The following is a 144179-nucleotide window of genomic DNA, read 5'->3' as shown; positions in this document are numbered from 1 at the left end:
TTCCTGTCTCTCTATGATTTCTCCTTGCAATCCCCTAGCCTCCCCCACCATACCCAGCACTTCCATTTATTTTCTTTTCTGTCCACTAGACCTTCTCTATCCTTCTCCAAACCCACATTTCAAAAGCCTCCAATCTACGCCTGCTTCAATGATCAAGAAGAATAGGTCAATTCAAATTAACGGATGATCCAATTTCAGTGAATCAGTCATCAAAGGGATTGAAATCATTCCTTCGCCATTTCAGATCGAGTAAGGGATGAGAATAAGAAGGCTAAGTTAAACATTAAATTTAGGGTCTTAAAATAGTGCTCTCATTTATTTGAGAAGTATTTAAAATGAAATAGAGAAGGCATATGAAGGAGAATTAAGAGAATAAAACAAACGAAGATGTGCTAGGCATGACAGGGGAAGAGAAAAGGTTTTTGAAAGAAATCCGAAGAACAAAGGAAAAGTGGCTGCAGAAGATATTGACAGGCAGTTAAATGTTGAAGACTGTGATAGAGAGGTGAGAATGTTGAATAAATGAGTTAAAGACAGGAAAATACATAGCATATAGATATTTTGAAAGGACAAGGAAATAATATAGAGATTAATTTTGCAAAATGTAAATGGCTTTTATGCTTAAAGCACAGGGCACAGTCAATGGACTGTGCCCTGAAGAACCAAGGGATTTTATGGATAGAGTTTCCTGGTTCCATCTAAAATATGCATCTGGCCAGAAGACTACTACTAATCAAAATTCCCTAGGGATTTAGAAAATTTTGTTTAGAAGTAAGTACGGTCCAAATTGTAGACGGAATATTTCTTTGCTACTTTTTAAAATTGGACGAGATTACCCTTCACCCACTCGGCCTTCAAGCAAGAGGCTAAACTAAGGGAGATGTTCGTTAATTATTGATTGAAGGAGGGTTTTGGCTACCATCGGTGCTTAAACGAAATTGTATTTTCCGGTTTGCCTGTGCGCAGTGAGGATTTAAAAACGTCATATTTGGTTCTTCCTGCCGAGAAAGTCATTGGAATAGGTTTCTCATTTGTTGCGCTGCACACTCGTGCCAATGAGACTGCATTTTGGATTAGAATCAAAATATAAATTTTGACTAAACTCATTCCGTTACTTCTTACAGAATTATGGTTGTCTCGTCCGCTTCTACGTGAAATTATTAATTTTTATTGGCTTTTAAGAGCTTGCAGTGCATCATCAGGTGAGTGGGCCATGATATTAGCTGATGATGACATTAGCGGTCCACTCAAAACAAATAATGCATTCACGGAGTTTGCTATTTTACGAATCTGAGACATGCACGATAGGGAAAGATAATCAGATGCGACGTATTAGTGGTACTATTGGTTAATGATGGACATAAAATGGACACAGATTATAATAAGAAGAATTACTTTGAAGCGTCGGTGAAGGGATCATCCTATGGCTGATGAAGAGGAAAACTTATTGGACTCATCCTTAATAACGATAGTCTATCGCAGAGTAAAGATCCGGAATCACCGAGGGGAGGTCATTCATAGAGGAAGGCCAAGGGCGACTTACAAGAAGCAGGTAATGTGAGTCGCCGGCGCGAGGAACTATTGCATGAAGGATCGAAGACACTGATTGACACAGAAGGGGTTATACTATATATTGGTGGAATGCGGCAGACAAAACCGAAAACTAACTTCTCACCGCCATTGATTACAATGCTGACCTTCCGGACGTATGCGGAAGATGCGCAGCCATGTTGATTGCCCGTGTGCCGCCTTCTCTCCCTTTCCCCTCCTGTGGCTTAAAGATTAAGGGTGAAAGCATGTGGCGAAGGAGGTGAGCGGGGAAGGCGGGAAGGGAGTTCACACGGGTAACATTTGTTTTTCAATAATCAAAAATGAAATAAATTACTCTCGTAATTAAGAATGCAATATGATATAAAATTACTGCAGTGGTGGCACTATCGCTTCAAAAAATGTTACTTTTTCATAATAATTGGTGGTATTGGAAAATTGTGACGGGTTGCAGTGGGAATGAAAGTGGGGATGGAAAAAGCCAAAAAGTACATGGACTGCCTCCGGGTAATCGATACGGAAGCTTTCGACAAAATACCTCATCGTAAACTTCTCACAAAGCTAGAGGCATATGGCATAGATAAAAATATCCGGGGTTGGATTAAAGACTTATTGAATGACCTGGTACAAATAATAGTCATGGATGGGGCTAGCTCAAATGTAGTAGAAGTTACTTCAGGTATTCCCCAGGGAAGTGTCATCAGAACTCTTTTATTCCTACTTTACGTTAAGGACATTGACTCCGTAGTCACTAGTAAGATACGCTTATTTGCCGACACTGCAGTGGTTTACAGAGATATCCGTAATCCTACGGAAAAAGCAGCTTTTTAAGATAACCTTAATGCTATACAACGCTGGTGCGACACTTGGCAATCATAATTAAACTTTAAAAAGTGCTTGTGATAACTTTTTGGAAAAAGAGCAATATCCTTCCGAACGCCTACTGCATCGGGAGCACAAGGATGGAATGTGTAGACTCGATTAAATACCTAGGTGTTACCTTCACTCACGATCTCTCCTGGGCGAATCACATACGAGGGATAAGTGGACAAGCTAACAAAAAATTAGGATTAATTAGATGAATACTGGGTAAATGTGATGAAAAGGTTAAAGAGAAATGATATCTCTCGCAGTATAGGCTTCATGTAGAATACGTCGATAGTATACAGGGACCCTCACGAAGCTGTACCTGTATGGGAGCTCACGAAGCTATATACCTGTATGGGATCCTCACGAAGTGGATTAATTGCCGAATTGGATGGCGTGCAGCGTAGAGGAGATATGTAAAACCTTGTTATGATAAACTTGGTAGCGTATTCAAAATATTATAGTAGCTAGGTTGGAAACCACTCACGGAGTGTAGGTTAAATTACAGATCTTGCATAAATTGGAAGGAGGTCTTTTCAGCAGTGATGTTGAAAATGTATTTTTTCCCCATCATACAACGAGAGGAGAGATCATGTCAAGAAAACTAGAGATATTAAGTGCATGACTGATGGATTTAAGATGTCACTTTTTCCACGAACGATAAGGGATCAGAATAACATTTTCTGCCCGCGATAGGCTCCATATTCGGGTGAAAATTAGTCCGGTGTATATTCACCCCCTGCCACACACCCTATCGGTGGCTTTCAGGGTACTACAATTTCTTAAAAATCGATATTGCGGAAAATTAACTGTTGATGTTCGGGGTCTTTGATGCAACTAAACGTATATAAAGATACGGTATGCAACAATGTATATCCACCATGAGGTTAATAATTGTGTTATGCTTCCTCTCTTCATTCCACAGCGAGCTCCGACCCATAGCGTCGCCGATTCGACAGCATGAGTTCAAGCGATTCGCGTTCTACTCCGTGTACGCTTGGAGTGCACCGCTGCTCGTGTTCTCCGCCTGCGTGCTCCTGGAACACTTCACCTTATCAGAAGAAAATCCACATCTGCGCCTGGGGAACCTGTGTTCGGAACCCAGTAAGTATCCACTCCGCGAGTGATTATCGAATCCCAAGACGACCAGGGAACAGTGGGACACCGTCTGCCGCCGGCGGGCAGAGGCGCGATTTCCCCAATAAGCAGATTTATTGCTCTTGACACGAATAAGTAAGAGAGTTTACTGTCCTGAGCAAGTCTTCGCAACATGTGTTCGAGAAAGTGCTCAAGGCACGCGTCTTCATGGGACAAAAACGGTGAAAGGCCTGCTTTTCACGTCCACAGCTTTCCTTTTGCGAGCTTATGCGTGATTAAATTATTAAATACCGATTGCTTTATTAGCATGAAACCGTACATGATTTGCATAAAAACTATAGGGGAAATAGATTTATTCAGAGAGTGCTGCAATGTCTCAAAATTCTTCATAGTACATCCCTTGAGTGTGGAAACTCTTTTGCCAGAGTGGCTTTTCCACGACTCGGAAGTTCCCTGGTAGGCGGATTCCTGAAGGTCCTTAAGAGTACGCATGCAAGCTTCTTCGACAGTACTTAGGGTCCCATGGTAGTGTCCTTTGAGGGAGGATTACGCTTTTGGGAATAGCAAAAAGCCTGCTTTGCCAAGTCGGAATTGTAAGGGGGGTGGGGAATCGTTGCGATGCCGTTGCATAACGTCTTTGCCACCAGACAATCCACTCTACTCTTGGTCGTCCGTCCAAAGAGCCTCGGAGCGAGTTCAGCGCACACTACCTAATTTTCAGTGATAATAATGTGTGAACTGTCGTCCAATGCCAATACCAATACGATCTGCTATAATGCGCGCACTTAACCTACGGTCTGAAATGAAAATTTGACGGTGAGGATTGAACACTCTTTTTTTTTCCCTGAATCCAAAAATTATGACCTCCCTCTTTTTCTCGTTTGCTTCTCCCAGCTCCATGGTCCATTATTAGACACAAGGACTCGTGGAAGTATCCAGATACCAAACATGTTGGGATCAATACTTCCGCTAGTTAGATCCTATTATTAGGAAATAAATTACGAGTCTAATGAATTAAATTTTTCACCCGCAAAATGACACGAGTGTGACTCGCAGGTCCCCACCCCATGGATCCCGTTTGCCAGTATTACCTGTGGGGCCGAGGGTCACCCGCCAATGGGGCACTCAGGTCCGATCGACAACAGTCTCTCCAATCTCCCCCCCCCCAACAAACCACACACCCACAGTGGAATTCGCAACATAAGAATTCTGGATTTTTTTCCACGCACTATCGCCATCTTGGTGCTGGCTTCCAGAAGCGAAAACTATCGACATGGTGTTGTTACTGTTGCGGCATCTCCCGCAGTTTCTTTGGAATATGTCTAGGTATACCTCGACAAATTCCAAAACAGCCTAAGTGTTTAAAAGCTGGCTTTAACCTCGTGGACTGCGGCGCGTTGCACACGACTATATATGCCTGTGACATTGTATGTACGGTATTTCGTCACAACATCTTGTTCGTTTTAAACCCACAAAATTTCGAAGTTAAAGAGGACGCCTCGGTAGCTTAACTGGCTAAAGCACTCGACCGGATATTGAGGGATCTGGATTCGAATCCCAGTCAAGGTGAACGATTTTTCCCCTCTGAAATTGTTGCATTGCATTGCACATTAGCGGATGACTCCGTTAAAAGTTACTGTTGCGGCATCTCCCACAGTTTCTTTGGAAGCAATACACAGCTTGCCAATCACACATTTTCATGCATGGAATACTTACTTACACTGACGGACAAAATGGGGGCATTATCGTGAACAGTGTGGCCGCTCCTTTAAGGTCGCCATCAATATTTCGATCATCATACGAGGGCTGTCCAAAAAGTTACTAACGTTTACTTGTAGCGAACAAAGTAGTGGATGGGGCCGAATGTTTGCTAAATTAACACATACACACACAATAGGGTAGTACGCCTCGAGCTGCAGTGTTTGGAAGGTCGCACCGCATGTCGTTAGTTTGCAGTAGCGATTCAAAATAAACATACAATAGAACATCCCTCCAAATGTAAAATCCGTTCAGCAATAAGGTTTTTACTGGCAATAAACTTCAAAGCTGCTGACATTCATTGGGAAATTTGTGATTTGTACTGACTAAGTGATGAGTGACAACAGTTGTACGTCAGTGGTGTTGTTAGTTTAAGAGTGAACGGACAAATATCCATGATTTCCAAGAACTGGCCATCCGTCAGTTCATATGTCACGAGGCTAGGCCAACCACGACGGTCCTCTCCGTGAATATTGGTGCGACCAATTTAAAACTGAATGCACCTTTGCCTCACTCCTTCACTCATTATTCCGTATCTGTACACTTCACAAAGTTTCCTATGAATTTCCATTGGCTTGTAGTTTTTTGCCAGTTAAAACCTAATCACAGATCGCACTTCACAACTCGCGGGATTTTTCTATTGCGGTGCACATTTTAACAACTCGCAGTGAGCAAAGTAGAAGAACCACAGTCTGTGCATTACCAGAGCAGGATGCATACTGTATATAGGAACGTATAACCATCAAGATGGTGACTCTAACTCTACCAACCGCCACGCTAGGCCGAAACGTAAGTTACTTACTGGTCTGCCCTCGTACACTTGATTCCATGAGGCCTAAGACTAAAGAAAGCTTCAACGAAGGAAGGGTAGCTATTGTCAAAATGATCTTAACATCCGCTTAATAATTTGGCTTACGAAATAATGTATTGGTATTCTGTAAATGAGAAATTTAATAATGAACTTAGGAATGACAACTTTTCAAAGTGAATCATTCCAAAGGTAAGAAAATATCAATAGATTAAGATTTTATTAGGTCTATAGCAATGCCCTTTCGGGAACAAAAATAGCTTTCATCCTTTCATGAAATCGTTTCCTCCGTTTCAGCAATCAACAACTCCTGGCTCTACCACATCGCCCCAATGTCGTTTCTCATGGTGTGCAACGTGATCCTCTTCGTCGTCACCGCAGTTAACCTGTACCGAGCCAAGCGCTCCACTGCCATGCTCGCCGAGAGCGGGAACAGACGCAGCCACGACGAGAACCGCAAGCAGAGGTATGCATGGATCTATCTCCTGAATTTGATGGGTCACAGGAGATGGAGTGCCACAGGCTACTGACTACTGCAGCCAGAAATTTATTGCCGATTTCACTCTTTAAACTAACGGGAAGGCTTTAAATATTTGTAAAATAGCACTACAGAAAGCTCACTGGCTCTCTGTGGAAACATTTCCTACGACCTCCACGATGCATCCCCGAAGGGAAGGCTCCATGGGCTAAGATCCAAGTACTCTCATGCATTGAGCGGGTTGTAATGCCAAGATAAACTTAAGTAGGAGGAGTTTCGAGGAAAATTAATTCAGTTTCTCCAATTGTAGAGCGATAAATTAACATTCACACAAAAATGAATAGGAAAAATAACGGAGCTATTAAATATAAACAGTTTTCTCCGTAGAAGAGTATTACGAATGCGACGAACTAAAAATGGTTGCTGCATGTGTTATAAATAATAAAAATATAAAGTTCAAATAAATATGAATAAATAAATATAAATTTTGATTCGTTGTAGACAGATCGATTTCAGTGAATGTATTGCAGGAAGGTATTCTCGCCTATTCATTCAAATAATTAGGACACGAATACAAAAGTATTTTTAAAAGTACTTTTGGATAGCTACCAAGACGCATGACGACGTACATTTACTTGTAATTTCTACACACATTCCATTCTCCTTACACCGGTCCGGAGCCAGAACAAAATATGAAGGCAAAACTTAAGAATGAAATGGGTCAAAAATCGGCAATATTCTATCGCGTATAAAAACACCCGGAAAAAGTATTTATGGTCCAAGAAACCGTTTATCGACAGACTCAAAAATAACCTTGTCATTCTTAGGTATTCGAGTGCATTTAGAATATACAAAAGCAACATTATTATGTGCCATAAGTTTTTGCATATATTAATTTAATTAATGTTGGTTGCACGAAATTAAAGTATTTAAATAGCATAAAATATGACTTTTTCATATCAAATTCTTCCACAGGGAAACTCCACTTACTGTCAACATTATACATTCACAGGTAACCGTCCGTGATGATTATGAGGAGATAATTAATAAAAGAATAAATAACAGGCGTGATAAATAGCAAACAAAACAGCAGCACCTGAAAATAAATTTCAATTTGAATACAAACGAAGCTAAAAATTATCAAGGGATCAAGTACAATAGTTCGGGACAAAGGGGAGTGAGCTAAAAGAATATTAGGAAAGAGGAGGATCCTTTTGGGATTGGCTCCTGACCTAAATACCTCTCGTTGAGGTTTTGCGTGGTAAGAATAATATAAACATGAGACTCCAAGACAGTTATTACGCTATATTGTTTTAAGTCTTATCATTTAAAAAAAGAATATTTTTAAAATGTAAAAGTCCATAAATAATGTATCACGGTCTAGGGAGCAGGGAGGGGAAATTCGACTTTCATCCGAATCACTACGAAAAGTTTAAGAGTTTATTCCGCTTCAAATAACGGACATCCAAATACGAATTACTCCAATTCAGCTACAGGTAATGATTCAGTGCATAATTCGCTGTGCTGGCCTGCAGCGCCGAACAATCGGGGTCGTAAAGAAAGATCGAAATAATGGCCTGACACTCCAAATGCCTCGGAAGGGTGCGAAGCCTGACGCAGCATTCCCACTTCGCTACGTACGTCCAACGCAATGCGCACTATTTCCCACTAAAAGTTTTCTATACAAGACATGGACTCCCCCATAGAATATTTTAAAGAAATTAAAAAGTAAATCCAAAATAACCAATACAATTGATAATAAACAAACGCTATTAACAAATTCTCTTTTTTCAGGTTCAAGATGTACCTCAAACTTTTGATTGTCATGGGTCTCAACTGGTCGGTGGAACCCGTATATTGGACCGTGCACAGCTGGGTATCTAATGGATTCACTCCTCAACTCTGGAAAGTTCTGCACATAATGGTGATCATCAGCTATCTGCAAGGCTTCTTCATCTTTATGATTTTTGTTTGCAATGACAGGGTCATCAAGCTCATAAAAATAAGAATCCTCAGGTTAAAAAGGTCGAAGAAATTCATGTACTACTGGAATAACATGAACTGTTGTGTAGGGAACGATTCCAGTAATCATAGCAGCCAAAGCAACGTTGTCATGAGATGGTGATCTTCCAATAACGTGTCGAGGTGCTTTTGAAGTGCTCTCCATGAATTAGCACGCCAAGTAACGAGGAACAATGAACATTACCACGTTCAAAAGTGTACATACCGTTGTCTACGTGATGTCCGAGTGAGCAGAGGACGGTTTATAACGTAATCCACGAGATCAGCCGTCATATGTGCCTTGAATAGGGATGTCGATATTAACTATATGTTTAAATAATCCTCGATGGAACTTTTTTGGCTGGAGAGAGAAAAATCATTACCGAAAAATTAAGGAAATCGGGCAACTTTCCCATGGTAAAGTTGTTTAAGAATGATATAATGCTAATTAGAATGGTACTTTTATTTAATTTCAACCACTAATTTTAAATTATATTTTTTTCACCTTAACCTTTCAATACTAATCGCTGTCTATAAATATATGTATATATGCAAATCATTGACCCATCCCCAATAAAAAAATACATCAATGAAACTCGCTGTACATAACATGTTGCGTACCAAGGACTACGTAATCGACAGCAGAGGTGTTGTGGTCCTTGATACGCTCCACTTATTTTTATTGTTATAAGGTAATCTACCGGTTAGGTTAAGTTTTGAATGAACAAAATCTACAATTCGGTACAACGACAATTCCCTTCTCTCTCCCAACAAAACACAACCCAACATCCTACACTGTGGTGAGGGCTCTGTTCTCGCTGTTGTAAGCTTTTGGGGCATGACCAGACAATGCCTGTGATAGGCGACGGACTCTTTGACGTCACGGGAAAGGCCCGGAAGACCTAAAGCGGGAAAGCCTCGGCGAGGTCGTAGGAAGGGTTTCTATAACCCTAGCGGTTTCTTGGGCACCGCCAAAGGGCCTCGGGGGCAATGATCCTTCCTACGCCTCCAGGGAGGGAATCCCAGGTGGGAGGAGGGGCTACCGGGCCAGTGACCAACGTCACGGGGAAGGCCCTAGGGAGGGGTGCCGCCGCGCGCGGACCAGCTTGGGTCGGGAGTGTGGTGCGGGGGCGGAGAAAGAGAGGACCAGGGAGGCGATCCGGACCGACGCGATAGAGGGGCAGTCTACTGATATAACCTGCTGCCGAGACCCTGTGTTCGCCCGTTGGTCGCCGCCGCATCGGAGTATCCGAGGGACTCCCCGCTAGACCACCGACATCGGACTCCCCGCTAGGCCACCGCCATCGACGAAGCCCCGCGTTCATCAGTCGGCTGCCAGCACGTCTGCGGATGATTCCCGCCCGAATACTTCCTTTCCCCTGTAAGTTCCCTGCCTTACCCGTTCCGGTGCTTGATCGAGTCAACATTACCAATCTGACCCCTCTAATAAACGGCTGAGGATCGCAGAGTGTCTTGCTGGCTTCACTCTTACCCAAAGTCGGGTCGTCCTTCCCATGTCTTTACGACATAATTTGGTGTCAGGTGTATAAGAGGAAGAATCCGCTCCCTGTTCCCCTAAACAGATCATTGTGCCGGTATCCATATTTAAGGCTTAGTGCATTTTCATTTGATTTATTTCTTACATTTTGAATGTTACATAATTTATCTACAGTCATGTATTCGTACAATCCTTTCCTATCTTATTCTACCAATCCTTTTATTTCTGTATCTCCCGAAATCCCATATTCCTACTCAGCTGATCCGAGTTCAAATTTCAACCCCTTTGTAAATACATTATCAGCTGATGTGCCGTCCGTTGACCCGAGGATTCCAACTGCTAGTACAACCCTCCCCCAGCCGCCTGCCGCGATAGGTAGTCAGGCGTATCTTGTCCCAAACTTTAATGGAGACGATGATACCTCCATTAGTAAATTCTTAGAATGCTTGGAGATAGTCAGTCATATCAGTGCCTGGACGGAAGTACAAACCCTATGTATTGCACGGTTAAGGCTGAGTGGCTCCGCAGCCGAATATGTTGAGGCGAACCCTCACATCTTAGACAGTTTCCAAAATTTTTCATTAAATCTTAAGCGCAGATTCTCCTTAAGGACTTCACCAATTGCAATTGAACGGATGTTTAACTCGTGTATACAACGCCCCCTCGAGTCTGTTAACGACTTTTCCACCCGGCTACGCACACTCTCGCGACAGTTAAAGGAAACATTTCCTGATCCGAAATCAGACTCCACAAATTCCATTCTTAGTCATAGGCTTTTGGCACAGTTTTTACTGGGACTAAGAGAAGAATTGGGTAGATTTGTTGTCGTACGGAACCCAAAGACCATTTTAGAGGCTGAAGAACTGGCACGGATTGAGGAAGCGCATGTCAGGAATTATGCAGTTAGAGTGGCAGACGTTCCCAGTCATTACTTGCCTCAATCCCGAATTAATTACCTCTCACCCCCACATACCCTTCCAATCCCATTCTCCCCTGCCTGTCGCTCATCAGTTGATCCTCTTTTCGCCCAGCAAGCAGAGAATATCCACTCTATTGTCACAGGCACAAAATATTCTTCCCGTGAGAATCACCGCTCTACGCATTCAAACAGCCGTCCCTTTTCCCCACCACCTCCACGCAAGTGCTACAGGTGCGGCCGCTTAGGACACATTTCCCGGCAATGCCTCGCTAATTCACGAAGTTGCTTTCAGTGCGGTGAAACTACGCACATTTCAAGAGAATGCCCACTACTACTTTGTGGACTGTGTCACAAGTCTGGGCACCGCCCGATTGATTGCCAAAGCATAAAGAATCAGGGAAACTGGCCAACCCCGACCACGAGGTCGGGGACCCATTAATCTTGTCCGTGATACCGGAGGCTGGTATGACAATACAAATAAATATCCTTGGGCGAAGGTATAAATTCCTCGTGGACACCGGTGCAGCAATCACTATTTTTCATAGACGGAATTTAGCCTCAACAAAATTAGAACTTGTTCCGTATTACACTCCCATTAAAAGTGCTTCTGGACATACTTTAACGGTTAGCGGTCAGTGCTTCGTCCCATTTGTGATTGACAGTAAGGCATATCCTCATGATGTCCTGATAATAGATCTAGGAAATACGCCCTATGATGGAATTCTTGGGTTAGATTTCATGGTAACTTACAGCTGCACCATAAATTTAGACCTCTCAATATTAACGGTTAATAGGGAGCACCAAATACCATTGACATCCAGCATCACCAAACGAGTTGACATTGACTTAATTTCATTTGATGATGACCCACCTTCAGGAGATTTCGAGATTGACTCGGAGGTTGGTTCCCCGAAAGGTGCTGGGCCCATCAAAGAAGACAATTTTCAGTGTCCTTTGAGTTCCGACAATCCGTCGCTGACGGCTCAAGAGGATATTTACAAACCGCATTCAGCTTCTTGCTTGGATTTGGGAATTTTAAGGAACATTGAGAGAACCGAGAAGATCGATTTTTCTCCCAAGCACGTGGAGGTGCAAGATAACCCACGCGAGTGGAAGGGAACCCAAACGCATTCAGAAAGGAAAGCCACCATTGCAACGGAAGGTGAAATAGAGAGTGAGGAGACAGGCGATGAATACGCTAGGCCATTTGAGACCCCTAAGTCTGTGTGTTTGGTCTCGGATGCGGCCACTGGGCATATCGCACGGTCATTAATAGAGAGAGATTTTCCGGGCGCTGAAAATGGCTTTGAGGATTTTTGTATTGAGGAAAGCGTTAGAGTACCCCCCAGGTCAGTCGTGTTATTTTGGGCTAGAAACGAAAAGTTGGTCGGAAAAAATGTTCTCCTTGGAGGGAGCAATGAGAATGCTAGCGTGCTATCAGTAGTTGCTAAAGTTTCGAATGAAGGTCTCGCTCCCATATTACTTGTTAATCCCGAAGCTAATGATCTAATCTTCCATAAAGGGGCGAATATTCCAGCAGAACCGTTTGTGGAAGAGGAAATAACATCCACCGTAAACGAACTCTCTTGTGAAGGGAACGAATTTTGGCCTGAAGAACAGTCGGAAGAACCATTTTTAACACTATTTGATTTCAGTCACGTCCCACCGGAAGCCTTAGATTCATTGAGGATACTCATATCGAGTTATTCTGATATTTTTGTTCACAGCAGAAATGCTTTAGGCTGTACAAATATGGTCAAGCACGTGATCGATGTGGGAAATGCAATACCTGTAAAGAAACCACCGTACCGCGTTCCTCATTCACAGCGGACTACTCTGAATAATTGCATTTCAGAGATGCTTGAACAGGGCATAATTTCACCATCAACGAGCCCTTGGTCCTCTCCAATTATTTTGGTAAAGAAAAAATCGCCGCTCGGAGAGCCCATCCAGTACCGTCCTTGCATAGACTATCGTGCGCTAAATAGCGTTACTAAAAAAGAAGTATTCCCGTTGCCTAACCTAGAGGAAATATTTGATCACTTAGGAGGCGCACGCTATTTTTCCACGATGGATTTGTGCAGTGGTTATTGGCAAGTAGAAATGCACGAGCAGAGTAAAGAATATACAGCCTTCAGCACACCTGACGGGCATTTCCAATGTAATCGAATGAGTTTTGGCCTGGCGAACGCTCCCTCCACGTTTTCTCGCCTTATGACGAAGGTACTGGAAGGGCTTCTCCTGAACGGATACATTTGTTATTTAGACGATATTTTGCGATATGATCAGGCGTGGGAAGGTCACATCGCCGGCTTAAGTGCAATATTTAGCAGGCTTCGTAACGCAAATTTAAAACTCAAACCAAAAAAATGCCACTTTTTCCGACAGAAAGTCAAATTCGTTGGACACTTCATTTCGGCAGAAGGAATACAGCCGGACGACGAAAAGATTGAATGTCTACAAACATTTCCGACACCGACGAATGTGAAAACCGTCCAATCTTTTCTTGGACTCGCGGGATATTATAGAAAGTTCATCCCTAATTTTGCCAAAATATCTAGTGCTCTCACGAAGTTAATCCGTAAGGAGGTGCATTTTATTTGGGGAGAGGAGCAACAAAGTGCTTTCGAACATTTAAGGAATTGCCTAGCAACTCATCCTGTTCTAAAATTCCCCGACTTTTCCAAACAGTTTATTCTCACCACGGATGCGTCCAGCTACGCCCTAGGGGGTATATTGTCACAGGAGTTGGAGGATGGAGAACATCCCGTTGCGTACGCCAGCCGCCAATTACACAAAGCCCAAAAATCGTATTCAGCCACCGAATTAGAATGCTTGGCGGTGGTCGAGATGGTAAAAAAATTTCGTGTGTACTTGTTGGGTCGACGCTTTACTCTCTGCACTGACCACAAGCCTCTGAAATGGTTATTGTCACTTAAGGAGCCGAAGCCGCGCCTCGCCAGATGGGTAATGGAATTGAGCGAGTATTCCTTCGACGTTAAGTATCGCCGAGGGAAAGAAATATCTCACAGCGACGCCTTGTCTAGGGTACCGACCAACGTAAATTCTCTCGATGCCCGTGACTGTAATATAAATTGGGACAAAGAAAAAATACTTAGAGAGCAAGCCGATTGTCCATCGCTCGTTGCCCTCCATGTTCTTGCTCGTCGGAACGATTTAAATTATTTCTACGACGAGCGTGGCCTTCTGTATAAGGTGACTGTTGAACTCCTGGGTCCATCTCTAGTTTTATGCGCTCCACAGTCAATGAGGAAACATATTTTAGAGCGGTGCCATGAGTCGCCGCTAGCCGGCCACTGCGGCGTTGACAAAACACTAGACCTCGTACGAAGACACTTCTTCTGGGAGGGTTGTTACTCCGACGTACGCACCTATTAAACAATTGCTTGGAATGTAAAAAGTGTAAGGCTCCGATCCAGCATATTCCATTGCAACCGGTTTCGGAAGCCACTCGCCCTTGGGAAAAAGTAGCGATTGACATAGTGGGCCCACTTCCTAAATCTCATCGAGGAAATAGGTACATTTTAACTTGTCAGGACCATTTCACTCGATACGCCGAAGCAGTTGCGATACCGGATCAATCAGCCAAAACCATAGCCCGCGCGTTTGCGGAAAATATCATTTGTCGCCATGGCGTTCCTCAGTATCTTCTCACGGACAGAGGGGCGAATTTCACATCCAATTTAATGAAAAACGTGTGCCAGGTTTTAAAGATAACCGCTATATTCACTTCCCCCTATAACCCGTCGGCTAATGGGAGACTAGAACGAGCTCATCAGTCATTTTCAAACATAATTTCGCATTACGTGGAGCAAGACCACAGCGACTGGGATGAACACCTAAATTTTGCTTTGTTTGTTTACCGGAACACGAAAAATAGGATGACTGGCTATTCTCCAGCATACTTACTATACGGCCGTGAGTTAATGATGCCCTGGGATGACGTCCTCTCGCCGACGCTAGCACATGCCGAATCGGAGTCCGATTACCCTAGTGAATTAATCCAACGCTTACGCGTGGCGCACGGACAAGCAACTGAGTTTAATAGACAAAATAAGAACAAAGAATATACTCGCCATAATGAAGGCTTGTCCTTGCCAGCAATTTCTGTAGGCCAGTTAGTCCTGTTACGGAATATGGCTCCATCCCCCGGAAAATCTAGGAAGTTGGAATCCAGGTGGATCGGGCCGTACAAAGTCACTAGAGTGAGAAGCCCGGTGACGCTAGACATCGAAAATCTCCAGAGTGGTCGTAGATTCATTGCACATCTGCGCAATATTCTTCCCTTACCCCCAGATCCCGTACCCAGTACTCCACCAAGGTTCCTCGAGGGAACACCTGCGAACGATACCCACATATCACATCATACCCCAGATCTGCAAGAACCTTGTCCCTCATCCCTTTCGCCAAACCCTAACGATCCGAAGACGCCTACGTCGACCGCCCAATTAGAGAAGCATTCCCTTCCCCGACACCGGTACAACCTACGACCGCGCCCGGGGCATCTCAGGGAAGACCCCGCGCAGGACAAGACTGCGGGAACGATGAAGTGACTTCTGTTTTAGCGATCTGTGATGTGAACTTAAAACGTGTGAACGAAAAGGTGACCTCTTCCTTTTTGTGATTGTGAATTGAAATACGGGTGAACGAAGGTGATATTTCTGTATTTAATAAGGGTGTCCATTTTCAAGGCGTGAAATAGTATTTGAGTGTCGGGATGTGAAAAATTCTGTTTACAATAATTAAGACATTTTTAAGGTTGGTCAAATATCTGAAAATGTAAAAATTCTGTTTTAGTGTGTAAGATATTTTTAAGAGTCGACAAGCATCCCTATATGTAAGAAAATGTAAAATTTCCTCTTTTAGTAATTAAGACAATATTTAGAATTGTATATAGATATTGTATATAGACCAGACAATGCCTGTGATAGGCGACGGACTCTTTGACGTCACGGGAAAGGCCCGGAAGACCTAAAGCGGGAAAGCCTCGGCGAGGTCGTAGGAAGGGTTTCTATAACCCTAGCGGTTTCTTGGGCACCGCCAAAGGGCCTCGGGGGCAATGATCCTTCCTACGCCTCCAGGGAGGGAATCCCAGGTGGGAGGAGGGGCTACCGGGCCAGTGACCAACGTCACGGGGAAGGCCCTAGGGAGGGGTGCCGCCGCGCGCGGACCAGCTTGGGTCGGGAGTGTGGTGCGGGGGCGGAGAAAGAGAGGACCAGGGAGGCGATCCGGACCGACGCGATAGAGGGGCAGTCTACTGATATAACCTGCTGCCGAGACCCTGTGTTCGCCCGTTGGTCGCCGCCGCATCGGAGTATCCGAGGGACTCCCCGCTAGACCACCGACATCGGACTCCCCGCTAGGCCACCGCCATCGACGAAGCCCCGCGTTCATCAGTCGGCTGCCAGCACGTCTGCGGATGATTCCCGCCCGAATACTTCCTTTCCCCTGTAAGTTCCCTGCCTTACCCGTTCCGGTGCTTGATCGAGTCAACATTACCAATCTGACCCCTCTAATAAACGGCTGAGGATCGCAGAGTGTCTTGCTGGCTTCACTCTTACCCAAAGTCGGGTCGTCCTTCCCATGTCTTTACGACAACACTATAATATGCCCCTCTTCCACTCCGCATACTTCCTTCCCCCCTTCATGCCGTCCAACATCCCTACCTAACTCCTGCCCCGTCCTCGTCTGCCTTACATTCTCCCCTTTGTCACACTCTTTAACATCCCATCACCAATCGGAATGTCCTGCATCCATATTTCCCGCCACCTTTATATTGCTCCCAGTATTCCCCTCTCCTTCCCCACCACGCCTAGCACTTCCTCGTTGGTTTTCCTTTCTGTCTCTCCACTTCACGTTCTCCATCCCTCTCCTCGCCCACATTTTATGAACCTCCAATCTACGCCTATCAAATTGCTTCAATGGCCATGTTTCCGCGCCATACATAAATACGCTCTATATCAAAGATGTGACGAGCTTTTTCTTAATATCCTTATTCAGCTTCCCGGCCATCCATTCCCCCTGCGAGTGAAAGCTTCTTTGCCGTACGCAATTCTTCTCCTTACATTCCTATTACTTTCACCATTTTGATCCAACTCTTCCGAGGCACGTAAACTGTTCCTCCTGCTCTAGTTGTTGCCCCCGTATTTTAATGTTTAACTGAGAAACCATGGCCGGCGTTAATTTTGGAATTGCTACGTGACTATTTTCTATATAATGGAGAAATTCCACCGAGTAACGGCGAAAACATGGCCATAATTTTTACTTAACCTTTCTGTTTCTGGAAAACTACATACAATTTGTATCATTTTCATTTATTCCAATCCTATATAAACCGCACTGAATTTCCAATGTCTCAGTAATGCTTGCATACCCCCGACTGACCGACAAACTAGAGTTTGATCATCAGCAAACTTGATTTTATGAAGCGTCCGCCGATTTTCATCTCCAGTTCTCCTCATGCCCATTTCGTCCACGTTTACCATGAGCATCAGGAGCAATAAAGGACACCCCTGTATCATTCCTCTTCTTATCACTACCCATCCGGACTCTCCATCCGTAACTCGCACCTACACAGTCTGTGACGTGTACTGGTTGCAGATAAGTCGGATAAGCGGTATACGAACACATTCAATCTATTTTCTTTACCATACGGTTTTTCCATATCGTCCTTCCGACTCTCAAGGATTTCTTCTGATTCATCTAATATTTTTCCCGAATTATCTCAAATTCTAAACGCAGATTTCCTTGCTTATTTCAGGATGGTGTAATTTTAAACTTCTTGAAAAGTGCACCAATTTCACCCATCCTCTGTAAAATTTCCATATCCTTGCACTTCGTCTTCTGCCACTCTTCTTTTGCTATATTTATTACCCGTATATATTTGTTACTTAACTCATTATTCTTCTTTTACCCACCTCTGTATTTAAATTCTTCTATTTCCTTCTATCATTTATCTTTCTAATATTCTCATCATTAATCCGTGGTTTCCTTGTCCTTTTTCTAAAAACAGTTCCTATGGTTTCCTTGGCGCTTCTGGATATATTGTTTTTTTATACTGGTAAATTATGATTTTTCATCAATAGTACCTATCTCCGTTTCCTCACTCATGATTTTTCCCACAGCCTACTGGTATTCCTTCTTTATCAATCCAGTTAATACTTCTATATTCCGTTTCTTAAACCACAGTCCCTGCTTTATCTTTTTGAATCGGATGCCAAGTATTATAAGGACTAAATTTTAATCCGCTCCCAAGAAATTGTGCGAATTGATCAAGCTGTTCTAAAACTGTGCCATAATATAATCAAACTGATACCTTTCTAAGTAACCTGGAATTTCCCATGCACAAGGTGTGATAAAAAACGACAGGACTGATTTTATAACTTGTTTATTTTGAAGGATACAACTTAATCGAACTTGTCACAGTACATGCCTTGGCTGACGACACACCTTTGCCTACGTTTCTTCTAGCTGTCGACGGCCTGGTAGACCGCCTTAGTGAGCCGCCTCTTCAGGTCCGCCGTACAATTAGTTTTAATGTCCACAATAGAGTCTAATCGGCGCCCTTTTAAGGTTAATTTCAACTTCGGAAACAAAAAAAGTCTGATGGAGCCACGTCTGGAGAGTAGGGTGGCTGCGGGAACATGGAAGTTCCGGTTCTGGCGAAAAACTCAGTCACGATCGGCGCCATGTGCCAGCACCACGGGATAAAATTTGGTTCGACGCGCGTCAAGCCCAAAATGTATGTCAAAATTGTCCGACAGGTTCCAAAACTAATGTTCACTTCCTCAGCTATCTCCCTAACAGTTAAATAGCGATTTTCCCGCACCAATTCGTTCGCCAATTTGATATGGTTGGGGTCTGTCAAAGGAAGGAGGAGGACGGCCGCCCCGTTCGCGAATCTTCATCTGTCGAGGTTCTACCCGATTTAAAACGACTATACCGCTCAAAACACTGGCTTCGACTCATAGCTTCATTAGCAAAGGCTTGATGAATCATTCCAAATGTCTCCGTAGGACTTTTGCTAAGTTTGAAACAAAATTTCACGCACACACGCTGTTCCTCCAGCTCCTTCATTGCTGCCGTTGCACGCGGCAACGAACAGGTTAAGACACGTACTGCTGCTGCTGCGTAACGACTCCACGTAAACAAACGCAAAACCTCTCGTTTTAGTCGTCAGATCTGTCCCTAGATGGCGCACTGTGTCTCGCTTCGAACCGCTGAACGGTTTGAGCAGAATAAAATCAGTCCGGTCTTTTTTTTGATCACACCTTGTACATCTCCTGTATACCTACGGCTTTTGTGCTATCTTAAACAATTGTTTGTAATGATATGACCCCTGTCTCCTTCAGAATTCAATTGCTTTCTCCCGGCGGTCCTAAACCGTAGTCCAACGCCTCATCAACATCTCTTCCTTCGCTTACTGTCGCGTTCAAATTCTTTATCACTATCAAATATTTCCCAGCAGGAACACACGCGATTATTTCCTCTATACCATATTGACTTCTTCCTCTCTATGATTTGCTGGTAGCACGCATACACGTACAATTACCTAGTTCGTCAGTTCTGTTTGACCTCTAGTAGTAATATTCTATCTGTTACTGGCTCTATATTAACTACACTTATTCCTACCTTTTTATTTAATATTATTGCCACCCCTCGTAGGCTCTCATCCTCATCTGCAGGAAAAGGCCTGTTAAAAAATATGAGACTGGTCTTTCTCTACGTGAACTGCTGGATGGATCACAATCAGATAGATGTCGCCTTATAGCGGCATCTATGACAAGTAAAACACCGCCTTGTCCGTGGCCCAATCTCGAATTGTCTTCGCGCTACAATGATTCTTCTCTGGCTTGCTGTACGAATTTTTGAGTCGGTGAGAATGAAAGTGCTGCGTGTGCGCATTGTGTCCTGTGATCCCCCTGCCAACCTATTCTCCGGATCCTTCTCTGGGGGACTTTTTCCCATTTCCTAAGTTAAAAATCCATCTTGAAAAGGCGCTGACGGACCACAGAATCCTAGCCTCTCCTGCTGCCGGACACGACACTGGGCTGAGTCCCGTAGTTTCCAGGATTCATTTTCTCTGAAGTGCTCATCATATAAAACTTGGGAATAATAATTGAGGTGATATCCCATTGCCTTCCTCAATAGTGTTTCTAACGTGACACTATCACCCAATGGCCGCCCCCCTGGGGTCAGACGCCTTGCAGCCGCCTCACTGTGGAACAGTTGCCTTTCGTCTGGACCCTATCATTCAACCTATCCGGCTGGCATGGGTTTTGGAGCAAATATCATTGCTCTCGCCAGTAAATCTCAAGGGATCATTGGAATGCACAAGTCCTTTCACCACATCATGGCAAAACGTCCATTCAGGGCCACTTTTAATGCCTAATAAAATTTAATCAAAATAATTTTTTCGATCAAATTCTCAATGGTCTTATAAAAACAACTAACACTTTTCATAGCATACCTATTCATCATGTAATTCTTCAATTGCATTTTACTGCCATGGTCGCACGTGAACCCATAAAATGTTGGACTTTATCGTGGATTCTGTATTCCAACATGGATTGAAGTCCTTCTTCTTTAACTATCATCCAAAACTGGCTGTGCGTATAGCTTCTATAAGAGAAATTCAAAAATTTCAATGGTTACCTTCCTGAAATAAATGATCATGTTGATGTGTCAAATGAAATGTAAGTCGATTGAGCAAAACCTTTGGAATCCAAACGAATGCAAAATTGTCAACTCTTGAGCATAATAACTAATGAAAGCTTCCGAGGGAACGACTTGACTATTTACCCGATGGGCTTTACGAGTCTCTCACTGATCAACTAGAATTTCTGAATTAAGAGAAAACCCCAAAATGGAATCCCGAACTAGTGTATCCAATGTGTATATATATGGGGAAATTATCGTCTTGAGAGAAAAACCTCAATCTATTCCAATCGGGTCATCAGTGCACTCACGTGACACAATATCAAAACACGATCTTGAAATAAGTAAACCAGCGCAGGCTGTCTACGACCTACTATCAATCTGACAAGCTGATATTACAATTTTTCAACATGATGCTCAGCGAAAGGTAAAAAAATGACATTGAAGAATGGTTGTCCACCAACTAACTGTACTCTTATCAATTAGTATTTCGAGTTGTAATTTGAAACAATTGCATTTTAAATGCACTGTTATATTTTACTTGCTCACCATCTTGTTAAATCATTGTCCTGTTTGACGACATCCACATGGATATCTTCATTATATGGATGAATAGATTTTATAATTACGAAAATATGCAACTACATGGACAGTGGCAGTTTTCCCCAAACTGTTTCGATTTTATCATTCGCAATCGTACACTATTATGTAATAACAGCTATCATTTTCGAACAATGAGGCGCATTTACTTCAAAAATATGGCATTTTTAGTTGTTAATCGCCGCGAGCACATCAATGACATGACCATGGCTTGTAGAATGCCTGGGTTTTGTGTGACGACGATATGGTTAATTTTTGTTTATCGAAATACCAAGACTTTCAGTTGAGTGAAGTCGTTTTCCTAACTTCCCTCTTCACGAACATATTTAATTCAACTTCAGCAATTGCGATATTATAATTTCGGTCCAATGAGGACGCGTAATTATAGTTACGGCTCTGAAGAGAATTTGCGATTCCGTGATTAATTAGAATTATACTGCGATATAAATCAAAATAAACTTAAAGGTTTGTGCGTGCATTCCGAATGACAAGCTGTGAGTTAAGAACCTGGTCGTGTTATAAGACGATTGGAATAATTACGGAAAATTATTTTTTTCTAATTTAAAACATTTCAAAACGGGAGCATTACAAGGCGTTTATTACATATTTCAAATGCCATGCTGCCTATGTGTACAAGAAACATCCAATTTAAACGATTAATTCGTCTGCACTATGAAAAAATATTCATGAAAACAAATGACCGCATGCGATAAACGGTCTTGATTAATAGAATTTGATGCAAAATTTGGGTTGACAAATTTATCAGTAGGTAAATACGAGCGATATAATAATCGACACTTTAGGGCGACAATGGTCGACAGAAGACACTTGGGCATAGCACGCAGGGACGCTTCGAAAGTGACAATTACCTCTTGGCGACCTAAATCATTTGCCATGCCCCATGATCGTGTTTTAAATAAAGGAAAACAAAAAGCGTGGAAAGAACTACACATATTAATCAGGGCCACCGCAAGTAAGGCCACGACATGAACTCTGCAACTAAAATCATGCTACGAAAACACAAAAGTTGGCCAATAAGAAATCCGGCCGATAATAATGTTAGTGCATGTACAGAGAAAGTTTTTAAATCGCAATAAGTTTCCGCCTAATACAGGATACGTCTATATCAGAATAATTTATGACGATGCCTCGACAGTCATATGGGCCCTGTGTACACACGATCGGGAAAGGTCCTAAGGCAATGAAGTTTTACCATCATTCAGTAACACTATTTGGAATGAATAAAGATGAATTTCTTCCTTTGAAGAGACCCAAAAGATCAATACTAAATTAAATACTAATGTAACGATAACTGTTCAAAGCCATGTTTAATTCTTGACGAATCCATTTTGCCTTCAGTAAGATAATGCAATGAACACAACACTCGGAGAGGGATGCACATGGTTTGTATTGAAAGTATCGGGGAAGGTTTCGCAAAATAGATTTATTTCGGATACTGGTAAAATGCCTTAAAATTCTTCGAAGTACATTCCTTGAGCGTCGTCACACTTTTGCCAACAGCTTTTCCACGACCACGGAAAGTTCTTAAGGGTACGCGTGCAAGCTTCTTTGACGGTACTTAGGGTCCTATGGCGGTGGCCTTTGAGGAAGTATTTCACTTTTGGGAATAGGAAAAAACCTGCTGTACCAAGTCGGGGTGGTAAGGGGGTTGGGGATGCGTCGAGATGCCGTTGCAGGTCTTTGCAAGCAGACACTCGACTCTGCTCTTGGTCGTCCGCCCTAAGACTCTCGGGACGAGTTCAGCGCAGATCTTTCGCAACGCCAAATTTTCAGTGATAATGGCGAGCACTGTCAATGCCAATACGAGATGCGATCATGCGCACACCATCGTAGATATAACATCGACCAACACCGGTGATAATGGACTCCCCTGTCTTACTGCTCTTCACAATATTGCCCATCCACCACTCAGACCAGAGCAGTTCAAGACATGTTCATGATCCATACGTTAAGTATTGGGACTGGTTCGCTGTAGCCTCAACGGGGAGCGGTGAATGGGGGTCCGACCGGTCGGCTCAGTAGAGGTGTCCCCAACCACTCAGGCGCACTAAAGCTCAGTCGCCTCCGGGTATGCGTTGAGACAGGAGGTGGATTTCTGTGACGTGTGATTGTTTGTGGTGTCGTCGCGCCAGCATGGAGCGCATCGTCGAGCAACGCTGCGCTGAGAAGTTTCGAGTTTAAATCAGGAAATCCACGTCGGAGACCCTTGAACTCATAAAACAGGCTTATGGGGATGATGTCTTAAGTCGCACAAGAGTTTTGGAGTGGCACAAAATGTTTAAGGAAGGCCAGGAACTCGTCGAAGACAAGCACCGCGTCGGACGCCCAACGACCGCTCGAACCGATGCTCAGGTGGCCAAAGTGAAAAAGGTTTTGGACTCTGACAGGCGTTTAACAATCGCCCTTATCAGTGAGGAGACCGGCCTTTTAGTCGGAACCGTCGATATCATTGTAATAAAGGATCTTGCGATGAGGAAAGTGTGCGCGAAGCTGGTGCCAAAAGTCTTGAGTGAGGAACAAAAACTGTCGCGGGTGGAATGTCATAAGAAATTTTGGACTGCGTCCAGGAAGATGAAGATTTTCTTGACAACGTTATTACCTCAAAGGAAAGCTCAAAAGGAGCTCAATATCGGATATCGGTTCGACTCCATCGAGGCTGTTCAAGCGGCGACGATAAAGGCTCTCAATAGTATTCCGGAAACCGACTACCAGCGGGCTTTTGACGAGTGGCAGACGCGCCGAACTACAGGTGTATCGATGCAAGAGGAATGTATTTTGAAGATTATTAAGTAATTGTACTAATAACTGCAATAAATTTGGATTTTTGGAACTAGTCTCGATACTTATTGTACGGACCCTGTAGAGGTTGTGGGTAAGTCTCCTATCGCATCAGTGCTCTCCTATTTTCTGCAATATAATTATTAATTTTACCCAATTCACTCTATCAAATGATTACCGAAATCTATGAGCACACACATCCTGATTGTATTATGTTCCTCTACATTAGTGGCATTCCTGCAATGGCATCATGAATGCCTCTCCCCTTCCTAAACCCTAACTGATCATCCCATACATAATTATTTGCCTTGATCTCCATCCTCTTTTCATCCCCATCCCCTCCCATCATCAGTACGGACGGCGTACTCACTCAAAGTGCTCTCCACAAAGCACCTAAAGCAGGGATCGAGATACCTCTGAAAATATTCAACACCGCCGGGATTCGAACCTGGGCCCTCTGGGTGGGAAGCCAGTATGATAGCCACCACACTAATCCTGATCCCCCACGAATTAGTCCATAAAAACTTTCTCCCACCTTTTCCTAAACCATTTAAGTAATTCTGCAGGAATGTCATCTACTCCCACAGCAATATTTGATTTCAACTCCCTTAGTGTCTTTTTTTCTCATAACCAAGCATGCCTGGACCTAAGTTATCTTCATCTACCTCATACATGTTCTCTATGTCTAAGCTTGCTGGCTTCATATCTTTACCATATAGTTCCTCTATATATTCCTTCCATCTCTCTTGAATTTTCCCTGGTTCCATTAATAATTTTCCTGGCTTAGCTTTAATTGATTGCATGGAGTTTCCCCTCTTACTTCCTGATAACCTTCCTGTGTAGAACTCTAGTTTCATCATTCCTTTATAAACACTCCATATCTTTGCATTGCATCTTCATCCTTGCTTGTTTCATTCTATTTTCTTCCCGACTCAGTTGATTTTTTGACTCCTTATACTTCCCACTAATTTCCTCTGTTTACATTCTTTCATTTTCTCTTGTGCATATTTTTAATCATCTTGTCCAAAATCCAAGGTTTCCTAGTCCTTTCCCTAGTTACTGTTCCTATTGTTTCATTTGTACCTTTAAATATGTCTTTGTTGATATGCCCACATCTTTTCTTTATGGTACCTAGCTCCCTCCTCGACTGCTGATTTCCTCCAAAGCCTACCATTACTTCCTGTTGTACAGTAAATCAGCAATTTCACATAAAAGCCTAATGGTGGTGGGAGTCACAATTCATAACACATTACCAAACTCATTGAAACAAATGATAAAATTAATTAAATGAAGTAGTTTCAAATTTAAACCTGAGAACTTCCTTCTAATGACATTTTATTATTAACTGAAATAATTTTTGAATGACAGGCAGTTTTTGTGCATTTTGTTTTATTACATACTTTAATGCATATTTTATTTTTTAAGAAGGGTCATTGTGCTGAAATGTCTGCACAGGTGAAATGTTTTTATTTTATTTTGATGATTCCTATTCCCACATGATATGTATGGTTAGTGCCACTTGTTAATGCTTCAATATTCCATTTCCAAAACCATCCACCAATTTATTTTTTCAATCAGACACTACACGTAATTATGATCTGAGTTCTCTTTTCATAGCCAATGAAATAATTGTACTGTATTAGTATTGAAATTAAATTTAAAATGCTTCGCCTTTCCACACAAAAAACTTTTATTTACAACCTAGGTTTTGTTATGGTATAACTTTCAAAATAGGCTTTTGCAGAATTATTAGCAATTAAATTTTATTTATAGGGTAGAGAAACAATATTAACATTATTGTAAAAATATTCTGCAGTCTAAACCGCACTTGGCATGGCTTATTAAAGTTCCCATCCACCATTGAAGAAAGTAAATTTATGAGCTAGTAAGATAAAGAATTTAACTTCACCATAATGTGAAAATGTTGGGACATTCTTTCATCTCCATAAGATCTTAAACCATTCATTTCCTTTAAACTCAATTTTATCAGCTTAAAACAAAATTTTATTGTGTATCATTGCTCCATGGAAAGTGGCATCATGAATTCATGACATCACCCTTGAACAGAGATCCCGTCTAATAAGGACCTGCCCCCTGTAATGGCCTGCAGGCAACTAATGCGGGTCATGTTGCTTCCACAGGACCTCCTACCACAAATCACCCTACTCCAGCCATCTGCGTCGATGGGAAGAAACCATTTTACTTAAGTTTGGCCCAGAATCTACATGTTTTAAAATCCCAAATGCAAATTTTAATAATGCACCACATTTTAATAAGTTTCACCAATCATAAACGCAGAATGAAATTACTATTTCACTCATTAAATTAAGTCAACATGAAGCAGGGATAAAACAGGCTCCCAGGCACTAAAAATACAATCACACATTTTTGTAATGGAGATCTCATTGTTAACATGAAAACTTTGGAAAAACATAACATTTAAGAAAAGCATGAACAGCAGATATTACTCCTTCAAGATAAATCCTGTTGCTGGATTCATAAAAATGATACTGACTTTATCACACACAAAAACAGGTTGAAAGGAGGATGACCCTTCCAAGTGCATAAGTAAATAAAATTGATAAATGATAAGAAATTCTTTAAAATATTCATTAAATATAAATCAATAAAAAATGTTTAAGAACCAGCAAAGTAAATTGAACTACTCATGTAATTTACTAAGGGGATAGCCCAAATACAGGCACACCACCATTAAGATAGCAATTGATTTTTAACTAGTGGTAGATATTATTTTAATTCTGTAGCTCAGTAGGAATGCTTAAAACTACCCTTGAAGTAAAAATCGATAAAACCTTAGGCTGAAGTATATACAAGCAGCCATTCAATCCAATGAAATAATACAAGTACATTTTCTTACCAATTCCAAAATTACTCATCCAAATTCCATCATTGATTATTGAAACTCTTAGGAATGGCTAATATTCAATTGAACTTTATGGATGAAGTACCCACTTGTAATGCAGATTCAACAACTGATTCACAACAATATGCACAAATCTTGAACTCCATAGCTCTTTCATAGCCTGTATGCATGCATCTACATAAAAGATCATACTTACATTTAATTACAGTTAAAAAATAATAAAATATTAACCAAAACCACTCTTTTCAATATTTTCGTGGTCCCAGACATCTTCACCAGGATGAAACAAGTTTTGTATCTAGATACAGAACTTTGCATCAGATGCAAAACTTCCTTCTGCAACAACACCGCAAATATCTCCCATCCCTCCCGACCTCTTCCTGCACCTCTACAAATATCAATTACCTCCTTCAATATATTTCCGCCCAGCTTTCTATATTGGCCAATGCACCATTCCCCACAATATTAGGATCAACAACCACAGAGCATCCTGTAAACCATCCTCTTCCCTCCCAGTTCCCAGATGCGATAACCACAATGAATATTTTAGACTAATGCTGCAAAGGATCCATTATTTCCTCTCTCCTGTCAACAGCCATACCAGTACAATTAAGGACTCAAGATTTAGCTTATATACATTTTTTTAAATCCTAAACCCACCAAAATTTAAACCCAAGCAGACTAAATGGTTCCCATTAGCTGACAATTCCTCTCAACAACTAAGCACCAATTATGTATGCCATCTATTTAGCCCTCCCCCCAGTACTCTCTCGCTTCCTTACTTTCTCATCAGTGACTCCTTGTACCCTGATGAAGGTGGCTGGGGCCACCAAAATATTGAAGAGAAGTGTACTTGTGTTTATACACAGACACACACATACAGGGTTTGAATTAAGGACATATTGAATCTTAACGGATAGGAATAGCACGTTTCATGGCTTGCATAGCCACAAGAAGGAATTGGGCCACATTGGTCAAATACACATTAAAAAAAACCCACCAAATGGCAAACACACATTCTACCATATGGATAAAGATAAAAGGAAAAGGGACAGGAACCCACATAAAAGACAAACACGGGAATGGTGGGAAAGGCATTATGGCATTGCAGGATTGCTTTCCCTACTACCCTTTCCTCTTGTATTCTCATCCATTTCTCCTTTAGTGTGTGAAACAGCTCCAAAATGCCATCTCCTAGCCAACGAGTCAGGACAGTTTGTTGCACAAAACCCTCACAGATTTCAGTGTAATCTACATTTCCTCGTGGTTACTAGCATTGGCAAGTCAAAAGATCCATGGCTCAAGTTCCGGTCAAGGAAACTTTTTACCCTTGTGAACTGCTCCATTCAACCCCACCATTCCTGTGTTCATATCCTTTTTCCTTAAATCTATATCCATGTGAATATATATATATATATATATATATATATATATATATATATATATATATATATATATATATATATATATATATATATATATATATATATATATATATATATATATATATATATATATATATATATATATATATATATATATATATATATATATATATATACATATACATACATACATATATACATATACATATAAATACTAATAAATGCTTTCCAGGAAACTGCATTTGAACAGTAACTCACTACCATCTCATTATTTATCACAGTAAAACACAATTTTCTATGCCTAATCAGCAGTTTCAGCATATCACAGTCTGCCTTTGCTTATCTTGATAATTATTAGTGCACATCCTAATGACGAACTTCTTTTTACAATTAAAAACATGAATACCAAATTCAACAACCAATACTTAAACTATAAACAGTGTCGTACTTCACATAAGCAGCATAACAATATAAAGTAACAATACACAATGAACACAATAACCATTGCCAAGAAGGAAGCATAGGGCACAATCTTAAATGTCAACACCGTATTTCCTGGCCCATAAGATGCACCAACGCATAAGATGAGAAATGATTTTTTAGGTAAGAATTAATGAAAAATACTTGGATAAGAGATGAAATATTTGCAATATTTTGATGTTAACACTAAATATGAAGAAAATTGATTAGTTTTAAAGAAAAATTAGCAGCTATCAACATTTATTCATCATTGAATCCCACCATTTCATCATCAATGGGCCAAAATGTCTTTCAGCTGCCTTGTTTCCATGTTCTGAAACATAATTAATGACTTCAACTTTTAATGCAACACTGTTTTAAGACAATCTTCTCTCTTAGATCCCACAAAGTTACCATTTTAATTTTTTATGTGATGCTTAGTTTCTGACATTATTTCGATATTATTAAAATTTGAAATAAAAGCAACTATTTTCTATTCCTTTAAGACACTTTCTTGCTACATAAGGATGAATGCCTGTAGACTCTTTGAGTTGACCGTGAAAGATACATACAATGCTTGAGCAGAGGGTGACATCTCCATTAACACAGCGCATAAATTTTCCGGCAGCGCCACAAGTGAGATTATGTGAGATTAAACCTAACGTGCTTTGATGTATATATATATTTATGATTTATAAGGGAATTTTTTTTAGGAGGTATTGCCAAGGAAGCATTAGAGCTTTATTGCTTACCACTGACACAAATCTGTGATATTAACGAAATTTGCTATCAAGGCAACCATTTGCTATGCCTGATGCCAGAAAAAATACTTAACAGTAAGAATTTTCTTAGCAAATTGGCTTGGGCTTATAGGTTTGAGTTATACCCATTTACCACCAGCCCAAGCTGCAGGCTGATTTTAGAGCAAATTTTGAAGTAAAAAAAATGTGTTTTATGGGCTAGGAAATACGGTAACTCAAAAACAGAAAAATTCATCCGAATTTTAATTAAATTTTATCCAACACAGCATGTTTAAAATGACTGGGAAACTGGAGCAATATAATGATTTTTTACCCAAATTTCTCTAATCATTGAGCAAGAAGTACACTGTATTGTTTCCATTTGTTTCAATATTGCACAATTTTAGAAATCAACCTTTTGCTTCACCATAAATACACATTTACAGGAGACCCAAAACTATTACAGGGCTCTAAAAATGGTTCAACAATCATGGAATGTTTAAATCAGTATCCAACCATGAGATTGTAAAAAAGTTTAAATTTCTCCAAAAAACTATTTGCCTTAAAGTAGAAAAAATAGATTTCCTGAGTTATTTCAACATCTGGAGAACAATGATAACATTCACTGGCAGTACATACTACCAATATATAAAACACTTGGTAAAAAACTGTAATTAAAATATTTTTTTAAATTCATTAAGTTGACATACCAGGAAGTTTATTAACAATAGGTATTCTGAGAATTGGTCCAATATTATTGTCTTTATGCAATTAGAAAGATTTAAAGTTTAATTTAAATGCTTCTTCCAGTGAACTTTTGATTTATCATTTTTATATTGTCATTAACCGAGATTTTACACCTCCATATTGTCAGATTCAATTGTCCTCCTTTCTGAGGAGCTTTCCATCTTGCTGACTTCAGGATTTTCTACATGGCTAATTCTGGTGAACACTTTAGAACACTGAGGACAATCCTGGATCGCCTCCCTTAAATGAGGTAAATAAGATCACAAAGTTAGGTTAAAGAAACACAAATCTCTTTATTCTAAAAAAATACATGCACAATGTGTTAGCCTCTAGGGATGACCCTCCTACTAGAATGATAAAAAATACATCTATCCAAGCTCAACTCTCAACTGGATATTCTATTTATCTCATTGCATTCATAAACATTTTGAATAAATATGTTTTATTTCCCACCATACACACTACCTTGTTGATTTTCCTATCCTTCAATTGAATCTTTTACATCCTTCTTCGCACCCAAATTTCAAAAGCTTCAAATCTATACCTATCACCTTGCTTCAACAACCATATCACCATGCTGAACTAAATCATGTTCCATATAAAAGTTTTCAATAATCATTTCTTAACATCCTTACTCAATGCCCATGTCACCATTTCCTCAACATGCAGCTGGAAAATCATAGGTAATAATGGTAGCCCCTATCATACTCCTCTTCCTAACACTATCCAACCGGACACTCCATCCACCACATGCATCTGAGCAGGTTATGGATATGCCTCCTATCTCCTCTAATATATTCATTAATTATATTCAATTCTCTCCATCAAATACTCTCAGATATCTACGAAACAGACAAATAAATCCTGATTGTATACAATGGTGTTACATTGTGGAATCCCTTGATGATGCATAGGAAAGAAAATCTGCAATTCCACACAATTATAAATTTATTATGACTGATTTCGATACATGGCCAGATGATCATACACCATATCAAAACCAGTCTTAAATGAATAAAATTAAAAATATATAAATTTATAATTGTGTGAAATAGCAGGGTGTTTTTCTTTCCTACACATCACATCCTTCTTGTATTCTATGCTCCTCTCTATTAAAAATCTCATTGCTGCTATCACCTTTCGCAAGCCTGCAACCTAACTGCATTATTGTCTTAATCTGGAAGTATTCCAAATAAATGCTATAAACTTCACTCGACCCAGTCAATTACAATGCCTAAGGGGACATGATTCCTGCTGTGCCATGTCTTTGAAGAGGAAGAAGAGCATTAGCAAGACTTGGGAATGTTAATAATTAATAATTACCTATAACCTACTTTTATTTTCTGGGCTAATTAAAATAAGAAATTATGTGCAGCTGACTTTTCATTACCAAATAACTACACAATTCTTGGATTTTTTAAGTGGAGTTTTCAATTTCCCCTGGTGTCACATGAAATTCCAAATGAATTTCCAGTTCTCCTTGATGAGTGTCTTCCATGCTTCCACAAATCCCTTACATATTGACATCCAGGCAAAATTGAACTTGGGGGTACAAAATGAAGGTTTCCTCTTCAGGTAAGCAAACATAAAATATATTGCCATTAAATGATACTATAATCCAGCAAAAAACAATTAACTTACTGGATGATGGAGAACAGATGCTCCTTATGCCTTGACTCAACAGAGATCTCTTCTTTCAGCCTGTCAATGTCCGATTCCTTTTCCTTTAGCTGATGTTTTAGCTGAAATATTGTGTCTTCCATGGCATCTAGCATGGCCTTAATTGAAAAAATGTTGTAAGATATTTAAAATTATAAGAAACAAATTACAACATCTATATTTACTACAACTGATTAGTGCTATGAGCAAAATGACAAAGAGCAGAGAACTAATAGGCTGATGCAAATAAAAAGGAAATAAGTTTAACATCACAAGTAGGTAAACAATGAGTTTCCCAACAGTATGGAATTTTATCACCTCAACCTTCTGTTTGAAAACATTTATTTTTCCTCTTTCTTAATTATTTGTTTTTTTCGAAGACAATATTAAAGGTATGCTTTCTTCTCAACATCCACATTCATCAAATTCATCTTTCAGTCATTGACTAAGGTCAAACTTAGATAATTATCCACTTCTGTGGAGATTTCTCTCAAACTCAAAATGTTATTGAATTGAATGGGTCATTTCTGATTCATATATACATTTCAAAAACATGTAAATATAAATTTTTTTTCATCAAAAGTTCCATCACTTCCCTAAGTTACATATACTCAAAATAAATTTTACTGCTCCATTAGAAACTCTTGGAGGCAATGAGGTACATGTTTTGTACCTCAAGTTGCAAATAGTTTAATTATGAATTGTGAAAAAATAAAACTTTCGTCAGTTACACTGATTTACACTTAATATGACCATTACAGTGAACAGTTAAAATCATAATCATCATGTGACTTGATAACACTACTTGATGATGTTGAAAGTTCAACGAGACCAGTTGTTTTAGCCCTTGTGCTCATACACAAAATTTTCTACATTGTCTGGCAACTGGGAATCCACTCACCATTTTTTTTCTTTTTCTGACAATTTACCTGACCCTAATCTTGCCAATGGTAATTGTTTTAATGAATGAACATCAAAATAATGTAGCACATGTATTTATTTTAATATTATATAAAATGGTACAGCTATGAGTCAAAAATGAGGATGTGGCTTTTTCAAGGCCAGTGCAGGCACCTCGTGACTACTTTTGACCTCATAATGCTTGTGATTGAAGTTCAGAAGTATTATCTATTTCAAACACTTATGAGAAAATATTTACAATAGATCATCATATGACACACATATGTGAAGCCCAAGGAAATCTATGCAGAATACAATGCAACAAATTCAAATGGTCAACAGTGTTGGAACATTCAAGAAATGTACGGGTTGGTTGGTATTTTGATCTATGCTGGTGTTGATAACTTGAACACCGATCATGTTAGTGACATGGGAGTAAAAATTCGTATTCACTTTATTGATCAACAATGGGAATCTACAGGTTATAGAGCATCATATTTTTTATAAGATTTGACTACGCCGATATATGTGAGCAAAGTATAAATGAAGATAAAGCTGCTCAGAAATGTAATCTCTGGACAACGATAAATGCTAATGTAGCACAGATGTACAAACCATTGAAGAATTTAACGATCGATTAGCAGTTTTATACATATTGAAGTGGTACAAGATTTAAGCAGTATATGCCATTAAAACCAGCCAAATATGGTAAACAAATTTGGTGGATTTGAGATGCCAAAATGCATACCCTTTGCGAGACGATATTTTTACCAGAAAAGAAACTTATGTTCAAGAAATAGATCTAGTAGAAATGGGTATTTAGAGAACCTGCAGTTTCATTCCATGGAACTGACAGAAATATATGCTTGGATAATTTTTTTATAACCCTACCACTTTCTAACTTCTTGCTATCGTGGAAGCTAACGATTGTTGGTACTTTGCGGAAAAATAAAAGTGTCTTTCAACAGTTATTTTGCCACACCAGTCAATAAAGGCATACAGTATTCTACACTATTTGGAATTCATGGAAAAGTAACACTCTGCTAATATGCGCCGAAGAACAGCAAAGCAGTAATTCTATTATCAAAAATGCATGCAGATGTTCACAATGATGCCAAAAAGTAGCGAAATACAATAAATAACATATCACTATAAATATATTGATGGTGTTGATACTATGAACCAGATGATTGCCAGGACACACAACATAATGTCGCTCATTGACATGGCCACTCGTCATATTTTTCAATATGCTCATTATGAGCTGTCTGGCTTCAAGCATTCTTGTATTATGAAAATAATAAAATATTGCCGATAAAAACCTACCAGCCACGTAAATGTATTCAACAGCTGAGCAAAAAGCTAGCAAGATCGGCCATTGGGAACAGATTTCAAAATGTGCAAGTGACATGCCATTACAATACTAAAATTGCAATAGAAAGTGTGATCAGGCAAGAGATCTAGCAGGTTCAAGTAATCCAAATCCTAGGGATGTATCTGGTAGGATCAAAGTTATTGATATTACTTTTACATTTTGTTGAGCCAAATACCATCAAATTCAGTTTTATCATTATTTCCTGGTTCTAGATTGTAAGAAATGTCTCCAATTCCTTGTTGTACAATTCAGCAGTAAACTCAGTATAATAGAAAACATAACTTTTTTCAAGCAGAAATTGTTTTGAAAATATAGAAAAAGTAAGCCCTTCTACACAATGCACATACTTTCACATAATTCAAGGGCAAATGTACAAAATTTGAATATGCTAGTTCATGAACATTTATCCTTACAGCTGTGAAATTTCTTACATTTATATGCTATTTTGAAGACACATCTGCTCATGTATTTGATTACACATTCAAATGCATCATATAAACTTTCCTTCATAATAAAGTGAATTTATACATACTCAAATCCAAATACACATTGTATTAATAGAATTACGGTATGGCCCTATATAGGCAGGCATTTTCAAAACCTGCAATAAGTAATATGCCCTACTGTTACTGGCAATGCCCTTTTCCTTTAGTCTACCGTCTTTGAAATCCTTCACTGATTATGAATTTGAATGATTTATATCATCATCATTAGTATTTCAATCCTATGATTAGTTTGCTGCAGCCCTCCATTCTTAAATATTTGGTAACTTCTTAATTTGTCCTATGCAATTATCCCTTAGTCTTCCACAAGCTAAGCTATCTTCCCTTCAACTTTTGTTCTTGCATTGTTTCAAACAAATCCATTGTGCCTCAAGATTTGCCATATAGTTTCTTCTTTGCCATTGAGTTATCCATAATGTCCTTCTCTTCTGCTCTTCTCTATACTACTTCCACATCCTTAACTTGTTGGTCCATTTAACTTTCAACATTCTCCTCCATCGCCGTGTTTTTCAAAGGCTTCTACGAGGGGGGACCCAAAGTAACAGAAATTGGGCTGTGGTGGGGAGCGAAAGTGAGGGAAGCCTTTGTTTGGCCAGTTGTACATCAGGCTCATGCCTCCTGCATCAGTATGCACAGCACCGTTGCTGTGACTGGATTGGTTCATCCGTGAGAGCTGTTTCAGTGAAACAACTTTTTTCTTTTTGGCAAAAAACGTGATGGCAGATTATCAAGAGCACCACGCTGCAGTGAAATTTTGTTTCCTGTTGGGGAAATCGGCCGCGGAAAGTATTGTAATGCTCAAGACTGCTTATGTGGAAGCTGCCCTAAGCAAGACCAGAGTCTATGAGTGGTTTACATGTTTTAAAATGGTGAAATGTCAATTGAAGACCAACCCCGTTCAGGCCGCCCTTCAACATCAAGAGCTGACGAAAACGTCAACAAAATCGATGCCCTCATTCGTGAAGACTGTTGCAGAACCATTGATCAACTCTGTGAGATGTCTGGAGTGTCATGGAGTTCAATTCAGAGGATTCTAGAGCAGATCTTTGGGGCACAGGTGACTGGTTCATCCATCATGACAACGTGACGGCTCACACTGCCCTCTCCATGATGCAGTTTTTGACAAAAAACAGCATGGCATCGATTTTCCATCCCCCCTACTCACCGGATTTAGCTCTCTGTGACTTATTTCTGTTCCCCAGGCTCAAAAGGGACATGAAAGGAAAGCGTTTTGACACTGTGGAGGAGGTAAAACAAAAATCACTAGAAGGCCTAAAGGAAATCCCGATAAAATGAATTTCAGAAATGTTTTGAACAATGAAAGCATCGCTTGGAGAAGTGCATTGCGGTCAATGGGAAATACTTTGAAGGTGGACAAAATTTAATGTACATATATTGAGAACTAAAGAACCTATGACAAAATTCCTGTTATTTTTGGGTTCCCCTTGTATTCTTTACTAGTTCACTTTTACAATGTTTAATGTCTCTGAACCATAGTGTGCCATGCTCCATATGAATGTTCTGGTGAACTGTTTCCCTCATTGCGACCTCACATTGTTTGAACACAGCAGTTGCCTCTTCTTCATAAATGCCTTCTTGGCTTAAGCTATTCTTCACTTGATATCAGTCAAACTTCTTCCATTCCAAGTTATACAGCTGCCCTGGTAGATGAAGGATCTCTTGTGCTTCTTTTATTGCCTCACCTTCAATAGTGCTGGTGAGAGTTGTACCCTTGTCCAACTCCTTTGCTTACTTTAGCTTTAATTATCCTCCTGGTTTTAATTAAAAAGATTGTTACTTGATTCTTTAGAGGTGATGGATCATTCTCCTGTTATTGCAATCCATTCCAAGGGCTTTTAATATCTTGAACATATCAAAGGCCTTCTACAAGTCAACAAAAGTCACATATAATGCCTTTATTATGGATATCATTTTTTTCAGCCAGTACTCTCAAGTTGAGCAATGCTTCTATTGCTCCTCGGTTTTTCTGAATTCAAATTGATTATTCATAGTTCTTTAACTATCTTCCCTTCTTTTCTTCAGCTAGTTATCTGGGAAGTATTTTTAATAGGTGAGACATCATGGTCAATGTTCTGTAGTCTCCGCATTTATTTGTTCTTTCTGATAAATTTTCCACTTTTGTAGCTATCTTTAAATTGCATAAATTCCTCTCGGGTCCTCCACCGGGTTATATCGTCCATATTGGCCGACGTTTCGATGTCCAACTTGGTCATCGTCTTCAGGGCTTCTGAATGCCGTTTGCCTCTTTTTTCCTGTATATATATGGTTTTCCCCCCAATCAAATGGCACCTGATTGGGGGGAAAACCATATATATATGGGAAAAAAAAGGCAAGCGGCATTCAGAAGCCCTGAAGATGATGACCGAGTTGGACATCAAAACGTCGGCCAATATGGACGATATAACCCGGTGGAGGACCCGAGAGGAATTTACGCAGCTGATACACTGGGAAAACACCAAATCTTTTATCTTTAAATTATTCCAAAGAATTCATCAGGTCATTTGCGCATTAGGGATGGACAGGAAAGAATGTAGGGTGGAGAGAAACCCAGCATTGGCATTAGCCTACTCTTAAAAAAAGGAAACAAGGGGTCCGCAGCTTAATGTCCCATCCAACGGATGGCGTACTCACTCAAAGCACCCTCCTCAAAGTACCTCAAGGAGGGGTCAGGATACCACTGAAAAATATCTGCCGCCTCTGGGATTCAAATCTGGACCCTCTTGGTAGGAAGTCAGTACATTAGCCACCATACAATCCTGATCTCCCTTTTTATAAGGGGCTTCCTTAATTATATTTCCTGAATTTTTGTATTTTCTTCTTGCCTCAAAGAGTTTTGTCATTTGTAGTGTTATCTATGGCTACTTAAGATTTTGCTGCCTTACTTATTAGTTAATTATCTTATACTTAGATTAACATATTATTTATTTCCATTGATCATTGCATTCTATCAATATGTATAAACAAACCAATTTATAATGAGAGAAAATAGCTATTAACATATGAACTGAAACTACTTTCATTGCTATTTTTATTAGTGGTTGTTAGAAGATGTTAGCCCAGAACCGAGGATTATAAGATACATCATAAATTTACTGGTCATCCAAAGAGTTGATGGGATAAAAATCTGCACAGATTATGAAGCTCAGATGATAAAAAGGCATAAATTCATGGACTTCCAAAACAGAAGGGATCATACGGGTTCCAAGTACTGATGGTGATATTAATTACATTTTATTTCATGTAAGACTGTTGTCAAGTAAATTCAATCAAATTGCAGAAATTTAGCAGATTTTTAAAATCTCTCCTTTCTCCCAATATTTACGTAATATTTTTGTTTTTATTTCAGGATATAAATTGGTAACTTCTTCTGGTATAAATGCCACCACGCAATCATAGGGTGGAAGAAGTTGATATGGTACAGGTACCTGCATCCTATCAGGTACCTGTACGAGGTCTGTTCAAAAAGTATTGCGAATTTTGAATTTTCATGGTTACATATATTTGCTTTTCGATTTTTTTGTGGTGCTATGTTGGTATTTATGTCTCTCACTTATGCCGAAAAGTTCCGCCATTTTGGGTGTTTAGTTAATTGTTGACAGCTGCTTTGCTTGGATGAGTTTTGGCTTGTCTTTGATTTTTGCCTGTTCTAAAAAATGGATCAAAGAATCTGTATCAAGTTCAGTGTAAAAAACGAGATTCAGTGCACGGAAGCATTCTGAATGTTGACTGTGGCATATGGAGAAGCTACCTTGGACTGAAGCAACTTCTATCAGTGGTACAAAATGTTCTCAGGGGGCCAAGAAGAAGTCAATGACAAAGAGTGCGCCCGATGCCTGAGCACGTCAATAACAGACGAAAACACTAATGGAGTGAAGAAAATAGCATTGGCCAATCCTTGAATCACCATTATAGAAGTTGCTGAGGACCTAAACAAATCGATTGGTTCATGCCATTCGATTTTTACCAATGATTTGGTCATGACACAGGTCGCCATGAAATTCGTACCAAAATTGCTCAATTTTGACCGAAAACAGCAAAGCATTAACATTGCTAATGAGGTGTTGGACTCTGTTCCCGATGACCGAAATTTGCTCCAGAGGGCCATAACTGGTGAGGAATCATTCGGTCAAATATCAAGGTTTTGCTTACACTTTTCTTCGAATGTAGGGGCATGGTGCATCATGAGTTCTAGACACAGGGTAGAATAAGGAATATTACCTGCAAGTTAAATGCAATTTGTGCAAAGCAATCAGCCACAAATTCCCGGATTTGTGGAAGAACACAAATTGGCTTTTGAACCATGACAACGCCCCTGCTCACACATCACTACTCGTGCATGAATTTTTGGCCAAAAACAACACATGAATGATGCCGCAGCCACCATATTCCCCAGATCTGGCCCCCAGTGACTTTTTCTTGTTCCCGAAACTGAGGAGGCCCATGAAAGGACATCACTAGGCTACCATTAATGAGTTAAAGACAGCATCGAAGGAAGAGCTGAACAAGATCACAAAAAATGATTTTTTGAAGTGCTTCGAGGATTGGAAAAAAGGTTGGCATAAGTGTAGAATATCTAGTGGGGATTACTTTGAAGGGGACAAAATAGATATTCATGAATAAATAAATAATTTTTGAAAAACACATAAGTCGTGATATTTTATGAACAGACCTCGTATATTGGTGGAATGCGGCGGGCCAATCTGAAAACAAATGACTCATTGCCATTGAAAAAACATAAAAGTCACAATACTTTTTGAACAGACCTCATTTATGATCAGTTAGAGGACATAACCTTAGGTATTCCTGGAGGGGAACATTTGATAATGATTGGGGAATGGAATACAACAATATGCAAAGGAAGAGATGGTGACGAGGTCATGAAATATGGTTTAGATACGAGGAGTGACTGTGAGAAGAAATTGAGTTTTGCAGGAGACAAAGGTTAGTCTTCATCAACCCTTGGTTTAGACACCACATAAGGCATAGGCACTCATGGAAAATGCCAAGAAGTTCAGAAAATTATTAGCAAGACTATATTATGGTCATGATTCACACAAATTTAGGAACAGCATAATCAACTCGCACTGCTTCCCAGCAGTGGATATGGACTCAGTTAACAATTTAGTAAGTATGAGGTGTAGCATCCATTTCACAAACATTAAGCAGGGACGGATGTTTCAGAAATAGAACATGGAAGCATTAACTGGATTGAAAAAGGACAAATTATCAGCAAGCTGCATAAAAAATCATGAGTGAGGAAAGGGAGCTGGGTGCTACTGAAGAAAAATGGGAACATATCCAAAGGTAGATTGAAAGCCTCAAAAGCAACTATAGTTATAGTAATACGAAAATGACAAGTAAACAATGTCAAAAAAACTCCACAAGCACATGTTTATCTAATGCTCCAGAATTAGCATAGTAAAGACATCACTAACATAAAAACACATTAATTCTTCCTATGTACTAACTATGGCCTCAAAATCACCCTTCTTCAAGAGCAGCTAAGAAATGGCAAAAGGTTGGAAGTGGTAAAGTTTATAGCTAAGTGTTTTTTCCATTGCAAACAAATTTTATCATAGATACTAATCTGCCACTTTCATCAATTTCCTTTTATTTTGTCCAACTTACTTGCTACGTGCAAGCGCTCATCCACTTCCATTCTGATAGTTTTTGAAAGATATGGGATCATAGATTTTTGTGGCGTTCAGATGAAAGACTCTCCATTCTCGGGATGTCACCGCGTAGGTTGTTTTTCTGACAACAGTTTTGCCCGTGTTTCAACGAGCGTCTTCAGGTCGAAGTGCCAGGATGTTGTTTTGGCCGCGTTTATATATGTTTCGCCTCTTCCTCCCTGCTCTGTGATTGGTTGGGGGTTTCCCGCCAAATCCTTTTCCAGGCTCCTGATAGTGAGAAGATATCTCGGGTACTGAGAAAGCACAACATTGCCACGAAATACAACTGTCTCACCTAGGTATCCCATCTACTTCCACGGCCAAAAAATGGAATTCCCTAAGAATTGCATGAGGGAGTCTATCAGGTACCGTGCTCATGCGGAAGTTTGTACATAGGCGAGACATGCCGAGCAGTGAAAACCCGCCTAAAAGAGCACGAAAGGGCTACTAGGAACCAGCAGTTCAGTTTATCAGCCATTGCTGAACACGCTTGGAGCGGACCTGGCCATAAAATCAAATTTGACGAGACCAGGATAATATCCAAAGAGAGAAGATATCCCGGGCTAATAAGAGAATTGATTGAGATACTCAAAGAAAAAGATAACTTTAACAGAGAAGATGGCTACCGCCTATCAGGAGCCTGGAAAAGGATTTGGCGGTAAACCCCCGACCAATCACAGAGCAGGGAGGGAGAGGCGAAACATATATAAACACGGCCAAAACAACATCCTGGCACTTGGACCTGAAGACGCTCATTGAAACACGGGCGAAACTGTTGTCAGGAAAACAACCTACGTGGTGACATCCCGAGAATGGAGAGTCTTTCCGTTTATGAAAGACCTCAAATTAATACACACTCAAAGGTATGTCGTAATGCTATTAAAAAGGCAGATACCCTTAGGTTTTTCATACTTTGAGAGAAGTCATCCTGACAGGATTTTTTCCCATCCATTTGCTCACAATTAATTACAGTGGAGGGGAGCAAGCCATCAACCATTAGATAACATAAGAACTTAGTGATGACATCTCATCATATGATATGTTCGATAAAAATGTTCCTTATTTGCAGCAAATGAAATGTGAAATTCAAACAAATTTGAAAGTCTCAAAAAATTAATCAGTACAAACATATTCCAAAATAATAACAACTTCTAACAACTAACTTAAATGCAAATATTGCCATGTAATGCATTCAAACTGTATCATCTGCTGAGGCCTTGTATGGCAAAAATTTGTTTATTTGCTCATTTGCTCCAAGCCCTGAAAGAAGAAAAACAACACTTATGTGAGTAGGCAAATTTATAAAACATAAAATTTTGCATACCCTGGTTTCTTCAATATTATCGGCATAGGATGGAGGGTCATCCAAACAAAAGAAATCTCTAGCACACTCTGCTTTCAGTAATTCCTCCTGGCTGAGTAAAGAATCAATAAAATTTTGTAGGCCCACAACTCTCTCGTCTAAAAATGTTGGATCAAAATTATCACCAAACCATCTTTTCCTTGGAAGTGAGAGTTTTACTGCAGGGTAAAGACCTCTCAGCTGTAAAATACATACAAGAAACCACCATTAGAGATTATGGATACGATTTTTAAATGAATATTTATCATATATTTTATTATACTTTATTATTACATATGTATTATAGTAACTTGCATACCTTAGAATAGAGCCGAAAAAAATCTGTGTATCTTCTATAAACAAACCACATATCACCAGTGCCCAAATTTTCTATCCTAAGTTTAAATACCTAGAATCAGGGAGAAATATATTATTAGAATGCATACGTCTTCAAATTAATTCAAGAGAATAAATGCACAGGTTAAGTTCTGATTCAGAGATGTTTTCCAATGCTCTGTTATGATTTCCTCATTAATTTAGAACTATTTTGAAAAATATACTTGGGAAAGTAATTTCTATTAACAAGAAAGGTGACAAAGCATTAAGGGAGTTTTTCATTTCTCTGGACTAACAATCACACACAAGTTAACAGCTAAGATGCCAATCAATTTCAATACGCAGTATCAGACTCAATCTTGTGACATCATATCTTGGGGAATCAGAAAAACTTAGTAGATTTCACCAAACTTCATTATGGTACAACCAGCTTCATCACATCTGTAACATATTCAAGTAAAAATGAACCAACATAGCTGAAGATGTTGCATATGTCATGAAATTGGTTTCACCACGAAGTTGGCAGATTCTACCAAGTTTCTTCAATTCCTCACCAATCAAGTTTCTCAATACTTTAATGGTCCATGACCCTTCAATTTGATACTGTTATACACACAATGCTATTAAGTGGCCCAAAAATCACCATATGGAAACAGCTTTAAACATGGTGACAGGGGATCATGGATCAAATTACTGCTCATGCACAGACAAGGGCCAATCGTCACACCAAACATTGTAATATATCTACAAATCCTATGACTAGTCAAAAATGTACACCTATTATTTCATGAAAAACCATTTACTTAGCTAAATTCATTATAAAATATGCAGCTATATCAGGATATTAGCTATGACATTGAAACAGCAGTTATAACCCAAATTATCAGTTAGGGTAGTTTTATCAATTATGGCTTCTTGGAGTTCTTTGGGGATCGAGATGGTGTGGGGGCTAACGTACTGGCTTCCCACCCTGAGGGAGCAGGTTCAAATCCCGGCAGTGTTGAATATTTTTCCGAGTTATCTCGATCCCTACTTGAGGTGCTTTGTGGAGGGCACTTTGAGTGAGTACGGCGTCCGTCGGATGGGACGTTAAGCTGCGGACCCCTTGGCGCCTTTCGTAAAGAGTAGGCTAATGCCGACGCCGGGTTTCTCTCCACCCTTCATCCTTTCCTGTCCATCCCCTATGGCGCAAATGACCTTAGCTGTCGGTCACCTCCCCTAAAAACTACTACTACTTGAGTTCTTTTTTCAGAAAACTCTGCTGCAATTAAAATAACCATTTATTCTAAATGATCTCATAGGACTTTATAAATATACTTGCACAAAAATTACAATATTTCCTTCTATTTGGGGGAGAGTGCGGGTGGGCTTTTAGAATTAATAAATTCAAACTTTAAAATACTGGCAGTATTTGAAAGAAATTTAAGAGTATTACTGTCACAGGAACCCATTAATTACCCTCAAACCCCAAATAAACGGAAACATTTTCATTCTTGTTTTCCCTCCTAAAATATAATCAACCACAGTAATAAACCCTAACATTGGTTTGATGGAAAAGGGTAGAGCTCACATCACATTAAGTCTATAGTATGTGAATTGACACACTAGGGTATGGGGGTTAGTTCCTTTCCCTCTGTATTATGGTTTCCAAGGTACCCAAAAAATCACACATCCTGGGTGAACAACTGCAAAAATATCCTCCACCTTTTTTTAAAAAAATACTACTACATAATGTTTCAAATTACAACTTGATCATAGCCATCTTCATTTCTAATTTTTTACTCTGTTTCAAATACATTAGAATGATCTCCACAATGGATATTATCCTCCTCCGCAATATTCTCTCACACTTGCTCGGTTTTTTCTGCCCACCCGATTTAATCTATTAACTCCTCTTTAATTTGAATAACTGGCTACTGCCATGTATTATATATCAGGTGAATTTACACAATTTTTGCCTCACAAGAGGGGTGTTGGTTTAGGTCTACCTTAACAGGGATTCAACTTACATGATAAATTAATTGTACTTCAAAACCAAAATTCACCAAAGTTATTTATTTGCATTTAAATTAATATTGAAACTCTTTCCACAAGGGAGGGAAAAGGCAGGGACTATTCTCAAGATTACCACAATCAACTGTTAATTCCCACTATTCTATGTCAAAGACAATGGCACTGGATAATTTTCTCCCGAGAACATTTCGATATCAGTTTAAACAACAAAATATTGGGGTACTGTAAAAATTAATGGTACTAGCCACTTTGTCAGACTGATTGATGATGAAAAGGTGGATGACCAGAGTGATGAAAACAGGTGGGCAATGTTGAATAGGAATGTCCTATTTTGTAACATACTATTAATTGCGGTTCGAGAGGTTCGCCAATTAAAGCAAATATTTCCTTTGGTGCAATCCACATGGTCTATTTTATCACATACAATCATTTTGAAACTTTAGGTGGCGTTACGTAAATGGAAATGAGAATTAAAATTTGTTTCCAATTTGATACTGCCACTAATAAGCACAGAACTTCATTGTATACCGAAGTTTCACTCTGCTTTCATTGGTATTTTACCCAAAAGCTTGAATGAAACCATAATTTGAACCGCATCATAAATAGGCTTCCAGCACCATGAGAATACAATCATAAAACGTTAAAGGGATGGTTTTCTTGCCTAAGGTCTTTCAGTCGACATGAGAAACTCTATTATCTAATAAGGAAGGATATGTAAAATTTTGTCATACGCTTCATGTGTTCTGATGTACTCAGTAAGTCAGTAACTTTTATCTTATTCGGATCTACACAATCCCCGCACGTTCCTTATTTTACCAGACACATGAACTGACAATGAATCCACAATTTTTATTTGTATTAGTTATGTTCACCCCAAACAACACGTATTTTATGGCTGTCATTGCTAGGCCTTGATTCTTTCAAAAGAATACATGGCATTCGGCAACACGATGAGTCGTTCAATAATTTGGTGGTGTATATCGTTCTTCGATGATAACCTTCGTTTATTAATTTATTCGGTGATTTGATATTCGGAAAGAGGGCCAAAAGGCTACTTTGAGACCTTTCCATAATCGATCGGACATAATTCTGCAGAATGTCATACATAAGCTGGACAATGTTTACTATTTCAGGTAGGTACACTTAATTATCCTTACCGTGAATCGAGCTCTTTCTTCCATAACTTCATAGCCAACAATTGGTATTAATAATTGAGGTTGAGAACTTTCATTATCTAATGATCCTAAGTCAACACTTTCAGTGCCATTAGCTGATTTCAGGCGACTGCTTTGAAAGTAAAAAATGCATTAGAAATATGAATGACATAAGCAAAACAATGCACTCTTTGAACTTCTGGTAAATGCCCAACCTTAGATCGGGAAGTTCATTCGGAAGTTCTGCCATCATTGCAGTTTCTCACGTATCTGGGCTATATTAAGGTCACCAGTCAGACTGAAGAGTGGATACCACTGACACAATGAATCATAGCAAACAGTCGTACTAAGATTTGGTAATCAGTAGTTTTTAGGCGACTTACAAGTCATTGAAAATTATTTCTTGCCAATAATTATCCAAAAACATGTGCAAAATGCTCAGCGGCTTTTGAATATTTGAGCAAAGCTTAAAAATATCATTGAACTCCAAACCGAGCTAGATACATTAACTCGTAGGTAAATGATGCAACAACAATGGAACAAGTCTTGATCCGGAATACTCATTCCTTTTTAGACAAAATTAAATTCTTTGCATTTACCAGTAAATTCAAAACAAAACTGGACACAGTTTAACGCTAATAGCAGCAACTTCAACCCAATAAACTAATTCACTTCCGGATTGCGACTACGTTAGTTGAAGGTTATTTAACACAACTCAGGTATGAAAGTACTATAGATTTATTGGCTGCATCAATAATATATTTGAAAGAAAATATATACTTCAATAAAGTGAGCATCCGTATAGCAAAATATAATATTTTTTTCCAAAACGTTTACATTCACCTTCATCTGTTCATTGTTATTAAAACCATTGTGCCATCTATCCACCACTGTGGAACATAATACGGCTGTTACGCTCGTGGGAACACAGCACTGTGTATGTTTGGGATTGTTGACAACTATGGTGTAAACATTGTGGATATTCAGTGTTTTGTTTAAGTGGAATACGATTTTTAAGTAAATTTTGTTGTGGACTATCAATATTCATCATGAAATGCACTGAAGACCAACAAGTTGTATAATCAGAGTCGGTTTTCCCTCTTCTTGACCCCGGATTTTTAGTCATAAGCAATGGTGTACATACATTTTCCAACAAATCTCACTGAGGAGGAGTTAATGCTTCAGACAAAATATCAGAAGCTCAAGAAAAAGGCAATAAATTTTTTTGACAAAAGTTCTGACATTGTTTACATTGAATTATCGTTCAGTTATTTAATTAATGTACGCATTTCGTTGTAGAAAAAGGCGCTGCAAGCACTTAAGAGCCCTCAACCAGTGCCAGAAAGAGCACCTCCTCCAAAACGCCCAGCAGAGGCTAGAGATGCTCGTGAAGTAGCAAAAAAATTATTGAAATCTGGTGCAATATCAGCTATAACAAAGACCCCAAGTAAAACAGATCAGGTGGGCTTCAAGCGACCACGAGGGATGAAACGCAAGCTGTCAGGAAGCAAAAGAACTGTTAGTGGTTATCAGCCTTTCTCTGCTACTCATCCCGAAGACAATGAACCGGACACACGGCCAAAGATGAAGGTGTGTGCATTTTACCGATATCATCCGAATGTGAATAATAAAGAATTTCTTAGTTGCCTAATTCGTCCTTTTCAGAACCTGTACGAAAGTTTTGTATCTGCCCGGGATAGGGAGGAAAGAGGTTTGACTGACAATCGTGATGGCCGCAGTGACAAGCCCAGACAAGGAAATACAATTTTTGTCTCTGGGTACAAGATAACCGAAGACTTTTTAAAAAAAGCATTCAGCTCCTTTGGTAATATTGTCAACATCTCAATGGAGATAGAGAAAAAGTGAGTGCTTGAAATAGTACAACCTCATGTTATTCATTTACGTAGGGGATCGAGATGGTGCGGGGGTTAACATACTGGCTTCCCAACCAGATGGCCCTGGTTCAAATTCCGGCGGTGTTGAATATTTTTCAGAGGTATCTCGATCCCTACTTGAGGCACTTTGAGTGAGTACGGCGTCCGTCGGATGGGACGTTAAGCTGCGGACCCCTTGGTGCCTTTTGTAAAGAGTAGGCTAATGCCGACGCCGGGCTTCTCGCCACCCTTCATCATTTCATGTCCATCCCCTATTGCGCAAATGACCGTACAGCTGTCGGTCGCCTCCCCCAAATACTACTTCCTTTACGTTATTTCGTAATTCTCTCCACATGCGTGTTAAAAAGAACAGGTGATAATGGACATCCCTGTATTACTACTCCCTTGCCTAGCACTGACTATCCATTAACTATCTGCAGATATGAGGTCTGAAAATGTGCAGTTTCTGGATGTTTCTCAAGGCTATTTCTGTCTTCTGCAAAATGTTTATAAGTTGCACCCAGTTCGCTCTTTCGAACAACTCCGAATACACAAAGCAAACAAATACATCCTGATTGTATTCCTCTCAATTAGTGATATCATTACTGCTATGGCATCTCACGTGCCCCTCCCGTACCAAAAATCAAGCTGTTCATCCCCAAAGTAAACATAAATTCTTTCCATTCTTTTGTTGATGTGTGTGAAATCACTTTTTCTCTAGTTCATGTATATGGCTGCACTTCCTCTTTTTGGGGGGATCTAACACAAATCCAGTGAAATCATCCGCCTGCAGCACACATAAATTCTACAAATTACCCCATATAAACTCTTCCTTCCTCTTTTTACTAAATCCTTGAGTTGTTCTGCAGTCAAGCTATCTGTGCCCACAGCTTTAAGCCGTTTCAGTTTCCTTAATGCCATTCTTGTTCACAATCAAGTATACCTGGACTTAGGCTAAATATAATCCATCCATGTATAATATTATATTTCTGTGTCTAAACTTGTTAGCCATATAGCTTTATCATAAAGATATCATGTATTTTTTCCATCTCTTGTGGTTCAGTTTCTTTTTAGATTTTCCTGCCGTATCTCGAATATTGTGGATGGTTTTCCCCTTATTACTTCTAAGGAGGTCAGTCCCCTTTCTATATAGTGCACCCAATTCACTCTTTCTTTGTAAACTCTCCATTTCCTTGTACTGAATCCTGTTTATTTTTCATCACATTGTACTTCCTTCTACCTAATTCTGTTTACCATTTTCTTCTCTTTTCTACGTTTCTTATCATTTCATACATAAACATTGTTTCCGTATTCTATTCCTACTTACTGTTCCTATAGTCCCATTTTGGCTTCTAATATTTTCCTTCTTTCATATGTTCTCATTATTCTTCTATTGTACCTTTCTACTAGTTACATGAAACAGATTCAGGCGAGATGTAGTGGAAGTTTGTCACTATGAGAAAAACTTCTCTTCTCTACTTCCTCAAGGTACTTCTTTTTGTCCTGGTTAATGCTTCCGAATTGGATTTCATTACCTTTCTTCCCTGTTTTCCCCTCCTGAAGTTGACATCATCCTTAATTAGCATTAAGGGATCAAGATGGTGTGGTGGCTAACACACTGACTTCCTACAAAGAGAGTCCAGGTTCGAATCCTGGAGGCGGCAGATATTTTTCAGTGGTATCCTGATCTCTACTTGAGGTGCTTCGAGGAGGGCACTTTGAGTGAGTATGCTGTCAGATGGGGCATTAAGCTGCAAACTCCTTGTGACCTTTCGTCAAGAGTAGGCTGAGGCCGATGCTGGGTTTCTCTCCACCCTTCATTCTTTCTTGTCCATCCCCAACCGCGCAAATGGCCTCAGCTGTTGATTGCCTCCCATAAAAACTACTACTTGATAAGCCTTAAGTGATGATCTCTGATTCTGCATTTCCCCCCGGACACTGAAAATTAATCACTCTGTTCCCAAAGGTATGCCAAACTATAAAATAATCTAACTGATATTAACTAACTAGTTGAGATTATGTTCGACATCTTGTGATTTTTATAAAGGATTATATAATGTTAATGTTTTTTGATAATTTGTCTAAAATGTTTACCAAATTCATGGCTGCCACTTAATTACTTTTTCAAAGACCCTGTCTATCATAGTACCCTAATGTTTCTCAAGATACTGCAGGAATACAGTGATTTTTCATGGTCAAATTAATTATTAATATTTCAGGAAAATTTTAAGAATTTTTCAAAAAATCCTCCAATATTTTTATTCACAAATGACTGATTCAAATGTTTCCCTTTACAGCCGTGGATTTATTACTTTCGATAAAATGGAGGCTTCTGAGAAGGCTATCAGTGAGGTAAGTAATGGTCATGGATGCCCTTCCTATTTCTTATAAGCCCTCTGGCAGTAGATCCTTCTTTCCCTAGAAGAAAGGGGTTTGGCCACTGAAAATTTTGAATGCCTGTGAGTTTCATTTTTATGTGATTCTCTGCATTTTTGTTGACTGGTGATATCACGCTCCTTCGTGCAATTAACTCATTGGTCAGCCGACAACAAATCAGACCAACATCTTGGATGATAGGAGAAACAATAAACATCTCCCAAGCATTGAATTTGCATATCTTGAATGAAGATTTAAACAAGAGGAAGCTGTGTGCAAGGATTATCCCACATACTCTGACATAGGAGCACTTGGACGATCGAGTTGAGTCTTTTCCAGAGGTGTTACTATCTATATTGGACCACTAAGAGAACTTTGTAGGCAATAATATTACTATTGATGCAACTTGATGTTTTACCTATGATTTTGGAGCAAAACATCAAGAGTTCTTAAAGTTTTGGCTTGTCTTCCTCACTCTGAAAAAAACTTCTCTTACCAAAATCAAAGGGTCAAATCAATGTTGATCAAGTTTTTCTATAGCAGTAGCATCATTTACAAAAATTTCATGTCCGCAGATATATCAGTAAATAAGGAATTCTGTCAGGAAGTTTTAAAATGCGGGAATCTCTCATGGTCTCTTTTTTTCCTGCTGCCCGGTGATGTGGTACAAATTTGTTGGATGTCTTCAATAGTTTCAAATCAACATCCTTTCAAAGCGGATTTCGACTTAGGAAATAGAAAAAAAAGTTCACTGGAGCAAGATGCGGAGAAGAGGGTGGCTGGGGATCACCAGTGTGCTGTTTTTTGCCGAAAACTATAAAAATCAATGATGTGTGCACCGGTGGGTTGTTGTGATGACAGAACCAAAGCTTGTTTTCCCATATTTGTGGGCTCTTCCGTAACAAGCCATGTCTTAATATTCTCATAACCTCTATATAATGCTGTCCATCTACTATTTGTCCTTGGGGGACATAGTCATAATGAATAATCCCTTCCCAATCGAAGAAAGCAATCAACATCACTTTCATGCTCAATCTCGACATCCAAGACTTTTTGGGTCATGGGGATGATGGCCCTTTCCACTTTGAAGGCTGGGCTTGGGTTTCTATATCACATCCATAAACCCAGGTTTTGTCACCTGTGAGGATTGTTTTTCAAAAGTTTAGGTGGTCATTTGAATGATCATTCCTGGCTTATATCAAGATGTTTTTGCCCCTGTTCATCTGTTAATTCTGGTGGTACAAATTTGGAGGCGATGCATGTTAAATGCCCAAAATTTCTGTCAAAATGGTGAAACATGATCCATCACTAATGTCAACTTCATTGGCAATCTCCCAGACAGTTAACCTCTGGTTTGCATGCGCTATATCATTCACACTGTTGACGCAGACATTTGTTGATGTTGATGGCCGTTCACTTATCGGTTCTTCATCGGTTGAGGTTTGTCTAGACTGGAAGCAGTTGTAGTAACAAAACACTATGTCCGACTCATAGCTGAATGCCCCTTGAATCATTGTGTAAGTTTCAATTGCACTTTTCCAAAGGTTAAAACAAAATTAAATGCACGCATGCTCCTTCTCTAATGCCTTCATTCTCACTGGTACAAGAATTTGTACAGCAAGCATGTGCAAGATCAGACTAGAATGACTGTGGTACGGGTACAAGTTGAGATGGGGCCACGAACAAAGTGGGTGTTTCACTTGTCACAAATGCGGTTATAAGGTGACACCTCGGTCGTCATGATCAGTCAAGCAGTTTGTGCGTAGAAAGACCATTCTCGTCTTTTTTTGTAAAGACCTTGTAGTGAATCAAATGGATTCTATTTTGGGCAAATAGACAGAGGAAACTCATTTGTCTTTGATTTAGAATTTGCCCTTGCAGTGGAACTTAGGGAACAGAGAGCATTGTGTACGCCGTATGTTGAATGCATGGATGCAGTCTTTTGTTAAATATAGCTTTAGCTGAAAATATATCCAATCAGTATCGGTATTATGTTTGGTATTTTTTGCATTTTAATCAGAACTTTTTCCTTCAGATGGATGGCACTCTTGGCTCTGGGATACAACTGAAAGTGTCATTGGCGAGGAGGCAACCCGTAATTGAGCCCATAAATGATGCAACATCTTCAGCTATGTGGTCGACCATTGGTAATTTAGATCTCAATTTGTTGTAACTTATGAATTTATTCAAGGCTATGTGAGAGACATGTGAATGGTTTTACCATGTTATTTCATAAACTTAGGCAGGAATGAGCTATGCATATCAGTTTTAAGCCCTTCGCGTTACTTAAAGTTACATCCCTGAAAAATTCTTACATAAGGCAATAGGACTGTCAATGATTGTGAAATGAACAACTAATGGATATATATCTATTGTATAAATATATATTCACGTGTCCATTGGTATTTAGGATGTTAATACATGATCCCACTCAACTTAGGATCCTAAATATTTGCTTTGACATCCGAATATGTATATATTTTTTCATATTAATAAAACCTTCATTGTTCAGTGTTCTCATTCATCACAGTATCATCTTCACTCTTGCTAAATATATTAATGTAATAGTTTCTATAGATAAACTTCATAAGTCCTGATGTAAAATAATAGTATGCAACATGTCGAAAGAAAAAGTTTGAACTACATTCAAACCCCATATTTGCATCATCAGAATTCATGGTTCCCCACAATTTACAGCATATTTATCAAGTCCCATGTAATTTTCTACTTTATGTGTGAACCCCCCACGATTTCATGTTCAGTTTTCACACTATCGCTAAAGTAATTTTCAAAAAAAATTTCATCTTTTAATACAGGTAATCATGTTCATCAGGCTTTGTAAAGATACTTTTTTGACTTTGTTTTGCAAATATACGTGCATTTGTAAAAGATGGGAGAGAGTAGCAAGTTGAATGGTTTTAGGGAAAAATTTTAAATACGGCAAGACAGTAGAGTGCCACTAGTGATGAATATTTGAACTATATAAGTTTTTTATCTCAGTCTGCCTGGAAAAATTCATGAAATGAATTATTACTTAGGATGACTATGAGTTAACTACTTAATTTGTACAATGCAAGAACACCAGAGGGAGGCTATTCATTTTGCACACAAGTTCTATGAAGACTGAAAATGACTTTGACTCAAACATGTAGAAGTGTGAGAAACGTAAGACCTGGCGACTGACAACTGTGATCATTTGCAATGCCTCTATATAACAGTTATTATAAGTACAGACAAGGATGAATTGAAAATTCTCTCCTCCCCACTATGTGCATTTTCCCATATTTTACACTTTTTTTCTTGGGTCCCTGGAAGTGTTTTTGTATATATGTGTGAAGATTTTTTTTCACATTGTCGCTTTTCTTCAGTCTTTTTAATACAAGTTCTTTATTTTCAGCTGCAAGTCATTCTCAGAAAGGAGGCCACAAGGACAAAAGGGATTTAATTGAATATGATGATATGTTTAGCTAAAATTAATTATTTTATGATAGACACAAGGCTGACAATGTGATGCTCTCAAGGAGAGATATGATATTTGAAATGTATCAGTTTGTTACTGAACTTATGATGCTTTGAATTAGATGTACTGGAATGGCAGTTAATTAGCCCTAATGTAGGTTATTATTATTTGTTATTTTTCATCCATCATAAGGTAGATTTTTATAATTGTACAGCTTTGGTAATGTAAAAAATTGTTTTGTTTGCGGCGAATAAATACTTTCAAAATATACAAAGAGGTGAATCTTTTGGTTGATACAAATAGTATGATTTTCGACATTCACTCAGTTTTCCCTTGTGATATTCTAGTCTTCAGACTTCCAAGAGAATTGTCTTTAACTGCCTTTCTGATTTCCTTGAAAAATTGAAGATAATGGTGCAAGTTGTGCCTGAAAAAATAAAATGACTACAGAATTTGTGGGCAAAAAATGATGCTGAAGAAACAAAATGCATACATCCATAAGACTCAAATCAGCCAATAACCGTACAGGTATTCAAGGAACTAACAATGAAAAAGAATTAATCTAGAAATGAATGTTTAATGACATTACTGGTGGATGCTCAAAAGCAGAACATATTTCATGATTAATGATGAATAATTCTAGTCACACATTTAGAAGTTCTATGGAATAATTATCCTTGAATCTGTTTTTGGTGAAATGTCTTACTATAAATAATACTTACATCATTAATAAAACTCTAGCAAGTAATTCTTTGTTGGTGATAAGGTGATGGACGTATGCTCTGGTATGCTCCTTGCAACAGCAGCAAGAGCAGTTTTTTAAAATGGGTCCAAAATCATCTGCAAATCTGTAATTATATTTAAAGTGTGAATTATCTTTAAGTTCAGAAGACTGCCTAATAAAACATGTTTATAGCACTCACTTTTTATCTTCAATATTTATTTCATATTTATTTTCCTTTGTTGAGGCATTAGGATTTGATGTATTATCCAATGATGTTATTACACCATTGGGAGCTTGGCTTGCGTCACAACCTTCCTTTCTGAAAAACATGAAGACAAGTAAGTAGTGAGACTAAAACACCATAATTTGTGGATGTGGCTACTGTAAGAGATTCAAATATGTGGTCCATCGAGTGATTATACAAAGTGAACCAAAAGCAGTTCTCCTTATATTAGAAATCCACTGATTGATGATAATAAGATCATTAGATTAGAGTGCAGTGGCTTCTGTATCACAAAATGATACTTTCCAGGCCCTTCAAGTTCATTCAGGTGTGAACCTCTTTGTGGTCAAAACCTTCCAAGTGATATCCAGATTTAGAAGATGCAGATGTAACTAATGCTATCATTCAAGCTGTTTAGCTTGAATGATAGCATTAGTTACATCTGCTGTCATCTTTTATTTGTTATCATCTGTTAGTCAAAAAGCAGGTCCTTATGAAGTATTCATTTTTCATTTTCTTCAACAAATGATGTAAATTGTATGCTCCTATTATAATAATTTTCTTTCAATAACATTTGTTAAATGCTTATGGGACTCCCTACATTATATATTGTGGATTTATAAAATACAAAATTGCTAACCAGCTGAAAATGAAAATTCATTTGCACTGCCTTATTTCTTGCAACTGAACTTTCAATAGTTCAACAGCTCAGTAGTAGTAGTATTTTAGGGGAGGCGACCAACAGCTGAGGTCATTTGCGCCATAGGGGATGGACAGGAAATGATGAAGGGTGGAGAGAAACCCAGTGTCGGCATTAGCCTACTCTTTACGAAAGGCGCTAAGGGGTCCGCAGCTTAATGTCCCATTCGACGGATGGCGTACTCACTCAAAAGTGCCCTCCACAATGTACCTCAAGTAGGGATCGAGATACCTCTGAAAAATAATCAACACCGCCGGGATTTGAATCCGTACGTCTGTATATTACAGACAATATTAAAAGATATGCAGGCTTGTCTGCAATATCAATTTATTATTAATGAAAATCAATTCATTGGTGGCTCAACCTTGTGGAATCCCATGAGTGCTTAATCACATAATCGACATCTACAGGTACCTCATTGTGTCACATACTCGATGAAATTGGTCATATTGTAATAAATTTTGGTGAAATCTACAAAGATTTTTCTATTTACTCATTGATGCACGCCTTTCTTTTCATGTGGTTGGGAGTAATTGTACAAGTAAAATCTTTCTTCCGGCATTCATCGCCAACAAATATATATTTCTCCGGCTAGTGTGTCCAAAAAACAAGGTATACATGCACATACTAATGATCTCCTCCTTCCTTATTGACTTATTCTAGAAATCAGGGCAATTAGGATGTCAACCCTTACTTCCAGATTTGTAGTTTCTTAAGTGCTTTCAAAATTAAATATGAAAGAAAGCAATACTAACCCAGGCTTGTAAAGGAAGGTCAATGCTGCACCCCTTTCTGTAACTATAAAGGGAAATGAAGAATCAAAGGCATCAATTCCTTCCTCTACCAATTGTATGACAGCTTCAGGACTCCAGCATCCATGGGCAACACGGAATTTACTTTCAGGTAATTCTTTCTGTGAAAAACAAGATAAATTAAATTGAATGATTTTAACAATCATAGCACCAAATATAGTACAATATATTGTTCTACTCACAACTATTTCTCTGATTACAGGTATTGCTTTCTCAACTTCCATAAACTCAACCTCTGGCCCATTTGAATGTAATCCATCGATAACATATCCATCCACATCACTTTCTGCAATTTCCTTCACATAGCTCTTCCTTGAACTGATGTCATACCCTCCCTCCAGTAATGCAAGAAAGCCACTTTTCTTGAGAACCTACAAAATGAAAATGCAATCAATGATGACATTTACCACTGAAAACATATTCCCCAAAAGGAAATGTAGTCTTTACCTAAAATAAAATTGGAGCATAAGTGTTTAAGAATGAGTCATATGTACACAGTAAATGAACCATGGATAATGATGCTGATTCACAATAACAGAGTATTATCAATGCAGAACATAAATTCTGGGTAATATAAAGCTGTTGTTATGTAAACTCGGGATACATTTTCAGTTATTATTGATGAGTCTTGGTCTTCATATGCCTTCCTTAAAGACTAATCTGTGCTTATCAACCAATTTTCCAAGCCTTACAAAACTCCGCTCCATATCAAAGTTTTCACTAGTTTTTTATTTTAATCTTTACCTAAGGTCCCTGCATCAACTTCCTCCCCACGCAGAAGCTTCTTTCTTTTGATCTTCTCTCTACTTTGCCCATTTCCTTCAAAAACACTTCATTAATAGGTTTCCCTTCCCTAGTGCATGTCCTCCAAACCTAAATTTTACCTTAGCCTTCCTGATTCTAAAGAATCTCATCACCTTCCTCTTCTTCAGATTACCTAATTTGCATTCCATATCTATCCATCATATAAATCTATCTGGTCATTTGCAAATTTTACTAATTTGATGAGTTCCCCACATACTCACATTCCAGCCTCCAGGGCTTCTCAAGCCTCCCTTAACATTTCCTCGGCATATATATTGTAAAGAACATGTGATGATGGGTACTTCCCGCACTTGTAAGGAAGATCTCAAGGAGTTTACAGGAAAATTCAATTCTGAGAGGGAGAAAAATTTGATTTTTCTGAACAAAAATGTAAAATAAACCAAGTGACACCCAGAAAAAACAAATATTATGAATAACACGCTTGCCAAAGTTTAATTTTCATATTTAATATGATTGTATCCTAAAAAAATTATTTTATCTTGAATAAAATAAGGAATACATCCATTTTGGACTCCCATACATGAGATAGCCCATATATTCAGTGAAAATATTACATTCCCAGTGACAGAGTTTCTGAAAGATGAATAAGGGGGAGTTGATGGGATTATGATAAGCATGGGAAATGTAAAATGAAAGTAGAAAAAGTTCCAAATTGAGGAATCAACTTGGAAAACAGGGCAAGGTCATATGACTCCTGGCTACTGAATTATTCCTCTGAATAACGGGGTTTCCCAAATGGAACACAATTTTCACTCCCACTCACCTATCCTGCAGAAAGGTGAACAGCCTCTTTGGCCAAAGAGAAGAATATTTTCTATATGAATGAATAGTAGAATTCTTTCTGTTGCATGAGTGAATTGAATATCTGTTGGCTAATTATTCTTTCATAAGTTACCCTTGGTAAAGGTCAGTTTGTTATTAATTATCATAACTAATACATTTCTCAGATTCTCCAGAGGCTATGTGGGCATCACATCACATGACAGTGGTGAGTCTAAATTGGTATTATTTCAAGTGTGATCCTTGCCCCAGACCCTAGAAGAGAAAATATTTTTCCTATCATTTTGCGGCTTGCAATCATCTAAAAATGACTGAATGCCCTTTTTAAAATGGATAAACCACTCGTAACAACTTGTGCAGCCCAAAAAAATGCTCATTAATAGCCTCTTAGAGCAGTTGATAATTTATAGCGAATGTATTAACTAATCTCATGCCAAGCAAAACATTGAATCAATGCTCTCAGAAATCACTCCCATCCAAAAGTGACAAACAAAATGTTTCATAAAAATAACTGCTGCATGGCAACTGACTTAAAAACCGACTAAGAAATTGAGAGATCACCCATTATGTTCTCCACTAAGCATTGTGACCAACTCTGGCTCACAATTTCCATGCATTAAAAAAGTCCTGGAACCTTCAGAACAGATGGCAAGAAAATAAGATTAATGGTACTGAAAAGGTTCTTCCTGTGCCATCAGTCTCACCACAAATATTTATTACCCAGAAAGTTACATAGCAGATGTGAAGCATGGTGGGCCCAGAGACTTTTGCCAAATTTGAAACTGGACTCTCTAGTTAGCATCTGAACACTCTGGCCGACAGGCTGCTTGAAACTCATTATGGGTGAGTCTTAAGAAATAAGTACCACATACCTCTGACTGTCTGTGCCTTTCCAGACACTTATGGAACATCTCAAGAGACCTTTTGATACTTTTCTGTATTCGTTTATTGGTGCTGCTCACATTTGTTTCCCCATCTCCCAAACACTGATACATATCAGGGCGAAATGCTTCCATTACATCCATATATCTAAAAGAAGAAAGTGTTTATATAAAATAGATAGTACAGTTACTAAAACTTTAGCAAAGAGCTTAACTATGCACCTTAAAATATCCTTCATTACTTTTCCAGGATTTGGCTTAGCAATTATGCATTTGGCTTTATATGGAATGATTGGCCCAAGTGAAAGGAAATCAAAGTCTCATACTAATATAGGTACATCATCAAAAATAGTCATAAATCCTAAGAATGGATTGAGGAGAACTCCACTAATTTCTCCTACCCAATAAACTTCTTGTTGGCATTATGTCTCCCCTTTGGCATCATTCATTATTAGTTCATTCACCTCACCTGGCATTCCTCTGCAAGCCATTCTGTTCACTTTCCCTTTGAAAACTACTTTCATTGAGCCATCGTTTCATAATTTGTCCAATAATGTCATCCCCTCTTTCATGCAGATTTAAATTAGACATATCTTCCTCCTCTTCATATTGTATCTTTGTTGTATATTCAATCCATTCAATCTACTTATTTCTGCTGCTGTAACACTGCCTCTCATTAATGCTGAGCAATATCATCTGGATGTGTTTTCTACTGTATTGCTTCCAGACTTCCTGGTTTGACCTGTTGGATGTTAGTAGACCAGACAACGTAGAATGTCTCCTGGCCAATGGCCTAGGCCAATGTTCCACACCACTTAACATTAGGATTAATAACCACCGTGCCTCGTGCAATCCCTCCGTGGGTCTCCCCATCCCTAAACATACTTCCCATCATAATACCCCTTTCAACCAGTGTTATAGTGTTTCCGTCCTAGCATCCCTTCCGACATCCGATAACCCTATAGAATTAAAAACTCTTGAAATGGCATTCATTTACATCTGTATGGCCTATAAGCATCCGGGCCTCAATGTCGTTCACTGATGGGAGTGGCCTAAAATTGTTACTTTGTGGAAGCGGTACATATCGGAGGGTGGACACTTTGTTTTTCAGCATGAGTTTTGGTGTACGTGGCCTTTGTTTCGACTTCCGAAGTCTTGATCAATACTATGTAGGTTGAAAACTGGGTCTCGTATGTTGCAATAGTTGCGGTGACCATGTTGTTCTATTTTCCGATTTTGTGTCAATTCCACCTCCTCCCTCTCCCTCCTTGCCTATCTCCCCTCTAGCCTCTCCTCTCCCTTTTCTCTCCCCAACCATTCCTCTCACCCCTCCTTCGCCTCCCGTTCTCCCCTTCCCTTTCTCTCGCACCCCTCACCCCTACAATTCCAGCAGTCATTACTTCTATATCTTCAGATGAAGACGGATTGTTTCCGTCGAAATATCAAGAAAAAATGTGTGAGTGTTCTTCTTTTTTTGTTTCTATATTGTGTGTAACTGTGTATTGTACTATTCGGCACTTCCGTGTTACGTCAACGAAAGCATATATATATTTATATAAATATATATATAAATATAAATATATAAATATAAATATATATATATATATATATATGTGTGTGTGTGTATATATATATATATATATATATATATATATATATATATATATATATATATATATATATATATATATATATATATATATATATATATATATATATATTATGCTTTATATATAACCATAAATACAGTAATCAACCTGAAGGTCGGTTAAGTAGGTGAATGTAGAGTTCACCCAGTACTAAGCCCAATGGCATGTGAAATTCACACATCAGGGTAGGGGGGCCAGCTCCTTTCCCTGTGCCGGTTATGGTTTCCCAGGAAGACCTGGTACCCAAAAAATCACTTTAGCTTGGGTGGAGCTGCAGGTGCCCAGAGTGCCTCGCCCGGGAATCGAACCCGGGACCCACCGGTCAGCAGTCCAACACTCTACCCCCTGAACTACCACAACCCCCATATACATATGTATATATACGTATACATATATGTATATACATATATATATGTATATACATATATATATATATATATATATATATATATATATATATATATATATATATATATATATATATATATACATATATATATGTATTATAACACTTTTTGAAAGACTCACGGACGTGAATAATAATGTATAACACTTAGCACTAGTGGACACAGACAAAAACACAGAAACACACAAAAAAAGAGACTCACTATTTTTCGAATTTTCGGTGGTCGTTGCCACCTTTATCAAGGAGGAGAGGGACAGAACTGAAGGGAATACGAGGGCTGGAGCGATGGATGGAAGGGGAAGGTGGGGAGGGAATTCCGAAGGGACGGGTTTGGAGGGGCAGCGTTAGAAGGGTGGGGAAAATGTAGAAGGTGATGGGGGTGGAAGGGGGATGAAAATATAATTAGAACAGGGTAATTAGGGCCTAATATTGATTCCTGGCCAGTTCCAGGACTCCAAAAGCCAGATGAAGGATTGCTCTAGTGTTTTCAGTTTCAGAGGAGGATCAGAGGGTGGGAGGGATGCTATGATTGATACACTATAGCATTTATCAAAGGGAGTGTTGTGTTCGGAGGCGTGTTTGGGGATAGGGAGCATGTCAATGAAGGAAGAGTTTTTGCATGAGGCTCGGTGGTTGTTGATTCTGATATTGAGGGGTGTGGTGGTTTGCCCAATATAATAGGCAGGGCACAGTTGGCACTTCAGAAGGTACACTACATTGCTAGAAGTGCAAGTAGAGGAGGGAATTGGTGGGAGAGAGTTAAAAAGCGGGTGGGAGAGGGATGGGATTTTGGTTTTGAAAATAGGGCATGTTTTACATCTGGGTTTATTGCAAGGCGTTGGAGTGGTTTTAGGACGGGTTGGGGATTTAAGGAGTGGATTTGTTGATTTGAGGAGATCGGATAGGTTGGCGGGGCGTTTGAAAGTAACTGAGGGGCATTTGGGAAAAAGGTTGGCGGTGGCATTATGATTTTTTAGGATAGGGTAGAGGTCTTTCAGGATTGATCGTATAGATTCTAAGCCCGGGAAGTATGTAGTGCAAATTGAGAGAGGGTGGGGTTCTGCGGTGGAGGAAGGTTTGGGAGTGTACGCATGTTTTCGGATTCTTTTGTCCAGGAGGGATTCGGGATAACCTCTTTTTAGGAGGGAACAGTGTAGACTTGAAAGGAAATAATCAAGGGAATCAGGGTCACTACAAATTCTGTGTCCCCTTGTGGATAGGGAGTAAGGAATGGAGCGTTTTGTGTGATATGGGTGGCAACTATTGTAGTGTAAGTATTGCTGTTTGTTTGTGGGTTTAATATGTACAGAGGTGTGAAATGTTTGGTTTCTTAATGTAACATTTACATCTAGGAAGGTGATTTGGGAGGAGGATACTGTAGAACTGAAGGAAATAGAGGACGAAGCATTGAGGTCGGAAATGAAAGCTTTCAGGGAATCGGTACCATGTTGCCAGAGGAGGAAGATATCATCGATGTACCTGAGCCACAATAGAGGTTTCAGTGGTTGTTTTGACAGGAATTTCTTCTCTGCGAGACCAAGAAAGAGGTTTGCATAGGAAGGGCTGAACCTGCTACCCATGGCACAGCCCTTGATTTGTAAGAAGAATTTGTCGTTAAAGGAAAAGGAGTTGCGGGTGAGGATGAACTCGGAAAGACTAAGGAGAAAATCTGTGCTGGGTATGTGTGGCTCAGGGCGTTGGGAGAGGTAATGTTTGAGAGCGGAGAGACCTTCTGAGTGGGGAATCGATGTGTATAGGGATGTTGCATCTATGGTGGCCATAATGATCTCAGTATCTGGAGGGAGGGAGGTTGATTTTAGCCTTTCCAGGAAATGGTAAGAGTCTTTGGTGTGTGACGGTAGGGAATGGACCATCGGTTGGAGATAGTGGTCTACAAATGCAGAGATTCTTTCAGTTGGGGAGTGACGGGAGGATAAATCCCTTCAGTTCTGTCCCTCTCCTCCTTGATAAAGGTGGCAACGACCACCGAAAATTCGAAAAATAGTGAGTCTCTTTTTTTGTGTGTTTCTGTGTTTTTGTCTGTGTCCACTAGTGCTAAGTGTTATACATTATATACATATATATATATACACATATATATATATACATATATATATATATATATATATGTATGTATATACACATATATATATATATATATATATATATATATATATATATATATATACATATATATAATTAATATGTAATGCAAGGCCTATGTACACATTCAAGATAACTATTAAATGAAGAAAACAATGTATCTTTCCACTGTCCTTTATTCATGTACAACTAGTTTCAACCCTCAAGCGTCATCATCAGGTACAAATTAATCAAGTCGCAGTCCATTTATATACCATTCATGAGGGAGAGGAGGGGTGGGTGAGAGATAAATGGACTGCGACTTGATTAATTTGTACCTGATGATGACGCTTGAGCATTGAAACTAGTTGCCTGCGAATAAAGGACAGTTCAAAGATACACTGTATTCTTCATTTAATAATCATGAATTTCCATAAAGTTGAGCCGGGAACAATTGAATATTTCAACTTAACTATGAAACCCTGGGCGCGCGGTACCTATACAAATTCATGAGAACTACAAAGTTCTAGGTGCGCGTTATCGATGGGAAAATACAGTGCTATTGTGGGGTTATGAATTCTTATCTCAGAACCCGTTTTTGCCAATTTTTTAGCCAAATACGAGAGCACTGTGCTACCTCACGCACCCTAATCACCAGACCTGGCCCCATGCAACTATTTCCTGTTCCCCAAACTAAAAACCCCGCTCAAGGGAAAAATTTTTGCCACCATTCCACAGATATAGAAAAATTTGACAGAGCTTATGAGCCTTCCAGGACTGTTTCAAAAAGTGGAAATACTGCTGGGATAAGTGTACACAGGGTCGCACCCAAAAGTGGTAGGAATGATTTTTTTACAAGAATTTTATTAACGATATACTTACATCGACTTAATAATCTTCAAAGTATGCTCCTTGAGCTGCTACACACTTAGTGTAACGTTGCTCCCATTCCCCGTACTCCCGTTGGAAATTTTCTTTGGGGATGTCGTTGATGACCCTCGTCAAAGCCTCTTGAACGGCCTATATCGAGTCAAAACGTCATCCCTTGAGCTGTCTTTTCATCAGGGGGAAGAAGAAGAAGTCCGGTGGTGCCAGATCGGGAGAATAGGGCGGGTGCGGCAATGTGGCAACGCGTTGCCTGTTGGTCGACACTCAGAATTTTCAGCACCATCTGCGTGCACACCTTGCGCATGGCCTAATCCTGTGAAATAATGCGTTGGACGTTGGATGCAGACAGAACCAACTGGTCTGCAATTTCTTCACTGGTTAAGTGTCGGTCTGTGTTCAGCAGTGTCCTCACTCTGTCCACATTCGTGTCGGATCTTGCCGTCGATGGCCGTCCGAAGCGATGGTCGTCTTCAACGAGCTCCCTACCCTCTTTAAATAACTTGTGCCACTCAAATACTATGGAACGGCTTAAGGCAGTGTCCCCATAAGCCTGCTTGATCATATCGAGGGTCTCAGTTGCCGTCTTCCCGAGTTTCGCACAAAACTTCACGGAATAACGTTGCTCTAAATTCAGATTAATTTTGTTTTTCGACGCGGACAAAAAACTTGCTTCACTAAAAACGGTGTCCTCACTCAACAACAGCCCGCAGGCGACTGAGGTTGGTGTCGGTCTGTTGCTAAGACCCCCATCCACCGCTCTGTTTGCGCCAGAGAAAATCAGTCCTACCACTTTTGGGTGCGACCCTGTACGTTGGGGAGAAGACTACTTTGAAGGAGACCCTGACCAGAAATTTGTTTGTGATGTATTATTTTGTAATAAAAAAGTGGGAGAACTTTTTGAACAGACCTTGTACACCCATTTATTTGGGTCCACATTTATAGCTTTAATTCTTACACAATTGTAATCTGTGCATCACATATACCTTTTGCGTTATGACATAAACATTTCTGTTAGCAAAAGTACCTTGATCAAGACCTCAGTCGTCAAGGCACATAAAGATTACATAAAAAGTTCCAAATTAGCATGCTTTTCTAGCTCACTAAAATGATTTTTACCTTTCTGCATCCACATGTTCCTTTCCACTTCTTGACCAAATGGATACCTTGTCCATCATGTTGTAACCAAGGGGTGTAGAAATAGCAGGATCCTGGACAGTGCAGTACATAAGACTATTCTGCAAGAGACATAATGAATTAACAGTTTAAGCATGTTAGTACATCTTAAAAATGTCACTATTAATTGTTTGCAGATAATGAACATTGAAAATTTTACAAGAAGCCTACATTCTTAAACATAGAGTTTATTTTCTTTTTTCATGCTAAGACATGACTTTTTACTCCTTTCAAAGATGGAAGATATAGAGGAGATAGTCCTTTCTAAAATGGATAAATTCACTGATCATTATCTCGGTAAGTTTTCTGCCAAAAAAGGCACCACCAAAAAAGTCCCGTAAGAAATATTCAGTTCTGTTATGTTCTGTATATCGTTGTATACATTCTGTATGCAATTTTCTAGGTTAGTGTAAATGAATGCATGACATTTGGCATAAGCAAACATAAGGTTGTAACTCCAGAGAGAATTTGAAAGAATGGAAATATTGCTAGGAGAATATTAGTGAAATATGTACAAGAGTAGGTAGGGTACTTTTTACTCATGAGTGAATTGTTTAATATAGGTTTCCAAAAACGGTGTAACTGATAAATAGAAGATTTCAATAATATTGACTCTTTATGAAGGAGAGAGGAAAGAAACAAAATAGGTGTTTTTTGCAAAATAGGAGTGAATTGTTTAATATAGGTTTCCAAAATGGTGTAACTGATAAATAGAAGATTTCAATAATATTGACTCTTTATGAAGGAGAGAGGAAAGAAACAAAATAGGAGTTTTTGCAAGAGTGAAGTTAGATGGGAAGGTGAAGGGGAATTAGTGACAGAGTGTCACATGAGTAAAAAACAGTGTACAAAGAGTAGGCAAGCAAGAACAGCAGAGTAGTCACCTATATTGATTTAGGATTGAGGGAAAAGAGCAAAGAGACTATGAGACCACCAAGAAAATTAAATGAGAACGGTGTTGGTTGTAAAATGGGATGCAACCATGGAAGCTGATGAAATGAAGATTATATGGAAGGAATATGCAGAATTACCATACTGTTCAAATGGCAGACATTGAAAGAATAGATTAGAAAAATGAAGATGAATGTTAGGATTCAAAGCATCCAAGAATATTGAGGGGTGGGCTGGAGAGGGTGACAACTGCACTAAAGGACAGAAAATCAGTAGGGTGTGCTAGAATAAGAGCATTATATTAATTTAAGGCCTGGGAAGATTGCTCAATAAGTAGGTATTTTAAGAAATATAATATAGAAATAACCCAATGGTTTTTTAAAGACAATGATACTGCACCTACCTAAGAAATGTAATGCTCTAATCTTCAAGAATTTCCAGATATTCAATTTTACTGTGTATTTGAGAAAAGATAGTCATCAGAATAACACCAAAGAGTATTGAAAGAAAAACAGAGAAGACCTTGGCAGAGGACAAAATTGAATTTAAAACACAAAGAGCCATGAGAATGCAACAGGGTGTGCGGGAATTCTAATTAAAAGGTTGTTATACAGGGACATGTACACTGATTTAATGACTATGGAAAGTTATTTGATAGGTTGCAATGAAATATCCAACTGAGAGAACATAAAAGAAATCAAAGAGGACTGTAAAGATAGAAGGTCGATCAAGCAGGTGTATTACACACAAAGAGTGGAGGTGATGATACAGGAAGATGAGACTACTATGATAAAGGGTGGAGGAAAAGGATACTGAGTGTCCTTAATTTTATTCAGCAAACCTAGATATAGTGTGATTGAGGAATCTATGGAAATTCAGTGATTAGGGGGCTGCTGAAGACTATTAAATGGATATATGACCAAGGGGTGATAGAAGATGAGTTGTAGATAAGATTAGGAGAAAAGGAATGAATATTATTATTGTTTTGGAGTCTATCATTCAATTTATGTTTTGGATGGACACACACAGGATATCGCCACAAATCTTAGTTTTGCTGAACGAGAAAAATCTGACACAAGGTATTTTGAAATACCCTGGGACCGCTCTGAAATATCACCTATGCAAATGCAAATGAAATGGCAAGGAGACTAATAATTCAAGTTAAATATACCAACCTTCATTCCAATAAAGTTTGATATTCCATTCTTATATTCCTTCATGGATTTGTAGCATGACATAGTAGTGGAGAGCGGGAGCTGAATAGCCAAAGGCTCTTTTGTAACAGATTCTAAAACATCTAGAGTTAGATGAGGAACACACCCACCCTAAAAAAATCAATGCAAAATTCAACACAAATTACGAAGAGTTAGTTTAACTTTGGACGGTAGAGCAAGAGTAATCGTCAGGTGCTAAAATCCCAAGGTCTAGATGTACCTTAGAATATAAAAACAGCATTGGAGTCTCTAAACCCATATCTGGTAAACTATTTAAATATTTCAACGTGCCCGTCCGCGCACGCGATGTGTTTGAAACTGTACATATAGCAAACTTCATTTTATAATAACAAAGATAAAATTTGTTAATAAAATAACACCATAACCTTCCTAACTGTAAAACGATAGTATATTCCAAAGAACCGGCTCGCAGTCGATCGAATTGTGTCGAACGACCTTGCCGTATCGAATTGGAAACCTATCGAGTTTTCAATATTATATCGATATAAAGAATGTATCGATGTATGAATTGATACATGTTTTAATGGTTTTCAAGTTTACACATTTAAAACTTCCCCTTTTATTATGGAATCACGAATAATTGCAGTTTGAATTGCAAAAAATCAACCAAAATAAAATTTCACCATTTTCGTTGATCTTCTGATTTTAATTTGAGTCAAAGAAGATTATTATATTTAATGTTTCACGTACATTATATATTTTCGTAAAAAAATCACATATGAAATGTAGTTTGTAGCGGACAATAACTAATATGACAAACATATAAACTGTGTACTGGACACGCTAGGTAGTTCATTAAAGTTCATATTCGATTTAAGACTCCGAAGCACAATATAATCAGGCCTATGAACTACAGCTCCTCACCGTGCTTAATCTAATATGTTACTCTGTGTAATGTTTATCCTTATAAATAACTTATTTTCACTCGTTTTAATTCACTTCAGTGTCTCTACCAGCGTGAATACGGCAACTTATCTAAATATTAACGAAAATGAAGCGTGTTCGAATTTACTGCCTATATCAGTTGTAGAGATCGTGCTCTAGCGCAATTAATGTACTCTTTGTTAAAAGTTTCATCGGCAAATAATTGTAAAAATAAAAAAAATTTAGTCGAGATTACCTCATTCGCAATTTCAAAATTCTGCCAAACTGATGTTGCCAAGTTTCATTCATAATTAATGACTACTAATGAAGATTTGATTTATATAACCGCTCAAAACACATCCATAAATTGGAAAAAAAATTAATTAGACCATATAAAAGAGTTTTCAATTACCTAATATTTTGGTGCAATAGAATTGGCAACGCTGAGCAACCTTATGTCACTACTTCCGTCTACTTTGGAGAAATGGTCATCATGGCAGGAATGGATGAGCACGAAAGGAAAATTGTAATAGAATTTTGTCATTTGTTGGAAAAATCGAAACAACTATTCAATGGATTAAGGTAATTAACCTTTATAACCGCTATTAATTTTTCCCTCGAGCGCATTCTCTCTATTCACGGATTTTTAGCATGTCAACGAAGATTTCGATAGCGGCTTCTTTACGATGATCATTTTAATTCTTGTTGGGAAAGCAATAGTTTAGATTGTTTAGCCGATATATGATCCTATCATAGGCATCATCAATTTTTAGGGTGTTATTCTTTCAAGTTGAGCTTTAATAACGTATTTTTCGTTCATGTATCTGTTAGTTTTGTGTTAACGTACGAGTAATAGTTTTGTGTGTTGGTTTTGTAAACGTTACATTCATTTAGCTGGTAGAGTACATATGTAGTGCACACAATAAATACCGTAAGTTATTTCCATCATAAACTATGGCCATTGGGTTTACTTTAAAGCTATTTTAGTTGTAGGCGAAGGAAGAAGATGGTCAAAAACATTGTTTACTGTGTACAGTACTAATAGACCATGGCTTGAATTTCAGAGACCTGCCCCAGTATGGCCATAAACAATGGCAAGCGTACTTCGGAAGGACTTTTGATGTATACACCAAACTATGGAAATTTCAACAGCAACATAGGTAAATAATCATGCATTCAACTTTGACATCGTTCTCACATATGAAATCATAATATAAACGGTTGTGTATGATAGGATGTATTGTTACAAAATGATTATCTTCAAGATTGAAAAGTACGCCTTCATTGCATGTTATGTATATTCCTGATATAGGCATTTTTGTCTGTGATACTTATTATTTCCTCGTAACTTTTCGTGTATATTGTGAAGCTTTCGTCTGATATTTGCGGCGATTTTTTATCCCTTATCTCATGTTACCTTAAACCGTCTTGCTTTTCCTTAAATAGCGAAGGTACTACTTTTGTCATACTGGGATGTTAGTTTCATTTGTCTACTAAATCTTGTACTTTTATTTAACTTCCAAATATAGCCCTCAATGTGACAAGTGTGAGCACAATATCTGTAACATTATTATCGTTGTTGTATACAAATGATATTCCAGATAGTGACCCATATTTTTAATTTAACATTAGTGATTGTATTTTCAGTGATTATTAACTATCAAACAACTTTATACGTTCAATAATATTTGCGGGTGTTTAATTAACATCTTTGTGTCATTTGTGTGAATTAAAGTAGTTCCCGTAGTACTTGACATCATTTTGAAGTTATTCCAGTTTTCTTTGAGTCTTGATATACATTGTAATTGGCCTAATGTATTATTTGTCCATCTGATTCGAAAGATACATATAATTAGGTGTTTTGCTGAAAAACCTATGTTTTTTCTGATACCAGGTGTTCTTTTAATCACCAACGTCGTTTTTATCTAGGAAAAATTACTCAAAATTGAAAAATGTGTTATCTCGATAGTTATTTAAAAATCAACTTTTTCCTTTTTATAACCATAGTAATAATATATTTATTTGTCCAGCAGACACAGTGTGCAGGGTTGAGAATGTATAACAAGTGTATAGTACATGTCTATGGGATATATGTCACAATATTCCCAATAGATGTACAAATACAGTTATGATAGGAAACTAATATGCGCTTAAGTTTTGCATAGATATTCATTGACGCTATAATAATACTAATCAACCAGGTATACAAATAGATTCTTCTTGGAATAGTAGAAATCTTGTCTCTTTTTTCAACGACTTGGCAGATTGTCAAACAATCTTTACACATTACTGTTGGTCCTTAGCTTCCATAGACAGGTTTGTTTTCACATCTTTTGGCATTGTGACAGCGATAACTCTTATTCATTGTGAGTTCACTTTTGTTTTTCATAGCATACGTCACTGCATGATATGTACATACAAATATACTCTAGGCACACTTACTATTTCCAAATATTTAAAAAGAGGTTGGCAATGTGCACGATGAGGTTGGTTGCATATGAGTTTTACCATTTTTGCCTCCACTAAAAATACTTTATTTAATGAGGATAATGCTCCCCAGATTACAATTCCATATAATTCCAGTAAAACAAGCCATAATATAACATTGTCGCAAATCTAAACTTAGTGTGTTTTAAAACTGGTATCTGGTAGTAAACTGAATTAATTTTCTTACATACCTGGGAGATATGTTCCTACCACTTGTGATTTACAGATTATATGACTCAACGGGAAAACAAACTAGTCAATAGTAATATTTGTTAGGGGTTATATGGACAGTGAAGTGCCATCTAAAAAGGGAATCGGCACAAAAAGTGTATTTGAAAGTTAATTCCAATATTTAGCAAATATCCATTTTACTGAGAATATTGATAGTTGTTTATTTTTATATGAATAGTGATACTCGATCAAATGTAATCATATATCAGTTAGTCATACAATAAAAATTATAGAATTGCCCTAGCAGAAAAAAATATTTTTATACGTGTAGGGAATTCAAAATCTGCATTGACTGAACATGCACAATTTGACTCTGAATGATGGTAGACATTTGGTAACTTTCATTTTTTTAATTGAATGTAAGCAGATAATTTAAGAGACCTTTCTCTTATTGCAGTGTAATGTGTTGTTTTTTGTAGCAACTGTAGTTCCTTTTGAAAAACGCATGTTTTTGAAAGTAAATGGATTTATTATATCTTCAGAGTAATCTAGAAAAGTCCTGGGGTAAAGCATTGTACTACTGACTTGAGGAACCAGGTTCAATTCCTGGACATACTCCTTGAGCACCCTCAGCTCCACCCTAGTGGTGTGATTTTTCAGCTAACAGATCTTACTGGGAAACCATAGCCAGCACAGGAAAAGGCTCTGGCCCCCCACTCTGATGTGTGAATTTTACGCTGTTGGACTTAGTACAGGGTGAAATTTACCATCACCTCCCAAACTGAATTTTGGGTTTACTACTGAGGTTATGGCTTAATATGAATGTGGGTTTAACATTTTTAGACTTGAGGCATAAACTGCTACCTTTTTAATCATTTGCATTGTTAATTTTGTTATATACCTAAACATTTACTCTTAGAATTAGTTATGGTACATAAGAAGTTGTAGTTAAGCTTATTGAACTGTAACTATATGAGGGCAGACTAGCTCTGCAGATTCTACTAGAATTTTTATTTTGCCCAAACATGGTTTCATCAGATGATCATGCTCAAGCAAAATAAATATTCTAGTGGAATCTGCAGGGCTATTCTTCCCTTATTAATGCCTAGTATGTACCAAGGTACGCTGAAATGCATGATGTGTACCTGTGTGTTCTCTGCCCCATGTATAGTATGGAGGTGAAATTTGAAAATGTTAGAATAAACATAAAAGTAAACTGTAGATATATTCTGCCAAAATATATTACCAGATATTTGCCTCAAATGGATGTGCCCATCCTAGCAACTACACCCTTTGAGTGTAAAAGTTGCATTTATCTCACATCATCAAAGAATTCTCATTTATCTGCTAGAGATACTAAACATAACTAAATGAGATGCCAAAATGATGGATTTTCATAAATACTTAATTAATGGGTAATTGACATAACTTTTGAATTTGATAGGAATATATCCCTGCAGCTCATGGGTTAAATTTATTAAGTGTGCTGGTTATGTTAAGCTCTGGTGGAACTTTTGTTCCCTTTTCATTTAAACTGTATAATTTAATCCTATTAAATATACTTTTCCAACCCTCTTTTTTTCTCTGGTTCATTTCTAGACAATTCCATGTCAGTTTAACCAAGCCATAACATCATTACCTCAGATTTTGATGAAATATGGTAAATTTTATCCTCCTGCTGATTTTAGTAGCCATGCTAATTTTTATTTATCTGGTTCTAATAGTATTAATTGTAGACACTTAAACACGAGGTGAATGCTCAATGTTGTCTGTTACATAGACATGCTTAGCAAGGTGCTTTTTGTTAAAATAGAAAAAATATGTACATATATGAACCCATAAATAGTTTGATTTAGTCCTAAAATTCTTTTCTGATGTCTTAGCAAGATTATTTTTGAGAAAAACATGGTTAACTATTGATGTAATTGTCAATGAATGGGATTGAAATAATTTTAAGTTTCATCTTTTCAATTCATCCCAAATCTATCCATTCTTTTATACAAAATAAAAATGCCATTTTTATTCCTCCTTCCAAATTTGAAAATTGTTGTGCGCTTTCCTCGAAACAGCTGCTGGATCACTATTTTTTCAACATTATTAAAAAATATGATTCTTATAAAAAATTATTGTGAAACATTTGTATAATTTTAATTATTATTAGTCTAATTTTTCATAGAAAATTCACTGGTTTAGTTTTCAATAGTTCTCTATCTGTAGAAAATGTGACACTTTTCCTTCCCATTTATTTATTTAAATAATTACATTGCTATAATATAAGATATATAACACAAAAACAAAGTACAAATGCACACGTACATGCATATACCAGAGAAATGGCTTTAAGTAAAGTCAACACTGGTTATGCCTTGATGAAAAATATTAATTTAGATCACAAAAATAATACTCTATTAAAAAAGATTTAAACATTGAAAGGAGTAGGTATCTTTTATGCCTGCAGGTTAATGATAATATATTTTAATGCCAGCATAAAGAGGTCCTTAGTGAAATAAAGAAGTGAAAGTCCAGAATTAAAGGAGTATTTTCCTCAGACTTTAAAAAAAACATGCATTAAAGTTTGTGGAAAATTACAAACTCATTTAATATAGACATCAAACAATTCCATGGAGAGAAGCCTGAAAGTGTTAAGCATATTAAAGAAGTGAAATGCTCCATTATGTGCACCTCATTTCTTTGTCTGTGCATTTTTTCTTGAACCTACGTACACACCCATGATATATATATATATATATATATATATATATATATATATATATACAAGCGTGTTACTGGTAAGACTTCAAGATATACCAAATGAGGTGTACATAATTCTCTTTTAAGAATTTTGGCCATGTATCTTATTGCTCTTTTTTGCATGATGTATACTTGGTCAACAAAATAAGTTCATAGCACGCTAGAAATTGTAAATTACAAAGTATGCTGTTTTTAAAACTACTTGTTCTATAACCATTGCTAGTTTCGTTAGGACATAGGAAATTCTGGAAAGTTTACTGGATGAATGCCAAATATTTTGATTCCAATTTAAGCTGTCATCAATTATTAAATCTAAAAAGTTGGTGCTGCCAACTTTCTTTTGAAGTATATCTTTGCTCTAAGGATCAATTTCAGGGGCTTCTAGCTTTTGCTAAAATTGTTTATAGTAAATTTATTTCAATCTAATTTTTTTGTGAACCTATCTCCTAAGAGTGCTTAGGAATGAATGACATTATACTCTAGCGGGAAGAACTTAGTATTGAATTCATATCATCTGTGTGATGAATTATTTAATCACTCTTTTTTATAGATTGTTACATTGATATAAGTTAAGAACAGTAGGGCGCCTTATATACTTTGTTGTGGCACATCAAATATTGTTTCTATTGTGGATAAGTAACTGCTTCATGTATGCATTGTTGGAGGTGGATGCCGTTAACTTCCACTACCTTTGTTTGTTGAATGAAATTTGTTGTATTAGAGTCCAGAAAAAATTAGACAATTATAAGTGTATTAATTTTACAATGTATCTTATTTTATGAGATAATTATGAATATTGTTAGCTTTAAATAATTTCACAAATATTGTTCATGACAAATTATTTGTTCATGAAGTCAATGGAAAAGTTTGAATATTGTAATCCACAAATTTAGTTTTTCAACCAGTGCACAGATTTGATGTGAGTTTTTTTTCTTCCATTAATATTGTACATTCAGTTGGTATGATATTTCACGTGTAGTCTGAGGGAGGGGAAAAACAGTGAGTATATGAGGAATGGGTGTTAGACAGCAAATTCCATGTGTTAGCCTGTAAAATGAGGGCAATGGTCCATGAGGATATAGAAACTTAATAATGATGCCTCCCTCATCCTTATATTCTTAAGGCGATATTCAAAATTATAAGTTGTTAAGCTTTTCAATTGTTACTTCAATTTGTTAAACTAATTCCCTCTCTTAAGGTAAGCCAATGTCCTTGGTTTCAATGTAATTTTTATCACTTTCACCTCTTTGTTAATTGTAAATAAGAAACTTTACATGAAAATTACAGTTTTTAACATTTTTAGCATATAGTCTTTCATTAGCAAGTTTGTATTGTTGCTCAATCATCTCATAATGATTAATTTAACTGGTAGGATCACATCATGGATTTTGAAGAAATTAAAACTTTTTCGTATGTACATTTTTGTGATGCAGACATTGTTTCCAGGTAATAGCTTGTGCTCAGAATTTTAAAAGATTTTTATTATTATTTGATAAATCTGCTATATTTTAAAAAGCTTTCTTTGAAACATAGCTAAAATTGAGATACTCAGTCAAAGTTAACTTTCTAACATTATATTGAGAATTTTCCATATTTCCTGCAATTTAAAATAACATAATTAGTAAAAAAATGAACTAGTTACTACTTTCACGTAAAAAATAAATGGAAAAAATACTGTCACATCTATTCCATCAATTTTTTAAATTGTGAAGAATATGCAAATCATGGACTGTCAATATATAATTTTAATACAGGTGTATTATCAGCCCTCAAAATGATTAAGTGATCTTTTATCTATAAAGTGAGCTTGGTCAAAAACATCAGTTACACCTAAGGAGGAGGGAGCAATACTGTTATTATTAATGATAGCCTGCTGATTAAGGTCAGCTCTTAATTGAAACAAGAATAGCCACTGCTTCTGCTTTTAGGTTCCAACTTGAACCATACTAATCACCCCTTGAAATTGTAAATGGTGGGTATGAGAAAAATGAAATTATGTATCATGTATTGAGTGGCTTAAAAACTTTCTATAATAAATTACTCCAGTTTAAATCCAATAGAAAAAGCATTCTCCTACTTTGCATATTTTCTCTCTCGCCTTGTTCTTTCCTATCGGCTTTTTCTTTCTCTCCATCTTGTTTCACCAGTATTCTCCTCTCTGTCAGTCTTCAGCATTCCATTTACCCTAGAAATGATTGCATCAATTTTTCCTGCTTTCTTTGAAGCACTCCCTGAAACCTTATCTCCTCCCCTACCATTCTCAGCACAAGAATGAGGCCAGGGTGGGGAGGCTTAAGCCTCCTCCTTAACCTTGGTGAACATTTTTGACTTAAATAAAGCAACTCAAAATAAATATCACTTATGTGCTCAAAACTAAGTTTGAATACCTGCTGTACCCTGAGTGTAAAACTATCTATCTTAGGATGTGTTTTTAATCCAAAGTTTGTGTGATTTAGTTTCCTTTAGCATTATTTTTATTTTATCTGTCGAAAAAGATAATAAAATAATTATTATTGTTTCCCAAAACATCCCCCCTCCCTTTGAATTTTTTTTCTTGACACCCTACTGACTTTGTATTTGTTAATTTGTTTTTATTACTGTCTGTTTCTCATTTTCTGTTCTTTTCTACATCTACATCATCAAAGTCTCTAATCTATTCTTGTTCTGTAGCTCATTGACCAAGTTGAGGAACCATGCAAAAGCTTGTTCTATATTTCTTCCCCTTGCCCCTTCCTTACATCTTCATCTTCAATCAAGTTCCCTTTCATCAAACACCTCTTTGTATAAACTTTTATGCCAAATTAAATTCTTCATTTACCGAGTATTATTATCACCCTGCCAAACATAATCTAAATTGGTGAACTGCTCCCTTCCTGAATGGACAAAATGCTCCACTTTTTCTCATTTAAGACCTCTAACATTGTCGTTTATCTGAGCCTTCCTAATTCTTAAAAATCTATTTAACTTTGTTTTTTATAATTGATTTTCATCCCAAACCTATCATGCGCTTTCTGTGGTGTACTCATAAAAAATTACAATCCCTTAGCAGACTTACTAAGGCTTAATCATCTGCAAATGTAAAGTGATCCATTCCCTACCTACTTTATTACTTCTTCCACACTTCCATGCTTTTCTTACCATTTCCTCTGTGAATATGTTGAAAAGCATGGATTCTACCACTTACTGCTCTGCCTAACACTGGCCATGTTAACTGTCCATTCACTACCTGCACCTGTGGAGTCAGAGGCATGTACAGGTTGAGGATAAGTTACCTATCCCACCAGTCTACTCTTACGTTCTGCAGCTAATATTCATTAGTTTTACAAAACTTATTTGTGTCAGTCTCATTGCTTTTAATACAAATTCTGCCTATTGCCTTGCCAAAATCCATCGAGCTTAAATATACATTCTGGTTTTATTCCTGGGTTTACAGAGGGACCTTATACAACGAGCGTAATTCATTCCGTGATCTTTCCGGTAAAGCAAACACTTGTTTAGTGAAACAACTTGTTGCATATAAATGCGTTCCATGCCAAAAAAATAAAGTATGTTCAAGGTTTATTCAAATAAAATTATGCATACTTTGGACAGTGTTCACCTTTTCTTCTATCGTGGAATGAAGTAACTGGGAATGCAGACTTGATTTTTAAATGAAAAAGAATCAAAATAAATAGTCTGTTATTTATGATACATACCTAATTCCTGTTTACTAGATGGCTATTTAGAGACACTTTTTTTGCCGACACTTCAAAATTTGGTGAAAATACAACTCCAAATGATCATTAAATAAAGGCTATAAGATGGTAATGCCCACCTAACTGGGGTCAGATGCCATTACAGCCTCTTAACTGAGGAACAAGCACTCTACAGATTAGTTCGCCTTTTGCCCAGTTCTCACCTTTCAACATATGATGGGTATTAACATTGCCTCTGCCAGCACAGCCACAGGAACCTCCAGCAGAACACACAAGCCATCACATCTAGTCTATAGTCCATGGAGAAGCAGAAAATAGCTTTGACAAAGTTTTTGAATTGCTTCATAGTAGTAGTATTTATGGAAGGTAACTGACAGCTAAGGTCATTAATGATAGGCAGGAAAGGATTAAGGGTGGAGAGAAACCCAGTGTCGGCATTAGCCTGCCCTTAACGAAAGGCGCCAAGGGGTGCGCAGCTTAGCATCCCAGTCGACAGATGGTATAGTCACTCAAAGTGCCCTCCACAAAGCACTTCAAGTAGGGATCGCAATACCTCTGAAAGATATCTGCTTCTGCTGGGATTTAAACCTGGGCCCTCTGGAGGGGAAGCCAGTACGATAGCCACCACACCCAATCGATTCCCCTGAAATGCTTCATTAGCAATAAAACAATGTTGATTCATTTTATATGACTTGAGGATGACTTGGATAAGTAAGCACCCTCATTGTTCACACTGTTCTAGGTACTCTAACATAGTCCATGTGGTTACTTATTAAAATATATTAAATTAACTCTTGCAAATTCAAATAATTTCACCAAATATTCTCATTGAAATGTGCATTAAGTTTTATATGAAGCCATAAGACTCTGTAAGATGTAGGTTAGTGGCCAATTGATTTCTAATGAGGGTTTTCATCTATTTCTTAGCTTATTTCCTGATTTTTTGTGAAAATAGTGAATATATTTATTCACTCCCCTGGTTCCTTAACCCAGACTCAGTGTGATAATTACTACAAGTCTGTGGTTAGTTAATATGAAAAAATTTTGTCAGAATAACTCACTGAAGTGCAAATATTCTTCCAATTTTTTCAGGCAAATTTTAGATTCCAAATATGGTCTTAAAAGATGGCAAATTGGAGAAATTGCATCCAAAATTGGTCAACTGTATTACCATTATTAGTAAGTTAACCCTTTGGGAAGGTAGTGAAATTATTGATTTAGTTTGTAATTTTTACATAATTAAACATTTTTATTTTCTTACTAATATAAGTGAACACTTTCATCGTTTTTACCCACTGAAAAAACAACAACATACATAAGCTTAATGTTTGAATATTATAAAATGGATTAAATAGTATGCATTCTTCAGTGATGATTCCTTAGAATTGCTCAAAAACATTAATTTTTGTGTTAATATGTTTCGTATTTATTTTACAGTTTACGCACTAGTGAAACTAATTATCTCAATGAGGCATATTCATTCTATGCTGCCATCAGAGGAAGAGCATACTATTCAAGAGCTTCCAAGGAGGATAGGTAACTAATATTATCAATATTATTATTATGTTGTTTACATATTATTGCATCTCGAACTAAGTTGTTGTTTTTTTCTCTCTTAGATCTGATTTAATGGTAAAGAAGTTGCGCTACTATGCCAGATTCATTGTTGTTTGCTTGCTTTTAAAGAAGATGAAGGTTGTTCGAGAATTGGTCATGGTGAGTTACTTCATAGGTTGCTTTATATTTTGTCACTTATTGTGGAGTTATTTTGATGGAAATTTTTGACAAAAAAACTTCAAGGCTCATGATTCACAAGTTTTTTTTTTAGAATGTTGTTATTTTCTATCGAATGATGTATTTATTTTGCAAGTTTTCCAGTATGATTCATTTTATTTTTTTTCCAGTTTGTTGGAGAATTTTCTGCCAAAGTTTTTCATAAATGTCATTTCTTTTTAGGAGTTGGATAAGCAGATTGTTGATTATACAAGTACATATGAACCAGATGATCAGCTGGAATGGTCTTTGGTGCTGGAGGAAATTAAATCATTCATTAAGGCTGATGGTGTAGTTAGTGTTCTTCATGCAGATTCAAATGCTATCATTTTATCTCACAGGTATGCTGCGTTGATTTTGTAATTTTCAATTGATGTCCTGGTCTAAGTTCAAATGAAATTGTTTATCTTCTTTTGTCTTTCATCCCAGATTAAGTCCTTTGACGACACCTCCTGTAGAGAAGTCACCTGTAATGAACTTAACCCTGCAAGAAATTCTTATAGTTGGAAATTGTAATGATCAGGTAGGAGGATATTCTCCTAAGTGTGACCATCTACTACTAATGAGTAAATTTATTGTATTTTAGTGGAATACTTTATTCTTGAATGTATATTTACCCTGTCCAGTTACCTTGGCAGTTAAATTCAAATTGTATTATGCTTATCTTCTATTTTCAATATACGTTTTTTTGCTGTTATCGAAGGAGCACCTTAACTAGGAATCTTTGTAAAGATATGCACTTTCCCTACAGGTGAAGTTCAGTGAACTGACCATGGATATGTTTAGAATTATCCAAACTCTAGAGAGAGAGCCACAGGAAGACTTCAATCATATTTATGATGCATCCCCTGCACCAGGGAGACTACCTTTTGTAAGTTTTCATAGGTTAATTTTCTTTGGTTTCCTAAATTTTCTGGAATAAAACTGAGTAAGTGGAGTTATAATGTCACCCCGAAATGAATTATCAGTATCCCTCTTGCATAATTACAGGAAAAAGGTTACTGTGGATCAAGCAAGGGGTCATATCCAATGGTGTCATGCCATGAAAATGGTGAGCGGCCAATGAAAAGAGAGAACCCTCACAAATATTTGCTCTACAAGCCAACTTTTAGTCAAGTGATGGTATTTTTAGCCTCGGGTGAGTAGCTCAACATGGATTACCAGAGAGATGGAAATGTCAAAGTGCCAAGGGTCAATTTTTTACAGAGGATCCATGAAATATTTGTCAATAAGTTTTGATCAATGTCAAATAAGACGATGTTTAGAGTTCACTGGTAGAAATATACAAGCAAAAGCTTCCCTATGTAATCAGGGAATAAGTTTACACCTGCCCAATTAATTTATAATCTTATTGGTACTACTTAGAAGCTACAGTCTTACCCATTTCAACCTTGCGTCTCACCCATTTCAACCTTAGAAATAAGGCTATCACCTGGAGAATGTCTCCGTTATTATAAGTGCAGTCCCAAAACTCGTTTCATGATAGAACCAAATGAATGCACAATGTCCCTTGGGTCCTGGTTAATAGCATGTGTGTTACCTAGCAATGGGGATTGAGTGGAAAGTCCGAGAATTTTGCCAAGGGCTAATGCAGAATTGTTTTTGAAATACATCAAAAAGAATATTTTTCCATGTAAAGTAATGGAAATTTGAAATGACAATTTTAATGTGAAAATTCAGACACTATATGCTAGTATTCTGAGATCCTGTAACTTAAATTCTATATTTTTTGTCCTTTTGATGGGATATGAAAGAAAATATCAAGTCATACGAGGGCAGTTCAATAAGTACCAGTGTTAGAAATGAAGAAACCATTTTTTCAAAAACATTTTTCTTATTTTTCAACATAGTCCCATTTTAGAAGGATACACTTCTCCCAACATTCCATTACCCATTTTTTCAACCCCTCCAAAAAATAGGATTTGTCGAACTCTCCAAAATATGCCTGTCTCGGCGATAACCTCCTCGTTTGAGGTAAATTTTTTTCCTGCGAGCCATTTCTTCATGTTAGGGAATAAGAAAAAGTTGCAGGGAGCCAGATCGGGTGAATACGGGGGGTGCGGCAGCAATTCATAATGTAGTTCATGCAGTTCATGAAGTTGACAGCCAGATCAGCTTGTTGTCCACCGTGAGCAATTGGAGCACCCATCGGGCCTACCATTTTTTCATCACCAACTTATCATGTAAGATAATATTAATTGCCATTCTTTTCGACACACCCATGGCCTCTACTACTTCGCGCACTTTCGTTCGTCAATCAGCGAGAATCATGGCGTGGACTTTTTGAATGATTTCCTCGGTAACCACGTCAGCCAGGCGTCCTGGTCGCTCCTCATCAAAAACAGATGTTTGCCCACGTTTAAATTCGTTGAACCAATATCTAACTCTGGTCATAGATGGCGAAGTGTCCCCATAAACAGCATCCAACTTTGCGTTTATCTCCTCACATTTCTTTCCATCCAAAAACAAAAAGCAAATTACCAAACAATGCTGCTCTTTTTCCATCTTAGCAAAAATCGCAAAACACGTCTTACTCGAATGGCTTCCAAATCCAAACTAACTTTTAAATCAGTCTGAAATTTGTTTCACTGTCGTTTGATAGATGGCAGCTATCAAACGACGGTGAAACAAATTTCTGATCTGGAGCTACCTCCCTTCTCTTGTGCTCTCGACCGACTGACCAATTCAGGCCTCGTCCCACCTATATATCCACCCGGTCCCGGAATCCGAGACCGAGCGGGCATAGGGAGGTAGGACGGTCGGCCAGATTTTACTTCCGAAGGGATGTACCTCCAGGTCACATTGCGTGACTGTTCTTTTAATAGTAACATATACAAATCTACAATGTCTTGACATGAAAATATTACACCCTTATCCTGCATAAGCGAGGCGATTACAGATTGATTATCAACATAAACAACAATTTCAGTATGGGGTCCTGCGACACTGACGGCTTGGTGTGCCGCCAGGGCCTCTATCTGCATGATGGGTCGTTCCTCCTCCATGTCCCAAATCTCAGTTGTGTTGATGAGTGGAATAACCCAGGCTACCTGGAACGGGGTTGCGTCACAGTATGCTTCCATCGTATATCTAAAATTGGAGACACAGCACACGATGATAACATAAACTTCTCTCAGGAACGCCATTTTTTGTCAAACATGGGTACTTATTGAACCGCCCTCGTACCTTTTTAGCCACACTAGTTGTTCAGGAATAATTCTAATTAAAAGGTCTGATTTTGGTAATTTTGCCATTGACCAACTTCTAAAGAGATGTCAGATAAATGAAATGGAAGTATTACTCTCTAAGTATCATTTATCCCCAGTAAAATCTTAGTATTATTTTGGAAAATCTTTGTTGTTCCATTATTTATATTTTAGTTTAAATGGTGGATTTAGGCAAATTATAATTGGCAAGTGTTTAAATGTTGTGTATTAAATGCCCTCATTACATATTACCTATCTGATGAAACCAATCACATACATATCAGTCATATGCATGCCACTCTGTATTTGGGCAAATACTAGTGTTTGTCATCCTTCTAAAAGACTTCAGTGTTCAACATATTTTGAGTGGAAGGAAAAGCATTTTCCAGTGTTCAATCACTTAAATACTGTTTCTAAAGTGAAATTATTGGCAATGGTGTATTATTTATAATACATGCCAGGTGTATACTAGGGCAAATTCTATTTAAAAAAAAGTTTTTGCTGGAATTGATACATTCACTCAAAATTCTTTGAAGTAGCACCATTGTGCATATACTCACTGCTGCAAGTGGGTTTTCCATGCCTTATGGAAGGCAGTGCCTGGAATGCTGCCAAACTCCCTTGTCATGGCCTGTTGTAATACTTCCACCGAGCCATGTTTACGTCCTGTCTGCATTGCTTTGAGGTGGGGGAATAGGAAGAAGTTTGATGTGACAATGTCAGGGCTGTAGGGTGGCTGTGGCATGTTTGAGAAGCTTTTGGCAGATCTGCTTGCGAGTTTCCTTTTGTTCATCCGAGAGCGCTCGTGGCACCAAATTTGCACACACTTTTCTCATGCCCATGTTTTTAGTCACTAGGCAATGCATATCACTTTTAGGGATGCTGAATTCATCAGAAACCATGCAAATACTTAATCTGCTATCCCTTTCCAACAAAATCTTCATTCTTCAATCTTCACGCAAACAGTTTGAAATGCCTACTATGTCTGCTAGCTCACGCACTTTCACTCAACGATCATCCAGTTTCACTTGGTGGATTTTCTTCACCATTTCTGGAGTTGTCACCTCATTTGGTCGATCAATGCAATGCTCGTCTTAACAACTCATACAGCCTTGTTAAAACTCAGCTACCCAATATTTTACTGTTGCAAATGAAGGAGCAGACTCACCCAGAGTAGAATCCAGTTCAGCTTTTATAATGGTTGGGCTGAGGCCTTTCAAAAAAAAGTATTGTATCAGATAACGATGGCCAATTTTCTCCATTTTCACGAATCCACTGAAAACGTTCACTATTGATGGCTGCCAAACAAATACTGAACAACATAGCATCTTCAAACATGAAAAATATGCTTTATATATTGCATACTTTCTAATACAGTGATATATTTCAAACAACTACAGCCATCTCTAGGTCAGGCCGGGTACTTCTGGGACCTTCCACGTAGATAATTGTATTCCTCCACAAAAGTGTTTTGTAGTCCACTTTGTTTGTGATTAATTATTTATAATAACCTTATAGTATTGATTGTTAACATCAGGCAATGCTACTTTTACTACTAAAGGTACATACAAATGTTATTAATCCCACCAGATAAGTGAAATCCAGTTTTAATACGAGGGTCATCCGGAAAGTAGTACCCGTTCGTGAAATAAAGACACAAAAGTAAATATTAACAAACATAAAAAAATTTATTTGAAAGAGGATACTTTAAACTACTTCTCAACATAATCTCCAAGCAAATTAAGGCATTTGTCATAACGTGTGACAAGTTTCTGTATTCCTGCTGCATAGTCCTTCGCCGCCAGCTCATTGAGATACGCGAGGGACCCATCTTGCACAAATTTTTGCATAATGCAGATGGTGTTTAACAATTTCATGAACAATTGTTCGAGAAACATTGGGAAAATGCTCACAGATGTCATCAATTGTGACGCGCCGATCGTTCCTCACGAATTCGTCAACTGAGCTCACCAGTTGGTCTGTGATGACAGACGGTCTCTCCGAACGCTCATCGTCGTGTGTGTTCCCCCTCCCCATGTTGAAGTTGCGACACCACCGCCGAACAGACGACTCGTCCATTACATTGTCTCCATACACCTTTAATTGGCGATGAATATCACATGGGCGAACGTTTCTTGCATTGAGGAATTTAATCACTGCCCTCACTTCACAACTGGCGGCGTTCTCAATTTTTTTAAACATTGTAAACAATCACAGAAACAACACAGGCAATGCTAGCGTCACGCAACTTGGCTCAGAGAAGGCAGACAAGCCACTGAAGCTATCTGACCTCGTCCAGCGGCTACTCGCGTCGTCAGCACTTCATGCGGCACGAACGGGTACTACTTTCCGGATGACCCTCGTATTATGTTTATGCATAATGAAAAATTAATTGCAAGAAAGTATTATTTTTTATTGCATTACTTTGGTGGTTTATTTGTTTCACTTGTTACTTGCTACATAAAATGAATATTATTGTTCTAGAAATCTTCCCAGAATTTTAATCTTACATAGATGGTATTTTATGTTTGATGTTCAAAAAAATGTTTGTGTAATTACTCTGAAGATGTAATTCTGCACTCTTGAGTCTTAATTGCATCAATTCTTTGTGCGACAGCAGTTTCACTCGCACTCCTGGATGCCCTCAGATATTGGATAATTTTTTTACTACCCTATCACTTTCTAAGTTCTTTTTATCGTGGAAGCTAATGATTGTTGGTACTTTGTGGAAAAATTAGCCGTGTCTTTCAACAGTAATGATGCCACACCAGTCAAGAAAGGCATAATCTACTCTCTTTAGAATTCATGGAAAAGTAACACTCTGCTAATGTGTACTGAAGAAAAGCAAAGCAGTAATTCTATAATGCATGCAGATGTGATGGCTGTTCAGAACAATCCCAAAAAGCAGCTACATACAATGACTAAAATAGTTAAATAAATATAAAGCTGGTGCTGATGCTATGGAGCAGATGATTACCGGGCACATACCACAATGTCACTCATTGGCATGGCACTAGTGGTATTTTTCAATATGCTAATTATTAGCTGTCTAGCTTTACATTATTTATTATGAAAATAATAAAGTATTGCCAATGAAAAGCAACCAGCAATGTAAATGTTCTTAACAGCTGAGTAAAGGGCTTGCTAGACCAGGTATTGGGAACACATTTCAAAATGTGTAACTGACATTCCATAACAACATTAAAATTGCAGTCAAAAGTGTGATCAGGCGAGAGATCTAGCTGGTTAAAGTTATCCGTATCCTAGGGACGCATCAGGTTGAGAAGAGATTTACCTGTGATTGTATCGTGTTCCATAACTAATAATAACAAACTATCCCTTGCATTCAGAAGTAGGCCTCTTTCATCAATTGTTAGTTTCCTTTGACACGTAGATCATTTATTTCATATTAGTCTCATCTCTAGAAAGGTAACGATTATTAGATTTCACAGGTAGATTGTGATGTAGATTATATTTGCCTGGTGTACAAATTTGGCATAAAAAATAGATGAAATATGAATACAGTACTAAAGAAATAGTTACTAATTGGTACTCTTTCATTAATCAATCTTACATAGTGAACTAAAATGTTTTCTAAGTAAATAGGATGCTTATTCATAAACAGGATATTGGGGACAGTCATCATAAACGTAATAGTTATTTAAATGACCACATTGAAATTGAAAGAAACAACTTGAGTTTTCCATATTTTTTTTATGACCTAGGTTTCATTATGGTATAACATTGTCAGGTTCTATACCATAACAAAAAGTAGGTTGTAAATAAAAAATTTTCTATTTGGAAAAGCCAAGTTGTTTATTTTCAATTTCGATATGAAGATTTTCCTCCAAGTGATGCCAGAAATTGTTATATTTAAATGAGTATCCTTAATTCATTGAATAAAGACAGCAAATAAAGTCTTGAATTGAATAATAATACCCAATAAATAGCCAATTAAGAATTTATTGCAATAGAAAAATATGAGCTGATTAGGGTGACTGTTAAATTGTTAATAATCAAGAAGCATTTACCTTTAATTAATGATTTAGTATTATTGGAAAAAATATGAATTCCCTGACCCCTGTTGATCTCTCAATTGTTAAGTTACTTCCTGTATGTTGCTCCATTATTTTCCTCTTGCGATTTGTTTTCTGGCCCCCTGAATGTTTCTTATCATCAGCAGTGTGATAAGGAGTTTGATTGTCCTAAGGAGCAGGTACTCGGGTACTCTCCTGCTCAATTCCGTGCTTCGTGGCCATCCACTGTCAAACGGACTATTCAGAGCTTCATTCTGAGTGCCAGTCATGCCTCAAACCAAGTTTGCACGTACACTGTATTTAATTTTTATGATTATGGTGTTATTTATTTAAGACTCCTGATGGATTATATCTCAGCCCTCGTACCATCCAATGATCAGTTAGGGTTAAGGAAAGGGAATCTTTTCTTTCTCTTGCATCACTTGCTTAGCATTCTCTTTTCAATCCTAATCTTCAAAATTCCTTTCCCTCACATTGTCTACTAACTTCAATTTTCTCCCGGCAACCTTCTCTCTTCTTTGAACATGCCTGGCAATTATATGTTATACATTTAAAATAATTTATGTACATTTATATAAATTTTGATAGTAAGCATGAATATAGTAACATTAAATGATTTCTGTTTATATTTTCAGGTTTTAAGGAATTGCCGCCAAACGGTGCTCTTTTACTTTACCTTTCTGCTGATGGTTGCTTCTCCTCAACAAAACATCCTGAAGATGGTAAGTCATTGGTTCCTACTTCTAGTGAAACTTCAGTGATTGTAGGATCCCAACTTGATGGAATTAATTGCATTCTGTGATCTGTCTGTTTGTTGACAGTGGGTTATGATTTGGGTGGTGTTGTAACAAGCAGCAAGAGGGAATTGGATCATTCAAATAAAAAAAATTGTCAGCTGAAAGAAATGAATTGGTGAGCCTATTTTGTTAGTTTTGAAAGTCCATAGGGCATGCATAGTTGTGTATGTTTTGTAGCCATGCTACTGTTTTCAGTTGCATTGATTTCATGATTTTGTCTTTAACGTGTACATAGTGTTTTTTTTATTATTCATTGATGTATTATTTTCCTGCACGTACCTCATAATATCATGCTTTCATTGAATGGTGTGTATCACACTCCTACTTGTTCATTGAGTTATGGTTCACAAGCGTTTTAGATCACTTTAGTTTTTTTTGAACACTTTCTATGTTAAACAGTTTAGCAGTAATGTAATATCTTTTGAATGTATATTTTCAAACTGGAAGTTAGTAGTGCCATAGACTATGTTGAATTGAACAGATTGATGTGGTCAATTAACTTCTAAGTCAATGTATTTGTTTGACTTATCCCTCGATAGTGAATTTTGTATCTGTTCGCTAATGAATGACACATACTGTGCTTAAGCATGTTTATCCTTGCTGCTAAATTTGTGTAAATATGCAGATTTTTGGTGGCATTATTTTCTGAGATACACCGAACAAACCTAGACAAACAAATTTCTAGACAAACCAAAATTTGCAATTTTTTATGAATAATGTCTCACGACAAGTTAAAAATGATTTAGGTTCAGTTAAATTGTTGATTTTTTTCCTTGTGCTTCCTGAGTTTCTATTTTCTATATTACCTTTATTTTTTGAGTAAGTTTTAACATATGCAGTACACATTTCAATTTTAATGAGTAATAAACTAATGGAAACTCACAGTAATTTAATGGAAATGGGGGATAATTCATTTGCTGATTTGGAACAAGTATAATTTTAAATTTCTTTAAGTCTGACTTGAGAGAAAAATCCAAAATCCAGAAAACAAAACAATGTTGCAGCTTTAAATTGAACGCTATACATCATAAAACATAGCATCAAAAAAATATTCTTCCATATTCAGCAGGTAGTATGTTGCTTCATTTTCTGAAAATGTAGGAAAAAATGATTAAATAGTGGACTTTTGAAAATAAAATTCAATTTTCTGATACCACTTCAGGGTAAATCCGTGCAAATATGTACCCTGAAAGGGTATGCTGATATGTTTAACTCGTTTATTGAAAATAATAATAATGCCTCATAAAAGCCAATAATTTTTCTGGTTAATTCTCTTTTGATGAAGTTTTTAAGACCATTCTCAAAGCTTGAGTATAAGAAAACTAGTAACAGCTACTGTAGAGCCTGTAACTGAAACTCACCTGAAGAATGACAGACAATATCATCATTGGATTAAGGTCCAGTACTTTAGATGACAGAATATGTAAAATTAATGTAATTAGTTTATATTCTTCATCTCCATACAACACTTCAGTGATTACTGAAAGAAAAAAATGCAATATCATGTTGATGGTTCTTGAAAAATTGAAAATTAACTGTTTCTAGAGAATACTGGGGCCACTGTTTCGTGAATTCTAATAAGTGAATTCACTCCCTGCTTCAGTGATGCCTTAGTCAATAGCAGAAAGCAGAGATGGTTCTTCCGAAGGAATGGCTGGTTTTTGTTTCTCATCATCTAAAAGGAAATATATAAAAGAGAATCATTAGAAGGGGCTGCTCTACATATATATTGGCCTCAAGGATGAACCTTGAGAAATAACTGCACAAAATGAATTCCCACGTAAATTACAGACTGCATTTTATTGTTACTTAAAATCAAGTACAGTTGAACCTCCTTCAAGGGAAATGATTCATTTTGTGGTCTTTCTTGTAAAGCAAAACATTTGTTTAGAGAAACAATTTTTGGAAATAGATTAATTTAAAATATGATGATTAATTCCATACTGAAAAAAAAAGATTGTCTTCAAGGTTTATTCAATAAAAATTATATTTACAGTGGCACCTCGCTGATTGAGCACCTCACACAAGTAATTCGCATAACGAGCAAAAATATTTTTTCTGAAAACAAATGGTTTAATGAGTGATTTTCTGCATAACGAGTGACTAGGAGGGGGAAATTCCTGGATTCATTGTTTGCTTACTATTGTGGTTTATCTCTAGAACTCGTTCCTCTATCATCTTAGTGTTGCTAGTGATTGCACATTTTTCCAAATTTGTGTTAAAACATATTATCAATGATATTTTGTGCAAAGTTAAATAATATTTTGTGAATAGTTTTATAATTGGCCCTGGAGAAAAATCCTCAAGAAGATCACCATAATAGAATAAAAATAGCAGTAGAAATGAAAAGTAAAATCATTAAAAATCCGGACCAAGGTGTGAGCGTGGCTGATTTAGTTACATATGTTAACAATCTGATGACATCAACAATTGGCCTTTTCTTCAAAAACACAGACAACACTTAAGGATTTATACGCTTCAAATAGAGTGACAAAAGTATCTACTCGAGAGTTACATATTCTCAATGATGTTGAAAGGTTGCTTCTGATATGGACGAAAGCAACCAAAAGCAATTGCAATTTGACACCATTAGCAAGAATATAATTTGTGAGAAGGGAAAGTGATTTTCGTTGATTTCGTTAATTTGATGTCAGGATCGGGAACTGTGCGTGGCGTGAGAAGTTGACAAGAAGAACCATCATCCACGGCATTGTGAGGCATGGTGAAGCAGCAAGCTCTCAGTCAAAGGCAGTAGAAAACTTTATTGGTGACCTCAGAAAGCTTGTAGATTCTGAAGGTTACCTGCCACAGCATGTTTTTAACTGTGACAAGACTGTTCTCTTCGGGAAGAAAATGCAGAAGCGAGCCTGTATTGTTACACAGAACAGTAGAAGAGAATATTCAACATTGACTTGAGGCCGCAAACATTGTGTGGCCTCAAGTCAATGAAATGGTATTTTGCCCAAATGCAAGTGGCAATTTGAAAATCAAACCCTTCCTTGCTTACCATTCAAAAACTCCATGAGCTTTCAAGAAGTGTTAAGTCCAAAACAGTGGGCTAAATGGTATGTGGAGGTCATGGGAAACTTAAGTATTGCACTATGAAAATGAGGCATCACCCCTACTAAGGTAGTGGCGATGCACGCTATATAAATTTAACAATCCTTCTTAGTCGCATTTTACCAAATTTTGAAGCGTTGGCAAAAGAAATGGCTCTAGACAGCTTTCTCATAAAAAGGAATTGGTTACGTATCATAAATAATTAACAATTTATTTAGATTCTTTTTTGCTTTTACAAATCAAGTTTGCATTCCCAGTTGCTTCATTCTCTTGACAGAAGATAAGTTAGACATGATCCATGATCTTAAACAATGTCTGCATAATTTTCTTTGAATATTCCTTGTACATAATTTTTTTTTTGGCATGGATCGCATTATCCAATTTTACATTAATATATATGCCAAAAGTTGTTTTAACAGACCGTTGTTTCACTTTACGAGAAAGATTGTGGAATGGATTATGCTCATTTTGAGGTCCCACTGTATGAGGTATGCAATTTAAATAGTGAACCCATGAATATGTAAATAAAACTTGATTGTTATTCAGTGAACTTAAATAACCCACGCTTGCTGTTTTTCAATTACAGAGAACTATCATTTCAATATAATTCAAAGCATAATTTTTCTTTTGTCAACCTTCCATCGACTTGGATGCTCATGCTAGTTAGGCATTAATTTCACTCTTCCATAATTCTCCAATGACATGATAAATGGAATCGGTGATATCCGATGCTATTTGCTGATGCTAGTGGCTTTTACGGAATGACTACTGATGCCATTTGAAGAATAGTATTGGACACTTATGATTTACAGAATAACTCCCCAGGTGTTGAGTCAGTCAGGTTTTTATGAGGATGGTGATAAACAGTGGACTGAATGTCTACATAGTGGGAACACATTTTTCCTCAAAGTCCTTTTGGGAGGAGTGACCACCATTGGGTGTTTAATTGACATTATCTGTAGCATACTATTGCCGCAAACATTGAAAACGTGTTCTGTAATGTGTAAAGACAAATGTAGTAATTTGATATGGTTTAGTATTTTACTTTTTAATTTTACCCCGAGGTTTGCACTCATGGCAAATTTTACTTATACCTCCTCTAAATTTACCATCTATTTTCTCGACATTCTCAGCCAAATAATTATTAGACATATTCAAAAATTAAGGGCTGTTTTCTTAGATGTAAAGTTAAATTTAGACCAAAGTTGTGTGCATGTAGCTTACTCTTTGAATGTGCCTCATATATTGCAGAAGTTATGGGCTGGAGACTTAACTCTCCAAGTCTCACACTTTATTTTTATTGCCATTGTAAAGGACACATCCATTTTCTCTTTATCGTGAAATGATGCCACGTATAGACACTTGAATGCAGATGTGTTCCAATTGTAGCCACAATTTGTATAAAAAGTATCGGGAAAGTTTTCGTAAAAATAGATTAATTTCAGATATTGCTACAATGCCAAAAAATTCTTCAAACTTTATCCCTCGACCGTCGACATACTTTTGCCAGCGGCTTTTCCAAAACTTGGAGACTCCTTGACTGTTGGATTCCAGAAGGTCCCTAAGGGTACGCGGGCAAACTTCTTTGATGGCCCTTAGGGTGGTGTCCTTAGAGGGAATAGGAAATAGTCTACTGGTGCCAAGTCAGGACTGAAAGGGAGGTCACGTAATAGTTGCTGTGCCTTTGCAGGTCTTTGCAAACAGACCCTGGACTCTGCTCTTTGTCGTCCGTTCAAAGACCTTTGGGGCAAGTTTAGTGCAGATCTTTCACATTACCAAATTTTCAGCGATAATGGTGTACACTGGCCTTTAATCAATGCCAATACAATCTGCGATCATATGCATCATCCATCGGTGGTCTGAATTCAGCACTTTACGCAAACGTCTGGAAAAATTGTTACTGATACTTTTTATACAAATGTTGTATTCATTTGTTTCCAGCTGCTGCAATCTGTGCAGGCTGACTGGAAATCAGCTGTAATCTGTGTATGGTATTTTGCCAGAGTGAAAGGCTGAAGGTGGAAGTGCAATGCGGTCTATTGAAGCAGTTCTATCTCACTGGCATCATGCAGGGTACCTCTCAGTATTCCCAGTTCCCCATTACATGCAAGAAATCCCTGTTAACATACCTCTTATTTTTGTTGTGGCTATTTTTTTTAGTATTTCTTGATTCCTCAGAAGTATCCAGTAATTAACTAGATGAACTTCTGTTTAGAAATTAATGAATACCTTGATGATTTTCCTCAGCTTTACCTCATTTTATAGTGTTATTGATGGCACTATTTCAGCAAGTACGGTGTAGTGCATTATGTATGTGGGCGCAAGGGAGTGTAATGTGGGGAAAGGATGGTATTGGAAGGAAGAAGAGAAAGGCAGAGTTATGAATTTCAGGGAAACTTAAGTAATATGGTGTGTGCTGAAAATACATGCATATTGATTAAAATATAATTAAAATACATTGGTGAATTGAAATATAATAACAGCCAGTACATAAAAAATAAGTAGTCTTCAATGGGGCAAAATCGAAATTGGCAATGTCTCTCCTTGCCACAAATTATACAGAGGACTAAAGAGGAGGCTCTGGTGCCCTCCTATATGTGAATAATGTTGAGACAATATAAAAATTAAAATACCAGTCAATTATATGATGTTTGTGACAAGATGTGACCTTGCCAGTTTCTTATTTGCTCGATTGAAGAATACTCATATTTGATGTTCTTGTTGTTCTTACTATTATTGCTGTGTTTGACGTACAAAATACTTGACTTATATGCCCATTTACCTTTCAGCCTCCCTCACACATATTCTCTCCTATTTCAGTCCCCTCCCTCTTGCAGGGGACCTAACATGTAGATCTGCTCTATACTTGAGCTAAAACTGTATTTAATGCTGAATTATATGCATATGTAAACTTGAGTGTATATTAAAAAAAGATCCAGTATTCTCTGGAATTCTCTCTCTCATAATCTGTCTGCCAGGAAAAAATTGGTGATAAGACTTGAAGTTAGCCTCTTAATTTAGACAATCTAAGAACACCTGAGGGAGAGTATTCATCGTGCATATAAGTTGAAACTATGAGGAATGAAAATAACTTTGTCCTAAGCATGTTGAAGCGTGGAAAATGGAAGAACTGGTGACCGACTCCTGGGATCATTTGCAATGCCAAGCTGCAACAGTTTTTTTGGTGATATGTTCCTGAGTAATAAAAAGTCTTAAAACTTGCTTAATTAGGTCAAAGTTACACTGAATCAAATATAATATTATTTTCTTCACAAAATTTTGAAGTTGGATAACTGGTTGCTTAAGTCAAATGGCAAGGTAGCTCAGATTCTCATGTGTTAACATTTCCTCATTTACTTGGGAGCATATATTATATCTTGCTTGAAAATGGAAAGACAATGGGTAAAAATAACATTTTCAATTAAAAATAAAAATAAATTTTTTCAATATCTGATTCTCGAATTTGTTTCGATCTAATCTGAAATTCCTAGCCTCTACACTGAGTACGATGTGGAAAAATCTTAATTTGATTTTGAAACATGCTAACATGTTCGAACATTATTTAAAAAGAGAAAATATGTCTAGAATTCCTACTATGAAGAATTACTGGAGGAGTGGTTTTTGATTGATAGGTCGTTAAATATCCCTGTGAATGGTGTTGTCTTAAAGGAAATCTATGGCACATTCCCTCATAATTGGGAATCAAAGATTTCATAGCGTCCAATGGTTGGCGAGATAGGTTTGAAAATAGGCACAATCTAGTTTATGAGGCTGTGTGTGGTGAAAGTAGAAGTATTGGAGACTGTGCAGCTCTGTGGAAGGTATAAGCATTGAATAAACTTGAAGGCTAAAGTCCAAGATGTGCTTTCAATGCAAACAAGACCAGGTCTTTTATTGTCTTATTAATCATAAATGCTGATGGAAGTGAGAAGCTTCAGCCACTAGTGGTTGGTGAATGATAGAGCCCCAGGTGCTTCGAACATGTAAAAATGTTGCCAATGAGGTAGACAAAAAATTCCAAATCCTGGATCACCTCAGAAATATTTGAGGATGAGCTTCATGCTCTGGATGCTAAAATGAGGTCTTGGAACAGGAAAATTCTGCTGCTTATCAGTTCCCTGCTAATTCAGCATATGCACACTTGAGAAACGTGCAATTACAATTTTTTCCTGCAAATTTCACTAGTGAGTTCCAACTATGGATTTGGGTATTATTGAAGAATGTTTGTACAGAAATTGATATCTCTGCATGATTGTGGTAGGAATATAATGGTAATCAAATTGGATTCCCTGGGTGTCTTACAATACATGTAGCTTGAAAACAAGTTAAGGAATCTATGATATAGTATAACTGCTCTGGAAAGGTGGGGTGTTATGTCGATTGTGATGAAGACATTGCAGTTGACGTTATTCGTGATGATGGAGATGATTCTATACTCAGATAATGAGTTAATTAATAGTGTAATGAGCTTGTAATAGTGAAAAATTGTCCTTTTCCCATTATTTGCATTTTCCCGCATTTTATATTTTTTTTCTGGGATCCCTTAAAATGTGTAAATAAGGGTTTTTACTATATTTTTGAATACACAAAGTTTTTTTATGCTAGGCTTTGTGGTGCTGCTGTTTTGCATACTTTAATTGAAAGATTTTCAGCATTGCATTTCATTTTTACTTTCATTCTACCAATAATTTGTAATTAATTTTTTTGTTTTTATTTTCATTTTACATTTGTTCTCTGCAAGATTGGAAAGTATTCATTTTGCATAAATATTTGCAGCATGATTAAATATAAACCTAACTAGCTCAGTAGGTCGCATGTAAAGCATATGTACCAGTGCACTTTTTGAGAAAACGATTGAGTGTATTTATTGTCTTAACTTGACTAAGGAATTGCATTTGAAATCTGTTTTGATGTTTCAGTTTGTATCCAGGAGATCTCTATGCATTCACAAGGAAGCCATTCTTCTTCATTGTGGACTCAGACAATAGCTTTGTGTTCCAGCACATTCCACGTTATTTTGGACAGCCTCTTATCATTCTCATGTCCCCTCAAGATACGCCGCCTGCATTTCAAGGTATTTCTGACACTTTTTTTAAAAGTAGTGGAAGGTTTCTACATCCTGAAGTGGGAAGAAGATTCATGGAAATCAATCTGATCGCATCAAAACTGTTTGATATTAAAGTTATTTTGTTAAATTTTGATGAGATCGACTTGACTGTGCTTATTTTGTCAACGTTTAGAATTTAATTTAGAGGCAGGGAACCCAAATTTTATAGGGAGAAATGATCACAAATTTAAGGTAAAATGCCGGGCAGAGAGAACAAATAAAAAAAATTTTCTTTTCTAAATAGAACAATTGTTGATTGGAACACATTACCTGCAAGAATATTCGAGCCCTTTCCTAACAGAGTGTATACTTTTAAGAATAGATGTATGGAATATATGTAATAATTTGATTGATGTGTGGTATATTGTATTATATGTAATAGCTTAATTTTTTTAATTTATCTTTTTTCTTGCTGATTAATGGATGTAATGGGATAGGGATTTGCTTGTTTTGTTAAAGAGATTTGTGTTTTGAAGTCTGATTTTATCTATTATCTTTTGGGATTATTTGGGACGTGTGCAACCTGACACTGTCTTATCAGCACATGTGTATTTTTAATAATAATAATTTCAATGCATCGGAGACTGGAATCAAACCTGCATATATGTATAAATCTTTTTCTTCCATAAAGCTCTATAATCCTGCTCTCAAGTCTATTAACCCCAGAAATATAATCTGAAAATTTTTCAAAAGTCTCTCCAAATATGGCACCTCCCATTTGGAAGTTTTTTATTTCTGCTTCTTCCATAATAGTTTTCCATAGTTCTTCCTAAATGTTTAACTAGGGCTCATGTGGACAATGTGGTCGTTATTAGAAAACTTTTAAAATATGAAGAAATGTCATGATTAAAAAAATGATATTGAACAGACAGATGCAATACTTGTTCATATCTTAAGGTAGAAAAAATTAAATGTGATTTCATTTTACCTTGAGAAATTTTTGTTCTTCAAATTCCAGGAATCTTGAATTTCTTGTTGTTAAGGGTGGAAATGACACCTTGACTTCAATACATTTGGCATATGTTGATGCCCTCCTCAGTTTCAAATGATATGTTGATAATTATCTGCCAAAGAACCAAGCTGTATTTTTTGTAGGGTACATTTTAGGATAGCTTATGGTATATGCATGCCCTGCTAAATGATCAAATTTGATCCCACAATGATAACACATGGCTAAGTCAGTTCTTCTTGATAGTGTATTCATTTAACAAATATTCTTATTACTGAGGTAAAAATAACAATTTATCTTTCCACTCAATTTTATTCAGTACTCGAAATTTGAGTGGAAAGATAGATTGTTATTTTTACTTCAGTGCTAATGGATATCCACAAAGTTAAGCCTGAAAACTTGGAAAAAATTCTTATGATTTAATGAATAATAGGTTCCTCGAAATTGGAACACTGATATGGATTTTTGTTCCTGTATCATGGTCTCTCAAAGCAGCATTTTCCCATTTACTGGAAAATCTTTTATTTATTCCAAGCAGATATGTATTTATATGCATACATGCATCTATATGCATACATGTTTGTGTATGCATGTGTATATGTACATTCAAACACGAAATCCTACCATTTGGCGAACAAATATTTATTCACATGGAAATAGGTGTAAGGAAAAGGGATAGGAACACAGAAAGGACGAGTACAGGAGAGAGTACAGGAAGGCGGAATCGGACTGATCGCAAGCCCAAAAATATATCCTTGACTGGGACTTGAACACTGGATCTTTCCACTTGCCAGGCGGATGCTCTAACCACTTGAGCTATCGAGGAAACGTAATTTACACTGAGATCTGGTCTTATATGTCACCAAGTGCCCCAATTCTTTGGCCAAGAGATGGCGTCAGGGGGCTGTTTCACCCACCCACATAAATATTTGTACTATGCTTTCCTTTTTATATATATGGTGTAGCTAATCAGTTAGATCTATGAAAAAATGAGATAATGTTAAATTTAGCTGTTTTAATTACATTGGCTTTTATTATTTATTTTCCATTATGCCATGATAATTAGTATATTATTTTCGTTGTGATAAATATGAAAAAATGATTTTTCGTTGGAACGGTATTTACCGTTACCAAATTATTGGCATTGTATGGAACCACTGCTTAAGAATTTTTCACTCTTTCAATGGTTGACTCTAAGGTATCAGTAATGAATTTTTAATAAGCTATAGTTTTAGAGCTGGCAGTCAAAAATGGGATTCTTGTGTTCTGTTGGTTGCATAGCATCAGATTCATTACCCACCACAACTGTGTCAACCTGGCTGCACTGCTGCGTTGAGTGACAATAGCTTTCCATCAACATGATAAGATGACATAAACAACATGACAGAAATATGGATGTGTAGCCAGTGTGTGTAAATTACCAAGTATATGAAACATGAATGTCATTCTAATGAATGGAAATTTATTTCGTGGCATTAAATTCTGGAAAAATGGCAATCACATCACATAAGATGTGGAATATTGAAGGGCAAGTTAAAGTATCATGTTAACTTTCCATTGTAAAGCTAGCCACAAGCTTCTTTTCAGAGTGCATTTGAAAATTAATTTTTCATAGTGTGAAGCTATTCTCAAGTGAGAGACCAGTGTGTTAAGAAATAAGTGGGATCTAAGTAATTTGGTTTTGCTGAATTTGAAAGTAATAGGGAGCGCAATTTTTTAGTTTGTGAGGTGTTTTGCTTATGTATATTTTATATATTTGTCTTATTTCAGATCACCAGCATAATGGAAGCCTTTTCACATTATTCCTCCATAGTCCTTTGACAGCTTTCTGTTTTATCTGCAACATAATGAATGTACCTATTCATCACTGGGAAAGGTGTCAGTCTTTCATTGATCGTTTTGTGACAGAGGCCAGCCGACTCTTCACGAGATGCCGAATTGGTGAGTGTGCCATTGGTAAAATGTTACAGGCTCATATGAGGATGTCACTAGTTCTATCGATTGAATGTTTCATATCAATTTTTTATGATGTGCCATGTTTTGTCAAGAAGGTAGTATCCTGTCAGTACTTTTTAACTTACCTAAATTATGATTCATCATGCTGAAGGTAAAGTGAGTGCTCAAAGTGTGTTTTGTTAAGTCCTAGTAATATGCCATGTTATTGTATAATACAAGCATTGGCAAAACATGTGTTTTTCGAATGTCTATTTCTAAACAGGCAAACGATTGACAAGGTGTTATAGGGATCACAAGAAATCAAATGTTACTTGCATGATTGCTGAACAAAAATGCTTCTGTAGTTTTGAAGCACCTTTGAAGTTTCATCCTTATGATACCCAAAACTCAACTGTCTCTTGCTTAACTTTGCCACTGGCCATACTTCTGAGGTCCTCTATTGAGTAAAAATAGTAAAAGATGTGTAAAAGATGAGGCATTATGAAAAATACCTACATTAAGATACATCAGTTCCATTTGTGAGTGATGCCGTTTGTTCTTTTGGTGTGAGTGATTCTTTTATTCTAAACATTATGGTGTATATGTTAATGCTTAGGAATGACTTATAAGGGTTTAGAAAGATGTGATATGGTCATGTGAGTGCAGATGATGCTGAATGCTCTGGATGCCCTGTTGAGGTCTCTGCCCCAGAAACCATTGATAAAATCCGTGACATGGTAATGGGTGATAGAAGAGTTCAGATGATTGAGGTTGCTGATGCTCTAGACATTTTGAGTAAATGGTTACATTTTTTTTGTATCAACCTTAGGATGTGAGAAAGCTATTCCCAAGATAGTTCATACAATTACTGACAGTTGACCAAAAATGAAATCATATGACTTGTTGAAAGGCTATTTTTCGCTGTTTCAGTTAAATCCACATAACTTTAGGTTGAATTTGTCAATGTGGACGAGATTTGCTGCTGGCCTGAAACAAATAAATAGTCCAAGCTATAGGTTGCCACTAGCGAGTATGCACCAAATGAGGTGAAGACCATTCCTTCAGCTGGGAAGGGTTTGGTGACGGTTTTTTGGGATCTACAAATCTATACTAATATTCCTTGACTCTTTGAAAAGGGTCAAACTGTCTCAGATACATATTATGCATCTTTATTAGATCATTTGAAAACTGATCTGTAAAAAAACATCAGCGATTGGCCCACAAAAAAGTCCTTTACCATCTTTATATAACTCCAGCTCAACTGCAGTTTTGGCGCAAAAATGTTGGAATTATAATTCCAACTTGTTCCCCATCCGCAATATTCTGCAGATTTGAAATGGCTGGGTGGAAGGAGATTTAATTCAAAAAGGATGTGATTGCATAAAAAAAATTCCTATTTTGCAGAGTTGATACAATTACATATTTGGAAGATGTCAACGAACTTGAGCAGAGTTGGGTAAAATGTATAGCCGCAAAAGGAAACTATTTTGAAAAATGAAAATGATTTTATCTCAAAAAAAAGTAATTTTCATGTTTGAATGGACTTTTCAAACCACACTTATAAGACCTTTGCCTTGGCATGGTGATTAGAATTATCTCTTTCCCAAGCATGACAAAATTTAACTACAGATAAAAAAAAATGGCTAATGATTTGTGACACATGCAAAAAGATTAATAATGTGAGCATGAAGAGGTTAGCAGAGAGTAGAATTGGGTGTCGAGGAATGCCCATCTAATGCTAGGTTTGATATGGTATGTCCATAAGGTTTGTATAAAGAGTATTGGTGACAATTTTTTCCTGGCATGTGAGTGAAGTGCTGAATTCAGACCATCAGTCAATAGTGCGCAGGGTCACATCATATTGGCATTGATAAGTTGACAGTGCACAGCATTATCACTGAAAATTTGGGGATGTGAAAATGTGCACTAAACTTGTCCCAAAGTTCTTTCGACAAACAACCAAAAGCAGAGGCAAGTGTCTGCTTTCGAAGACCCTCTGCAAAGGCTCAGCAACTATTCCACGGCCCATCTTACAGTCCTGACTTGGCACCAGTAGACTATTTCTATTCCCAAAAGTGAAATCCTCCCTCAAAGGACACCATCATAGGACCCTAAGTACCGTCAAAGAAGCTTGCACACATACCCTTTAGGACTTTCAGGAATCCGCATACCAGGGAGCCTTCAAGTCGTGAAAAAGCCACTGGCAAAAGGGTGTCGATGCTTAAGGGATGTACTTAGAAGAATATTGAGGCATTGTAGCTATATCTGAAATAAATCTATTTTTCCAAAAAATTTTCTGATACTTTTTATATAGGCCATGTATTCTGTTTGATCAACCTTATACAAGGATTGTGTTATGATGCAATGCAAATTTTGAATTTCAAATTTTGTGTTAATAATTGTTGGTATAAATTAAGGAGGTGTTGAAATAACCTTCTCTGCTTATGCACTACAACTTTGCTTAATGAGGACCTTGCTTGACGAGTAATTTGCATAACAAGCAAAAATATTGGTCCCAAGAATGAATGGCTGTAATGAGCGGCTTTTCACATTATGAGTGATGAAGGAAAGGGAATTTCCAGAATGGTTGCGTGCCTGCTACTTAAGTTTGTGTTTAGCACTCGTTCCACTAGAATCTTAGTGTCGCTAGTATTTGCACATTTTTCCAAACGTGTGTTCAGTCTAGATTAGTAATTTTTTTGTTTGCTGTTCAATAATGTTTTGTGCATATCTTTAAAAATGACCTATAAGAAACATACATTAGAAGAAAGTCATAAGAGAATAAACATTATATTATAAATGAAAAGTAAGACCATTATTAATTGGGAACAAGGCGTGAGGGTGGCTGATCTAGTAAGCCCATCAACAAATGGTTGACATCAACAATTTGAATTCTCTTCAAGCGCAAGGACAATATTAAGGAGATGGTTGCTTCAAATAGAGTGACAAGAGTCTACTCAATAGTTATGTATTCTCAATGATGTTCAAAGGTTGCTTCTCAAATGGATGAATGAAAAGCAATTACAATAACCACTATGTATGAGAATATCATTTGTGAGAAGGGGAAAATGATTTTCGCTGACCTCGTTAGAAGATGTCTGGATCATCTATGGTTGAAGAAGTATTTAAGAGGAGTGTTGTATGTTTCAAGAAGTTAATGAGAGAAACCGGCATCCAAGGCATTGTCAGGCATGGTGAAACAGTAAGCTCTGAGTAGCAGAGGCAGCAGAGTAGCTCTGATAGCAGAGAACTTCATCTGTGACTTCAAGGAGCTCATAGATTCTAAGATTCACCTGCCATAACAGATGTTTAATGCTGAGGAAGCAGGTGCCTTCTGGAAGAAGATACCAAAGCAAACCTATATTTGTGCAGATAACAGGAGAAGAGAATGCATTGCTGGCCCACAAGCCAATGAAAGGCCATCTCACGCTGCTATTTTGCACAAATGCAAGGGGCGATTTGAAAATTAAACCCCTGTTTGTTCACCATTCAGATAGTCCATGAGCCTTCTGGAAGTGGTAAGTCCAAAGCAGCAGGTTAATTGTGATGTGGAGGTCATGGGAAACGATTGAATCGTACCATGCATATAATGCATCACCCTAATAAGGCAGTGGCGTTGAGTGCCAGAAATTTATTTATTGATAATTCTTAGTTGTATTTTTACAAAATTTTGAAGCATTTGCATAATTAAACCTCTCCAGACATTTCCATTAAAAAGGAATTAGGAACATATGATAAATAATAAACTTTCGATTCTTGGTTGCTTTAATAAATCAAACTTGCATTCCCGCTTGCTTCATTCCATGATAGAGGAAAACATTGACATGATCCATAATCTTAAATAATGTATGTATAATTTTGCTTGAATAAACCTTGTACATAATTAATTTTTTTGGTATGTTATGCATAATCCTATTTTGCATTAATTTATGTGAGAAAAGTTGTTTCACTAAATGTGTGTTTCACTTTATGAGAAAGATCGCAGAACGAATTATGCTCGTTGTACAAGGTTCCACTGTAGATGTGTTTTTATTAGGCATGTTGAAGTAGAGTGAATGCACTAATTTTAATTATTGTTTTTGCTTGATCTTTACAGAGCCAGGATTCTTGCAGTTCTTCGGTGATGATTTCTTGCGTCTGTTAATTTTACGCTATGTTTTCTGTGATGTGGTCCTTCATCTTCATCGGTCATTTAAGGTAAAGGAATTGATAAAATTAGCCTGCATTGATAGAGTTTTTATTTGTTTCTTAGAATGAAAGATGTGGGAATCATGTGTTAAAGCCTCAAACCAAAGTTAAAAGATATTGATTTAGGCTTATAGGATTTGCATGATCAATTATTACTTATGCATAGCATTACTGTAAACCACAAAAATATCAATAAATATATTTAGTATAAAATCTAGCAAGTTCATGATAAATCACACCATTAAGTGACATAATATAGCTGTACAAAAAATTTCAAAATCATGCTAGAGATGGTTGATTTTGACCGGGGTGAGTTTTTCGAGTACTTTTTGCTGTGCATTCTAGCTTGTGCGCTTATAATTTTTTATATTCTTTTTTAATTACTGTAAACTCTCAATTATCCATGTGTAGATCATCTGTTTAGCATATTATCCATGCTATTCTCTTACTAGCATCTCAAATTTTAATAAAATTATGACTGTAAATGTAATTCAATGCTTTCAAACTTCAATACACTTTTTTAAGATACAAGTATGAAATATCTGGGTCTTATGAAAAGTTTGTAGTTTTCCAATATCCTTTCCCATAAGCATTCATTAGTAGTAGCCCTGAGAACTCCACATTCTCCATCAAGTGAAGCAAATACTCAATGCAGCAATTAAGTCCTCAATTATCTTTTCTGTATTATTTTGTTAACTGATGAATATCAATCCATATCAGCAATTCTTTGTCAATATTCATCTTCCGCCAGTGATATGTTTTTTCCAGAATACGTGATTATTTAAGCTTTCCTAGGGAAATACATAGTGTTCTTTTCCCTTGATATCGGATAGATATGTGTGCTTTCCAACTCTGTTTCCACCCTTCTCTAAAAATGGTTGAAAAAGGGAAAAAATGCACCTTTCGTTGCTAAGCAATGCAAACATATCTCACAAGGAATGAAAAAGTGGAGTCTCTGAGTACATACCCATTAAATATATCATATTTTCCACGTAAATTTTAATTACTCGTACTTTCATGCATCCTTTTAACACAAGGATGATATTAAGAGTTTACAGTGTATATAACCAATGTAGTCATTTATATTTAATGCATTAACAAAATTTGACATTATATTTGGGAAAGAAAATAAGATTTTAGTGTATGGCATTTTATAGTGTTAGTATTTCAGTCCAACTAATCCAAAATTAAAGCCCTACTTAACATTTTAACAAGTCATATTTTTTTCCACCTTATCATCTTCTTATTTTTGTCAATAACCATTGAATAAAAGGATGCCTGTTATATCTCACTTCTCTGTACAGATATGTTTTGTTGCATAAGTATTTTTCCGATAAAGCTTAAGGTTTAATTGTTCTGATTTTAAATTCAAAGGGTCGCCAATATTGGCCGAGATGTCAGCCACCTTTGCCAGATTTGGATTTGCTGGAGCATCCAGCATTGCAGCATCTGGTTCTCGACCTGGCGCTCCATCTAGAGGTAAGGGGGCACTTTTCATCTCCTGACCATCCTGGAGACGTACTGGACTGATTGCTGGCTCCTGGAGGAGGTTCAGGGGATGCTAGAACACCAGACCTCATCCCAATAGAACTTCCAGCTGCTTCCATCTCACCAATGGGCAAAGCTCACTCCTGTAGATCTGCCGTGGCAGCTGATGTACATTCAATGCCTCATTGGTCTTCGGATTTTAAACAGTGGATGATGCGTGCAGATGTTGGGAAAGCGGCATCATCTTGGAAAGTTGTGGCCGAAATGCTTGGTCAAGGTGCACAATGCTTGCATCAGGTCTTGGATGCATCTTGTGGAGCAAGGCCATGTTTCCTTGAGATGTCTTGTGCATTGCTCTTGTGGCTCAGTTGGTGCTGTAAGTGTATGTTGGGAGGTTTGCAGGAGAGGGTTTTGTGGGAGAGATTGTGGCCAAGTGGGTGTCATTTGTGTACGTGTGTGTTAATCATTTCAAAGTGGGTGAAAGTGTATGTCTTTGTTGTTGGATTTGGCAGGTAAATTTGAGTAGAAATTACTAGGGGTTTGGCATAGCCTCCATTCTCTGTTAAATTTGCCTGAGCTTGTACAACATTAGAAATTTCTGGATTAATATTTCTTTTGTGGGAACAGCTGTATTTGTATACATTTCCCAAACCTCAAAAAAGAATATATTACCAGTGTTTGATAGAAGTTATGGAGCATAAATTTACCCATGGGCAAATTACAATATAAATGACTAATGCCTCTTGGGACAGGTCAAAATGCTGTCTGGGCTTTGCTTCTAATTGTATTGTCATAATGAAATGGGTCAATCAGTCAACCTGGTGTAGTGTTGTAAGCAAAAATAAACTATTCCATGAAGTCTACATTTTGGCATGGAGGGTCTTTTGCCTTATGAGGGCAGTTGGCTGTCCACTGGTGCTATGTGTGGCTGCTCGTTTATGATCTCAAAACAGTGTAGTTGCAGAATTGGCCAGTTCTGCCCAGGTGGAGCAGGATGAAGGTGTAATGAAACCAGGCTTGTATGCTGATGACCCATTGCTGTGCATGGGAGAAAAGAAGGCATTTTAATATCTTTTAAGTGACTGAGTATGACACAAAGGGCTTTATGATACTGAGTGTTCAGTTTTTGGGAACAATACAATGTTCTATGTGAATTTTGTGATACTCATCTTCCATGACAGACTATGTTTCCTTTATTCTTTTTTTTTAGGTGAGACCTATGTGCCCAAATTACATGTTGTAATTGTGATGTACTCACATTGCTTTGGAACATGTTTCTCTGTTATGAAACTTCAGGGAATTATCGTTATTGTAAATAGAGTATCAACTGTTTGAAAAACTAATGAGATATTAACTTGGTGGGTGTGACAGCATTCCAGTTCATTTTAGTGAACAAACTGTGTTAGTTGTTAATATTTTTAATATTGAATTTGTTTGATTATTTCCCTTTATGGATTGTTATATTTTACAATTTTAGATTTTATTTAGCAGTTCATACTTTTTTTTCATTTTTTACAAGTTTTTCTTTTATGTTATTATTTCATTGTATTCCAGAATGGAACACTGAATTAAAAGCAGTAGTAATTTTATAAGTTTTAAATAAATGGCTGTTGAAAAGACTATTTTTTGCGTACCTATGTAAAAGAGTAATTTATAAGAGACTCAAGATTTTCTAAATACCATATGGTTCTTTTATTGGAAGGAATTCTAATAAATATCATTACTTCTTTGAATCATAACTGTTGCTTGCAAATATCAATAAAAATATTCACACAATTTTATAATATAACATTGTTATCAAAAGCAACTAATAATTAGTTCATTATTTGGAATGTGAGCATACATTTTCCACTAGTCATTCAAAAATAATGCTAATTATATAGAGTTTTGGTTAGCATATTTTTGTTGTTACGCTGCAGGTAGTATATAAATAGGTGTTTATTTTGTTTCTCATTTTATTTCATTGTTTCCAGTTCCTTTGATGTGTTTCCAAGGAGCACACAGACCTATTGTGCATTAGCCTTTTTGGCTAGAATATATACGAATGCCAGTAATAGGAAGTCAAGTTTAGCCATTTAAATCTTAATGTAAGTAAGTTTTGATATTATGTGAATAACAAGTATAGAATGAATTGATATCTTTTTGGTGATGATGTGTTTATTCAAACATGGTGATTATTTTAGAATTGGGAGCAGTGAAGACTTATCTTTCACATTAGTCAACAGTCTTAACTGCTGTTATTTCATTGACACTTTTCTAAAAATGAAGTTTTAATCTATAAGAAACTGATGGTGGTGATTGTGTCATTAGCCAAGGCAATAGTTTGGTCTAGTTTTTCCAAATCAAATGAGACTTTGGTTTCATCAGTAATTATCATTATTGAAGAATCACTTTGATATTAATCATGATTCATCCTGAAATGTTGGAGGTTTTTAAGAAAAATGGTGATGGCTTATAAATGAGAAGTTTTCTCAAGCCATTAACTTTGAGAATGTCTAGTACAATTATTTCTCAACTCTTGGTTAGGCAGATGTTTTTGGATATTCTTTTACTGTTACTAAAGGAAGTATACTGAGGGAAAGGTACTAATTCAGATTAAATTTTAACATAAGCCCTTATAATACCTTTTCTAGATCCATGTTGATGTTATCAAATGGATTTTAGAAGCCACAGTGTTATCTATTTGGGTATTTGTAACCAAACATAAGTTATACTTCAGAAATATAATCCTCCAAGCTTTTTGGCAAAATGACGAGGAATTATTGTTTTAAAAACATCCATTGTTATAGTGAGAATTTTCAAGTTCTATTCTGTTGACTATCCTGAGAATGTATGGTTTGTATACTTCTCGAATGCAGTCATCAGTGTGGACTGGTAAAAAAAAAAGTCTTAACCCTAACTTTTGATCCATTCAGCATGTGGATAAGAATTCACTTTTAACTCTAATAGAAAACTTGCTGCAGCTGCATTATCTAAAATAATGGTGTGTTGTGTGTACTTCATTAGGTATAAATCTATAACAAAGGAGTGAATATTTGTGTCAATTGGTTAAGATATCCATATTTATGTTAGTATCATAGTGTATTATTGAATTGTGACTCATTGTAAATATTTGAAATTAAGTGTTTCAGTGTTATGCACATAATTGTACTATTACTTTAAATTGTAATGGTTCAAGTGTAATGGTGCTCATACTATCAATATTGCTTGACAATGATTTGAGAATAGAAGTTTTATAAATATTATATCTTTTATTTTGGGGAAAACCATTGTGGTACTTAGGATTCATCCTCATAATTGTTTCTCGTGACTGCAGCGTTTGAGTATGATCTTGTGGAGTGACCTTAATGGCATAATGTTTTAATAGTGGATAGCCAATGATATATATTCCTCCTTTAGTATGGCATTCTTTCTAAAAAGTACACCAGCATAATTTTTACAGATTCTAACTTAAGCAGTTAATTTTCTATCATTTTGGAAAGAAATGAACTGCTGCTAATCCTGACAACAACAAAAAAAGTAATTTGGCTGTAATGTGGTTACGGGCCAGATGAGTACCTTTTAAAGTAATAAGCTGTTATAATATGCAGATGGCCATCATATTGTAGTTTATTATGCGTTATTTGAACGCATATCTCATGATTTCTGCTTGATAACCCTTGATTAATCATGTCATATTTGTGAAATTCATATATCACTTAATTGTCTCAACTGAATTCGGTTTTTTGCATATTGTTGAATTCAATGCATGTGTAATATGTAATCATTCCTTCTTTGAATTTTTAACGCATAATCTTTTATGATTTAATATTGGGTAAAACCTTTTGCTGTTACACTAATTTTGTGTACTTATCCTTGCACCTGTGAAATAGTTTCCTTGTGTGATAGGTTTTGTGGTAAAGACTTTGCCATTGTAAAAGCAATAAACATTCTTGGGAATATATTAGACTTAGGAAGATATGAAACGGATGCCCTCGTTTTAGATGACATTTTAACAAATTGAAGAGTAGATTTGTCTTTGTTCTTGAAAATTGTTTTTTATTTTTGCTCTAAACCTGAGATGAGTACTTTTTTTAGTGCCAGTTGAACAACTATCTGGAATCCATTGACTTCCATGACCTCAGAAGTGGGATATTGATGCTAGTATTCCATTCTTTTTGTGGAAAATGATTGCATCTCATGAAGGGTAGAAAATGCTCCATATGAAAATTCTGTGAAATGTAGGTTATTGCTCCAGGTTGAATGTCTTTCCCTGTTTTGTTTTTAATATGATTGCTGTGTCCATTATTGTGGAAGTTTATGATGGGAGTATTTTGAAAATCCTTGCATAGGAATGGGATAGACATAGGGGGTTTAATTGACTGCTAAGAGTTTATGGTCCTCGCGACGTTTTTCTCAATGCCACATGGAGAGAGTAACTATCACATATAAATATATAAATAAATATATATATATATACAATACATACATATATTCTATAATGTGTTATTTTCAAAAAGTATGTGCATGTACCCAAAACTGTTAGTGATCTTATGCTATTCATATGATAAAAATTTAATTTCACCAGGTTTCCATATCTCTAATGTCCAACTGAATGACTAGTATTGCATTGAATTATCTTTGGGCAGTTTTAAATGAGGGTTTATTGACCCATGTTCTACATGTTGCAATAGATTTTCGTGTTTTTATTTTTCTTGAAATATTTGAAAAGGTTTTGAATAAAATGGTTCATCTTTCCAGAAATAATTCAGATTGATTTTTCACTTTGCATAATTTAAAGGGGACCATTTAAACAAGTTGAGGGGAAGCAAGTAAATTGACTTATTTAATTTAAAGGAGTAGAATGATGTAATGGTTATATGGAGAGCATGTTGTTCGATTTTTTCACAGTTGCATAGATAATTGGTTAATGAATTATACTTTCTGTGTATTATTATTTTTTGGTAGATGTGTGCCGAATAGTGATGGCTGTAAGAAAAGATTAATTTTTTATGTTGGTGCTTGAAATGGTAATTATGAAGAATTATTGAACAAAGTGGGGTATAAAGGATGTAAAATTGCTATGATGATGAAAGATTATCACCAAATATATCAAGTGTATTTCCCAGTGCTCGTGACTTGTGACATTCATAATGTAAGTTTTTTTGTTTGCATAATGTATGGGACATCAAGCTGTAAATGTAAATATATTGATGCACTCTTTTAAGTTCAATCCCTGAGGGTTGTTTTCATTTCCTTATTGATTCAGGTGCAACTTGGATTATAAAATGACAATTTTGTTTAACAGTGGCATGCAGGCTTTATTTCAGCTCCTTTGCAGACTTTTTCAGAAGACAATGTTTTACATATCGAATTATTTCTGACATTTGTTTCTCTGAAAACATTCAATTCTTTTCTGCAGGTGAGATTTATAATCTTGTTATATAGATTGATCTCAAAAAATTTGCTGAATTTCTGCATGCCCCTGTGTACCACTAATAGCGTGTGTGGTGCATGCCTTCGACGTAAATGATTCATCATTGCATTAATGGAATGACATTCCTCTCTCACTTGTCTCACTGCCAAATGCATATTCTTTGGATTTTTGGATCATGAATCATTGCTTGAAACTAATTTTGTTTTGTGTACAAAAATTCTCCTTCTACCGTATAAACATTTTAACCTTATTAATATGGCTCAAAATTATAGTAGTTTGTGTTTTTATGGGTAATATCACTAAAATTGCAGGCTCTATGAGTTATTTATGCTTGTTTGATATATGCTCATGTATGAATTAAAACATCCAACAATTTATGTATGCATGATCAAACTTATGAACAACATATTTTCGGTGATAGTTGCCTATCAACTAATGTTTTGTTATGATACAATATGAAGTGCTTAGTGTTGTATGTATAATAAAAATTCATTCTTTTGATGCATTTTATCATGTGTTTGTTATTTTTTTGTAGAATGTATTTGAAAATATTATACCTTTTCAAACATTTAAACCTACTATTTATTGACCACAAAGCAGAATTTTCTATTCCAGAAGAATTGAATGTTCATAAACACGTGGCCCACCTGATATCAGCCTCCATGTGTGTTACCCTCCCTTGTGAGAATGAGAGTGAAGCAATATTCGGATGCATGAAAATAATTAGACTGCCGAATCATTAATGATCTATTTTATCAAATAATCTTTTCCATAGTTAAACAACATCTTTCGGCGAATGAGCCGTAAAACTTTGCATAAATAATTAATTAAGGGTATTTTATGTGTGATGTAACATTCAAATATATGTGGTATTCTACCATTTGAGGAAGGCTATTATAGGTACAGACTGAATACTCTACATTTCTTAGCCTCATCTGGTAAGTCACAAACTGACACCTTGTGTTGCAGGAAACTTTAATTCTGCACGCATTTTATCTCCTTTCCATCCAACATACATATCCAAACCATACCCCTTTCTCACCTAGTGTCCTCCCCTCTTATCATGGTCTTTAAGCCTTTCTTAACCAATCAAAATGCTCTGCATCCATCTTTCCTGCCTTCTTTGGATATCCTCCCAACAAAGCTCTCTCCTCCCCCACCATACCTAATACTTCCTTGTTATCCTCTCTGTCCATTTCATCTTTACCATCCTTTTCCGCTCCCACATTCAAAAGCTTCTAACTACACCTTTCATATTGCTTCAGGGAGCAAGTTTCCAAACCATACAAAACCATACTCCCAAAGATTTTACTGTCTTTCCTTAACCTCCTTATTGTCCCTGTCATCAAATCATTCCTTCTTGTGAAGGCTTCATCGCCTAATACAATTCTTCCTCTTATATCCCTATTACTTGGTCCAAGGCACTGACAAGATAGGTAAAATGTTCCACCTGCTCTAGTTTTTGCCCTCAAATTTTGACATTAAACTTAGCTTTCCTCTTCCTCAAAAACCTCGTAAGCTTTGTTTTACTTAGATTGATTCTCATGCCATACCTATCATACTCATTTTCTGATGAGCTCAGTGATTACTGTAACCCCTTTGCTGACTGGCTAATGAAAAGCTTGATCAGCTGCCAATCTAACTGTTCTTATGAGCTCCACACCAACTTTTAATCCTTAATTTTAGCTCCCATGCCATTTTAACATTTCCAATATGACATATATAGATAAACAGTTAAATTGCTTTATTTGGGTGTATGCATTAAAAGAATTGATACTGTTAGAGATATCACCCATTCAGATCAAATCTCATGCTGTTTTTGTGGACTTGGTAAGAATGAGTTTCACAGCTTAGTTTTAGGGTAGTGTAAATAAGTTTAGTTTTAAGTGATATCAGTTCCATGGCAATTTTGGTGAAAGGATGAGGATTTAGCCCTTTGAATCAGTTGAGAATGAAAGTAATTAATTTATTTTCTTTTGTAAGTGCACCATGTAAGTTTCCATCTACAACACCATACTGAGGAGTGACTTTTGTGTTGGGTTTGTAAATGCAAAGATTGCTTTGGACTTGGAGAAGGATGAGTAGATGCAACACCTACTTCATTTTTCAATGGTGGAAATGTCACCTCCAGGAATGGATAAGAAAATTGCCTCAGGCCTAACTTAATGGAATTTACGCAGCATATTGAAATGAAAGATATAACTTGATAGGTAAAGTCTCTTCTGCAGGAACAAATTGATGATGACGTCCAATGTTGAAACCTTGGTCATGTTTTAAATAGAGAGTGTGTGGAATGACAAAGTTACTTCTTTCATTTAAATATTGATAGGAAACTTCTTTTAAAATGAGCTTTTGAAAGTTATATTGAATGGAATACAAGAGGAAAAATATGATGGAGAATAGAAGGATTAACACTCGAACACTTGGGTAATCCTCACAACTTTTTTTATGTTGTTCAAAAATCAGATTTTGGCATGAGATATCATCTTCAGGTTCAAGTAGATATGTACTACGGATGGGGGTGATGAAACCAGTAAAGAAAGGGGGAGTGAGGGAACCAGTGAGGAGTGGGGGCAAGACAGTGGGAGTTGCCGCATTCATGCATTCTCACGCTGCTAATGAACAGGAGTAGAATACCTAGGGGAGAAGAGTACATAAGCTTGTTAATTTCAAAGTTGCAACAGACACTTATCAAAATTTGACTGCTCAAGAGCTTCAGAAATCACTTTTCCTTATTTGAGTAATGCAGTATCCGTAGGTCGCTATTGTAGTGATTGTCAATTAGGTTTTTGCTGAAAAGATCTTATTTATGTTTTTAAAACATCTGGTGTTTTTTTATCTGCTCTTTTGAATTTTGTGTGTTTTCTCAATGTGCCAAGCATCACAATTTATGGACTCCACTTTTCTAGTTTGGGAATTTAGCATGCTAGTAAATTTTTAAGTACATTTAGGGAGGAATGACCAAGTTTTTGTGCGCTAATTCAAAAAGAATAGACTCAAAAGGGTTACACTTGAAACTAAGGGTATTTGAATACAAGAAATATAATTAAGTAGTTCCAATTCTTGTAATAGTAGTAGTGTTACTTCTATTTATGCATGGCAACAATTAACTAGTGGAAATCACTGTTATCAATAAGTATCGGCTTAAATCCCTCAATCTTGCATTATTTTCCCTCAGTTTTACCATTGGCATATGTATGTTAGTATTTATAATGAATTTGGAAAGCCCTGATATTTCAATGCCAAGTTAATACACCCTGGCTTAATGATGTTGAAGCCTTCTCAAACGTATGATTTAATAACACGTATTTTTGAAGTACATGTTCATTAATAATAAAATCGTTTTTACTGAATTTGAGTGTTCTTTTATGGCTTAGATTCAATATTAGATGCCCATAGTAAAATTTAAATTTACAAAACACCATGGACTTGAAGTTGGAAACCCCATAGTAAGTAAAAAAAATCTATGAACACAGTAATCAACTCGAAGGTGGATTGGTAGGTGATGATTGAATTCACCCAATTCTAAGCCATATGACATGTGAAATTCACATATCAGGGTAGTGGGGACAGTTTACTTCCCTGTAACCAGTTACGGTTTCCCAGGAAGATCTGGTACCCAAAAAATCACACAGCCTGGGTATAGCTGAGGGTGCATGGAGAGGCTTGCCTGGGAATTGAACCCAGACCCTCCAGTCAGTAGTCAAATCCAGCTTGGAATAAATTCCTATGTGTTTTTTGCTTGTCCTCTATCCTGGTCATTTACAATCAGCATAGAAGAAATAACCCATTGTCATGTTCTGGTTCTTAAATCATAGTTATTGTATTTATATACATTTTGAGTTTTTTGTTTAGTATTTCTGGCAGAATTATCATTACTTTTTGAGAGTTAATTTGCTGGCCCTGACCCATATGTCTTATACTTTCACAATATCTACATTTTTTCTTATTTAACTTTTTGCCTTGTTTCCAGATCACTCCTATCTATTATTGTGATTATATAATAAGAACCATTTCCAATGAAATATTATGTTTGTTTTAGTTTACATATTAGCTTCTTTTAGAAAGTGATTACTATAAGCATTCTACTAGTTTACGTAGGTTTTGGATGAACACTGCATAAACAATTGTACAACGATGCCTTTCTTCCCTCACCTAACTTAAACTGAAATAAGGCACTACAGTAAGTCCCTGTTCAATTCCATGTACTCCCTCCCTTCATCTCGTCCAACATCCCTATCCTACTTCTGCCCCTTCCTCATTTGCCTAAAATTTCCCTCTTCTATCACAATCTTCAACATCCCATTGCCAATCAATATACTCTGAATCCATTTTTCCTACCTACTTTGGATTTCTCCCAATATCCCCTCTTTTCCTCCACCATATCCATTTCTTCCTATTTATTCAGCTCACTTCACCTTCTCCATCCATTTCTGCACCCACATTTCAAATGCCTCTAATCTATGTCTATTATCCTTCTTCAATGACCATTTTTCTGCACCGCAATAAACCTGGGAATGTTTTTTTCTTCTCTGTCCATTTCACCTTCTCCATTCTTTTCCACACCCACATTTCAAAAGCCACCAGTCTATGTATATCCTCCTGCTTCAGTGATCACGTTTCCGTGCTGTTCATAGCTACGCTCCATATCAAAGATTTACGAGTCTTTTCTTAACATCCTTACTCAATGTCCCGGTCATCAACTCCCTCCTCCTTGTGAAAGCTTCTTTGTCTCACGTAATTCTTCTCCTTATGTTCCTGCTACTTTGACTATTTTGGTCCAAAACACTTCCGAGAGACATAAACTGTTTAACGTGCTCAAGTTTTTGGCCTCCTATTTTAATGTGACTGATGGTTGAGGCCGAGACTTTGTGGAAATCCATTGCGAACAGGAGTTTCAGAAATAACTTTGCAGCTTCCACATAAAATAACTTATTTATTTTCTACTAGTTTCGCTACACTGTAGCATCTTCAGGAACGTACAAAAATTTTTGTACGTTCCTGAAGATGCTACAGTGTAGCGAAACTAGTAGAAAATAAATAAGTTATTTTATGTGGAAGCTGCAAAGTTATTTCTGAAACTCCTGTTCCTATTTTAATGTTTAACTATACCTTTCTCTTTGTGATAAACTACATAGCTTTTGTTTTAAAATTTATTCTCATCCCATACCTATCGCACTGACTTTCCAATGCTCTTCACCAAGTTTTTGTTTTATTTATATTGATTCTTAGGAATGACGGCAATTCTCTGGATTATTGATTCATGAAAATCTCCAAACATAAATTGACCTAATTACATTTCCGATTACTTCCAGTCATACCTCTAGCACTTTACATGTCTCCTTAACCATTATTTGGAGTATAAAATCACTTTGTAGTCATTTTATCTAACCAGGAAGCCACTGAAAATGGCATGGGATTTTAGATTAACAGTTACTGCAGGTAAACCATAAACCTACCCCGCTCCTATGTATCTATCATTGCCCATCTCAATTTTCCATCCATTGTGGATTAAATTTTAATATATATTTGATTCATGTACATGTTAAGAACACATTGAATTGAGGAAATTTACTTAAAATTTGGAGACTTATTGAATTTTCATTTTCAATTATAAAAGCAACACAAAAAATGTGAATGAATTTCATGTTGAATGTTCTGTGCACATATCTATTTAAGGAAAACTAATGGAAATAATGGAACAGCTGTTATATTCCTTGAACATAATAAATTTATTCTTCTACTACTCTCTTTACCAACTTTATTTGGAGGATAACTACTGCATTCACCCCTAAAATGGGGAAGAAATTGGTTTTCTTGGGATGCTCTTGGTCTTATGCTAAATCTATATCATATTTTGTGAGCCAATTTGTGAAGATAATTGTTAAGTCTTGTTAGGTGAAAATTAGCTTTGCTGAAATATTCGCAGCAAAAAGCATGTATATTATTAAAATAAGCAGTGGATGCTACAGCAATGGGATTTTAGCTTTAGGTCACTGTGATCACAAATTGTGCAACAGGAGAGAAATACTTGGCTTTTTGTGAGATATTTGTCCTATTTTATTCAGGTAATGAGATATACATAAGCAGTGATTTCCTTGTTTGAAATCTGTCGGAAATATAAGAAATTCTTGTAAACGAGAACCTGAAATGCCATTATGACATTCATGAATTCTGCTCCTCACTTTATCTCAGTAAAAATTGGCATGGGATCATGGTAATGCATGTCTCATTTTTATGGGCCAAAATGAGAACATTTATTAACATTTTTACAACCTGAATGAAAAATTTGTTGGGAATTTTTCTTTTGCTTCCTCTTGACACAACTAATAAGTTTCTCATACTTATTTTTGTTTAAGCAGTAGCTAGCATAATGCTGTGAACCTTGTTCTTTCTTACTGATGCCCTTCTGGGTGAATAAAATATCAGCATATTTATAAATATCCCCAAATTTCTTTAGAAATTTACTCACTCATCCATAAATGGAGAAAATTTTTGGATCATGATTTTGGCTAGAATGTAGAAATCATTGAAATGTTTCAAAGGCAACCTACAGCAATGGTCACTTTTGCTATTAATCCTCAATGAACAAGCAATGGTAGAAATTCAACAGGATTGGCGTAAATATGCTTTAAATTTAACCTCTATAATAAATAGGTGTTGCCACTTCAACTATTTTCCCGCTATTTCCTCAGGACCTACCTGCCAGCCTGTTATGATGCTCATAATGCTGAGTATCTGTGCAACTTCATTGTCCAGTTATATAAGCATATTAAAATAGGAAATCACTCATATGGCATTCTACATCATCAATTATCAAAACTTCATCCTTTTCTATTCTGCTAAGTAGTGCTTGTCTGCCCACCAATCCAAAAAATTGACTTTATGCCTGGGTGCAAAAGTTTCCTTATTCTTCTGGTATTATTGTAATGCTTATTCCCTGGCCCTAAAAATTACATTATTTGGTAATTCCAGACTGCAACAAATATTCTATGCATTAAATGCAGCTGTTGTTCTGATAACCGATTCCTTTCACTATGTGTGTGCTTCAAATGAAGGAAGGTATGGTAGCATGTCCATATTGAACTCATTGTCTTATTGTATCATTTTATTGTAAACAATGGAAGTATATACATTATCACAAATAAAAGGTTAAAACCATCTACAAACGACCCAAAAGGTACGTGTTTTAAAACAAAAATTGACATGCATCAATTAAAAGAAAGTTTTACAGAGAGATTGGGCTTTGATCATCATGGAAAATATACTGTGCAATAACTTTAAATTAACATTAAAATATTTTATGCCTCAATTGAGCTAACATTCTAGACTCATTTTATAAAAATTTTTTTTGTTACGTCACTTCAACTTGAACTTTCAGATAAAAGTCTATGAAAAAAAATTGAGTGCATTTAAGCGTGAGAAGCTATACATAGTATTGGGTACCTGTTTGCACCCTAGCATTTTTACATAAGTTTATTTAAAACATGTGATTGCTTTCAAATCTGCAAAAATTGAACATTTCCATGATGCTCATACAAGTCCACAAGTAGGTTTAAGGTAAATTGAATTTCACAATAAAAATGAAAATAATTACAATGAAACCTCAAAGAAGCGCTTATTTAAATAAAGTTGATATGCTTCCGAGTCGCCGAGACGGCTTCACATTCTTAACTTCTTCCTTATTTTTAAATATTTGTGTGTATGTATATATATATATATATATATATATATATATATATATATATATATATATATATATATATATATATATACACACATATATATACATACTGGGGGATTTGTCATCATCAGACGCCGTCATTATTCCGCGTAAGTCTTCATGGTGCCGGGGGAAGATAGAAGTCCCACCTGTGCCCTTGGCGCGTGTGACCCATGGTGAGGATCACGAGGGCCACGGCCATGACCAAAGCTATTATGATGGCGGCCTCGGTGCGCCCGTCACCTTCCACTCTCTCGACGGCCGTCAAGAGCACCTGCCGCACGGTGCTCACGGCCGCGTTGCCGCACGCCCTAGCCAGCCGCCCGCTCAACTCCCCAATCCCTGGCAGGTCCTCGGGATCCTCTGGGTCCTCGGCGAAGTCCCCCTTGTCCCCCTTACCCTCCTTCCCGCCGCTGTCCTCCGACTGCGACCTCCGCGGTGGAGCCCGGCGCCTCACCGTCGGCACGCTGGGTGTTCTCCGCCTGCCGCCCGCCGGCCTCCGCGCCTGGGGGCCCTGAGGACCCGGTGTCGCCTCGTGCGACTCCCCCCCCGCGGTCTGGAACTCCGATACCACGAGCTTCCTGGCCGAGATCTCCCCGACGCAGAGCAGGGCCACAGCCCCCATCGGGGGCGGGGGCGGCATCATTATTGGCCTCCCCTGGGTATCCTCCGTTGTCGGCTGCGACGGGAAGAAGTAAGGTGGCGGGATGGAGTATGAGAAGGGGTGTGGCATAGGCTGCGTCTGGGGAACGGGCGTCGGGGGCCTCTGCGAGGGCTCCTCCGGCGGCGAGCGAAGTTGGGCGAAGGAGGGCGGGGGCACTGAGGGGCTAGGCTCATCGGACGGAGCTGGGGGAGCGGGGGTGACGATCTCCGCTGGCCTCGGGGTTGGTTTCGGGGGCCTGGGGGGTGCGATGGGCGGCATCTCCACTGGGGTGATCGTCGCTGAGTGTGGCTGGATCGGACTCTCTTCCACCGAGGGGACTTGCTCGGTCAAGAGAATGGGTCCGGCTGGCTCCAGGACCGGCGGCTTGGTCTCAGCGGAGGGAGCAGGAGGGACGGGAGGAGGCGGTGGAGAGGAGACGGAGACAGGAGCGGCGGGCTCACTGGGCGGGGAGTCCCCCAAGGGGGGAATGGCGATGGGTAGCGGGGGGATGGACGGGGCCTCGGGCAGTGTGCTGTTACCCTCGGGCCCTCCCTCCTCTTCCGCCACCGCAGCGGGCGTCGGCACCCTCTCCTCCACGCTCCGAGGGGAAGGTTCGCCAGCCGTCGTCGGGACGGGGACCTGGTCCGCGTTCTTCTCGGCCTGCTGGGTGGCCCTCCTTGTGGCCGCCTGTCTCCGCTGCCTCCTGGCCGTGGGTGGCGGGGTGGGCGGGGGCGTTGGCCACGTCACTGGCGACCTCCTACCAATCACTTCCGAGGTGTGCCCGGACTCGGTGGGCGGCGCGCTCTCCTCCAGTGCGCCATCCTCCATGCAGTACTCGTAGGGAAGCGGGTCCGTCTGGATGGCAATGGACACCTCGTCCGGCGGAGCCGAGAGGCTCTTGGCTGACGTGATGCTCTCGGGCGCCCGGTCCGAGCCGAGGGTCAGGTGGCCCTCGACCACCTCCTCCCAGGAGCTACGCTCGGCCGAGTGCGTATGTCCCCGGCGGGGGGGCCGCGGGGGCGGTGGTAGCGGCCGACCCCTCATCTTGGACACCACCTCCCCCGCCGTCAGCTCCTTGACTCTCTCCTCCGCCGATTCCATGTCCTCGGAGGGTGGGATGGATGAAAGTAGTGGGGTGGAGGGCCGGCGCCTAACTGGGGCACGGGGAGGGCCCGGGGTAGCGTAGCCACTCCTGGCCGGTCTCTGTGGCGGCGGTGACTCTTGCCTCTTGGCCTTCCGCCGCGGCACGGTGAAGAACTCGGTCACGGTTTTCTGTTTCCGGTGTGGCCTCGGGGGGACGGACACGGAGGCCCTTGAGGGGACGGGCGAGGACCCCTCCTCGTTGTCCCTCTCCTTGGACCTCCGGGGGAGGCTCCTGGTCCTCCTCGGAGCCACGGGGGCTAACAAGTCCCTCGAAGGGCTGGCATACTCTGGGTCCGGAGAGGTTAACACTGTCGCAGTGGTGAGGGTGGGGAAGATCTGTGCGCTGTCTGAGAACTGCTGCTTCAGTGACACGTTTGTGGAGGAACGGTCGAACTGCGGAAGGAATTGCTTCCATTAAAGAAAAAACTCTCAACTATCAATGGACAACGCTATCTTGGTTAGGCAAAGTGCTCACTGCCCCACTTTGATGTTTGGAATTGAAAACCTGGGAACAGGTGTTGCGTTGCCATTTTGGCGGCTCGAGTTAGTAAGACGCGATAGGTATTAAGGTGTGAAATAATATTTTCGGCCGAATTACCTATTAAACTTGACTAATGCCGACTGTTATACTTTTAAGTAGCGGAAAACCTAGGGTTTTAATGCGGAAGAAATGAAAATTGCCATTTATTTCCATTTTTGAGGATAAGGCTTTGTCTGTTGGTGCTAGCTTATGTTCTTATTTATGCAGGTCTGGTCTGCTGACACGAACTCATTTATTTCATTGTTTTCAGATTTTTCACAGAGACGTGTTACATTATTCGCAGCCGTACGGAATGATATAATATATATTTTTAGGAAAGTGGAATGTACCAATGGAATGAGGATAAATTTAGCAAAAACGAGGCAATGCTGTTTTCCAGATAGATAAAGGCTAAGTTAAACGTTAAAATAGTAGGGTAAAAACTTGAGTAGTTTGAACAGTTTACCCTTCTTGGAAGTGTTTTGGATCAGAATTGTCGAAGCGTTTAAACGTTTTCAAAAGCAATAACGAAAAGAGGGTCTCTTTGTAGACACAAAGTTCAAAATACTATGTATTTCGTATCCATTTTCCTTGAGGGCAATGTTCTAATATTTTTACACTAAAATTCATACTAACTTCCTATTTCGTAGCACTGAAACTTCATCATTGCGAATAATTATGAAGAGTGCCCTTATTGATAGTAATTAACAATGGAAATATTTGTAACAAGAAATGTTTTTAGTATTCTCAATGGCGAAAAGTCATGATAGTGGGAGAGTGAGTACTTGGTTCAACAGGCACATTAAAAGTGGGTAACTCGGCATAAAACACAAAATGCCTATATTCTCATTTTTACTACCTGAAATATTTGGCTCGTTTTTTCGCGGCGGGGTACTTTCGAAAGGATTCCGAGTATTTAAGTTTCAGGAATAGAAGCTAGACGAAGGTTAGGAGCCAGGCGAAAGGTAATCCTCGCGGCATCTGTTCCTCATTAGTGCGGCCATTGAGTAACAGTGCCACTTTTAAAACCTTATTGAGGAAGGCAACGGAAAACTAACTGCATTGTTCACCCCAAGATAATAATATGGACGCGATTTCAAAAATGAGTCTTGGTAAGTACGAGACTCGGTTCACTGTCTGTCGTGCCCGGCAGCGAGAGAGGAAAGACTTCCACGGCCGCAATTCCATGAAATCCTTTCATAGCAAACTCGACAGCAACGGCAAAGAAGACCCAGAAGAAGACCTAAACAGTTAGAATAGATACTGGTATTGTTAGGAAAATGTTGAGGACAGGAAAATTATGAAATATAAAGCGAGAAATGGAAAGGGTAATTACAGATGTTTTAGGCCAGGGCGAGGTGAGATGGAATGATAAGGGGGATTTTTGGAGTAATAGTTATAGAGTAATATACAGCAGAGGGGACGAGAGCCAGCGAGGGGTCTCAATATTTTTCCAAAAGGTAGGAAGAATAATATGAAACATAAAGTAGGCGAGTGATAAAATATGATTTGCATAAGTAAAAGTGTACCCAACGAACTTGGTCATTACTTAGATCTACGAGCACATGGAAAAAGAAATAATAGAGAGGAAAATAGGTTATACGAAAAATTAGGAGAAATAACTGGAGAGAAGCAGTGATCCTGGATATTATAACCCAACGGTAGGCGAAGGAAGAGACGGAAGTGAGGCAGGGGACTACGGTACACTACGAAAGGTAACCGTGTGTTACAGATGAGAAGATTTTGATGATGACATGAGAGGGAAATGGAAGAATGTAAGCGCATATCGGTAGAAGGTTTTACAGAGAGATAAATAAAAACTGAGGTGGGAAACAAAAAAGGTGAGAGAAGCGGAGAAAAAGACGAAGTTGACCAATATGGTCAAAGTAGTGAGACACAAAAAGAAGAATTACGTTAGGCAAAGAGGTTTTCAGAAGGCGGTGGGGCTTAATGAATGGGGTGTTGAGTAGTATGTTCAAAAGTGCTTGTTAATTTTTTATATGGAGCGTGGTTTTGTACGGAGCTCTAATGGTGACGTTGAAGCAAGGCTATAAAGCGTAGGTTCGAGGTTTTAGAAATGTGGTTGTGGACAATTATGGATAAGATGACGTGGACAGAAAGGGAAACTAACGGATAAGTACTAGGCATGGTGAGACGGGATTGCTGGGATATATCCAAAGGAGGCAGGGGAGATGAATGTAGAGCTTCTGAATTGGTGATAGAATATTAAAGACTGGTAGAGGAGAGGAAGTTTAGCGGAGTACAGGATATGAATGAAAATGTACGTCTCCTGTATGAAAAGAATATACGTACCTCTTGGATGGAAATAAGTGAGGGCAGAGTGTTAGCGGAACGGAAGAACAATTAAGGGTGTCAAGGTCTATTTTGTTAGGCTATTTTGTTTGTCGTAGAAATGTAGCGATGTTCAGTCTGGATACATCAAAAAAATATATTTTAAATGGTAATAAATCAATAATATTAGCAAAAAATATTTAAACATTGGAATTTGATTGAAAAATGAATGGAGGGCATACTACTTGTGCTGCCAACACATCGTTATGAAAACATTTACCGCAATGGACACTGAAGTACGAACACTGCTGCTCGATATCTTTCAATATCTTTGAAGACGCAAAGGGCGCATCAAATTATCCAGTAATACTTGCTATTTAAATGCTAACCCATGCACCACAGCTATACTCAATACTCAGCATCATTCTGTGATATCAGAAATTAGTGTAACCAAAATTAATCAGTAACTTGGAGTCAATGCGTACAGAGTCAAATAGTCCTTGACTAGCTTTCGAGGTCAAAGGGCGAGCTGTGCATTCTTTGGGGTAGCTCACCTCCTCCATCCGGACCTCCTCTGTGGAGATTCCGCGGCTCTCATCAAGAGAGGTGGCCGAGTGCTCGTAGGCGCCACGGCGCCTCCTCTTCGGCGGTGCCGGGGGTGCCAGATCCACGGCCTGCACCTCGGCGCCCATCTCCTCCTCCTGCTCGCCTCCCCCCCTCCCTCCCTCGCCCTCCTCCCCTTCCTCGCTGCCTCCCAGCCACCCTCTCACCCTCCAATCTCCGCCTCCCTCCTCCTCCCCCATTCCCCTCATCCTCTCCCGCCCCCCCTCCGCGATCAGGCTCTCGCCCAGCAGCCCCCTCTTATCCTCCCCACCCCCCGCCGCTTCCTCCTCCTCTTCTTCCTCCGGCCTCCTCCTCCCCCACCCCTCCTCCCAGTCGTCCCTCACTAGGCTCTCGGCCATGATAGCGCCCTCCACAAGCACCGGCCGGCCTTCCCTCCACCGCATCCCCGCCTCTTCATCCTCTTCCTCCTCCACCGCCCTCTCACTCTCTCCCTCCTCCTCCTCCCCGGCCTCCAGAGGAGCGATGTCCTCGCACTCCGCAGCCCTAACGATTTTACCCTTCCTCCGGAAAGGACGCTGAGGCGGGAAAGTCATGAACCCCTGGTCGATGACCACGCGCTGCCTGCCGGCCGATGCCGACCTCCTCGAAGGCCTCTGGGGTGGCGTCATCTCCACCTGGAACAGGTGCCGGGCTCTTAGTCTGAGGGCTCCGTCAGGAGGAGCCGCGAATCAACGGCCATGGGCCGTGGATTCGCTGCCGCGTGGCATTAAAATGGGAATGTGTTTTAGTCCTTTTTTCCTCACGACGAAAAAAGTTAACCAGGAAAAACGAAGAAATGTATAAGTTAAAGATTAACAGAAAGTTAAAAGAATAACGAAGTTCACTTGGGAAATTCGATTAAACTTTCGAGCAAAAGAGAGAAGCTTATTTACTTACTCTGGCTTCACCTGCTCGTTGGAATTCCCTCGCCTACTTGGCCAGAGAGAAAGATAGAGCGGATTAATAGTCCCCATGATGCGGCTAATAGGCAAAAAATCTCTGCCTTATCGAGCAAACTCACAGTGAGAACCCCGCCGCGACAGCACTGCTGCGATTGTCATCCTGATATTTTACCGCCATCGAACCACCCATCCCATCTCTCCCATGGGTCTAAATTGGGGTCGTACTTAGAAAGAATCAATTGTTCCATCCCACAATTCTATCGCCGAAGGCAACGGCTTTAAAAGCCCAGGGCTACGACCACTACTTAATCGATGATTTTTCGAGTTCAATTTTTATCTTTACCTGAATGCAGTAACTTTTATAAAGTTCCAAAAAAATATGTATTCGCAACAAGTAAGGATCCTTTATGTCTTGTCTAACAGAACTTTCAACTAATTGGGATGCTATGAATAAATGACACAGTTTCAGGAGTTCAAACTTGACACTTGGTTTTTTTGCATAAAGTAGTTTTATTTAGAATATAGGTTTCGTTACAGCAGATGTTACGCTGTAATGAAACCAAAGTCGTAATTAAACTATTTAATGTGGAAAGGCCAAGTGTCTTCTTCCGTTTCTATGGATAATGTTAAATTACACTAATGGTCTTAACTAATACACATATTCTAAGATTAACTGAAATATATCATTACTAAGCAATAAGTATTGCCAAATATGTATTTATATAAAATAACGATATCATTTAATCACTTTTGTTTAACCTATCAAAGGCACCTTACTTATGTACATCTGTCAAATAAGTTGACTCCACATCTTTATGAATTCAGTGTTTTTGCTAGTTTTTCTTTTGATATTATCATTCCGAAACGGAACGACATTTTCAAATGCATTTTGTTATGTTAAGTGGATGGAAAGGATAAATTGAGCTTCTTACGGCATCTTTAAAGACTAACTATAACAATATTAGTTAGTCGAAAATAATAATATAAAAATCATATAAAAATTGTATTAATTATTTTAATAATATATTGATAATGATATATATATATATATATATTAATTATGTAAAATATCAATGTAATATCATAATTATATAAATATTGCAAAAAATAATAAATAATTATTTAATATATTCAAACGTTAAATGGAACAAATGAATTGATTGTCGTGATAAGAACGTACTAAGTCAGGAAAACACGGCATTAATGTCACACAATATGATTATGAAATAATAATAAGCATAAATACAGTAATAAAATGTTTAACAGCAGTGAAGGAAAAGGGAGGCTTATGTAAAAATCATTTTGTTTTTCCGACTGTCTGATTAAATGCCTCCATATTTTTGTGTATTCACAGTGACCTTTTTTTATCGCCAGGGTGGGACATGGCCCCTACCTCAACCATCTCCTCCTCCTCCGCCCCTTCCATCTCCTCCTCCCCCTCCTCCCCCTCCGTCTCCCCATCCTCCGCCCTCCCCTGGACCCCCTCCCCCGGGGGCCGGAGGGCGTCTCGGATCTCCGAGGAGATCTCCTCTCCCCGGCGTACGTCGTCCCGACTGAGGCCCTTCTCCCGCAGGAAGAACTCGTCCGCGTCGATTTCCTCCAGAACCCCCGGCCTCCCGCCCACCCCGCCCCCAACGTCCTGCCCCGTGCTGCCCCCACTCCAGCTGCCCCCGGGGACGCTACCCCGCAGGCTGCTCGTGCTGCCGTTCTCTCGAGCCGGGGACCCTGCCGTCTCCTCTTCGTCCGCATAGCGGATGTCCGTGAACCTGTTGGCGGCCACCAGAAGGTTGAAGGTTAAGCGATAGGCCGCGCATTTGCGAGGTCTTAGGCCTGCGACCCGTTTTTCAGAGCTGTAGACGAATCCGCGGGATTTCTGAGAGCAGTCGAGACTGCCGCGTAAAACTCAGCGAGTCTCGTGCTCTTCGATATGCACAAAATTGGGAAAATACATGTGTTCCCATCGAAACTCTCTGTTTGAGACATCTACAAAGATTTTCAGCTCTGAGAAAGAGGTCCAACTCATATATTGTATTTTCATTTTGCTGGCTCAACTAATTGCAAAAACAGTCATGTAACAAAGGAGTAAGTAAACTTCAAGACACTGCGGGAGATACCACGAAAGTAGATTTGGATTGAGTAGTCCGTTAAATCTGCATTACAATGAAACCATTTACAGAGTGTAAAAATCATTCGTCTTGATCGAGATTCGAACCCGGATCCCTCGAGTGCTTTGGCAAATTTAGCTACTGAGGCGTCATGTTACACTCCAAAATTTTGGGGGCTTTAAAGGAACAAGATGTTGCGACGTAATACTATTGTAATAAATTGGCATTTATTTATAACTTATAAAATATCTACCAAGAAAATTATCTCAACGCATATTATATATGAGTATTATTTTTAAAAGTTTTAACACTCACAGATTAATTTTTGAATCAGAAACGGCTTCAATAATATATGTATATATACATATATATATATATATATGTATATATGTATATATGTATATATGTATATATATATATATATGTATATATATATATATATATATATATATATATATATATATATATTCAATATTATTTAGCAATGGTTTAGAAAAATGTTGGATTCCTTGAGCTGGTCTCAGTAGGAGGTTCGTTTTGGCGGTTTACTCTTTCCAAAATAATTTAATTCAGTTTAAAAAACTATTCCACTGTGATATATTGGAAAAATAAATAAAGACGGCGTAATTAAAATAAAACTCCCTTAACAAATTTATCGTCGAAATGTAAATGTTTGTTGACTTGTTTCTTCAGGAAATGCGGCGAATGTAACGGCGCCAGCGCGATTTTGCATAGGTTTAAAACGACCAAAAAATAGTATATGAATCACGAGGGTAGTTCGAAAAGTTCTCGGAATGGAATAGAAATAAACGACTTACCTCAGTGAAACCTTTTTAGTTTTCAATGTAGTCTCCCTGTACATTAATGCATTTTGTCCAGCGATGTTCCAGTCGATGTTTTGATCACATCTCAAAACTTTGATTCCTTCAGGCCAGCAAAATACCCCTCCACTTCGGCCATAAATTCTTTCTTTGTGAGGAGATAATCTCTATCCACCGCCGAAAAATTAGAGCATGGAGAAGATATGGAAATCTTATGAAGCCAAATCAGGCAAATAAAGTGGGTGTGGCGGCAACAAGTTGTATCTTAGTTCACGTATTTTTGCCATGGCAACGACGTTTGGGCGTGCATTGTGTAGATGAAATATGACTTTTTTTCCTGCCACACATGGCTTTTTTTTCGTGTATCTTTTGCTGTAGTTTGTCCAGGAGGTTATTGTACTGTTTTCTAGTAATTTTTAGACCAGTGGGAAGATAATCTATCAGCACAATCCCTTTCGCATCCCAGAAAACTGGGGCCACCACTTTTCCGATCGACCGTACGTCCTTTACCTTCTTTGGTGGTGGTGAATCAACATTTTTCCATTGCTTTGACTGCACTTTTGTCCCTGGGTAATAGTAGTAGACCCAAGTTTCATCTATGGTTACAAATCGGCGCAAAATAATTTGTTGCTCGCTCTCAAAATGGGCCAAACATTTTCTGAAATTTCCATTCTAATGCGTTAGTGATCCTGTATCAAGAGACGCAACACCCATCTAGCAGATAATTTTCTCATATCCAATTCCAATCCAATGTTAAAATGTGATGCCCATTCAGATTTCATCCCTATAACCCCAGGGATTTCTTGCACTTTCGGTCTGTGATCCTCCATAAACATTTTGTGCACTTTTGGAATAATTTCTGGGTTGATGGCACATTTTGGCCGACCACTACGCGGATCATCATCTAAGACTTCCCGACCAAGCTTAAACTCGTTTTCCCACTTGGAAACAGTTGAATATGAAGGCGCAGGGTCCCCCAGAGTGTTCTGAAAGTCGGCTTGAATTTTCTTCGCTTTCATATCTTTCTTTACAAAGTATTTAATCACTGTTCGAATCTCAAATTTTTGCCATACTCACAATCTCTACACGGGAACAACAACAGAGAGATGTCTTGACCACAGATCTCATCCCAGAGCACTGACATGTTACGAGTGTACTCATAAAGGATTACCTATAACTACGCGGGAGGTGATTCCGAGAACCTTTCAAACTACACTCATAGCATCACTATCGCTTCATGGATTGACAAAGTAGAGGGCGAACAATCAGATTAGCCAAGAGGGCAATTAACTCATTAGCCAGGGCTCAATCGGGAAGGCCACGAATGTGTCGAGCCTCGACAAAACACCGGTTCAAAGCTCGACATTTTCGAGTCCTTTCCGAGCCGGCACTCACCTCTGGGCCCATCGTGTTCCAAAAGGGACCTTTTTTCTCGGGGGGGGGCCCGCCACACTGCCGCCGGCGTTGTCCTCGTCCACCGGGGCCCTCTTCGAAAAGAACTCCCCCCTCGCCTTTAGCTTCCTCTCGATTATCCTCGGGTAAGTTCGGAAGTCGAATAGATGCGCCGCCGTGCGCTTCTTCTCCGTCCTCAGCGGCCTCTCCATCGTGTCGGCCGCCGAGGAGGCCGAGTCCTGCGTGGTGGAGGCCTCCGCGGCGGCCGGGGCTGCCGCCCCCTTGCCCCGCATCAGCCCCTCGGGCACTTTGAATGTGGGCCGCGGGATGGAGCGCATCTTGGAACGGAGGCGCCCCGCCTGGTTGCGGATCTTTCGCTTGATGGTGGTGGCGAGGGGTCCGCCGCCCCCCCGGGCCCTCGCCCCCCTACGAAGGGGCAGCTCTTCCAGCCCCGAGGACTCCACCTGGCTGGTGGTCAGCTCGCAGTCCGTCCTCGAGTCAGCGGTGGGCGTGCGGGAGAGAGGCGGGGGTGAGGGGGAAGGCGGCGTGCCCTGGATCTCCTCCATGGCCTCCTCCTCCCCCGCGCCGTCCGCCGGTGGCGGCCCAGGGTCGTCTTCCAGTCCAGAGCGCAGGAACTGCCGCTCCAGCTCCTCCCGGCCCCCGTCCGCCGACGCCTCAAGCCGTTGCTTCATCTCCTCGGGGTCTTCGTCCGCCTCCCAGCCGAGGAAGACGGGAGGGGGCGCTGGGCGTGGGGGCGGCGCCGCCACGGGCTCGTACTCGTGGTCACTGCAACGGAAATGGGCATGGTAAGGGTAAGGGTAAGGTAAGGGTAAGCTTTGTGACGGGCTCCAATCTTATTCTGATCACACTATGATTAGAGATAATATTTTATTTTCCTTCTTCTAAGTGAGCGGCATGAAACCCAACTGAAACCGATTACCTAGGCAACCGCGGGTTGCTGAGTTATTGGTTGAAAAATCCATTTTTCTCTGGAAATTTAATGTCCTCAGTAATGAGATAGCAAAAGTCCTACCAGTTGTGCTGGAAAGGAATAGCTCTGCTATGTTTGATAAGATAATACATATATCTCTTAACAGATTACATTCTGAATGCTGTAAACTAATATTTAAGTCAAAAAGTTCCCTTCTAGAAATCGTAACTTGAAATTTAACGCTTTGCTTCCTTTCGCATCTGTTTCGTTGATGATTTTCCAGAGTTGTGAGTAAGATTCGAATGAACTATCAGTAACTGAAATATATGAAGAATTAATTATAACAACTAAAATATGGCAGAGCATTGGTTAAATTACCTTACACTTTGTGAAGATATTTAGATTTTTTAATTCAAAAAGCGTTGATTAAAAAAACAGAAATTTATAGAAAATTAAAATGGAAGTATTTACTGCAAACTAACGCAATAATAATTTTTTATGCTAAAGAGAATAATGAGTTGAAGTTAAAAGTATACTACTAGTTTTTTATTACTGGTGTTTAATATCATTTTTAAATTTACTTAATTTAGGGAGAGGCTAAAAATTAAGTGCCTAGACCTGCCTTGACCTCAATCAACAACTGGTTTTTTATGCGTGAGAATCGTGGTAATTTATCAAAAGACGGAAAGCATCGCTTAAGAATCGCCGGGAAAAATCATTAGAATAATATAAGCTGCATCTATTTATTTTATGGCTATTTCAAGCACATCCAGTCCAACTTTGATTCTAAGAAATTAATAACTAATGTAATTCAATAGTTAATTTCACGTGTAAAACGAGTCTCTGTTACCGGAGTTGAGATAATTATGCTATAAAATATAAAATTGTTACTTTTCTTGTTAATTTAGCAATTTTAATTGAAAAGTCTTGTTATTATTTTTAATAATGTATTGATAAATAAAATAAGTATCCTGGTTATTCATCAACGATCATGAATTTAAAGGTATTGCGCGTGTATATAAGTCAAAATTGAGACCATAAATGTTACAACTTCAAATGAAGAGCAGTGGTAGTCATTTGTAGTCACAGCGTCAGTCATTTGCAGAGTTTATATGGGCAAGTTTCCCACCTATGTTTGGAAAGAATTGGATTTGGAAAGCGTTCCTGAAACTCAGCCATTGGGATGTTCTATCTCTATCAGCAATCGCCAATAGTTCCTTGTCTACGCAGAGATTCTCTGCTACTTCAATTACCGCCAATCACTTTCCCTTTTTATGAAGAAACTATATGAACCTACCCCGAGAGTTTTCAATGCAACTTTACTTTTATTACTTTTTTTATGATTAAAAACAAGGACAAAAATTTCACCGCGAAAAGTCGTGAGTTTATATTATGTTTTTTTTTACATTTATTCTTGTCACAATTCTATGCATGAACAAATGGAAAGGTTAAAAAAATCGACTGTATTTGGAACCGTTCCCTGATATACCCATCAATCAACGATTTTTTTCGCTCATAGTTTAAACGTCCCATAGTCCCTTCCTCTCCTGCAACCATGTATTACCCTAAAGCTTCCGTCGTTAGGCTCGAGCTTACCGGGACCATTCTATGTACCTATCTATTCTATATTTTGTGGATAAAAGTGCCGGCATGGTAGTGTAAATAAGATGTGGGCATATTTAATGACATTGAACAACTTTGGGAAGAACTCACGTGTGAAATCTCGCAGGTAATCTAAGAGGGTGAGGTGGAAGACCTGCGATGGGAACGCCTCCAGTTGCCTCGTGCTACCCCCGGACGGTTGGTCGATGCAACTTGAAATTCAGTGGTGTCATGCGAGGTGGCTAAATATCGGGGGCATAGAAATCGACAACTCCGGCCAAATCTTCGCTTCTGATGTTTTGGCGCGAAGGGCTACTAGTGAATTTCCATCGAAGCCAAGAGAAACTAATTGGCAAAAAACCTTAACAAGTTGAATTGGAGGTGGAAACTGTGATGGTGTTTCGGCACTTGTTGGAATGCTTAATTACCATCGTCCAAAACCAAATCCCGTTGAGACACAAGGTTTGTATAAAAAGTATCGGTAACAATTTTTTCCAGACGTATGGGTGAAGTGCTGAATTGAGTCCGCCGGTTAAGTGTGCGCATGATCGCAGATCGTATTGGCATCAATGAGACCGTGACAGTGCACACACTGTTATCACTGAAAATTTGGCGATGCGAAAGATCTGCGCTAAACTCGTCCCCAAGGTCTTGACGGTCAAGCAAGAGCAGAGTCGAGTGTCTGCTTCCGAAGACCTTCTGGAACGGCAAGGCGACGATTCCGATTCCCTAACCCCCTTATAGGCCCAACTTGACACCAGCAGACTATTTTCTATTCCCAAAAGTGAAATCCTCCCTCCCTTAGAGGACGCCACCATGGGATCCTAAGTGCCGTCAAAGAAGATTACACGCGTACCTTTAAGAGCCTTCTGTCTAACAGGGAGCCTTCAAGTCGTGGAAAAGCTGCTGGAAAAAGTGTGCCAACGCTCAATGGATGTACTTTGAAGAATTTAGAATCATTGTAGTGGTAATATCTGAAATAAATCTATTTTTCCTAAACGTTTCCCGATACTTTTTATACAAAACCATGTAATTTGAGAACCCGTTCGGTTTACCAATAAGTTCTAGTAGCCAATTTTATTTCAATTCAACTTGCTTCTTCCCAACAAGTTCTACTTGGTCCTCCCAACATGCTTCGCTCAACGCTCTAACCCCCGAGGCTACAACGCCGCTCTTTAAGCTTGATGGTTGATTCTCCTTTTTTCAAATGAACTGAATATATTAATTTCTTCAAATAAACTCTTTATTTATTTTGGTTGGTTTAACCTTAATGTACATAATTATTGAGATCAATACGAGTTCTACGATTTTTCTTTCCTAGCAAAAAAACTGCTTGTTATACATTCAATGTACAAGATTAAGAAATACTATCAAATTGTTATAATACGGGATGGATAACAAATCAAAGATGATAGTTTTGGAATCTCTTCTAATGGAAATACATATGAACAAATTTGCATGGAACTTTTATAGAATTATGAATGAATTACCACGGTCATATTTGGACTGCGTGAGTGGAGCGATTCGGTTTAGCTCACCATAATCTTGAGTCGGAAATACTATAAGATTTGGTAGCTTTGCTTAAGAGTTCAGGAGTGTCTCGCGATCCAAAACTTGGAAATTAAGACCAACTACGAGGGAAAACTGAAAAGTTTCCAACGCAGCAAGTAGACAAGATAAATAACACATTTTCAGGCGTAATAATATGGTGGAAATCCTTTGTGATGAATGAAGACACTTAGCTTTTCCACGGAGAGTATTTTTATTACGGCCTAGGCTTCGGTATAGCGTAACATCTTCATGTTCACCTGAAGATGTTACGCTGCAATGAACCCTGGGTCGAAATAAAAATACTCTCTGTGGAAAACTTCTTTCGAAATAAATGAGACATTTTTTTCGTCAAATTTATGTTTATTTTCAAACATAGTCTCCTTTTTAGTCAGCACACTTTTTCCAGCGAATCACTAACTTTTTTCTAACCCTTCCAAAATAGAAGTTGACGTTTTCCTAAGTAAAACAGGCGTCTGCGTAATCTATAACCTCTTCATCAGATAAAAATCTCATTCCTCCTAGCGGAAATTTAAGGTTAATAAAAAGGAAAAATTTGCTGAATCTGGTGAATACGGTGAGTGGTCAACCAATTTAAAGTGAAATTCTTGAATTTCCGTCACAATGACCACCGAAGTATGAGCAGGTGCGTTGTCTTGATGAGAAAGCGCTTTCTTTTTCTTCAAATACGGCGTTTTTTTTGGAATTTCTGCCTTCCGTTTGTCAACTAATCATGCATAATACTCTCCAGTCATTGTATTCTCTTTTGTTGATAATCTACGAACACGATTCCGTGACTAATCGAAAAAACAGTTGCCGTCATCACCCCGGACTATAGAACCGTCTTTGCCTTTTTCGGAGCAGGTTCACACTTGGCTGTCTTCACTATATTCACCGTTCTTTCGTCTCAGGAGTGTCGTGATGGATCAATGTTTTATCTACGGCTATGAATCGTCGTACTAAATCTGACTTACATCGCTTAAACCGCTCCAACAGGCCTTCGAAAAGTTCATTCGAGTGCGTTTTTGGTCCAAGCGTGGCAGCCAACGCACTGATAGCTTACACATTTCCAATTCTTCAGTCAATATATAACCAACATGTTCTTTCAATATGCTCATAGCTTCTGCTAACCTTAATTTGACGGTCGCATAGTACCATTTGGTAAACTTTTTCGATGCTATCGGTGGTTATCGCAGTTTTTGACCATCCTAAACGCTCATAATCAGCCCAGCTGGTTCAGCCACGTTTAAAGCCAACTGCCCAAAATTTCACGGCCGTATATGCTGCTGTATATTCCCCGTATACAACGTTCAACTCTTTCATGTATACGCTCAAAATATCCAGTGATAAAGATGGAAGTATCACTAGCTAACGACCTAAATGCAATCCAAAAGTGGTGCGAGATGTGGGATCTAGAATTAACTATGGAGAAAAGTGTTTCGATTATTTTTTGGAGGAAGAATATTTCATTCGGAAACACTTACACAATACAGGGAACCAACAAAACAGACGTAGAATTGATCAAATACTAGGGTGTCACGATAACTAAGGATATGTCCTGGGGAAATCACATTTGTCATATTTGCGGAATTGCAAATAAAATGTAAGGATTCATAAAAAGAATACTTGGGAATTGTAATTAGAGGGTCAAGGAGCTTTGTTATTTCATGTTAGTTCTGCCCCACCTTGAGTGTCCTGCAAGTGTATGGAATCCTAGTGAAATAGGCTTAATTTTGGAACTAGATCGAGTGCAACGTAGAGCAGCTAAGTTTGTGAAAAGTTGTTATGAACAAAGCAGCAATTCCGCAACAGTATTGGAATAATTAGAATGGAAGCCGCTAGTTCGCCGTAGTTTTAAATATAGTTTAAATATACTGCCTAAATTTGAGGCAGGTTACTCATCTGAGGAGGTTAAAGTCATATTGCAGACCCCGATTTACTAATGTAGATCAGATCACGTACGTAAAAGCAGGGTGATTTATAGTAGAACGGATAGATTTAAAATGCCATTTTTCCTCGTACTATTAGAGGTCAAAATAGATATGACACCAATCATGGAGGAGATAATTAGAATTGGTTGTGTATTTATTTTGTCGGTATCTTGAATGTTCTTTCTGTGTGTTAATTTTTCACTTAATTAAACCATCTTTTTAACAGTTGTATAGCACAATTTTAACGAATGTATCCCATAGTTAACTATTTTTTCATTTAAGAGCTTTCTTTCGTGCGATTAAAATTGTTTTAGTGCATGATCAAACTCATATTTGTATAGAGGCGATATGATAGGGATTTTTCATGCATAGTTTGCGACATAAAACCCCCCGCCACACGCCCTTGCGGCGGCTTACGGGGCATTGTGCACATGTACATAGTTATAAAAATTTGATTTGCGTAGGCGTATTGCGTTTTGAAAATAAATATTTAATTGTAGCTCGATATTCAATGTTTTCCCTCTTCACAAAAACCCTCCAAAGGCTTATTCAAACGATTGTCAAACAATAACTACAAACTTGCGACTACATTTTAATGCACACGCAAATGAATTTTTCAACTTTTGTTGAAGAGTGCTGCCATCTTCATGTTGAGGTCGAAAACCTTTCAAACAACCGTCGTATTTGGAATACCTCCAATTCTGTGAGATATATTCTACCATGGTCTAATGCCATTACTATGTACTCAGTACAAAATGCCCTAATAATCGCACGAGGTACGGAATAAAGGCTTCACAGATGATATTTTCGAGCGAAAAAAATAAACTTGTTCTTCAATGCCAAAAAGATTTATTACCCTTTTGAAATAAATATATTGATGTGACCACCATGAGCAAATACGATAAATTTTTAATACAATTCTATCATATTTTGCGCTAAAGAAATTGCAATAAACGATATCAGCAATATGATATTAATTGGATTGATAACTAATTTTTACGAAGGTAACAAATATTGTTTGACACTTAAGTGACTCCGTAGTTTTAAAAATTTCCATAATATATTTTTGCGTTAAAATCCCAAATTCCAAAATAAATAAATTAAAAAAGACAAATTTTTGTCTCAAGTGCCTTGATATCCTTCAAGATTTTCCCTTGTGGAGGAAAGCGTAACGCCAGCGTATCTAATGCCTTCGAATGAATAGAGTGGACAAAAAATATAATAGGATTGCAGAAATTCTACCCAGGGGCTTAGAAATTGGGTCCGATTTTCTCGGAGGCATTCATGGCGGGTGGCATGGGATGAATGGAATACGTCTGGAGGGGAGAAAGGGAGGCAGGGGATGGGGCGATTGAGGGGAGAAGGAGGGCAGAAATAGTCGGAGAGCGGAGTGAGCAAGCCAAAATCTTAAAGGGGACGAATATGTTTTCTCGACGAAGGTATTGGCCGTTGGTTTACCTTCCTCTTCCGGCTAGATAAAAGATAAGAACAGATGCCGTCGGAGCTTCTCGCCACTTGATTTTGGTTCGAACTGCTAGATAATTCAATGAATTGAGATATTTTCCGATGCAAATGCAAAGAAAGAAATCAGAAGATAGTAATCCTGTACACGCTACACGTAAAATGCGTTCGAAAGCTTCAATTTTTGGTCACTGATTGAAAATGGTAGCGATAAGATTGTATTAGCTTTTTCATTTTGATTAAGCTTTTTTATGGCGAAAACAAATCTGCAGTCTTTTGCAAACGTATTAAAGTGTTTCATGTATACTGAAGCCAATTCCAAAGCCAGCACAATCAGCGACAGAACTGTTACCTTGCGACATTACTATCCACTTTTAACCGATTCAAAGCCTCGTAATATTTACAAGGAAAACAATAAAGGAATAGAAGTGTTTACATATTTAAATTTACCAATAGATTCATTTCATAAAATCGTTATAACCCTCTTGGGGTATTTAACCTTCATTGATAAAAATCAATCGACTTCAGTTCAAAATTTCTACCTTATGGTTATCCTTCATTCTTTGAGACATTTTATTTTCAATTCTTCAAAAAAATGGTAATTAATTAAAGAATATTTGTTTTTAAATATAATTCTACGTATGAGTGAGGGTTTACAATGGCCATTTGATTTAGGTACCCCCAAACAGTGTGTATATTCGTCCGCGGAAGTTCCTAACAATACATCCAAGGTGGAAATTGAGAGCTACATAATATTCGTCTAAATAATAAGTCGATTTCAAAGTTTAACATTTCATGACAAAATTCACTAGTCAGAGAAAATCACAGCCATCTATATGAAGGTTGGTTTGACAGGTGAGAGTAGAGCTCACCTAATACTAATGAGCCCTACAAAGGGAGTAAAATGCACTCATTAAGGGTATTACTCCTTATGTCGCCTGTGATTTCCCAGAAAGATCCGGCATCCGAAAAGTCATGTTAAAAATATATATATATAAATAATAAAGAATATATTATAATAATATAAAATATATAAATCGTAAAAATACATAAATAATAAAAAATATATTCGTTAGAAAAGATTTTTAAGGACATTTTTAGTTTCCTACAAAGCTACATCTTTTTTCAACATTGCCATCGTTCACTTTTAAGCACCTTCTGTAACGTTGCACTAGCTTCTTTAATCGCCTAGAATTGAAGTTAGCCGCCAAATTGAAGCAGTTGACATGTCTTGAGTTCTTCGTCGTCTCAAACCGCTGTGCACCTAGTTAACTCTTTCAAATGAGAGTAGAGGAAACAGTTGCTAGGTGCAAGGTCAAGTCATCTCCGTCTTTTAGATAGCGGTCCAAACACGCTTGTCCACTCAATATTATTTGCTCTTTGTGTTTGTCGATAAGTCATTTTCGGTACCCACCCAGCACGCACTTTGAGATAGACAAACAAGGGTGAAAATCGATCAGATCACAGTTCTTTGCCCAATTACTGAGCCATTTCATTGGCCTGAGTACTGGTCCTGTCACTTCGCTCTTCGTCATGCATATTGGTGCGGCCATTTCTGAAGCCTCGGCACCTTTCCTTCACTTTTTACTGTAGTTCCATAAACTAGGCACAACTCCTGATGTATTCGGGTGGATGATGTTTCTTTTGCACACAAAAGCTTAATAACATACGCACTTCGCAACTGACGGGAGTAACGGTTTTCGCGAACATTGTTACCTGCACTCATTAACAGGCATACGACTACTGAATCAAAACAATAAATCCAGTGGATATAGAAACAATCAATAAATGGATCTGCATCATTATAAAGCCAACAAGCAGTTATCAATGAAATAGATCATTTGGTCTAATTGATAGTTGAGATTATTCTGTTCCTTCTTCTATGGACACGTTGCACATTAGCGTATATTCATTTAGGTTGACGCAATATTTTTCAGTTATTCTGCATTTATTCCTAAGTACCCGTGTATTCCTCTCCGTGTTATTTTACATTGTATCCCTTCATCCATTCGTTGAAAATTGCAAGTTGCACGGATTATGCTGATGAATAAAGACTCAACAATATACCGTTAAGTGGCGTATGAGTTCAGTAAGTAAAGTTTGTGCCACTACCAATTTGAGTACCGTCGGGCCCTTTGGCTGCCTTTAAGTTAGAAATGTGCGGATCTCCGAATACCAGATCGTCCTAGAAAACTGCAGTCGTCAAACGGAGAGTAGCTGGTCTCATACTATCATGAATTAGTGAATTTCACACGCATTATGATATGGTGTGAATAACTTACACCTTTTGATCCAACTTAATATTTTTTTGGCGTTGGTGTTGAACATTTCGTGGCAGTTTTTGTTCAACATGAGTATATTATCACGCATATAGATTTAAAAATAGAAAAATATTAAATTAAATGTAAGTTTCAAATCGCATTGAAGAACAAGTAGATCGCTAAATGTGACCATGTGCTTAGTCTTTTCACACGATTTGACCGACGAATCTCATATTAGACGACCGATAAATTGCTTACTGATTAGTGTATGTGAATTTTCCGCATGACTGCTACTCACTTGCTTCCCTCTTCGATAATATTTTAAAATTGCTAGTCAATTATAGTTGGATTTTACTCATAACTGTAAGTAATTGGAATGTTTAATATGATGTAATAATTGGAACTTTCAGTTTGCCACCAGGGATTATTTTGATTAAAATATATTGATTTGCGATGCCGAGTTTAAAAAAATGGAATATTGCCATTGTGATTTTGGTAGAGCTTGAGTGTTTAACATCCAAATTAAAATAATTGGACGTCCTCACCTCAATCACTTTGATTGGCTCCATAGTTCCTTTTCTGCGCTCACGTTGTCAGGCCATTGCGTCGAGTGTCGTTTCGAGAAAGGATTGGTTTGCCGACCATTATCATGCCACGGTAATTTACTCATTTCATTCCTAGTCAGATTTAGGGACTGAGATATGACAATTTCCTGAGTATTAACCATTGGTTGTTCATCAAGGCACAAAAGATTTACATCACTGGATTCCTTGAATGCGTGAGTTTTGTAGCTTTCTAAATACAGTAGAAAAAGTTAAGTCATGGATTGAGCTAATAATTCTTTAATTTGGGGTTTGTAATCAGTTGGTCTATTTCAGTCAAGTAATCTTTCTGTAACCCGATTCATGTATTAAAGAAAGTCACTCAATGAATACATTTCAACTATTTCTAACATTATCTTTGCAATTATTTGTTCAAGAGAACTTAAATCTAACTCTAAGAGTGCCCTTTCGAATACCTGTTGCTTTGATCTTATTACTTATGACTTCCGCCTGAGTGTGGAAATTTTTCGGAGTCTTTGCAACAAAATGCTTATATTTAGGAAGTGTTTCATAAAATAAGACTAATATCTAAGAATAGAAGAAAGTTTTTTCCAATATTCATCTGGAATCTTGAATACATACGAGAAAAATTATTTCAGCCTAACATTTAAGATAAAAACATAGTTTTAAGACTTAAAATGCATAAAAATTTATTAAGGAGTATTTACGTACGTAACTAGTATGTAAAAACAAGGAAATAGATTAAGATTATTAAAAGGGATAAATTTGGACGGTTTTCAACGCCTAGCTACAGGTGGGAAGGGTGACAAGACTAATATTAGACTGAGAATTACGACAACGCGGAACTGCGTTCACTTTTAGTGTGCCATTTTATTACGTTCGTAAATTGGGTACGTAATTAGATTGGAGATGGATTGGAGGTTCATACACCTCTGAATTTTAACTAGCAGCGTCCAGGGTGAAGTACAAGGTGACTGCGTAACTAATCGAACTACCTTTTCTTTGGCGGAGAAGCTATAACATGGTTTAGAAATGATTTCCTAAAGTTTAAAAACATATATTTGCTTCTCGTTCTTTTTGAGATGAAGAAATTAAGAGGTATCCAGTTTAAACATGAAAATAGTTATAAATAAATTATTGCATTATCCGGAAGCATAGTTAAATGAAAATCAGCAGCAAAATACTTCTATGTTTGATAATTTCTTGTTAAAATGAGCCTAATATCACAAAGAAGTCGATGAAAAGCTATTTAGCTAATATGGTGTATCCTGAAGAGAAAAATTGGTGAAATATTTAAGTTTGCAAATAAATTAGTGCTGAATAGTATCTCACATAGTGGTGGATATTTTGCTGATTAGAAATAGAAGAGGTGGGAAAGGATCAAGATAATTCAGATGAAAACATAAGACTGTTCTTCAAAGAGTTGAATATTCATTATGACCCTGTACAGTTATGCTAGAGGATTGGAAAGGTAAGGTGGCTATCGTACAGGCTTTCCACCCAGAAGGCCCGGGTTCTAATCCCAGATATTGCAGATGCTTTTCAATGGTATCACATTCCCTATTTGAGGTGCTTTATGGAGGGCACTTTCAGTGAGTACGCCGTCCGTCGGATGGGACGTTAAGCTGTGGACCCCTTGGAGCCTTTCGTAAAGAGTAGGCTAATGCCAACTCTGGGTTTCTCTCCACCCTTCATCCTTTCCTGTTGCCTTTCTCGGTTGCCTCCCCTAGATACTACTACCTCAGTAATGCTAAAAAGTTGTGAATAAAAAGTTTTTCTCTTCACATAAATTGGTAAATGGTAAAAATTGGAGATTAGAGTTCAAGTCTTCATGAAGGAATACAGCCGAAGGGCACAGTTTTGCTGTTTATACAAGTATGTACTCGCTCTAAGCAAAAAAAGTGAGATTTTTAATACAATCTATATTTCTTGTATCCAAACTCCACCCAAAAAATGACGGGACATCGTTTGTTGAATGTCAATTATCACAATTAGATATTTATTCGCACAAGTGCCCATGAACTCAGAACTAGGTATTTTAGAATGACCGCTGTTTCGGTTTTATTCATTCCTTTTCCACGCCGTCTTGGCTTGGAGCAGAGTATTCCCCAGTCGAACAAAATTAAAATCAATAGTTTACTTGTTTTTCTCATAGAACTTTAAAATTCCCCAAAGAAGTGTTTTTATGTATCCGAGGTCAATATTTCCCACCAAACGGTCATATTTTTGCACAATTTTCAAAAAAAAAATTTCTCGAATATTAATGAAGAACTAGATACAATGTTTGTGCACAGGAAAAAGTTCACTGCATTGCAGTGGAAAATGTTCAAAGGCATTTTCATCCAGCGCTCTAAAAATGAAACACCTTAGAAGTGCGAGGTCGAGGTGGTACGATAGTGCGGGGATGTAAGCGGAGAAGGCCCACCTTCAGGGAAATCCCCCGAGGGATAGAGGAGGAGCCAAAGGAGGAGAGTGGTACCAAGAGCCTGGGAAGAAGGATGGACTAGAAAACATTTTCACTGCGATACACGCCGAGCGGAGAGTCGGAGGAGAGTACGCAGCGAAAAGAAGCTATGGGACATATTTGTGTCCGCGGAGGATGAAACAAAAGTGTGGTTCACGTGCGAATATATCTAATGATTTATTTCGTTTGGAACGTGATGACGATGGCCGGATATCTTTAGCACCTCAATCATCGTGCACTCATGGAAACACTTGGGTGAAGGTGGAAGACAAGCAGGACGTCCAAAACTCAATCGCTTTTCTTAATGATTGAATTTTAAAGTTATTTGAGGACTGTTCTGGATATGATTGAAACAAATAAAAACGTATTTAAAAAAATTTCATAATAACGCATTAACATAACCTCTAGCTCAGTTGCTTGGAACAAATAGAAATATATTTTCAAAGAAATTATAATGATATACTATATTAACGTACTCTCTAGCTCAATTTACAATCCTAAGCCATTAACTACCAGTCAAGCGAAATATTTAATTTTTGTTAATTTCCTTACAAATTTCTTTGCGCCATTTCGATTAAATTTCCAGCATACACTCTCGTACTCCGATCAATGCTTCAGGCTGACGAATAATCACGAAGGTTTGGCAACGTTTGATTAACCAGTTGAATTCTCCGCGTGATATTACAAACTAATGTATTACAGCAATAACATTCTCATCAAAAATATTATATGGTATAAACAGAAGTGCAAGTTAACTTTACTTCAAACCCGGCTGTTAGAATGCCATATTATCCATACATTTGAACATTTATGCATGTGTGTTATCATTTATGGCAATTTTAAGTACATTACGATAATGCCATTAACACCATTAGTCGAGTTGGAATCATTGAACGCGGCAGTACTTCGATATGTATGGTTCGATACACAATACTTCTACCGATGTCTTTGGAGGTGGAGATCATTAGTTTTCATGTTCATTTCATAGTTTAATTTCTCCTTCTTACTTTTTAATTCTAACTTGCCACGTTATTGGATACATTTTTACGACATTTGTATGCGCATGTGTATTTTAGTTGATAGTATATGTATTTGCATGCATGCAAAATTAAAAAGGTTTTCGAATGAATATCGCATTCGCCTCAGTGAGTGTAGATTTTTATGAATTTGTTGGTCTTGCCTGTGGTTTTGTCCTCTTTTACGGGTGGTGACCTAACACCCCCCGCCACACGCCCCTGCGGCGGTTTGTGGGATATTATGTAGATGTACTTTCACAGCTGTGGATTCTGGGAGTGATGGCAAACGGCCTCTGAATATCTTCCATCCTTACCGGAGAGCCTACATAATTAAGCATTCTAAAGGTCAGCCTAATTTTCTTAACCCGTCCCCACTTGGCATGAGGATGTACGTCTGGTAGGGGGGGGGGGTGAGGGAGGGAAGGGTTAACGTCCACTCGCGAATGGATGTGATGCGCTCAGTAAATCGGTGTCGCTGTGATGACCAAACATTTCGAAGGAATGCACACTCCTGCTCGGTGAAAGTCAGTCACTTCATTATGATTTCCCAGATCGTATTGCTCTGGAACTCGGCGTCAACCCGCCACGGCCACACTTCCCTCCGCCGCATCCTCCCCGGCTCCTCCATATGTCCTCTCTTTTCCTTTCCCTCCCTCTGTTTCTCGCCTCTTTCCCGCTAGTTATCCCCTTCCAGCATCTCTCCCTAATTCTCCGTCGTCTTTTTTATTCCTTTCCACGGCAACCCCACTTTGCGAAAGCACTGTCCTATTTTCCAGCTCACTCTTTGTGCACTGTGAATCATTTTTGTCAATCTCAAATAAATCCAGATTTTTCCGTGCATACTCCCACTCGTGTTATTTCTCGAACCAATTCTCTTTCAATACGGTTGGGTAAAGTTTTCACCGCTTCATGTAACACGCATAATACAGGAGCAGTTGAGAGGGTTTGCGCTGAAAGCTTTATCCTCTCTATTCCTCAAGAATCTTGGATAGTCTGCATTCTTGAATTTACGGGAGAAAATTTCTTGTGCTTAGTTTCTAAGCGTTTCAATACTGCAAATGATTCCTACTTCCCCGTTATAGACCTTCATCCTTATAAATACCAACTTAAGATTATTATACTATATTTTTGTATTTTTCATACAAATTCGATTATTCCGTTTTTCCTGCACTTTTTTCTACTACATTCTTAGGTAATCTACCGATTAAGGTACATTTTGGATGGACACAACTATAAAATAATTCTCGTGTCTCTCTCCCTACATAACATAACCCAAAATCCTATTCTACAGCATGCACCTCTTCATCTCTGTGTACTTCCTTTCTCCCTTCATCCCGCCATACACCCCTATCCTATTTCTCCCCTTCCTCGTTTGCCGAACATTCTCCCCTCTATCACTGCCTTCAACATGCAACTGCCGACCAGAATGCTCTGCGCCCATTTTTCCTGCCTCCTTTTGATTTCTCCCAGCAATCCCCTCTCCTCCCTCACCATACCTAGCACTTCCTTGTTTCTGCTATATTAATATTAACATTTGAACACTTCAGTATTATGTATCTACAGTTTTTGTCTCCTTTATCAATTGCTCGGATGTTCTTTATTAAGAAATATGCTTAGGTGTTTTATTCAATATTGTCTACGTAACGACTAGGTTTGAATGCCGTCATAAAATTGCGTGAACTCTGAAACAGTCATCGCCACCACGATACCTTTGATTCTCTCGTGGGAGAATCTGGCCGTACACAATAATCCACATTCCGCCCCGTTTCCATCCCCTGACACTCAGTACCCCCTCCGTCTCGTCCCTTCCCCCACGGCCCCCCTCCACCCCTCTTGGCTGCCGCCTCCCTTTCCCGGCGCATGGCACCGCTCCCTCCACTCCCACGGCATGCGAGAGCGCGCCGAAATAGCCGTCGACGACCACGGGCCCCCCCGGCGGAGGTAAATATATGCGAACCCCGCAAGCTCACTGGGACGCCCAAGAATCGAGGAGGAAGGGGCAGGGGGGAACTGCCACCCTATATCTCTCTCTCTCACGGGCGGATCGTCGCCGGGGGCCCTCGGTCGCCCCCGTCGAGTGTAGACTGCCTCCCCCGCGACGACCAAGCGCCCTCATCGGACGCTCGCCTTCCATCGATGCTGCAATCCCTCTCTCTCGTCTCCCACCCACCCCCCGCCATTCCTCCCCTCGCCATCCCCTCCCTCTCCTGTGCCTTTGAAAGTTTCAACTGCCGACGCCCTAACGTACCGCCCCCCTTAACACCCCTTTCTACTCTCCCCCCTTCCCAGTGGGAAAACACTTCCTCCGGTCCTTTGTCGATTGTTCTCCGCGCGTCGAGGGGGGCTCTCTGAGCTCTTCCGGCCGTCCCAGCACCTTCCAGCCGCGTGCACCACATTCCCGCCCCCAAGCGATGTCGACTCTCTCTCCGTTACACCCCGCAAGCTCACACACACACACACACCCACTCTCACACGAGGGTGAGAGAGAGAGCACTTCTCGCCGGATGCGATGCCACTCCCACCGCGGCCACACCGCCGTCGTCCCGTCCACTCTCGCGGTACTCACCCCATGGTGGTGCGGTGGTGCTTCCACAAGGCGGCGATGGCCGACCGCTCCGGCAGTAGGCTGTCCGTCTGGAAGTACTGGCACGCGCAGCGGACCTCTCGTCCCTCTGAAGGGGTGCGAGGGCGCAGCCCCTCCCCCCGCCTCCTCTCTGCCCCCGCCGCCCCGGGGGCTGCCACCTCCTCCTCCTCCGGTGGTGCCACCCCCCGCCTCCCGCCTTCACCCCGGGACGGCGATCGCGTCCCCATGCGGCAAGGAACTAAGGCGTGTGTGTGCGGGCGGCGGGCTCGCGGAGAGCAGTCGGAGGGGAAGGGCGGGGTGGGGGGGGCGGGCGTGAGTGCGAAAGGGGCCAGGATACCCCCCTCCCTCCCAGGAATAGAATCCCTCTCTCTCTTTCTCGAGGTGTCCGGGTGAGGAAGGAAAGGATTGGACGGAGTAGTAATTGGGAGCTGCCGAACGACGCCGTTTCCCGATCTAATGTCTGCCGCGCGCACCGCAAATCGTGACCCCCTTGACCTACACCCCCCCCTGATCACGACTCTCCCTCTCTTGCTTGCAACGCGAGTGTTTATTGGTTGACGTGAGAGGTCAACATCCGCGCGAAGGAATTCCATCGCCGGTGAAAATGACCCCCTCCCTCAATCCGCCCCCTTCGCTGCCGAAGGAAAGTGCCCCCGTCGGCAAAAGCCCTCCTCCCTCCATTCTCGGTGTCTTTGGTGCAAGACAAGTTCACGTCGAGGTTTTCCGCCTTTCTTCAATTTCAGGTCTAAATCACAGCGTGATGAGGGTGATTGCGGGGCCCGGGATACCCCTTACCGTCGGATGCACCTAAAAATAAATTACTACTACGGCCGTGTGAATCATCCCTCGTTGAAACCTTTGGGTTTGCCATTGATGGAATCCTAACCCTCCGTGCAATGTGCTGGTTGTTCCTTTGGCGTGTCCCTCCCTGCAGTGTGCGATTTTTCTCTCCAGTACCTCGACGTACGATTTCACTGACGGTATGAAGCCGCACATAATGAAGAAGTGTATTTCGAAGAAGATATGGAGGTTGAAGCCAGTCAGACTTTTTATCCACGACCTTTTTTTATAGTAGTTTTTGACTTATGTTCAAGTTACATCGAACAAATTAAATTCTTTTCTCATATTTAGAGTGGAAAAAAATAAAAAGTGGCGATGATCCTTTCGAGATTCAAGTCCAATAGATTCTGTGAGAACGTACCTCTTGACTCAGTTTCGTTCATTATAACTTATGAGTTCCATGAATGTTAAAATAAGAAATTTCAGGATTAATTCTTGCAATCGATCACTAACTGAACGCTTGACTTTACTGCCATACTTCTAGCTATTCACAATTTTTATAGAAATATTATTTTAAAATATTATTAAAGAACGATTCCATGAGCCATGATAGGAATCAATTTGTATATTAATGTATGATGCATTAAAAGGAACGGTAACTTCGACTGTATGAATATGATGGGAAAAATCAACCCCAACCCCATTAATTAATTTCCCTCACCATGTCCTTTGCCCACTATTAAGAGTAG

At 38.3% G+C, this 144179-nt stretch overlaps 5 protein-coding genes across 6 annotated transcripts; 2 read left to right on the top strand and 3 right to left on the bottom strand.

The window, feature by feature from the left end:
• Positions 1 to 29430: 29430 nt before the first annotated feature.
• Positions 29431 to 46011, bottom strand: LOC139691909 (sorting nexin-16-like). 2 transcript variants are annotated; one of them, XM_071589848.1, is made up of 6 exons: positions 45458 to 46011; positions 45246 to 45375; positions 42059 to 42148; positions 41722 to 41940; positions 31909 to 32045; positions 29431 to 30507 (listed from the first exon to the last, which is right to left on the bottom strand). In XM_071589848.1, exons 1-6 carry the CDS (start codon positions 45493 to 45495, stop codon positions 30375 to 30377), a joined length of 747 nt encoding a protein of 248 aa, XP_071445949.1. In that variant the 5' UTR covers positions 45496 to 46011; the 3' UTR covers positions 29431 to 30374. The 2 variants fall into 2 exon arrangements, with proteins under 2 accessions (XP_071445949.1, XP_071445950.1); XM_071589849.1 differs by having other exon boundaries at positions 45246 to 45372.
• Positions 46012 to 46166: 155 nt separating this feature from the next.
• On the top strand, positions 46167 to 53061 carry Nelf-E (negative elongation factor E). The gene is made up of 6 exons (XM_071589847.1): positions 46167 to 46454; positions 46542 to 46832; positions 46908 to 47104; positions 49414 to 49468; positions 51528 to 51639; positions 52890 to 53061. The coding sequence occupies exons 1-6, from the start codon at positions 46374 to 46376 to the stop codon at positions 52961 to 52963; spliced, it is 810 nt and encodes a 269-aa protein (XP_071445948.1). The 5' UTR covers positions 46167 to 46373; the 3' UTR covers positions 52964 to 53061.
• Positions 53062 to 53270: 209 nt separating this feature from the next.
• Positions 53271 to 66621, bottom strand: LOC139691907 (queuine tRNA-ribosyltransferase accessory subunit 2). Its single transcript, XM_071589846.1, has 9 exons — positions 66421 to 66621; positions 66162 to 66311; positions 64039 to 64157; positions 57889 to 58045; positions 55594 to 55782; positions 55355 to 55512; positions 53876 to 53995; positions 53675 to 53800; positions 53271 to 53379 (listed from the first exon to the last, which is right to left on the bottom strand). The coding sequence occupies exons 1-9, from the start codon at positions 66538 to 66540 to the stop codon at positions 53271 to 53273; spliced, it is 1248 nt and encodes a 415-aa protein (XP_071445947.1). The 5' UTR covers positions 66541 to 66621.
• A 939-nt stretch (positions 66622 to 67560) lies between these two features.
• LOC139691933 (protein SCAI) lies at positions 67561 to 108655 on the top strand. Its single transcript, XM_071589885.1, has 15 exons — positions 67561 to 67667; positions 68150 to 68245; positions 77282 to 77368; positions 77627 to 77725; positions 77809 to 77905; positions 78146 to 78303; positions 78392 to 78485; positions 78714 to 78833; positions 78953 to 79100; positions 85841 to 85927; positions 86027 to 86117; positions 93982 to 94136; positions 96889 to 97059; positions 101150 to 101250; positions 102616 to 108655. The coding sequence occupies exons 1-15, from the start codon at positions 67570 to 67572 to the stop codon at positions 102769 to 102771; spliced, it is 1758 nt and encodes a 585-aa protein (XP_071445986.1). The 5' UTR covers positions 67561 to 67569; the 3' UTR covers positions 102772 to 108655.
• A 7211-nt stretch (positions 108656 to 115866) lies between these two features.
• LOC139692517 (uncharacterized) lies at positions 115867 to 142877 on the bottom strand. The gene is made up of 6 exons (XM_071590737.1): positions 142633 to 142877; positions 126293 to 127075; positions 123365 to 123737; positions 121391 to 121704; positions 121021 to 121231; positions 115867 to 118047 (listed from the first exon to the last, which is right to left on the bottom strand). The coding sequence occupies exons 1-6, from the start codon at positions 142875 to 142877 to the stop codon at positions 115987 to 115989; spliced, it is 3987 nt and encodes a 1328-aa protein (XP_071446838.1). The 3' UTR covers positions 115867 to 115986.
• Between the last annotated feature and the right edge of the window lie 1302 nt (positions 142878 to 144179).

Source organism: Hetaerina americana, unplaced genomic scaffold (assembly GCF_022747635.1).
Source record: "Hetaerina americana unplaced genomic scaffold, ioHetAmer1.1.p SCAF_4, whole genome shotgun sequence".
Taxonomy (NCBI): domain Eukaryota; kingdom Metazoa; phylum Arthropoda; class Insecta; order Odonata; family Calopterygidae; genus Hetaerina; species Hetaerina americana.
This window is presented reverse-complemented; position numbering and strand designations above follow the sequence as displayed.

Excerpts from the sequence above, each read along its gene's own strand:
- Nelf-E (XM_071589847.1), top strand. The coding sequence starts at position 46,374 with ATGGTGTACATACATTTTCCAACAAATCTCACTGAGGAGGAGTTAATG. Across the intron at positions 46,833-46,907 it reads ACACACGGCCAAAGATGAAG|AACCTGTACGAAAGTTTTGT; the intron begins GTGTGTGCATTT and ends CGTCCTTTTCAG. Across the intron at positions 49,469-51,527 it reads CTGAGAAGGCTATCAGTGAG|ATGGATGGCACTCTTGGCTC; the intron begins GTAAGTAATGGT and ends TTTTTCCTTCAG.
- LOC139691933 (XM_071589885.1), top strand. The coding sequence starts at position 67,570 with ATGGTCATCATGGCAGGAATGGATGAGCACGAAAGGAAAATTGTAATA. Across the intron at positions 67,668-68,149 it reads CAACTATTCAATGGATTAAG|AGACCTGCCCCAGTATGGCC; the intron begins GTAATTAACCTT and ends CTTGAATTTCAG. Across the intron at positions 78,486-78,713 it reads TTGGAAATTGTAATGATCAG|GTGAAGTTCAGTGAACTGAC; the intron begins GTAGGAGGATAT and ends CTTTCCCTACAG.
- LOC139691907 (XM_071589846.1), bottom strand. The coding sequence starts at position 66,540 with ATGAAGTTTGCTATATGTACAGTTTCAAACACATCGCGTGCGCGGACG. Across the intron at positions 66,312-66,420 it reads TGCTGTTTTTATATTCTAAG|GGTGGGTGTGTTCCTCATCT; the intron begins GTACATCTAGAC and ends TGATTTTTTTAG. Across the intron at positions 58,046-64,038 it reads GAACATGTGGATGCAGAAAG|ATATATGGATGTAATGGAAG; the intron begins GTAAAAATCATT and ends TTCTTCTTTTAG.
- LOC139691909 (XM_071589848.1), bottom strand. The coding sequence starts at position 45,495 with ATGATGGCAGAACTTCCGAATGAACTTCCCGATCTAAG. Across the intron at positions 42,149-45,245 it reads AAGAAAGAGCTCGATTCACG|GTATTTAAACTTAGGATAGA; the intron begins GTAAGGATAATT and ends CCCTGATTCTAG. Across the intron at positions 30,508-31,908 it reads CATCTGTTCTCCATCATCCA|GGAGGCGATCCAGGATTGTC; the intron begins GTAAGTTAATTG and ends ACCTCATTTAAG.
- LOC139692517 (XM_071590737.1), bottom strand. The coding sequence starts at position 142,877 with ATGGGGACGCGATCGCCGTCCCGGGGTGAAGGCGGGAGGCGGGGGGTG. Across the intron at positions 123,738-126,292 it reads GGAACACGATGGGCCCAGAG|GTTCACGGACATCCGCTATG; the intron begins GTGAGTGCCGGC and ends GGCCGCCAACAG. Across the intron at positions 121,232-121,390 it reads AGGGACGACTGGGAGGAGGG|AGGGTGGCTGGGAGGCAGCG; the intron begins GTGGGGGAGGAG and ends TTGGAGGGTGAG.